At 43.4% G+C, this 144179-nt stretch overlaps 1 protein-coding gene across 1 annotated transcript; it reads right to left on the reverse strand.

Moving 5' to 3' along the window:
* Positions 1-23292: 23292 nt before the first annotated feature.
* Positions 23293-117474, reverse strand: FOXO1 (forkhead box O1). Its single transcript, XM_033949854.1, has 3 exons — positions 116435-117474; positions 32878-34233; positions 23293-26398 (listed from the first exon to the last, which is right to left on the reverse strand). Exons 1-2 carry the CDS (start codon positions 116984-116986, stop codon positions 32890-32892), a joined length of 1896 nt encoding a protein of 631 aa, XP_033805745.1. The 5' UTR covers positions 116987-117474; the 3' UTR covers positions 23293-26398; positions 32878-32889.
* Between the last annotated feature and the right edge of the window lie 26705 nt (positions 117475-144179).

The following is a 144179-nucleotide window of genomic DNA, read 5'->3' on the forward strand; positions in this document are numbered from 1 at the left end:
TTCAACCTAAAAAAATTCAATCACATCTACCTTTCTACCAAAAATTTCATTGGCTGGAAAATGAGAGCTGAGTACTTTTCAAATTCAGATGTCTCTTCTACAAAGCTCTGTATGGTCTACTGCCCAAGTAGCTCACCAATCAGTTCACATTCACCAGACCCAGATGATCTACTCAACCTCAGTCATTCTTCGCCTTCCCCTCAATTAAGAGATTCATTAACAGACTCCTACCCTACCCTACCCTACCAAGCAGCTTCCAAAGATCCCGAATGGAGCAAACTGGTCAGAACATCAACCTCTTACATGCAATTCAGAAAGCTCCTAAAAACGCTGCTCTTCCCCAAACAGGATGACCCACCTTAAATTTTCCATGAAAAGACCCCCAAACCCACTGACTTTCTATTCCACATTGTGGCTCTAAGACTATGAAGATTCCTACTTATTTATCTCCCTCATAAAACCCTGCTTAACCTTCCTCTATGCAATCTATACAATTTTCAGTCCTCTCTCCATTGCTGTAGCTCACTGATTCTCCTCAGCCATTTTTCCTGTAAACTGCCTTGAATCAAAAGGCTTTCGCGGTATATAAATAAAGATGTATGTTATGATATTCATGTTGCACTGAAACTATGGCAAATTGTAGCCTGTAAACTCTACATTATGAGCGGCATTTTCAATACATACGTCTAAGTCCGATTTGGATATATGGTGCTAGACATCCAAAGTCGGCAGTAAGAAAATGCCTATTTTCAAAAAGCAAGTCCCAAACACACAGAACCAGACCATTTGGACATGGGAGGGGCCAGTCCTGTAATGGACTAGCCATCCTGACATAGCAACAAAGCAGTGGGGCACTTTAGAGGTCACTGCTGTGAACTTCACACAAAGGGTGCCAGATAAATATCTCACCAGAACTCCCTTATAGGTTATGGTGAGCTCCCCAAACCCACTATACCCACCTGTCTACAACCCCAATATCCTTTATGGCTGCAGGTATTATTAAGTTTAAGTTTATTAGGTACTAGTCTTTAAACCCGTTACATTAACGGGGCTACAATAGATGTGTCTGTCTTTCTTTCTGTCTCTCTCCTTGGCCGCTGTCTGTCCATCTTTGTTTCTTTCTTTCTGTCTCTCTCTCTTTTTGGCTGCTTTCTGTCTGTCTGTCCTTCTTTCTGTCTCTCTCTCCTTGGCCACTGGCTGTCTGTCTGTCTCTCTGGCCACCTGTCTGTCTGTCATTCTTTCTGTCTGTGTCTCTCCCTGGCCCCTTGTCTGTCTTTCTTTCTGTCTATCTGTCTCTCTCCCTGGCCCCCTGCCTGCCTATCTCTCTCTGTTGCGCCATGCCTGCCTGTCTCTCTGTGGCCCCCTTCTGTCTTCCCCCCCCAGAGCAAACCAAGATTGCTGCCTGCCCCCAGCACACCCCTTCCCCCAAAGCAGCCCCCTTTCCCTCTCTCCCTCCACTTCCCTATGCAGCACTAGCAGCCGGACACCTTGCAGCACCTGCACCCTGTCGGCCTCGTCCAGGCCAAAGGACACCCTCCTGCTGTTGCTTTCGGCAGTGAACCCTCCTGCCATTGCTCTCACCATTGCTGAAACCGCCGCATACACCACAAGCCACCGCACGTAATGCAAATAGAACACAGCCACGGAGGCACAAATCACGGCGGCAGGGATCACACCATTTCAACTGCGCATGCACAGGTAAGGATTTTATTATATTAGATTTATATACCGCCTATCAAAGTTTATCTAAGTGGTTTTACAATCAGGAACTCAAGCATTTTCCCTATCTGTCCCAGTGGGTTCATAATCTATCTAACGTACCTATATGGCAGTAGAGTAGGGTAGGGTTTTGATGGGCTCACATTTTCCACTCTAAATGTAGTGGTTAAGAGTGGCTTAAGGGCCTTGATACTCTTCTCTATGGTTCACTAGCCCACCCACCAGGCTACTTAAGAAACCTATGCTCTACTAGGCTTTCCTATACCAGGTGATGATATTCTGGACACAGGTATATTATTCTGATCTTTGTGGATGTGAGGAGGTCCGTGAGCACTGGGGAATGTGGGGGTAATCTTACCTTGATGCATGCAGTGGTCATTTGGTCAGTGTGGGCACCTTTGTGGCACTTAGACCCTTCTAAAATAAGTCTAGTTCAAACACATAAGTTCTATCCAGGATGTCTTTCAAAATGTTTATTGCAGCAAGAAGTCCATGTCTACCTCGCCCTTGAAACTGCCCAAAGCCTGCCCATAGCACGCCTTCACCACACCCATCTTGTGCTCTGAATGTACAGAGGCTGGAACACCTCAGTGGATGTAAAGAAAGATGATTTTGATTATCGGCACTTGGACGTCCTGGCAATTAGGACGTCCAAGTGCTGATTTAGGATGCTTTTTGGATGTCTATAGTTTTTTTATTATGGGCCCCTAAGCAGGAGAGAGGAGAAAGTAGGAGAAAGCAGCAGAAGGAGAGGGAAGCAAAAAACAAAGAAAAAAAACAAGTGAAAAAGGGAAGCAGAGGCAGGAGACTACAGGGGGAATCAGCGAGAGTTAGCTCCGCCCACCCCCAAAGTCGACTAACGAAGCTCCCCCTTAAAAAGGAAGGGGCCAACGAGCGGAGGCAATCGACAGCTTGGGCAGGCAAGCAGGAGAGAGGGGAAAGTAGGAGACAGCAGCAGAAAGAGAGGGAAGAAAAAAAAGGGAAGCAGAGGCAGGAGACTACAGGAGGAATCGGCGAGAGTTAGCTCTGCCCACCCCTGATGATGACCAACAAAGCTCCCCCTTAAAAGGGGAGGGGCCAACAGCACTCAGCCATTCGGCGTGCGAAGGTGAGCAGCAAAGGCGCTTGCCTTAACGAAAGCGCCTCAAGAAGGGCCTCAAGAAGGGCCGAGGCAGTACACCTAAGGACAGCAAGGTAAGGACGCCAACAAATAACACAGCTAAATAACCAAATACATAAAAGCAAAAACACAGCAAAGCAGAGGGCACATACATACGAAACAACAGCAGGACACATGCAAACTGCTGACTTAAAGTTAGGAACACCAGCACTAAACAACACAGAACAGCACAACACTAGTCAATCACTAGTCAAACGCCTGGAATGCGCTTCCAGAGGGTGTGATAGGACAAAGTACGGTATTGGGGTTCAAGAAGGGATTAGATAATTTCCTGAAGGAAAAGGGGATAGAAGGGTATAGATAGAGGATCACTATACAGGTCCTGGACCTGATGGGATGCCGCGTGAGCGGACTGCTGGGCATGATGGACCTCTGGTCTGACCCAGCAGAGTCACTACTAATGTTCTTATGTTCTTTGAACAATAAAAAAAAATTTTGACAGTCTATTCTGGATTATTACAACATAATATACTTGGGATCTCCCAAAAAACTTCTAAAAAGATTAAAACTTATTCAGAACACAGCGGTTCGTTTGATTTTTGGCCTGAAGAAACATGACCATGTTACTCCATTTTATCAACAGTTGCATTGGTTACCTTTTGAGGCAAGAATACTGTTTAAGTTCGGTTGTATTTGTTTTAAGGCCTCATTTGGTCTGGCTCCTATTTACCTATCCTCATGTTTTGAGCGATATAAACCTAACAAGATCACTCGAGGACACTATCTATTGGTTCATACAACCATAAAATCTTACCGATATAAGATTCTTAGACAAGCTATTCGCTTTCCAGGCAGGCAAAATGAATTCATGGTTATGTACCATTATTTCTCAGGCTTATTCTTATATGTCTTATAGGATGCTGTTGAAAACTGATCTGTTTGATAAATTTGTAAACTGATGTTTCAGTCTTGATTGGTAAATTGTAAACTGATATTTTAAATTGTTTATTTTAGTTTGATTTTAATGTATTTTTAAGCCAATTGTATTTTTACTTATTGATGGCACAGTTCTTTTACATGTGAACCGCCTAGAACTATGTGGTGTGGCAGTAAGAACATAAGAACATAAGAATTGCCACTGCTGAGTCAGACCAGTGGTCCATCATGCCCAGCAGTCTGCTCACGCAGCGGCCCTCTGGTCTAAGATCAGCACCCTAACTGAGACTAGCCCTACCAGCGCACGTTCTTGTTCAGCCGAAACTTGTCTAACTTTGTCTTGAATCCATGGAGGGTGTTTTCCCCTATAACAGGCTCTGGAAGAGCGTTCCAGCTCTCTACCACTCTCTGGGTGAAGAAGAACATCCTTACTTTTGTACAGAATCTATCCCCTTTCAACTTTCGAGTTCCCTCTTGTTCTCCCTAACTTGGAGAGGGTGAACAACCTGTATTATTATGATTATATTGGCATTAGATCCCTAGTATGTGTAGAAGTAGGATAAAAACTTGTATCAAAAAGCTTGTACTATAACTATGGTAAATTGTAACCTGTTAACTATATTATGTATGACAACCTTTAACCCGTTCTGAGCTCTTCCAATAAGATACCAGGTACAAATGGACCTTAGGATATTATATACCACCTAGTAGGGAGATATACAATGTTATTCTGTGATGTTTATTAGCTATTTATTTATTATTATCACAGCTCTATATATACCAATTAAATTATATTATTATTAGTGAAGTGTTCAGACCAATACCCATAAATTCTGTGATCTCACTGAACTGGAGTACATTTGGGACCATCATAACACTTATATTGTCCCTTTGCCAGCCTCCATCATCTATATAACTAGTACAGCTCTTTGAAATTCATTATATATACTTGTGAATAGATTTTTTAGAATCACACTTATCTTGATGGCTGTTCCAATAGGCTTGGCTTTATTCTCTGTAACTTCCAGCTGCAGTGAGGTAAGGTGCTTAAATCATAAAGTGCTTGTGCTTATAGTGTTTACTATTGACTTCCGTGTTTGCTAAAATTTGATTTTAAGCCCGGCCCCCCGACTCGAGTTTCGGGTCCTTCGTCAGGAGGGGTCCCTATAAGGCTTACTAGGTTCTGCGTGTTCATTTTGAGGTGGGAACCTAGCAGAAGTAAGCCTTATAGGGACCCCTCCTGACGAAGGACCCGAAACTCGAGTCGGGGGGCCGGGCTTAAGATCAAATTTTAGCAAACACGGAAGTCAATAGTAAACACTATAAGCACAAGCACTTTATGATTTAAGCACCTTACCTCACTGCAGCTGGAAGTTACAGAGAATAAAGCCAAGCCTATTGGAACAGCCATCAAGATAAGTGTGATTCTAAAAAATCTATTCACAAGTATATATAATGAATTTCAAAGAGCTGTACTAGTTATATAGATGATGGAGGCTGGCAAAGGGACAATATAAGTGTTATGATGGTCCCAAATGTACCCCAGTTCAGTGAGATCACAGAATTTATGGGTATTGGTCTGAACACTTCACTAATAATAATATAATTTAATTGGTATATATAGAGCTGTGATAATAATAAATAAATAACCTTAGGATATTATGCCATAAACTCTGACGACACCAACCCCTGAAAGGTTTTTGGGTTTTTTTTCCATCCATTCCAACCATACCACTTTCCTAAGATATGGCACTCAACCAGATGGAAAATACATGTAGCTACTGCCATCATGGCTTGGCATTTTGCAAATACCTGTACTGCTGATACTGAGATAAAAGGAAGTATGCGATGCTGGAGGTGGTTTTTTTTCCTATTACAAATCTGAGATAGAGAGATTTATGGAGATCTGAATCTATTTTGAGGAAAACATCTTAACTTCACAAAGCATAATCAGTCTCATTTTCCCAAGGCACACTGATCTATCTTCACTAGGAATTTGTTCAAGGTCTTTAGGTCTAGGATGAACAGAGTCATCCTCTTGCCATTGGGATCAGGAAAATACAATAAAATCCCCACCCTCTTTATGGTCTCTAATGATGTTTGATGTCTAGGATAAGCAATGCAATCTCAGTGCTGATGCATCACTAGTATCAGGCCATTAGAGGCAAAAATCATTTTAATTCTCTTCTTACTAAGTAGTATGGGAATACTGTGCACCAATACACCTGTGAGTACATTTTTTGGCCTCCATTTTAGGAATTATTTTAATTGGATGGTCCCTGAAGCAGATCCAACAAAATTGTTGTCACTATCAGACCTTGGCAAGCAGAGTGATTAATCAGCAATGAAGGGAGGTTCGCTAGTTTTGTTTTTTTGTTTTTTGCTTATTTAAAATAAATTGACAAATTAAGCAAATTAAATGGGCTCTTTTAACATAAGGAAAATTTTTCTCCGTCAATGATTACATGATTATAAAAAGGTTAAAGTCGTGGATCAAATATACCGCACTTCTCTGGGCTGGGCTGGCTCAACTTATGGACCAGGTGAGACCGAGGCCCAGGCCTCCGGTGATAAAGGGGACCAAAATCCCAGTCTGGCAGCTCTCCCACTCTCTTCTCTCCCCTCTGCAGGCAGGGAGGGTGAGACTGGTATTCAGGATTTTGGTGCCATTTATCATTAGCATTGGTGGGAAGACTTTATATTAAAGGGGAGCTACTGGAACATGGGAGCAAAGAGGGGTGCTAATGCATCAGTTGGCTCAAGGTGTCAGTCCCTCAAGCCAGTCTTTCTGCTGAGGCTTTTTTCCCCTCCATATTAAACAGCAAATGCTGGTTCCTCTCTATTTGTTTAGCATGAAGTAATTACCTGGATGGTAAATGTTGACACTTCACTAGCCCCACTTCTGGAGAGTATTTTTAATAGATCACTACTAATTCTAGGGTTTAATTTACCTATTTCTAAATTTATCTCATTGGTTTGTGTATTATGTTGACATTTGGTCATTTTATTAGTATTGATGATGTCAAATAGGGAGCAGGGTCTTGGCTTTTTGGGGAAACTGGAACATGAACACTACTACCATGGAGAGGGAGTGGTCCAGTGCCAACGCTTCTCAGGTGCTGGCAACACCAATGTCCCAGAGCTCCTGGCACTGTGCATTAAGGAAGACCAATATACGTGCTTCTTTGTCTTCATTTGATAACCAGCATTGGAACCGCTCAGTATTAACAAGGACAATGTTGAATTCACAAGCTTCCTCGATGTTGGGTCTGAGAGCCTACTACTGGCGCTGTTTGAAGGCAGACAGAGACCTCCTCAATGTTGATGTATCGCCAGTGTCTGGTGCAGTTCCAGAAGCTGTGGGGGGGCATTTTCAGTAGGACATCTAAGTCTAATTTGGACATTTTGGAAAAAACATCAAGAAATCTAGTAGAAAAAAGACCATTTTTAAAACAGCCAGACATTTATCTTTTATTTTTGAAAATGACCAACGTAGATGTTTTGGTCCTTAGTACATCTCTTTTTTCAAAACTAAAAATGACGACATGAAAAATGCACAAAAGCAAGTTTTGCAGACATACCCAACTATCTCTTTTGGGTCTTTATCTGCCATCATCTACTATATTACTATGTTACCTTGTCTGATCGCAAGGAAATCCCCATCAGCTGAGCCAGTTTCAGGGATTCTTACTGGCTCAGCTGATGGGGATTCCCCCTGCCAGGATCAACTGACCTGGCAGGGAGATTCCTCTCTCCCTCCCTCCCAGGCAACGATCCCCTCCAGTACACCTCCAAACTAACTATATAAAAAAAAAGCCACCAAGTCCTATACCCCATCCCCCGAATCATCCCCATCCCCCTCCCCTGACATAATCCAACATTACTGGACACCCCCCTCCCAACACCCCCATACCTTCAGATGACAAATTGGCAGGAGGGAAGCCAACTCCCTCCTACCAATAGGGCCATGCTCAGAATGATGGCCTTCCCCCTCCCAATGCATCTTGGGATGCAGTGGGAGGGGCCTAAGGCCCTGATTGGCTACAAGTTCAGTTTATATCCAAGTCAGTCTTTTTCTCTCTTTTTTTTGGGGGGGGGAGGGGAGGAGGTTATCTCGGTTTACATTCAGATGGGTTAATTTTTTAGTATGTACAGTAGATTTGTGCTTTGTGATTCTGGGCCCATAGTAATCAGGTGCAAGCCTATTTGATCCTGTAAGCAAATTCTTGTTGATCACTCCACACACACATCTCATTTCCCTACCAGCTCAGCCCAGCTTTCCTAGAAGCCCAAACCCCACACTTTCCTGGCTGCTCAGCCCCTGTAGCTAACAGGAATAAGGTGCACTTAATAGTGCAGCAATGCCCTCTGATGTAAGGTGTCAGTCTTGTGGTATGAACCACAAGATTATAGGACCTCACAGCTCATACTACAAGACAGGAAAGAGGCCTCTATCATTCAATGCCCTCTTTTCTGACAACACTAGGGGCTGAGCTGCTGGGGTAAGCACTGAGATGTTGCTAGTTATGTTAATCAGGTTTTCTATTCCACCTTTACCTGTTCAGTTCAAGGTCGGATTACATTACAAGAGGTTGGGTCAGTTACCCAGGAAGTTACAATGGACAGTTTGACATGGACATTCAATAGAATTGCTAGTACAGATAGATCAGTACAGTTAATACAGTTAGGTCATAGATACAGATACATAGTTTCAAGTTCAAGTAGGTCATCGGCTCATCATTATGTCCTAGGAGTTGCATTAGTTTAGAAATGAGCTTTTACAATTACCATTTTAGTTACTTCAGGATTGGCTCCCTGTCTTGGTATAGAAATGCTTTTAAATGTTTTCTGAACCTGAGATAGTGGTCACAAGATCGTAGTGTAAATGGTAGTTGGTTCCAGCATTTTGCTAATTGATACTGGATAGATAAGGTAATTTGCCTGGCGGACTTTATATTGTTGCATGCTGGGAATTTTAAGTGGAAAAGATTTCTGGTGGAATATCTGTTGAAGGCAACCTGGAGTAGGATGGCCAACTCTGTTAGGTAGTCGGGGGCATTCCCTCTCAGGATTTTAAAGACAATGATGCCTAATTTAAACTTGATCCTTGCAGTTATGGGCAGGCAATGTAGTTTCTTATTTATTTATTCATTTAGCCCATCCTCCCAAAGGAGCCCAGAATGGGTTACAAGAGAACATTCACAGTATAGACAGGACAAGACTTAAGTGAGTGTACAGACTTTGCAGACATAGTGTAGTTGATATAGCAGCAATTTATAGTACAAGCATAGGTTTAAAAAAAAAAGTAATGCAGCTTTTGTGTTGCAGGTATGTACATGGTTGATAGTCTAGTAGTGTTTGGTTTCTGTGGTTAGTATAGTTTAATTATACTGGGGGTGGCATTTGAATTTCAGTATGTAGCACAATTTGGTTGTGGTTTGAGTATTTGGTAAGTTTGGTAGTTATTTCAATTATGCTGGCGGTGGTATTGAGTTTCAGTGGGAGTCCATTTGGTGTGCTAGGAGGTGCCATTGAGTTCCAACAGACTGGGGTAGAGGCGCCTGTCGTTAAGGAGCTGGGTTTGTAAAGAGGAAGGTTTTCACGGCCTTCCTGAAGTTCCATAGACTGTCCAGCAATCTAATGGAGGAGGGAACGGTGTGCCATAATCTAGGTATAAAAAAGTGAATAGGAGCGCTTATGGGCTGTCTCGGTCATGAGTGGTCAGGTGGTAGGGCCAGCCATCTCTTTGCCTGGGATCGCAGTGATCAGTTGGGGACGTAGATTTATAGTTTTGATGACATGTAGTTTGGTATGATCTTGTGGACAGTCATGAAGGCTAGAATCAAGGCTTTGAAGGCGCAGAGTTTTTGGAAAGGCAGCCAGTGTATGGATGTTATTACAGGGTTGACAAGGTCCTCTGATGCCAGGACAAGTATTAGGACTTTGGATGCTGCAGCTTCATTGGAAGTCATGTGGTTCAATATGACCATTGAAGAGAATGGAATTACACACCCTGGACTATAGCTACTATTATAGCAGTACTGTACTAACCAGTGACCCAGACATTTTTGAGTGCTTCCAAGCTTGACATTTTTAAAAGGAAGGACTGTAAGGGCCTCTATCATTTTGACAAAGTAGCATCCAATTAAAGGAATGTGAGAAATGTGCTAAGATTAAGGTTATATGTTTAAGAATCCAGATGAACATAACTATATTGAAGATTAATTTTATACACATTTTTCTCCACTATGTTGTTACTTGTGTTTTCAGTACTAGGGTTAGATCAATGGTTCATGTAGCTCAGTATCCTGTTTCCAACAGTGGCAAATCTAGGTCTCAAGCACCAAGCACCCAATAGTATCAACATTCCATGCTACCAATCCCAGGGCATGCAGTGGCTCCTCCCATATCAGTCTCAATAGCAGACTATGGACCTTTCCTCGAGGAATTTGCTCAAACCTTTTCTTTTTTTTAGTTCAATGATTTTATTGAATATTATAGGAATTATAAACAGAAAGCAGTTCAAACATATAGATCATAATAAAAATCATGTATCAAATATTCGTATCTACAATCATTTGAATAAAACTAGATTAATGAGAAGGATCCAGAGTATCTGGAACTGCTTAGAAAAGGAATAGAAGAAGACAGAGAAGCAGGAGGGATAAGAGAAAGAGAGAGAAAGATAAAGGAAGAGAGAGAGAATGAGAAATAGAGAGAGATATAGAGAGAGAAAGAGAGAGGCAGAAGTGTCTATAGAGCAGAACGAACATATGAATCTAAGAATGGCCAAGGTGATTTGTTTCGTGTCAAGTTTGTGGAAGATCGAGAAAACAATTTCTTCTCATATGCATAAGATTCAAATTTATGGTACATACTTAAAGAGTTCCACCAAAAAGTGTAGTCTAGCAATGAGGATGATTTCCAGTTTTTCAGAATATGCATTAGAGCTGTCACGAACATGGTGTCAATGAGTTTAGGCGGGCAATTTGATTGTGCAAAACATGGGTGTTGAGAACGAAGAATTATAATATCCATGGAGATCACTTCTGAACATTTAGTGATAGATTTTATGGTATCCCAAATACGAAGCCAAAAGGAATGAACCATATTGCAGTGGAAAAGCATGTGATCGAGAGTTCCGGGTGCTTTCAGACAGTTCCAACAGGTAGAATCTTGTTGTAGATTCGCTTTCCACTTACGATATGGAGTCCATACTGCATTCCACATAACAAAGTACATTGATTGTGAAACTCTGGATGATAAAAGAGGACGATTTGTGGAAGACCAGAAGAGTTCCCAATCTATTTCAGAAAGCGTGGTTTTCAAAATAGAGTCCCAATGGTTCATAGACTGAGTTGAAAAAGTGAAGAAGTGATCTCTTAGTATACCATAAAAAAGAGATATTGCCTTACCCTTCAGTAAAGCCAGAGTAGACCAATGACGAACAGTATGAATAGAGGTCATAAAATCAGGGCGTGTATGTATATTATCTAATATTCCAGTAAGCATAAGCCATTGTGATCGTACAGAGGATGGGAGTGAGTATGTGGAACGGAAAATATCAAAGGGGACAAAAGAATTAGAGGAGATCAATTGATGAACAAACCACACACCCGCCCGCTGCCATCTTTTCCATGAGAGGGATCTTCCATTGATCTGAATTTTAGAGTTATTCCAAAGGGACATGAGTGGGCCTTCATCAGCGTGAATTTCAGCCGCTGCATCTAATAGGCGTAAAGCATGCTGCGTTGCACATAATAAAGAATACCTTCTCAAGTGTCTAGGTATTGACACTGTAAGAAAGCACGAGACGTGTAGTGGTGTACATAAAAAGCGTTCCATTTCGAACCATGCTGGTTGATCTTGAGGGTTCGAGTCAACTATCCATTGAGCTCCATATTTGGCTAATGATGCAATGTAATAGTAGTAAAAATCTGGTAGATTTAGGCCGCCATTAATCTTAGAGGCCTTCAGCTTGGCGAGAGCAATACGAGGTTTTTTCTTGTTCCAAATAAATTCAGAAATTTTCATATTAAGCCAATGAAAGAATTTTTTCCGGCATAAAAGGGGAAGCATAGAAAGAATGTAATTAATTTGTGGAGCCAGAGTCATTTTAATGGAGGCTATTCTACCCCACCAGGACAGATAAAGCGGAGACCAACGCGTTGTAGTATTTAAAATTAAATTTTTGATTTTGGATATGTTAAGATCCTGAGCATGATCTGGATCTTTATGAATTAGGATTCCCAAATATTTCACAGCTCCTTGTGACCATGGAAAAGAGAAGTGAGCTAGATCTGAGAAGGAAATATGGTCATTAAGAGGAAAGATCTCCGACTTCTCCCAGTTGACAGAGTATCCCGAGAGACGAGAATATTGGGAAACTATGTAAATGAGATGGGGTAGAGAGAAAAGGGGATCTCTGAGAAAGAGGAGAACGTCATCGGCATAAGCTGCCAATTTAATGTCTCGATTGGATGAGGGAATACCTTTTATTAGGGAACACTGTCGGATAGCAGATAATAAAGGTTCCAATGCTAGATCAAATAATAATGGTGAAAGGGGACAGCCTTGACGGGTACCTCTGTAAAGGGAAAATCTATTAGAGAGAGAGTTATTAATCAGGATATGGGCCGTGGGTTGACGATATAATGTTTCTATCCAATTTGTGAAAAAGGAACCAAAGTTGTACCATTTCAGTACTCGGAATAAGAAAGGCCACTCCACTCGATCCAACGTATTCAAAACCTTAAATATGAATATAATACTTTGGTCTCTTGCACGGCCCGAAGAGATATCTTTATTTCAACTTCTGGTCACTATATGGGAGATAATCTCATGGGTCGCCCTTTAGCTAGATATCTCAAAACCAAATCAAAACGTTTACACATTTCAGCTATTCAAGACCCATCAGGACAATTAGTAAGAACCAGACCGTTGATTTCCTCCCAATTTGAAAAATTTTATACTGCCCTATATCATTCTGAGTCTTCGGCCCCTGATTCGGACATAGATTCTTTTCTTGCTTCTTTAAATCATCCGACTATATCGGAATCTATTAAAACAAAACTAGATGCTCCTATAACTACAAATGAGATTGAGACTGCTATATCTTCCTTACCCGCTGGGAAAGCCCCTGGACCAGATGGTTTTACTGGTGAGTTTTTTAAAAGTTTCCGAGCTCTCTTGGCACCTCAACTTCTAACATATTATGATTTCCTCCACTCCACTCCGGACAAACAGTTTAACTTCACTGAGGCCACCATTGTAGTTATTCCCAAGCCAGATAGGGATGCTACTATGGTTAAAAATTTTCGTCCTATCTCTCTCCTCAATTTGGATTACAAAATCATGGCGAAAATTCTATCACTAAGACTTAACACAGTGATCCCAACCCTCGTACATAAAGATCAAACAGGATTCATCAAACAAAGATATATAGGAGATAATATACGTTTATTTCATCATATAAATGCTCACGCTAAAACAATGTCGGAGCCTGTGATTGGCCTGGCCATTGATGCTGAAAAGGCCTTTGCGCAAACCTTTTCAAAACCCAGATATGCCAACCTAGGATATTGGACACTAAGCAAACCTTCAACTTATGTCCCCTCCCCCACATCAGTATCTTCCCTTTTCTCTCTCCACCCCCCCTTTGTGGCCAACATATCCTTTTCTTTTACTGTCCTAATTGCCTACTCCCCCCAATTGACCAATATTTCATCTCATTTCCCTTGCCTAGCCATAAGCTCCATGTGGCTGTCTCCATGCCAGCCTGAAGAATAGGAGCTGCACAGGTCTTGTAATGCAGGCCCACATAGTGCTCTTTCTACTCTGAGCTCATGTGGGAGAAGGTAGCAGTGCCTGGCCCAGCAGTGGGAAGCCTCTTGTTCAGGAGGGCACAAAAGGTCGATCGCAAGGGCAATGCGAGTCAATCGCGGAGCCCATCCTGGGCTCCATTCATTATAGACATGTACTTTTTTTCTGAGCAGGTATCTACAGTTATATACCAGTATTTACTTCCAAATCAAGTAATAAATTTAATCAAATAAAGTGCATACAGTATACTTTGCAAATTCAGACCCATACTCAGGATCTGGCCTTAACAGGGCACACTGAGAAGCAGTTAACCCTAGAGCACCAGGTTATGGTTTTTCAAAGTACCAGATTGCATTGATGAAAGAAAAACTATTTTATATTGTAAGTTAGAACACTTAAACCAAAACAAGGCAGTTGAATGTTCAATTCATAATCTCCTCAAATCTCCATTTGTGTCTCAAATAGAGATTCTTTAAAGAAAACCTGAGTGTCAACAGAAATTATGCCCCCAATTACTAAACCTCACTTCCCCCATGGACCACCACAGCGAGAACCAATTGCAGGAAAACATTTCACAAACTGCCTAGACCTCACTAGGATGTTGGAAAAATCCCTTAGGCCATTTTACTAGTATCCTTCCTTTTGTACACAATCCAGTATTAAGTTATGAAATTATATTTTTCTGTTAAGGTATATAATAAATAGACAAAAAAGTCACTACCCTGTGAACTGTCACTGTAAACAAATAATTTAATTAAACGAGCCTCAGACACACTGACTGAATATATAATTTCAAGTCAGGTACTTTTAGCCAATAAGGCAACATGTCCTTAATCATCGGCTCCTCTTACATGTTGTTTACACTGACAATTCACAGGGTAGTGACTTTTTTGTCTGTTTATTATATACCTTAAAAGTAAAAATTTGACAAAAATTTCCTTTACAATTTGTTGCTTAGATTATATTTTTCTGTACCGATTTTTTTATTTTGGTGTCAATGTTTTTCAGACTTGCTTGAAATGGTACAAGACACAGATATTTTTCTATGCACTAATAGGCTATTTCTCGGCATTCCATTTTTGCTGCATTTTCCATGTATGCTTAAAATTGATGAGGATTCAAAAACCAACCTTAAGCAATAGTATTCACCATTGCAGTTTTATCAGCCCCTGGACGAGTATAAGCCCTCAGGTAAGTAAATCAATGAATACATCTACACAGATGGGAAAAGAGGGTAATGTCTGGAAAGCAGTATATACTAATGCTTGAAGTATGGGAAACAAGATGCTGGATCTAGAAGCTGTGATGGAAGAAGATGAGTTGGATATAGTGGTGATCATGGAAATATGCAGGTATGTCTAATCTCACGGTGGGGGGGAGGGGTTAGTCCAGAGGGAGAGAGGCCAGACCTGCATGGGGGAGGAAGAGGGGACAGGGAAATGGATGCTAGACCACAATTTGGGGAGGGGAAGGAAGGAACAAGGATCCTGGACTGCAAGCAGGAGGGTGGGGAAGGAGGGGACATGGATCCTGGACTGCAAGTGGGGGGGAGGGTGAGAGGAGGGGAAATGGATGCTGGATCCGTAAGTAGAGAGGAAAAGGGGTAAGAAGGAAACCTAGGCCAGAAAGGGGGGTACCATGACTGGGATGTAGTTATACCGGACTCTCTCTCTTCTCCAACCCCGTCTAGCTTCTTTCCCTTTCCCTCTCCCCCCCCCCCCCCCCCGCTTCCAGCATCTGGCTCATCTGCCTGTCTTTCTGCCCTTTCTCTTTCCTACTCCTCGGCCAGTTTTACTTTGGTGTCCTTTCCCCCACCCCCACCCCCCCAACCTCTATGGGAAACTAATATATATATATTTTTAAAAAGTTCATTTCAGCTGGGTCCTCTGTCCCCAGCAGCAGCCCCTCCCTCTCACCCGCCACAGTCTGTGCATCTCCCTCCTTCCCTTGCCTTTACGTTTGCTGGCAATATTTCTCTTAACAAGCAGCCAGAGCATTTCCTGAAGTCGCAGGCGGCTGGCTGGCTGCCTGAAACTTCTCCTCTGCTCCGACGCAACTTCCTGTTTATGGTTGCATTAAAGGAGAAGTTTCAGGCAGTCAGCCAGCCACTGACTTCAAGTAATGCTCCGGCTGCTTGTTAAGAGGAAAATCGCCAGCAAAGGTAAAGCAAGGGAGGGAGGGGGGGATGTTCAAACCGCGTGATCGGATTTTAAAGTATTTTGTGTGCGTTCCCTAAATTAACTGCAGGACAAGGCCATTCACCGCTCCACAAAGTGGTGAATGGCCTTGTCCCCTTACCCGCAGCGACCAGATTTTTTTTCATTCCCATTTTGGCGGGTTACCATGTCATTCTCTAGTGCACAACAGAAGAGCAGGACTTGGGATTGTATGGGATGATCTAAAAAGGATGGAGTCAGTCTAGAGGAAGGCTACTAAAATGGTGCATGGTCTTCTTCATAAGGCATGTAGGGACAGACTTAAAGATCTCATTATGCATACTTTGTAGGAAAGGCGGGAGAGGAGAGATATGATAGAAATGTTTAAATACCTAATGTACATGGCATAAATGCACATGAGTAGTCTCTCATTTGAAAGGAAGCTCTGGAATAAAAGGGCATTGGATTAAGTTATGAGGTGATAGACTAAAGAGTAATCTAAGGAAATACATTTTTAAGGAAAGGGCAGTAGAGGTGGGGAACAGTCTCTCGGAAGAGGTGGTGGAGACAGAGATTGTGCATGAATTCAAGAAAGTGTGGGATAGGAATGGAGAGAGAGGAAGAGATAATGGTTACAGCAGATGAGCAGACTGGATGAGCTATTTGGTCTTTATCTGCCATCATGTTTCTATATTTCTATTAGAGAATGACACGGTGACAAAATTCATCACCGTTCCCGTCCCCGCGGATAACTGCGGGAAATAATCCCATATCATTTTTGTAGTGTCTATTTCAACCTCAGTCCTTCTACACCAGCATTCTTCAAAGCAAAGCTTGCGGGTCAGTGGTTGTGGCCATTCATACTCTGATTCTTCCCTCTCTCCTTAAAGAATGACATGAAGATGGTTTCCTGCGGTTATCTGCGGGGACGGGAACGGTGATGAATTTTGTCACCGTGTCATTCTCTAATTTCTATCTCTGTCACGCTCTAGGGCTTAAGACATAGGGGCATCTAAGTTAATTAACACAGTTTAACAAGGCAAAAAAACTGCAAAATATAAGCACCTACTGACACCTAAATATGCACCGCAATCACGCCTACATGGGCACTTTAGACCTCCTAATGCTAATATGGGTGTGGCTAACAAAGGAAGTGCCTTTAGGCAGCCTAAAGTGGGAAGAGTGTGGTGCAGTGGTTAAAGCTCAGACCTCAGTACCCTGAGGTTGTGGGTTCAAACCCACGCTGCTCCTTGTGACCCTGGGCAAGTCACTCAATCCCCCCATTGCCCCAGGTACCTTAGATAGATTGTGAGCCCGCAAGGACAGAGAGGGAAAACTGCTTGAGTACCTGAATAAATGCATGTAAACCGTTCTGAGCTCCCCTGGGAGAACGGTATAGAAAATTGAATAAATAAAATGTCTACATAGGTGCAATTCATGACAAAGAAAGGTGCTGGAAATGTAGGCCCTGAAAACCCTGGCCTACATTTCTGGCACCTATCTTTTGTGGAGGCACAATTGTCTATAGGGCACCATTGTGTGATTGACATCTGATCGGCAGCTACTTTTTAGGTGGCTGCTGATATCGGCACCTTATAGAAAATCCGGGCCATAACAGTATTGCTTAGAATTACAATACTGGTGTTCTGTTTTCTATTTGACTAGTTATCTCATCCATCCCCCCTATGTACTTTGGTGTATATATTTATCTATTTTTTTCTTTTACAGTGGTCTAAAATTTCTTTGTGAATTTTTTCTAACAGTTCTATCAAGCTTGTTCTTAGTTTCTAATGCTGAACTACATAGATATTTTTAAAATCCGAAAGCCCCTAAAACAGAGCAATATGTTTTGATAGTTGCCTGTACTTCCCCTTTAATAGCTGATACTGTCACTAAAATTCTTACTTTTAACAGCAAATATCATTTTATAAACATCCACAAGAAAAAAGACAAGATCAATTGCAACATAATTTATATACATTTATGGCTTCATACATTGAGAAAAGATTGTTCTTGTGTCTGTTGTACAACATCATCAGGCACTTGGCTGAAAATATCCAGATATGAACTTTAATTTTGCGTTGTTATTAATCTAGTGTAGTGAAACACAAACATTGTTACACCACCCACAAGTTTATCTAGCAATATTTACATGCAAATATATATTTTGCTGGTCTATTGAATAACCAGTGAATAGGGAGGCCCACATTTTTTTTAGTTGTTTGCATAAACCACTTTCAATCTTCCATTGGTTACAAAAAAAAAACCCCTAAAAACATGAGAATATTTAAAATCAGTTATAAATTAACTTAATTTGATAATGAAAATATGAATTTTAAAAAAGCAGTTAAAAAGTACTGATAACATACATCCAGTGGTTTAACAAGTGCAAATTTTATACAATTTCAAAATTGGTCCAATTTTAAGTTTTAAGTCTTAGGGTTCTGTGCTCACTACTAAGCCAATAATAAGCAATTCAACATTTGTTTAAAAATGTAATCAACTTAAAAACAGTGTCAGTTTACCAAGTACAGGACTTTGTATGTTATCTATTGCCTAATAGACATCTTATTTCATATAGTTATATTATCCAAACAATACAATTTTCTATTTAAAATATTTGAATAGCTCAATGATACAATACACTTAAAAAAAACAAAGCTGCATAGGTCATATCATTTGCGCATTTCACAGAACAATAGTTTACAATTATTTTGACAAAACTAAACCTAGGAAATCAGGACTGTTACTGAAAAAATTACTGGATACCACATAACATCTGATTTGAAAAAAAGGCAAATATGCAATTCATTGATTTCATCCTATGCCATGAGTCACATGAAAAATACAGCAGATCTTTGCAAGATTAGACTTTAAAAAAAGACAAAATTAAGAGATGACCTTTACATCTGAATTAAGACAGTACCAAATGCATATTATCAAATGTTTTAACAAGATTTTAAACAGTCTTATTTTGCTCATGGGTTTATTTAATATGATACACTACGATGAGTATTTCACTATGGTAAACCTACATTATTTTACAAGAAAGTTGTAATTCTACAACTATGTAAACTATCAGTATCTGGCTAGATTTTGAAGGGGACAGACTGGATCTAAGGGGGCAGATTCATATCTACATGGCTGGGATGCAGAAACCATGCCCTTCAATTAAAGAATCTGTAATCACAACAAAATTGTCAACAGGTTCTCTTTCTTCAAGATGAATAAATTGTATGGGATCTATAATGAAAGAACATTAGATAGAGAATTATACTGGTGTTGCTGTAAACACAGCAATGCACCTGCTTAATGGATTTTGAAAGACAAATAAAAATAAAAGATATTGCTTTTGATTAATTTCTATTCAGATAAGAGGCATGTCCAGAAAGTAAGAACCGATCATCCATAGTAGCTGTGCAGACGACATGCATACTTCCTGTGAAGGTCAGTTTTCTTCTGTCTCAAGGGGAAGATGTGTATTTGTAGCCCACTGGCATAGTTTTGTTCCTTATTCTTTGTAAGGCATTAAAAGATGAACAAGAAAAATCCCTCTATCTGAGAAGTGCAGTTGGTGATATGATTTTTAAACGTTAAAAATGTTTGTCTGGAGGATGGTGGAGTGTATGGTGAAGGTGCAATGTACAAAGGAAAAGTGAGGAAGGGTATAGGTGGTTTAATGAAGGACAAATATGCCTGATGAGAAAAGTGGGCACTTGTCTTTGGTCATGAATGATTTGAGGAAAAACTGAATGAAAAAATTTGGAAAAGCAACCGTCTAAGCCTTTTCCTGAATTGTTTATTGAAAAATTCTCCCTTAAGTTCTAATTCCTCCCCTTGCTAAGGAAGAGACCAAATTCAGTTTTATTCCTGTATTTCCTATCTCCCTCTTCTACGAAACTGCGCTAGTAGTTTCTAGCGCAAGGAACCACGCTGAATGTCCCACGCTGCTCCCAACACTCATAGGAATTCTATGAGTATCGGAGCAGCACGGGCCATTCAGTGTGGCTCTCTGCACTAAAAACTTCTAGCGCGGTTTCGTAAAAGAAGGGAAATGTTTTATTTTTTTGTTATTGGAAATGGCTATGTATCTCTAGAACAAGTGTTAAACTTGTAATGATTTAATAAATGAATTAAAATTTTAAAATTTTAAAAAATCGGAAAAGCAGGTGATTCACAATTTTTGAATCACACACACAACTTCCTGTCATGTCTCAATTTCTGATCATTTATTTATCCACCTCAAAAAAAATTTTGATCAGCCAGTCTAAGGAATGACTAAGTCTGACTGTACAGGACTACTAAGAGGCTGGGCAGTGACCTTTTTTATGAAAGCATACAAAAATGGGTCCTTAGTATGACAAGTGTTTTAATTTACACAGTTGCAATAAAGATATATCTATTTGTTTCCTAAATGCCTTTTATATCCAACTGATTCTTACTTTCTGGACATGCTTCATAAATATAAAGCAGATGCAAATGCCAGCAATCCTGCAGGGAATTTGGGACTGTTGCATTACAACTGTACTAATGGAAAACATCTATGAATTCTATTTACAACAATTACTTTAATTATGGAATCAGATTATCCTGATGAAATCCACAAAATATTTAGATGCCTCTTTAATAATAATAATTAAAAAAAAGTGCGCTAAAGGTTTGCACTTAGGGTCGGTAGGCACTAGGAAAAATTCAAGCTCAATGATATTCTACTCTAGGCTAAATGCTCTTTATAGAACAGCACTTAGTGTAACTCCTTGTGCCCAAAGTTGGACACCAGAATACAAGTTAACTGGAAACTGATGTAAATTCTGGCATACAGCCAACCAATTTTACAACACTGAATGTAATTCTTTGGATGCCCCTAACCTGTCCATTCCGTTTCCATAGTCCCACCCTTTTCTGATTTATGTGCAACTGTGTTTGAGCATAGATCTTTATAAAATCACTTGCAGCCAGACCCATCGGTTAATGAGCCATTATCAATCAATCAATTTGCACATGGATCTCAAGATGATGCCCAAATTTGGGCACCATTTATAGAATCAAGAGATTAATACAGTGGTCTTCATTGCAAAGCCCATGAGCTGATGGCAGCCCTCTGAGACCTCTGGGGCAGCCCATGAAGCCTGTCCAGAATTTCACGCACACACACACACACACACCCCTCCCTGGTAGGATCTGGCACTTTTCTATCCTTTTTATCCTTGGCGCTACACTTTTTGGGCCACAGGCAGCATGAGTGAAGTTAACATGCTGCCTTCGGTAACCCCAGAAACTTCCCTTTGCTACAGCTTCCTACCATGGAGACAGGAAGCTATAGCAAAGGGAAAGCTTCCGGGCCATTGAAGGCAGCGTGTTCACACAAGCTGCCTGCAGTTCGAATGCAGCGCTAGGAAAAAAAGGGTATAAAGGGAGATGGTACTACAGAGATGCTGGACTGTAGAGATGGGGAGGAAAAGGTAAGGTGCCAGACCTCTGTTGGAAGAAAGAAAAGGGAAGAGGAGGACAGATGCAAAATCACAGGAGGGGAGGGAAAGGAGAGAGAGATGCAGAGAAGAATAGATGGGAAGGAAGGGAGTTATGCCAGGCTGCAAGGAGATGAGAGAGATAACAGACTACAGGGAGGGGGGAAAAGAAGGCAGGAGATGGACCATGGGAAGGGAAGGAAGGAAAGAGATGTCAGGGAAGGCAAGGAGAAATGCTAGACTGCAAGGAGAGATATCAGAACATGGGAAAAGGAGAATGAGAGAGATACCAGACCATGGTAGAAGAGAAGGAGAAAAAGGGAAGGGAAGGAGAGAGAGATGCCAGACCATGGTAGAAGAGAAGGGAAAAAGGGAAGAGATATGTCAGACTGCAGGAAAGAGAAGAGAGTGATACCAGATTGTGGGAATGAGAGAGAGATATCAAACCATGAGAAGAGGGTGAGGGAGGGAGGAAGGAGGAAAGAGAGAAAGAGATGCTAGAGAAGGGGAGAAAGATGCCAGACCATAGTAAGGGGGGGGGGGAGGAGAGGATAGAGATGCCAGACTGTGAGAAGGAGAGAAGAAAGATGTCAGAACATGGGAGGAAGAGAGGGAAGAGCTGGTTCACAGGGATGAGAGGAGTGGGAAAGGGAAGAAAGATGAAAGAAATGCTGTTTAGGATTGATGGTATATGGGAGAAAGAGAGGAGATGGTGCACATGGATGGAGAGGAGGGGAAGGGCAGAGAGAGGTGATGGTGCACATGGAGAGGAGCAGAAGGGCAGAGAGAGAGGCAATGGTGCACATGGATGATGAGGAGGGGAAGGGCAGAGAGAGAGGCAATGGTGCACATGGATGAAGAGGTGGGGAAGGGCAGAGAGAGAGGCGATGGTGCACATGGACGAAGAGGAGGGGAAGGGCAGAGAGAGAGAGAAGAGAGGCAATGGTGCACATGGATAAAGAGGAGGGGAAGATCAGAGAGAGAGAGGCGATGGTGCACATGGATGAAGAGGGGAAGAGCAGAGAGAGAGAGGCGATGGTGCACATGGATGAAGAGGAGGGGAAGGACAGAGAGAGAGGCAATGGTGCACATGGATGAAGAGGAGGGGAAGGGCAGAGAGAGAGAGAAGAGAGGCAATGGTGCACATGGATAAAGAGGAGGGGAAGAGCAGAGAGAGAGAGGCGATGGTGCACATGGATGAAGAGGGGAAGAGCAGAGAGAGAGAGGCGATGGTGCACATGGATGAAGAGGAGGGGAAGGACAGAGAGAGAGGCAATGGTGCACATGGATGAAGAGGAGGGGAAGGGCATAGAGAGAGAGAGGCGATGGTGCACATGGATGAAGAGGAGGTGAAGGGCAGAGAGAGATGGTGCACAAGGATGAAGAGGAGGGGAAGAGCAGAGAGAGGTGATGGTGCACATGGATGAAGAGGAGAGGGAAGAGCAGAGAGAGAGAGGTGATGGGCACATGGATGAAGAGGAGGGGAAGGACAGAGAGAGAGGCAATGGTGCACATGGATGAAGAGGAGGGGAAGAGCAGAGAGAGGCAATGGTGCACATGGATGAAGAGGAGAGGGAAGAGCAGAGAGAGAGAGGTGATGGGCACATGGATGAAGAGAAGGGGAAGGGCAGAGAGAGAAGTGATGGTGCACATGGATAAAGAGGAGGGGAAGGGCAGAGAAAGAGGGGCGATGGTGCACATGGATGAAGAGAGGAGAAGGGCAGAGAGAGAGTGAGGCGATGGTGCACATGGATGAAGAGAGGAGAAGGGCAGAGAGAGAGTGAGGCGATGGTGCACATGGATGAAGAGCAGGACAAGAGCAGAGAGAGGGAAAAGATCTGGCACATGGATGAGAGGAGAGGAATAAAAAACTGAGAAGGAAGCAGAAAAATGGAAGAAAGTTAAATGTCAAAAGTTAATGCCAAAGATGAATGTAGGGTAGAAAGTGAAGGAGAGATAAACAGCAAATGGATATGAAGGTCCTGGAAACAGAATCAAGAGCACAAAAGAAGCAAGTGCAGCCAGAGATTTTGAAAAAAGAATTCAATAAAATTAAGTCACCAGACAACAATAGTAGGAAAAATTATTTTATTTTCAATTTAATATATCAGTTTTGAGAATTTACATCTATCTATATTTTGCACTGTTCAGAAACAAATTCATTTGTTTCTACTGTATTTCTCTGGTGGTTCACTACATGCAGAGTCTGGCATCTTAAGATTTTGTTTGTGTATATTAGGACTTTTAATTTGTGGCCTATATTTGCATAGGGTTTATCTGTACTCTGCATTGCGTGACCAAGTCCAGGTGTTCTAGTAAGAATGAATTTCAAGACATGCTATTGACATCATGGCTCCAAGTAGGAAGATATGCGTCAGCTCTACTTCAGTCCTTTTGGGCCTAAAATGGCCCTCACTTAAAAATTAGCAAAGACCACTGGATTAATACATATAAGCATATTTGATGCAAAATTTCTTCACTGTTTAAACTGCACTACGTAATCGGCAGTATTTGTAATTAAAGTACAGTAATGATCCTCACCATTTACTGCAAGACACAATTCTGTATCCTCTAACTGTGATTTAGGTACCAAGGCCATATTCTACAAATGGTGCCTCAAGTTAAGTTAGGCACCAGTAGGGAACCTACTGGAACCTAAGAGGTAAAAGCATTTTAAAAACAATTAAAATATTTTTTTTTAAAATGTAGGGTGCCTTCATCATGTCTACAAAAGCACATTATGCCTAATGCCACTATTGGCATGGCTACCGTAGGCACAATTCAAGTGAAAGGTTGGCACTGGAAATGTAGGCCTTTAAAACCCTGGCCTACATTTCCGGCGCCTACCTTTCATGAAGCTGCGATTCTAGAAACTGCACCATTGTGATTGACACATGATCAGTGGCTGTTTTTTAGGCAACCAACGATGGTGCCAATTTTAGAATCCGGTCCTAAATATCTAATACAAATAGTGTATACTAACAGTTAACAAGACACTGTGCTAGTAGATGTTCGATGCATCTATTACCACAAAAAATTAGCAGTTAGGCCCCATAATGGTGAAAATCTGAGGGACTGGTTTTCTACTACCGAATGTGTTTTGGGGATTTCATAAGGGTGGGCTCCAACAATCACATAATCAAAGTAATGTTTTAAAAAATTGCAAAAGGATGTGCATTATGTGATGCTTCTTGCTGTGCAATAGTGTTGTTACAAATCAAGAACTAGCAAAAGCTAACAGACTATCTAAAAAGACTGGTGCCCTTGCACAACTTTCTTTGCTTTATCTCTGGACATGTTTTGAAAGGAAAAGTGTCTATACCAGTGGTTCTCAAACCTGTCCTGGAGGATCACCAGCCAGTTGAGTTTTCAGGATATCCTAATGAATACAGACAGATGGAGGTGACAGACATGCAAATCTCTTTCATGCATAATCATTAGGGATATCCTGAAAACTCAAGTGACTTGTGGTCCTCGCAGGACAGATTTGAGAACCACTGGTCTGCACATTTGAATAAGCTTTAAATCAGACTGTTCAACAGACCTTTGTAAATGTGAGCTAAAAATATTGTAAGAATTTTTTTTCTCTTTTTGTTCTGATCCACAAAAAAACTTAGGAGACAGTGCTGACTATGCAAGTGCTTTAAGTTAAAAATTCAGGTCCACCAAATGGATTACCTTTGACTGGACAACTCAATGCCTAGTCAAAAATTATCTTTTTCGGAGGAGGAGAAGCAAGAGGGGTAAGGGATATTCTGAGGAATGGGGCCAAAAACTTATCAACAGAAGCAATACCATCCACTATCCAAATAAGTCTATCCATGTAAGGGGACCACACAAACAGCAGTCCTAACCTAAAAGGATAATCTGTTTTAGATTCACATATTCAACAGCTCTAAAAATCATTTGCTTATCTTGCTTATATGGTAGTCTGGCATCTGAATATCAGTCTCCTTCCCCATAAATAGCTGGTTAAAAACAAGTATTTTTAGAAAACAATGTCCTGCTTTTGGATCATAAACATTATGAAACCTCCAGGAAATAAATATAGTATGAAGCTTTATACACATATTTACCAATGAATCTTTAACACTTTGTGGTATTCATAGTTATGATAATCAGATGAAATGATGAAAAAGAATACATGGAAATGATTAAATATTTCAACAACATGAAATGTAAAACATCTACAGCTATACATTACTTTTCTGCCTAAAAATGACAGATATTTACTTAGTACTGAAAGTATCCTTATTAATTTTATTTCTGTAAGATTACTGATGAAAAAACCTCTCTGAATACCACCCTAGGGTGTACATACTGTACCAGTTAAGTATGTGTCTATAAAACTTGTACTTATCCAGTTTAAAATATAAATATAAAACAAACGATGCCCCTGATAGCTTGTGGTTCGAAGAGATATAAGAAATCTGTAGCAAAAGTAAAAACTATTTTTAAGGAAATAATTCCACTGAGATACTAAATTTATTAGAAAAGGTTATCTCAAATCCAGCAGTTTTCATTATGGTGAAGATCCAACACGCTTGTGTACTCATGTATATTTAGGAGAAAAAAAATCAGCTAGAATACCAAATGCTTTACAAGATGCTATGTAATCTATTTTGTTGTATTTTTTCACCAAAGTCTTACATCTGTTTCATTTACTAATGTTAAGAGACTACCTGATTTTCATAATCAAACAGATGTGATTGTATATCAAAGTAAGGCAGTTAGTTCAGCTGCAAATGAAGAGCAAGAGAATTCCGACTAAAATGTTTAGTCAATCACAGGTGGCATTAATGGAATTTCAGATGAGATCACAGTATTAAAAGAAGTGTATAAAACGTTAGGACCAAATGGCTATTTCTTTACAAAAATCCACATATATAGCTCACATATAAAACTTGAAAGCAGAGCATGATGCAAAATGTATTTTCTGTGAATGGTGTAGTAAGTTTGGCACTTATAGTAATAAAATTTCCAACAGTACATTTCTTATCTACAATGGCACACAACCTGCAAACATTCTATAAAGGAAAAAAAAATTCTGCCAAGTCCCATGAATAGCAAAAAGGATCAGTTTTTATTGAGAAAACTAGAGAAGGATGAAGGACATCTTTGGACTTCTTTTCTCAGTTCCTACGTCAGACTTCTCCTCATGTACATTTAACGGAAACCTAATGTAGCAAAATTAAAACAGAATAGCATAAAAAAATTAATTACTTCAAAAATGCCCACAACAAAATGTATCTACCAGTATATGCACATTTATCTCAAGCACATCCATTGTGGATATATCAAAAATTCAACTAGCTGAAGGGTCCTATAATATAAGTTTGAGAACCACTGTGCTAGTTCACTTTTTGTACATCTTTTGCCAGTCTGAACCAAATAAAAGTATACAATTAGGGGAAAATTCTATACATGGTGCCTATATTAGGCGATGCTGAGCAATCTACTCAGAGATACCTAGCAAAGTCTAACTAAAATTCATGCAGAACTTAATTTTGTTTTTAATGGGTTAAATGGCATGGTAAATGACCACACCATTAAAAACATTTCTTTTAGTTGATAATTTAGGTTGCAATATGGATATCCATGCGATGTCTAGTGACACCTAAGTTGAAGCACCCTCTGGTGCCTACCTGAAAAGTAGGCATGGTTAGGGGTGGAGAACAGGCATGGTATGCAGGCATCTGAGGTAGGTGCTGGTGAATTAGGCCAGGTTTTACCGGTGCCTACCTCTAAGATGCCTAGCAATGCCTTAGTTCACTTAGGCACCGCTAGGCGTAATTCTATAAATGGCACGGTATGGTTGTTGACAACCGCATGGAGTGGCACCTACAAGTTAGGTGACGTTTATAGAATCAGACACTTACTGGCTAAGCAGACCAATGCCAGCTTCTGCTACTTCTCCCTCATTCATAGGTCTCCAACAATACTGTATCTGTACACGAAAACATCTTTTTTTTTTTTTTAAATGCTTGATGCAAGCCAGAATGCAAGCATGTTGGCAGCATAGGGAATTGCTGAGATCCGTCTACTGGTGCTGCCTGATTCAGTAAAAAAAATTTTGATTCGATTTAGTCTATTGAATCGATTTTTCGATTCGATTTTCTTGCCCAATTGAGTGTTTTTTTCAAACATCCTGGTGAGTATATTTTATAGCCTCTTCACCCCCTTTGCCCTCTCCTACCCACACTGGCGCTGTGGTGTAAACAAAATAAACAAACAAAAAAAGACTCTTCCTCTCTCTCTGTTAAATCCTAGCTCACGTTCGCAGTCTAACATCACATTTCAAATCTGACATTGTAATCACAAAACAGAAAATAAAATTATTCTTTCTACCTTTTGTTGTGTGGTCATTTTTCAAATCATGTTGATCTCAGGCTCTGGTTGTCTTCTGATAACTCGCTTGCCAGGGTCTCCTGCCCATTTGTCGTTTTCTTCTTTCTCCGTGCTAACTATCCTTCTTCCATCTCTGTCCTCCCCTTCTATTTCCCTCCCCTCCCCAGGAGGTCTTGCATCTTTCCTTTTTTTGTCTCCATCTCCGCAGCTGCTGCGATGAACCCCATCATCCCCAGATCCACCATCTCTCCTTTTCTCAACTACCCTTTCATCCAGCATCTCTCCCTCCTTCCCCACTACCCCAGGGTCTACCAGCTCTCCCTTTCTCTTCCCAACCACCCTCCTATCCAGTATCTATATCCCCCACTCACCCTCCACACCATCCCTTGTGTCCAACTTCTCTCCTTTTCTGTTCCTTCCCTCCCTAAATCCCATTGTCTACCATCTCTCTCCCTTCTCCTTTGTTTATAGACCCATTATTTCTTTTACCCCCCCCAGTCCGGTTTATGCATGTCTTTCTGAACCCCCTTCCCTCCCTCCGTGTACTTCTACACCAGGGCCCCCTCCCCCAAAGGCCTGGCCTCCATAAAGGCCTGCATGTTCCCCCCTAAAGGCCTGCTCCCCCCGAAGGCCTGCATGTTCTCCCCTTCTTTGCAGCATCCTCTGGCTTCCCCCCTGGCCTCCTGCTCTTACCTTCAGATAATACGGCAGCCTGCAGAAAGGATCGCCGGTGCTGTAGCGATCCTTGCAGGCTGCCATCGGCCTCCGTAGCATATTCCCTCTGCCGCTGTCCCATCCCTCCTCTGACATCAGGGGCAGGATCGCGGCAGAGGAAACGTGCTGCTGAGGACAATGGCAGCCTGTAAGGATCTCCACAGCATCAGCGAACCTCTCTGCAGGCTGCTATATTATCTGAAGGTAAGAGCGGGAGGCCAGGGAGAAGTCAGAGGATGCTGGAAAGAGTGCCTAAGCATTTCCCAACTGATCCTCGCCCCTAAAGCAGGAGCCAGAAGGCAATCGAGGGAACGGCGGTTACCTAGAGGCATGTAGTTCATGGGAAAAATGCTCACTGGTCAGCCATGTTCTGTCTCCGCTCCAAACTAATCTGGCAAGGTCACTAAATCGGGAGGCCGACTTTTTTTTTATAAAAGGAATCGATTCCAATTGATTCACCCAAAGCAGAGATAGTGTGTTTATTTCCTTTCAGATTTCTTCTGCTTTAGCCCTCAACCCATGCTTCCAATATCATGAATCTGAGGGTATGCCCCTGGATGCTGAATACAATTCAAGGTTTTTTTTAAATCTACAAGTACTTTAAAAAAATGAAGCTCTATTGACTAGTGATTGATTATTGCTTACACAATGAAGACCTATCACCCCCAATTACACACCTTATATTGATTAAGATCAATGCTTTTTCCATGTGATTTTTGTTCTGTGGTTCAAGCATTGATATTGACTAGATTGGACTATTGTAATATGCTTTACCTACGTTTGAAAAAGCTGAAATATAAGGCATTGAAACAACTAATGAACTCTGCTTCAAGGTTAATTGCTAGTAGACCAAAGATAGCACATATTACTCCTGTGTTAAAACAACTATACTGGCTTCCAGTTCAGCAACAAATTTATTACCAAGTACTTTCAACTGTGCACCAGATTTTATATTGGTCCTTCCCTTTGTTGTGTTTTTGAAGTCTTTGGAAAATCTACCAACTAAGTAGAAAGTTGAGATTTGAGGGAGGGATGAAACTGATTTCTGAGAAAGAAGATGGAGTTCATTATGTAAGATTGAGAGCGTCTATGTTTTCTATAGTTGGGGTAAAGCTTTGGAACTCTCTCCCTGGAACGTTGAAGTTTTGAATTGATCATTTGAACTTTAAGAAAATGTTGAACACACAATTATTTGTGAATGCTTTCATGTGACAAGTGGTGGGACAACATTGATTTAGTTACAGCTATCTTGTAATATTAAGATTGTGAAAGACACAAAGGAAGAACTATGATTCTGATATAGTAATTTTGGATAATATCATATTACTGCGAAATGTATAGTCTTAGTGTTATGACTATACCATGAGCTATATGACTATGTGAGAGAAAAAGTAGCAGAAGAACCTGACTTTGTGATTGCAATATTATACTATTTTAGTACTGTGAAATTTTAAATCCTGCTATAATAGTTGTAATCTGTGTTATATGCTGTCTGTTTTAATATTATGTATGTTTTTATGGAGCGGTTTATAAATTATAAAAATAAATAAATAAATATTAGATGTTCCATCTTTTTGTACAAAGAACCTATATGAATTGCCAAATGAGAAATGCACAAACCTGAGAGAAAGCATGTGGAGGGATATAATAAAAAAAAACCATCTAAGTCCCCTTTTGGCCTAAGGCCTTAAATTTGAAAGAAGAAGCAGGGAAAATGTCCATAATCAAAAAAAAGTCCAAATGGAGGTATTTTTTGATAAAGGCCTGCCTCTACATTCAGCTGTTTAAACGCCCAGACCATCACTACGTCTACACTTATACCCCCACGACGTCTACACTTATACCCCATAATGAACCAAAAAACCGTCTAAGCCCCAAACGTCCAACACAAGGGCTTTTAGGCAAAGGAAGAGCCAGTCCTTCGCCTAAAAGCTGGATTCTGTAACCGGTGTCTGTCAAAAACAACACCAGTTACAGAATCCACACCAAACCCCCCCCTCCCCACGACATCGGGGCAGGAGGGAAACCAAGCCCTCCTGCCCCGCGGCACTGACTCCCCCCCCCCCCCGATTATGTTCGGGGCAAGATGGAGCCCAAGCCCTCTTGTCCCGCAACACCCCGACGTTCCCCGATGACATCGGGGCAAGAGGGAGCCCAAGCCCTCTTGCCCTGCGGCATCCCGACGTTCCCTGACGACATCGGGGCAAGAGGGAGCCCAAGCCCTCTTGCCCCGGGCATCCGCGGCACTCCCCAATTACGATCAGGCCAGGAGGGAGCCCAAGCCCTCCTGGCCTCTCTCCCCCCACCCTCCTACATGATCGGGCAGGAGGGAGCCCAACCCGTCCTGCCCAGGCAGACCCCCTACCCCCCACTACAATATGGGCAGGAGGGATCCCAGGCCCTCCTGCCCTCGACACAACCCCCCCAACGACCGCCCCCCAAACCCCCGATCGCCCCCCCTGCCGAACCGCAACCCCCTGCTGACCCGACGACCCCCCATCCCCAATCCCACCCCCCATACCTGTAAAATGTTGGCTGGATGTATGGGTGTCAAACCCGCCCGTCCGGCAGGCCAGCCAGCTGCAGAATGGGGCCGGATTGGCTCAGGCGTCTGAAACCCTGCCCACAGGTGGGGCCAAAGGCGCCTGGGCCAACCAGAATAGGCCCGGGAGTCTTAGGCCACTCCTTGGGCTCCCTCTTGCCCCGAACATAATCGAGGGGGGCGGGTCGATGCTTGGGCTTGGGCTCCCTCTTGCCCCGATATTGTGTGTGTGTGTGTGGGGGGGTGATGTATCGTGGCAGGAGAGATGCCTCATCTCCCCTACCGCGATGCCATCACTCCTCTACCCGAACTTTGGAGGAAAGACGGGAGAGGGGCGATATGATAGAGATGTTTAAATAGCTACATGGTGTGCATTCATAAGAAAATATTTCATGATTCCAGCATCATTTCAGCTTCTAGTCCAAGCACTAGTCGTAAGCATTCTTGACTACTGCATCATTATATACTTAGCAGGTTTACGCAAACACTTCCGAAGACTGAGCGTCACCCAAAACACCACAGTCAGACTAATCTACAATCTAAGAAAATGTTATCATGTAACCTTATTCTATCAGAAACAGCACTGGCTGACAATAGAGGGACCAGTGCTCTTCAAATTTGGCTGTTCCCTCTATAAAGCACTACATGGCTTACTGCCCAATTACTTTACCAATCAATTCATCTTCACTGAAACAGGCCGATCTACTCGTCAATGATCATTTTTTACCTTCCCCTCAATTAAAGGATGCATTCAAAAAAGATTAATCAACAGACTCTTATTTTACCAAGCCGCCTCCAGATACCTAGAATTAAACTAACTGTTCAAAGCATCAACTACCTACATGCACTTCATAAAGATCCTATAAAACACACCTATTGCCCAAATTCAGCAGCCCTTCTTAACGAGACTTTAAAGATGCAACCCCGCCTATCAACTATAGACCTATTCTACCTCCTCCCCCACTCCAGTTGTTAACCTTTGTAATTATGCTAACTGGAGTTCTTACCTGTGTTGTAGTCCTTTGACTGATCAACTTTACCTCTTCTGTAAACCTCTTTATGTTGTAGCTCGCTGACTTTGGTCAGTTTTACTTCTTTTGTAAACCGCATAGAACTGAAAGACTTATGCAATATAAAACTAAAAACTATGGGCTCCTTTGACAAAGGTGCACTAGCGTTTTTAGCGCATGCACCGGATTAGCGCATGCTATAGCATGCCCTAGCCAAAAAACTCAAGAGGATGCAGTAGGGGCTAGTGCGTGCTATTCCGCGCATTAAGGCACCTTTGTAAAAGGAGCCCTATGTGTTATGTCATGTCACGTGTTGTCATGTCATGTGTTATGTGTTCTCATTACTTAAGTACCAAAGTCAAACTATGAATTAAATAATTAAAAGCGTATTGTAAACTATGTAAAGTGCTCAGTGTCGGTATCTCCTGCATTGGAGCCGCATGAAGATTTAATTAGGGACCATCACTGCACCTCATTCATCCCTTCATCTGCCATTCCCATAGAGTAAATATAAGATTATTAACAACATAATCCTACTGTGTTATGTGTTGCCATGCTATGCCATATATCTTGCAGTAAAGTGAAAAAAGAAAAACCTGGGTTAAGTAAAATAAAGCATGATATTTTGCCATTTAAAGAATTACTCAGTAAACTTGTGTAAACATGTGATAGTAATTATCCCTCTCCCCTTGTTTAGGATTTAAAGCTATTAATAATAAACATGCATAAGAAATTTTCATATCCTGGGCTTCCAATATATGTAAATTTGTACCCTGCATAGTCATATCCCTGTAAACTTGAATAACTGACTGGAGTCATTAAAATAGATCTGGGAAACTCTGAAGTAAAAACCACTCATTTTTAGAAACACTGAAATATCTCTAAAATCTAGTTATTTTCAAAGACACTTGGATTTTATCATCGCATCCATTATGCTCTCTTTAAATTTAGTATTAAAGACATGGCAACTTGGTTTTATAAATTTAATTTTATAGATTCATTTCATGAATTTTAAGATTATTTTCCCCAAAAGTTAACTTACCTGTTCAATAGTCTAGCCTGATACCCAGCTATGTGTGGTTGTCTTTACATTATGAGAAAAACTTTGGTTAGGCAACACACTATCAAAGTTAAAATCTGTTTCTCCATCCATAAGATCATTATGGATAATTGACTCCATGTCACATTCCAAACACTCAATTAACATGTCATCTAAGTCACTGGGAAGTTTCTCCTGATGAAGAGATCCCATTCTTCCATAGCCATTGCAGCTGTTAAGAGCAGAGTATGGGTTCATGGTACTCATCTGAATGGGCTGAATCATAGGCACTTGTAATGAAGCTTTAACTGTAGACAAGCGACTTAAACCTGAACTGTGTGCCATCGTGTTCACTGTGTGCGATAAGGCATGACCATTAACTGCAGAAGTCTGCTGGGGATGTGCATGGTGTGGGTGAACATTTGGGCTTATTTTGTTGCGAGATGGTTGGCTCCCGTATGATGATGACATAACTGAATTTGTTACCATCAGAACGTTTTGACTCAACACTCTATTAGGTTGAGAAACAGCAGCGTCCACTTGTGCAAGAATATCATTGTTTGGAGGAGAATCTGAGGTAAGTAGCTCTTTAAGGAGCCCTGCTGGACAATTATATTGGTTAATAACTCCATAACTTGATTTAGTATCTTGAAGCGTTTGCATAGACAACTGGGGGGACAAAGAGTTCAAACTGGCTTGACCATAGCTAAATTTCCTGTAATCTGGGTTTGGTGATCCCATACTTGTGTTTGGTGATGTGTATGAAGAATATCCTGCTGGTTTCTGCATCATTGAGACTGGTGATGACTGAGTTGATACAGTCAGAGATGTGTTTGGTGACAAAAGGTTGAGATTATCCAAAAGATTTTCCATGTTTTCAGAATTACTCATCTCAGATAGACTAGGCAAAGTGGATGCCATTTTTGAAGCCGATGAAGAATATACTAGAGAATGTACATCCCCATCACCCAAATCATCTTGCTCTGGCATGATTGGGGAAAGTCTTCCACTAATTGTACTAGCATTGGAGCTAGTTCTAGGTCGAATTGTGCTCCATGTATCAAAGTCATCATTGCTGTGAGAGCTGGGGCTTCCAGGCCACTTTGAAAACTGTGATCCAGGGCTGTCACCATTACCCTCTTGACTTGCTTGAAGAGCTGCTTTTTTCTTGGCAGCTCTGCCCCTACTCTTAGCAAACTTGCTGCTGTTGTTGTTGTCCATTGATGCAGCTCTTCTTCGAGGAGACTTGCCACTTTTCCCTCCCTCAGGATTTAACATCCACCAAGAGCTTTTCCCAGTTCCTTCATTCTGTACTCTTATAAACTTGCTATGCAGTGATAAATTATGACGAATTGAATTCTACAAAATGAAAAAAACAGAAAAATAGTCATTCTTAATTTCAAACATTTTACAGTATATTATTTGCAAAAATACATTCTATATAATGCTTATATTATGAAACACAGAAATTGTTACTGCTAGATAAAATGATTGGGAAGAAATGGTGGTTTAGAAATTACAAAGCAAGGAGGGCCAATATTCCAGCCTGCATCAAACTATGGATTTCAATCACTCATATAGGAGGTAATTTTACAGTCATTTTCACATAAATGATCTCATAAACTACCAACTAGCATCGAAGTACTTGCAATGATATGATGGTAAATATTTTGCTGGTGGGCATGTACAAGGGTGACGTACGGGCAGAGAATGGGCAGAATTTGCAAGTACATGCATAGAGTAATATGTTTTATAACCTAGGCATGTAGTTGATTATTCTAGGCTTACATTTTCTAAAGACATATTAACACTATTTTATAAAGACACAAGCACCTAAGTTGGTGACTATTTGCTTTTTTTAAGTTTGAGGCTTTTGCAAATGAGTTCCAGCAGCTGGTAATGGAACCCATAAGAGATTGGGCCATACTGGACCAGATATTCACAAATGGGGGACATAAGAACATAAGAATTGCCATACTGAGACAGACTGAAGGTCCATCAAGCTCAGTATCCTGTTTCTAACAGTGGCCAATCCAGATTCCAAGTACCTAGCTAGATCCCAAATAGTAAAACAGATTTTATGTTGCTTATCCTAGGAATAAGCAGTGGATTTATTTATTTCAATTTTTAGCCCGTCCTCCCTGAAGCTCAGAACGGGTTACATCAGGACATTCATACTGCAGACATTAACCAAAAGCCAGGACATGACAGGTCTTAGGGAAGAGGGTACGATGGGGAAAATTGTTGAAATTTCACAGAGACTAAAGTCTCCTTTTACTAAGGTGTGCTAGCGTTTTTAACGCGTGCTGAAGATTAGCGCATGCAAACCCCGTGCTACATGGAAAATACTAATGCAAGCTCTATGGAGGCATTAGCGTCTAGCGCACGTGCTAAAACTACTAGCGCACCTTAGTAAAAGGAGCCCTAAGTTAGAGGTTGGTCATAAAATACAAAGGCAGGTTACAGAAAAGGGGGGTAGTGTGTCAGAGTCTGTTTGGATGAAAAGAATGATCATTGCTACTTTTTGTAGATCAGCTGAAAGTATTGTCTTCACTGCTCTTTGAAGAGTATGGTCTTCACTGCTCTCCGGAATGTCATCAGTGAATTCTGGGATCTTATCTGATTAGGTAACTGGTTCCAGAGCTGGGGGATGAAATGACTGTATGAGCATTTCCGGGCCGTTTCCATCTGGAGGGATTTTCTATGGGGGACGCACAGTCATCTTTCCGCGGTTGAGCGTAGGGGGCCATCTCAATAATGGCCTATGGACTTCTCTTTTAGGAAATTATCCAAGCCTTTTTTAAACCCCACTAAGCTAACTGATTTCACCACATCCTCCGGCAACAAATTCCAGAGTTTAATTACACGTTGTATGAAGAAATATTTTCTCTAGTTTGTTTTAAATCTACTAAGCAGTAGCTTCATAGTTCTAGTATTTTTGGAAAGAGTGAACAAGCGATTCATATTTACCTTTTCCACTCCACTCAGTATTTTATAGACCTTTCAGTATTTTATAGACCTCTACCATATCTCCCCTCCACTTTAGCCTCTCCTCATAGGGAAGTCATCCCAAACCAAATCATTTCCGTTGCCCTTCTCTGTACCTTTTCTAATTCTGCTATATTTTTTTTGAGTTAGGGTGATCAGAATTTAACACAGAATTCAAGTTGTGCTTGTACCACAAAACGATACAAGGGCATCATAACCTATGGACAGTGTTTCTGATTTTACATTAGGAGATTGTTGGCATCTAGTGATCATCAAACAGTGTGGTTCAAAATTAAGGTATGTGTTGAGAGGGTTTGTTCAAAACTGAAAAAGTATCATACTTTAAAAAAAAACCCTACTGATGTACCATGCACAAAAGACTACTAACATCATAAATATTAGTCATAAGAACATAAAAATTGCCCCCAGTCATCAAAATGAAAAGAATATTGTTCCCCATATGCACCCCCTCCCCATGAACTCCGTTCATCAGGTAAGTCCTTCTTATCTGTACCCTTCTCCTTCACTGGGAACTCTTAGACTCTGTCCCTTCTTTCTTGCTATGCCGTATACCTGTAACAAGCTTCTAGAGTCAATACACCATGTTCTATCTCTAGCAGTATTCAAATCCAAGCTAAAAGCTCACTTTTTTGAAGCTGCTTTTAACTCTTAACTCCCAATCACTGTCAGAAACCTAAATCCATTGTATTATTCCTTCTGCCAGAAACTCCCCAACATTGAAATGTCCCATCTGTCTGTCCAAATTAAGACTGCAAGTTCTTTTGAGCATGGTCCGTCTATTGAATGTTAAATGTACAGCGCTGAGTACGCCTTTCAGCGCTATAGAAATGATAAGTAGTAATAGTAGTAGTAGTATGGCGAACAACTGAAGTCATATTGAGTAAAAGCTGTTTCTTAGCTTTGCCAACAATTGAAAAAAAAAAAAAATATCCTAAGAGGAGACGGTCTACAGGCCTTGTTACATAAATTCCTGTTTTTCACAAAGCAATTTATTGAAAAAATTATGATTTTTTTTTTAAGCTGGAACTAAGTGTTGAAAAATACAACTATTGAAAATGTGCACTGATAATGTTTTCTCTATAAATCTTTGCCAGATAGAAACCTGACCTAATAAAAATATAATTTCAGCAATGGAACTTGGAAGTAGTACACATGTCGTTGACAAGCTTTAGAAACATTCATTTTAAGCTGCCAACCAGCACATCATCCATACATATCTCTTACCAAAATATTTATTTTCTGTACTGTATGAAAGTTATTAGACCAGCTTTATGCATAAAAATGATTCATACTAAAATCCCTAAACAAGTGGAGAAAGCATGCAGAACATGGCTCAGTTCATGGCATTCTTTTTAAGTGCACGTGTGTTTTTAATCTGCTCACTGTGACAACTGTTGGTTTAAACATGTTATCACACTTGGTTTCATTTTATTCTTTCCAAAACAAAGGAATATTTGGGGACCACTCTCTTCATATCATCTTACCCCTTCCTATCTAAAGGTCAGAGAGACAGCACACACAAACACAAGGATTTTACATTTTTACACCATGTCTTTGTCCCAGGTCAACAGGTACTGAATGGAAGTATACACAAATTGTAGCAAACCACAAAGTTGAGTCTCCAGTAGTCATCTTACATACCCTGTTTCCCCGAATATATGACACTGTCTTATATTTTTAAAAACTCCAAAATATGCACAAGGTCTTATTTTCAGGGGGATGTCTTATTTTTCCATGAAGAAGAATACAGTATACATTTATTGCTGAAAAAAAGACATTTATTACCTGTATATGGTACAGGTCATCACAAACCAGAAAAGCTGTATCACAAACCAGAAAAAACTGTATCACAAACCAGAAAAACATTTAAGGCCCTGATTCTCCAAAAGTGCGTCCCGATTTTAGGCAGCTGTAGACGTCCTACAGCTGTCTAATCAGCCAATCGGGATGCACGTTTTTTAAAAAAAAAATGCTCCCCAGGCAGGCCGCCCGGGAGAGGCGTCCTATACTAAACGCCGATTCTGTAACCGGCGTCTTTAGAGAATCGGGTTAAATTAGACGCGGCCGCTATACTTATGGCAGCAAGGGATCTCTCTGCTGCAATATGTATAGCGGCCGCGGTTGTTGCGGCCGCCTGTCCCATCACCGACAGGAGAATGCCTAACTCCTCCTGTCGGAACCCCGAGCCCCCTCCCCCCCAAACTCGTAATCGCCGACAGGAGGATGCCCAACTCCTCCTGCCGGAAAGCCCAACGACCCCCCGCCACAACTAATCTCCCTCCCCCAACTAACCTTTCAATGTTGGTCAGCTGGACGGGTCTTGCTGCCGTCCAGCCGACGGGTCTGCCTCGTGGAAATGAGACGGCACGCCCCTTCCCGGCCCATCCCCGCTAAATCTAAGGCCTGATTGGCCCAGGCTAGGCACCTTGGCCAATCAGGCCTTAGGATTAGTGGGGATGGGCGGACCCGCTATGCCTAAGGCCTGATTGGTCCAGGCTTCTACAGCCTGGGCCAATCAGGCCTTAGATTTAGCGGGGATGGGCCGGGAAGGGGCGTGCCGTCTCATTTCCACGAGGCAGACCCGTCGGCTGGACGGCAGCAAGACCCGTCCAGCTGACCAACATTGAAAGGTTAGTTGGGGGAGGGAGATTAGTTGGGGCGGGGGGGTCGTTGGGCTTTCCGGCAGGAGGAGTTGGGAACTAGAGAGTTGCACAGGGACAGAAATCCCACCCATCCCTGCCCGTCCCCGCCAGGATCTTCTCCATCCCCACCTGTCCCTGTCAGGATCCTCTCCATCCCCACCCGTCCCCGTCAGGATCCTCTCCGTCCCCACCCATCCCCGCAAGGAATTACCTCCATCCCCGCCCGTCCCCATAAAAAGCAGCAGGATCATCAATTCCACAGTTTCTTTTGTGTTTGCGCTGCTGTTTTCCTTGTGAAATCTCTTTGGTGGAACCCTTTTTTTTGTTTTCTGTTCAGGTAATTAACTTATAAACCCCCTCTTTTACTAAGGCTGACGTGTGGACGAACCCTGCTTCCAAAGCCTTCCATCCCGTGGGAGTCCCGTTGGCTAGAGAGGGGGTCCCTGTTGGAGTCCCATGGGTTAGGGGGGATTCCCGCGATCCCCGTTCCCATGCAGACCTCTGTTTGGAGCAAACTGTCTGGTCACCTGAGACTATGTACTGATCTTTACAGTTTTAGGAAACTGTTAAAAACTGTTTGTTGATGCTTATTTTTAGAATCACTTCAGCCTAAGTTAATCTCGTTCCTTTTGGAAAACAGCTTCATTTTTTTCTCTCTCTGTATAAGATTGTGGAGCCCATAAGTATAGCTTTACTCATCCATGTTGAATAATCTGTTAATAGGAATTCCTAGGTTGTATATTTGTTGTTAGCAGGAATTCCAAGGTTGTTCATTTGTTGTCTGTTGAGAGTACGTGTAATTACTACTCCAGTTTGATGTGAATGATTTTTTGTCAATTGTAAGATTTGTGTTTAATTATGTATGTTTAATGTATAGAAACCGCTGAGATTCCAGGCAGTATATAAATTATCTGTCTGTGAACTGGAACCTTTTTCATGCTTTCCAATCAAATGAAATGTTGGAAAGAAATTATATCTAGACAGTCAATGTCTGGAAGAAATAGCTCTCAGAAAATTTAACAGAACAGGACCAGATTTGGGAGGGGTGTGTTGGGGGTAAAAAAAAAAAAAAAAAAAAGACCAATCAGGTTTTGAAAATGGGGCTTGATCAGACTGGGAGGGGGGGGTTTCCAGAAAAATAGTTCCACTGAAATTAAAATACTTAGGGCTCCTTTTACTAAGGTGCGCTAGCGTTTTTAGCGCACGCAGTAAATTACCACGCGCTATGCTTCTAGAACTAGCGCCAGCGGCAATGTAGCACACACTCTTCCACGCGTTAAAGCCCTAACGCTGCTTAGTAAAAGGAGCCCTTAGTCATTTCTTTGTAGAAGAAGCAGTTCCAGTTTTTTTGCATTATAGAAACACCGATATACTGATATATTGCAGTTAGGGAATTGCTTCTTTTACAGCCACTTCCTTCCTGTCTTTAGTCTGTCACAGGCAGACACAGAGCCAGCACACATAAACAAAGGAACTGGAAATAATTCCATGAGGCATGCTTAACATATTTCCCCTACCTTGCTCCCCAGTAGCATGCCTCTTAGTGATTTTGAAGTGCATTTTATTTTCTTTATGAATTCTGTCATGAAACCTACCTCCTCTTCTACTAAACCGCGCTAGTGGTTTTAGCGTGAGGAGCCACGCTGAATGGCCTGCACTGCTCCCGACACTCATAGAAACTCAATGAGCGTCTGGAGCTGTGCGGTTTAGTAGAAGAGGCCTCTAGTGATTGAACTATATAGCTCTTTTCATGGTTGCTACCGTGTTTCCCCCATTATAGGACCTCCTCCTTTAGTAAGACACCCCCCTTTTTTTCCCCACCTGGGAAATATAAGGCCCCCCCCCCCCCGAAAATAAGGCACTATTTGGCAAGCATGTCTTGGCGATCCAGAGTACTGGTACAGTACCATATGCATGGTCACACAACTTCCTGCTTCCGCTGTCCAGGAAAACAAGCCCAGGAACAGCCTCTGTACACCGAGGCCCTGATTCTCCAAAAGTGCGTCCCGATTTTAGGCAGCTGTAGACGTCCTACAGCTGTCTAATCAGCCAATCGGGATGCACGTTTTTTTAAAAAAAATGTATAGAGAACATTTTTAATTTCGTAGCCACATATCGCACATTCTCAGCTGGTTTTTGCTACTAATCTCATGCCACCCTCCGATATCAGGGCTCTGCTTGGTCTATAAATCTCCCATAGAAACTGGAAACAACGGAATGTAGATTGATACAGAATCTGATATACCAAAGATAATCAACTGGTAGCCAGTGAAGGATTTTCAAAGTAGGGGTAATATGTGCTGTTCTTGTAATGCCACTAATCAATCTGGCTGCAGAATTCATCAGAATCTATAAGGATTTCAACTTTGTTTTGGCTAATCCTAAAAATAAAGAATTACAATAGTCCAGCCTAGATAGAAGCAAACATTGGACTACTACTGATCTGAAATCGTAAGGTGTCAATAATGGTTTTAGCCTATACAACATACGGAGCTGGACATAACCCTTCTGAATGACATTCATAATCTGTTTACCCATATTGAAAGCTGAATCTAAACAGACTCCCAAAATCATAATCTCCTTTTTTACCTCAGTCTGTATCCCCAAAACATCCATACATTTAATCACATCAGTCTCATCCTCTCTCCCCATTATAATTAATTTGCACATAGAAATTGGGCCAACATTTCTATGCCCAATTCTGAGAACCATATATAGAATTAGGCCAAGAAAGCAGGCAGCATATTAACACTGAAGACCATATAGTGCAGCTAAGAAACTGAAACAAAAGACCACTACAGCCAGTACATTACTACTTAATGGAAATTAGTACAGCTATTCTAGAGTCAGGACTGGCGAAGGGTGGATGTGGTCCCTCTCCACAAAAGTGGAAGTAAGGAAGAAGTAGGGAATTACAGGCCAGTAAGTCTGACTTCTGTGGTAAGCAAATTAATGGAAACACTTTTAAAACAAAGAATGGTCAAGTTTCTGGAATCCTGTGAATTACAGGCCTGGAGGCAACATGGATTCACCAGAGGTAAGTCTTGTCAGACAAATCTGATCAATTTCTTTGACTGGGTGACCAGAGAATTGGATAGAGGATGTGCGCTAGATTTTAGCAAAGTCTTTGACCGTGTTCCACACAGACGTCTAATAAACAAATTGAGTGCCCTCGGGATGGGTCCCAAAGTGACAGGCTGGGTCAAGAACTGGTTGAGTGGAAGGCGACAGAAGGTAGTGATCAATGGAGATCGCTCTGAGGAAAGGGATGTTACCAGTGGTGTGCTTCAAGGTTCTGTTCTTGGGCCTGTTCTGCAGATGATACGAAAATCTGCAATAGAGTAGACACACCGGATGGTGTGAATAACATGAAGAAAGACCTGGCAAAGCTTGAAGAATGGTCTGAAATTTGGCAGCTAAAATTTAATGCTAAGAAATGCAAGGTCATGCATTTGGGCTGCAAAAACCCGAGGGAACGGTACAGATTAGGGAGTGAAGTGCTTATGTGCACAACAGAAGAGCGGGACTTGGGTGTGATTGTATGTGATGATCTTATGGTGGCCAAACAGGTTAAAAAGGTGACGGCGAAAGCTAGAAGGATGCTAGGTTGCATAGGGAGAGGTATGGCTAGTAGGAAAAAGGAGGTATTGATGTCCTTGTATAAGATTTTGGTGAGACCTCATTTAGAACATGTACAATTCTGGAGGCAGTCCCTTCAAAAAAATATAAAAAAGATGGAGTCAGTCCAGAGAAAGGCTACTAAAATGGTATGTGGTCTTCATCATAAGGCGTATGGGGACAGAATTAAAGATCTCAATCTGTATTGTTGGAGGAAAGGCGGGAGAGGGGAGATATGATAGAGACGTTTAAATACAATCAGCAAAAAAATTGTTAAGAACATAAGAAGTTGCCTCCACTGGGTCAGACCAGAGGTCCATTGTGCCCAGCAGTCCACTCCCGCGGCGGCCCATCAGGTGATCCTTATCTAAATCCTTTAATCCCCCTTGTCCTTCTATCTATACCCTTTCATAACCTATCTCTACCTCTATCTATATCCCTCAATCCCCGTATCCTTCAGGAATTTATCCAATCCTAGTGCCTAGTGGTGGAGATACCCCATGAAAGTACATTTATAATAGGTGGAGAAAAAACCTCAACTTATCAACAATATATGGACGGCAACCCAATGAGTTCTTAAGCCAGTCCTGCTCTGTATCATAGACAAAAAAAACTCCACACGTTTCAAAATGTGAACTTTTCAAAACAGGACCACTGTGCACAGGGAGCCAGAAAAAGAACAAAAAGAAAGGAGGGAGGGTTGGACTTTTTCGGTGTAATCAGTGCACTGCTTGTTCTTTATTAAATGAGGGAGACTAAATTTGCATACCCGGAAGAAAATGTATCAGGATGACCCAGTTTGTTACTTGTGAAAGCATTGGAGTAGTTTATGCAATACTCTGCCCTTGTGATTTGTGCTACATAATGCACGCAGTCTTAAAACAAGGCTGTTTGAACATCGTTCTAACATTTGTGTTGAAAAAAATCATTCTTTTGAGGAATTTAGGTGCTTTGTATTACATCATATTCCCCTTACAGCTCGTTGTGGGGATATGAAAAGATTGTTATATCAAGTGAACAGCGGTCTATTTTCTTTTTGAAAACTATCTGGCCTAATGGGCTTAATCAGAAAGTAACATGGTGTGCCTTCTACTGATGGTGAGATCGTTTGTTCCAGTAAATAAAGTTTTTTGACAGTGACCTCTATGAACCCGGAAGTATAAATTCCAGCGCCATTCTGAGCCGGGTGTGGACGGAGCAGGAGAGAATGTGATTGCCCTGACGCAGCCATTATTCAGCGAAACAAGAGCCTTGTTGGTGACATCCAGTTCCTTGTCTTTTTTCAGCGTGAGAAGTGCTATAGCAGGAAGATCTACTCGCTGCTGTTGTTGCCATCGTCAGAAAATAAGTGAACTGTTTTGTTCTTTTTCTGGCTCCCTGTGCACAGTGGTGGCTTTGGTCCTGTTTTGAAAAGTCACATTTTGAAACGTGTGGAGTTTTTTTCCCTATGATACAGAGCAGGACTGGCTTAAGAACTCATTGGGTTGCTGTCCGTATATTGTTGATAAGTTGAGGCTTTTTCTCCACCTATTATAAATGTACTTTCATGGGGTATCTCCACCACTAGGCTAATAACAATTTTTTTGCTGATTGTATTTATATTTTGTTATTGTGATTTGGATTCTTGAGAGACATTTAAATACCTACGTAATGTAAATGCGCAAGAGTCACAGTAACAGAGCAAATGGAAGACACAGAGAGAAGAGAGGCAGTGGATGGAAGGAATTGAATGAGAACATGAAGAAAGCAGAAACCAGGCAATAAAGGTAGGAAAAAAATTATTATTTTTTTTTTTTTTGCTTAAGGATAAAGTAGTATTAGTTGTGTTGATAAAAATTTATAAACATTAGAGGCTCTGGTAGAAACCCGTTTACAAAGTATGTATTCTTCCCAATTAATATTTCCAAATTAATAAAGTCTTTTTGCTTATTTTTAAATGGGTTTCTACCAGAGCCTTTAATTCAGTAGCATAATTAAATGAAATAACTATTTCTGTAGTTTATAGGGACGGGCAGGGACGTAGGGGATTCCTCGCGGGGACGGGTGGGGACGGAGGGGATTCCTCACGGGGACGGGTGGGGACGGAGGGATTCCTCGCGGGGACGGGTGGGAGTCCTCACGGGGACGGGTGGGACTTTGGCAGGGACGGGTGGGATTTCTGTCCCCGCGCAACTCTCTAGTTCTGACAAGTCTATCCCACCTCCCTCCCTCACTTACTCAAAGCAGTAGTGGTGGCCAGTGAGCAGAGGCAGCAAAAACAGGCTGCTTCTGGCCAGCCCCAGCACAGCCTTTCCTCTGCCACGTCGTAAGTGACACGCTGTCATTCCCTATATGCTGCCACAATGACTTGCAATGTTTACGAAATACAATATCTAAGATTTTGTCATTTCCCCAGGCAATTTGTTCTATCAACACCAAACCCTCAGTATTTCCAGAAGACCCTTAATCTCTCTGGCCTATATTGCTTAATATAGATGATTAAACCTGCCAGTAACATTCCATTCAAAAACTTAAAGACTAAAAGTTAGTATTTTAAACTCAATTTGCTTCTCTACTGGTAACTAATGTGATTCCCTCAATGTTTAGTCTATACAATCACATATTTTTTGTATCCTGGTAGCAGCCAAAACAGGTATAAGTCAAAACAGGTATAAGTGCCGAAAAAGGGGCTGCTGAGCTGATCGCGGCTGCCGCGATGAGCTCAACGGCCCCGGCAACCTGCCCACCCCCCACCGCAACCATCATGGCAGGAGAGATGGCTCATCTCCCCTGCCACGATAGTGATACCAAGTGCCGCCAAACGCGGCACTTGGGATTGCTACCGCGGCAGGAGAGATAGCCAATCTTTCATGCCGCGATCCACTCCCCCCCGGCCCACTGAAACCCCCTACCCCCACTAAGATACAGGCAGGAGGGATCGCAGGTCCACCTGCCCTTGACGCACCCCCAGGGTTGGGCCCATGTGCCTAAGGCCCCGCCAATTCTGATTGGCCCAGGCACCTAAGCCCCCACTTGTGGGCGGGGCTTGAGATTCCTGGGCCAATCAGGCCCTAAGGCCCGCCATTCTGAGGATGGCGGGCCCGCCGGATGGATGGGCATGGAACCTGACTGTTCGGCCAGCTTTAAGGTAAAGGTGGGGTGTTGGGGTGGGGGGTGGAGTCGAGGGGTCAGCGGTGGGTGTCGTGGGGGGTTCGGCGTGCCAATCGGCGGTTCGGGGGCAATTGGGGGGTGTGATGAGGGCAGGTGGGCTTGGGATCCCTCCTGCCCGTATCTTAGTGGGGGGTAGGGGGTTTCAGCGGGGCAGGAGGGCTTGGGCGTCCTCCTGCCTGATCCGATCAAGGGGGTGGATGGATCGCAGCAGGAGAGATTGGCTATCTCTCCTGCTGCGATAGCGATCCCAAGGGCTGCATTTGGAGGCACTTGGTGGTATCGCTATCGTAGAAGGGGAGATGAGCCATCTCTCCTGCCACGATAGTTGCGGGGGGGGGGGGGGGGTTGATTCTGTAACCGGTGTTGTTTTTGACAGACACAGGTTACAAAATCCAGCTTTTAGGCAAAGGACTGGCTCCTCCTTTGCCTATAAGGCCTTGCTTTGGGCATTTGGGACTTAGGCTTTTTTTTGTTTAATATATGTCTTAAGTGTAGACGTAGTGGTGGTCTGGGCATTTAAACAGCTGAACGTAGAGGCAGGCCATTATCAAAAAAACCTCCTTTTGGACGTTTTTTTGTGAGAATGGACATTTTCCCTGCTTCTACTTTCAACATTTAGGGCCTTAGGCCAAAAGGGGACTTAGACATTTATTTTGATTATGCCCCTCCACGTCTATACAACCAGAACTTCAATTTAATAAGGCTGAGCTTCTATTTATTCTTCCAAAACCCACTCTACTGTTTTTGATCCCCAATTTACTCTACATTACATTACATTAGGGATTTCTATTCCGCCATTACCTTGCGGTTCAAGGCAGATTACAAATGGATTGTCCGGAGATTAGAAGTATTTAGGGAGTAGTTTGTACATTTTTTTGAGTTGCTAAGGATTACATCTGAGTTGTCAAGATATTGGAGGTACATATGTAGTAGTTGTAGGTGATGCAGGTGATGCTTGGAGCACTCTTGATTGTGTTAGTTGGGTTTTATGTGTTGTTTGAATAGAAGGGTTTTTCTTTCTTTCTTGAAAGTTTTGTAGTCTATGATCGTGGTCAGTAGGTTGTAGAGTTGTGGGTCAAGTGTTGCAGCTCGAGTGGCTAGCTGCAACACTCTACTTACTATCTCTTCCCTATAAGCTGACCATATACAATAAAGTTGAATATCATCTGCATACATATGGAGGGACATTTTTGATATGATGTTTAAACCTGAGTTTGGACATTTTATGAACACGCACAAAAATTCAATAGTGAACATGACCATCTTCAAAACAAGAAAACACGTATATTTTTGTTTCAAAAATGGCCATATTTCAGATGCATTCATTCTCAATGCATCTATCTTTTTGAACCCCAGAAGATCACACAAAACAAGCCATTGGGATATAGAAAGGACCACACAGACATCCCGGCAAAGTAGTGGGGCACACTAGGGGGCACTGCAGTGAATATCACATATAAAGTCTCAGGTTCACATCCTACCATAATCCCCTTATAATGTATGATTAGTCCCTATAAACCCCACTCAAAACCTACTGTACCTAACTGTGCACCACACCAATAGCCCTTATGCCGTTTCCCTTCCCTCCCCCAGAAGTCTGGCATCTTTCCTTTTTTTCTGTCTCCATCCCTGCAGCTGCAGCGATGGACCTCACCATCCCCAGATCCACCATCTCTCCACTACCCTTTCATCCAGCATATTTCCCTCCTTCCCCATTACCCCAGGGTCTACCAGCTCTCCCTTTCTCTTCCCAACTATCCTCCTATCCAGTATCTCTATCTCCCACCCCGCTCCACACCATCCCGTGTCCAACTTCTTTCCGTTTCTGTTCCTTCCCTCCCTAAATCCCATTGTCCACCATCCCTTGCCCTCTCCTCTGTTTTTAGACCCATTATTTCTTTTCCCACTCAGTCCAGCATATGCACATCTCTTTGGATCCTTCCCCCCTTCCCTCCATCCATGTACTTCTACACCAGGGCTCCTGCCAGAAGGCCTGCATGTTCCCCCCCCCCCTTCTTTATAGAGTCCTCCGGCTTCCCCCCTGACCTCCCGGTCTTACCTTCAGCTAATTAGGGCAGCCTGAAGAGGATCGCTGGTGTTGTAGCAATCTTAACAGGCTACCGATGGCCTTCCAAGCATGATCCCTCTGCCGCAGTCCAGCCCCGCCTCTTACATCAGGGGCAGGATCTCAGCAGAAGTAACATGCTGCTGAAGATGACGGCAGTGTGTTAGGATCGCTACAGCACTGGCGATCCTCTTCGGGCTGCTCTAATCAGCTGAAGGTAAGACCAGGAGGCCAGGGGGGAAGCCAGAGAACGCTACAAAGGCCTATGTAGCACTTCAACTGACCTCCCCCCTTGCCCCCTAAAGCAGGAGCAGCTGCAGCAGGCCAGCAAAAGGCAGCGCTGCCACTCCTGCTTTAGGAGACCTGAAGGCATGGGGAGGAAGGTTGGTCAACGAATTGGCGAGCCCGATTTTTTTTTTTTAATGAATCGATTCAAAACGATTCACCCGAAGTGAATCGATTCGAATCGGAAATCGGGCAGCACTAGTCTGAACTAATCATTTGTGCCCGCTCCTACTGTGCCTAGTTGCACAGCCTGCTTCCATTCTAAGCTCTGCTATTGTCTGCTTCCTGTTTATACTTACAATGAAACTTCCTGAAGCACTAGCCCCTACACTCTGGTAATTATACAATCAAGACTGCACTCAATTATGTAAACACTTATGTGCATGTGTAATTTTATAATTCCCTGGGATATATCTTGTGATTCAAAGTGCAAGCCAGGTCTTATGATGCAAAAGCGGAACATCTGAAGCACTGTTTTGTAGTCTTTATTCTGTCAACGCCAAACAGTGGCAGTTAGAAGCACTGGTAGGGGAGAAGAAGGCAACTCCACCCTTCAATCACCTGGTAGAGAGAGATGCTATGCACAAAGTGTTGGGTCTAGTACTGGGAAAGGGAAGGTGTGGTACAGACTGCAGCTAAGGTTGGGAGTGTTTAGATGGGTGGTGAGTGATGGTATCATGGAATGCTGCAGATCTGGATTTAGTTCAGCTTTGCTCGGTAGTTCAAATTGAGTTATATGCAAATATAGTAAGTATCTCCCAAAGGGCTCACAATGTAAGTCTGAACCTCAGGCAATGGAAAGTTAAGTGACTTGCCCAAGATTAGAAAATGGCAGTGGGATTTGAATCTGGCTTCCCTGGTTCTGAGCCTACTGCTCTAATGTGGTACATAGGAGTGTGATTAAACACTGTAGTGCATTGAACTATATTTGATATGATATTGCTGCACCATATGCACTTTGAACTGCTGACATTCAATTTCTATGACTTTACATTATTAGACACTTCTGTCCTACATATAGTTTGAGTTCAGTGCAGCTAAAAAAAAAATGCCACAACAAAATCAAAACGTGATGACTTGATATGCTAGAGTTAGTGTACTCCATAGTTCCACAAAAAAAATGTAGAAAACTCATATGCAATGAAAAAAACCTTAATTAGGTATCAGTAACTAGAAATGTGGGGGAGCACAGGAGGAGTCCGCGTTGCTGCAGACACTTGACCAGATGCCATTCCCATTGGTGTCATTGGAGAGGGATCCTAAGAGAACAGTATATCTGGGAGTCTGTCCCCCAGTTACCAGGAGCACAGGAGGCATCCATGTTGCTGCAAGCACTTGACCAGATGTCCTAGGAGACCGGTATATCTGGGTGTCCAATCAGCTTAATTCAGCCACAGGCATATGCCCAAAGGGGTATAACATAAGGGGAACGCCCCTTAGGAGCTAATTTGGAGCATGGGACTCTGCTATGCTTTGTCTGGATGGGGAAGAGAAAGGGTGGATCTAAGGGGATGTCCATTCTGACTATAATTAAAAGATCCTATGAACAAGTATGTCGCTACCAAGTTGAAATCACTTCTGTGTCATCATCTCCCTCTGAAAATTCCCTTTCATCTGGGTGGGGGTCTACCACCACCTCTAATAACTGAATTTGTGAAAAAAGGTTCTTCTCTTGTGAAAAAAAGAGAAACTGGCATGCTCTCAAGAACAACAGAAAGGTCAAGATTCTCCTGGATTATTTCATAAGAACAAAAGAAAACCTTACTGGGTCAGACCAATGGTCCATCTAGCCTAGTATTCCATCTTCACAGTGGCCATTCCAAGTCACAAGTACCTGGCAAAAACCCCCATAGTAGCAACATTCCATCTTACCGACCCAGGGCAAGCAGTGGCTTCCCCATGTCTGTCTCAATAGTAGACTATGGACTTTTCCTCAACATTTGGAAACTTTAATAATCAGGACAGCAAAGGTACCGACACTAGTGTCTTTTACCTATCATTATTAAAGTGAATCTCCCTCAGTGAACTATCCCTCATATATTTCTTTAAAGGATATAATGTTGACTATAACTGTTAAATAAATCTTTGCAAGAAGATTTGTTGTACAGTGGTACCTTGGATTACGAGCATAATCCATTCCAGGAGCATGCTCGTAATCCAAAATGCTCGTTTATCAAAACGAGTTTCCCCATAGGAAATAATGGAAACTCGCTTTGATGCGTTCCCCCCCCCCCCCCGAGAACCGGCATTGCTCCCCTCGAAGGCCCCCTCTGTGATCCGGCACCCCCCCTGCGAACCCGCACCACCCCCCCCCGACGCAATTGGGCATCCCCCTGCCACGATCTGGCACCCCCCCTCCGAAGCGATCGGGCATCCCCCGCCACGATCCGGCACCCCCTCTGACGCGATTGGGCACCCCACCAACGTAATCCGGCACCCCCCCCGACGTGATTGGGCACTCCCCGCCACGATCTGGCACCCCCCCAGACATGATTGGTCACCCCCCTGCCGCTTCTTACCCTCATCTGGGCACCCCAAAGATCGGCCTCCTCGTCTGCTGGGCCTTGAGCATCTGCGCATGCTCAAGGCCTGCGAGTTCACGTTCTGAACGTGAACTTGCAGGCCTTGAGCATGCGCAGATGCTCAAGGCCCAGCAGACAAGGAGGCCGATCTTTGGGGTGCCCAGATGAGGGTAAAGAAGCGGCGGGGGGGGTGCCCAATTGTGTCGGGGGGGTACCAGATCGTGGCGGGGAGTGCCCAATCACGTTGGGGGGATGCCGGATCGCGTCGGGGGGGGGGGTGCCAGATCTCGGGGGGGGGGGTGCCAGATCGCGGGGGGAGGGTGCCGGATTGCAAGGGGGGCGCTCGTAAATCGAGCCATGCTCGGTTTCTGAGGCACCGATTTTGCAAATGTTTTGCTCGTCTTGCAAAACACTCGCAAAACAGTGCACTCGTAAACCGAGGTACCACTGTACTATAGTAAATTTATTGAGGAAGACTCAATTAAAAATCACTGAACAAGACACAAGGATAACTAATGTAGAGCAGAATCTTGGGAGAATTGAAGCTCAAATTAAAACTTGTCCAATCTGCACAGGCATCTTCAACAAAAGATAATTTGATGATTCATAGCCAAATGGTGGCACTTGAGTATGCTTCAAGGGCAGTCAATTTGAGACTACTGAATTTTCCTGTGACTCACTCTCTCTCCCCTAGGGAATTCTTTAAAATCTATGTAAAAGATCTGTTACAACTAGCTCTAGATGATACAGAGCATGCCAGATAAAAGCCATAAAGAAGCCTGGGAATGTTAGCTGTTTAAACTGTTGGGTCCAGGATTTTGGAGGCAAGTGTATTGGTACATGAACCAATCATAGGCAGACACAGTATAGCAAAGCTTGCAAAAAAATACACAAAAGGATGTTCAGGACAGTTACTGTTGCAGGGGCTGCAGAATAATTGACAGTATCCAAGTTTTATTTAATTTTGATATACTATCCATTGTGGGATTTCTGAGCAGTTTGCAAATAAATGTAATATCAAGAGTAGCAAGAGGGAAAAAAAAAGGGAGGTAGAGAGGGAGGTCTAAAATGGGTTTAAGAGGGAAATACATTATACGATAGGGGAGTGGAGAGAGAGAAAACTGGTCAACTGCTGTGACAGGTTGCTCTCCAGTTATCAGTGGGAAGGAAAAGAGAGGCATTATTGTTGAAGGATTAGTGAATAAAGGATGAACATTGGCTGAAGGGCATCATTAAAAAAGAAAGTTTTCAACTGAGTTTTAAATTTATCCAAAAATGTTTCTAATCTGAGCTGAGAGCGAAGGTGATTCCAAAGGGAAGACCTGGTTACAGAAAATATGTGATGAGTGGTGACATATGTTATTTGGTGGGGGGTTTGAGATTACAAAACATTTTGTTGTGAGGAGCAAAGGGTACAGGAGGGTGTATAAGACAGGCTTGTCCAACAGATAGATTGTTAGCCTCGCTTGGCTCCATCTCTCCAGCAGCTCGCCCCGTCATTAGGAGAGAGCTTGTGCCGGCAGCTCGTCTACCGAGGGCTTGCCGCCGCTGCTGATCCTTTGCCTGTCTTTTTTTCCCTGCCTGCGGGAATCTTGCCTGTGGGTATATTGGGGGCACTTGTTGTTTTTGTGCCAATAGTTTGTGGGTACCCCAGGAGGCCACCGCCTGTGCCCTGCAAAGATACGCCACAGGCCCGGCGTCATACCTTGTCTCCTGCCTCTCAAAATCACCCATTCCTGCCCCCGCCCCAACACCCCTTAGAAGTGTGTTATATATCGGGCGATATCCATTGAAGTAATTTATAGCACAAAAGCACTTTCTATAAAGCACTTTGAAGCACCAGTGCACTTTAAAGAAACTAACACAATTTTTCCTGTCGGTTTTGAGTGTTGAAATGAACTGTGAGGTCTCAATGAAATTTTTCAAATATGAAGTATTAATGAATTGTAAAAGTTTTTAGGATTTATATATCTCAATTAGATTAATTGGAGAACGAAGAATAATTAATGAGTAAGTAAGGAGATAAAATAAGAAATAAAGAATAAATTAATGGTTTTAGTTATAGTAGGGAGGATAGGTTCAAGCCAGTGATGTAAGTAGGAGTAAGAGAAAAGAATTGTCTCTTTTTCTTTGAAGAAACATTACATTACATTAGGGATTTCTATTCCGCCATTACCTTGCAGTTCAAGGCGGATTACAAAAGAATTATCCAAGATGTATTACAACAAGAACTTACAAAAAAAAAAAAAAATTGGCCATTTTCAAAAAGAGTGAGAAATGGGTAAGGTTATTTGTTTAGGGTAGTTGGCTTTAGTGAGAGGTGGAGTTTGAGACTTGCGGTATTATTTATTTTTATCAGAGTTTTCTTGAAGAGTATGGTCTTTATTTCTTTTCTAAAAGTCTTGTAGTCGAGGGATGCCATCAGTAGATTGGTGATTTGGTTGTCTAGTTTGGCTGCTTGAATGGCCAGGAGGCCATCATATAGTTTTTTCAGTTTGACCTCCTTAATTGGGGGGTATGAGAATAGGGTGTGAGTTTTCCTATGTCTGGTTGCGGTGTTGTGGATGAGGCGGTTATTCAGGTAGTTTGGACTGTCTCCGTATAAAGTCTTAAATAGTAGGCAGTAGAATTTAAATTGTATTCTTGCTGGGATCGGAAGCCAGTGTGATTGGAGATATGCTTCTGTAATGTGATCATGTTTCTTTAATGAGTATATGAGTCTTAGTGCTGTGTTTTGGATAGTTTGTAGTTGTTTTGTTATGTAGGGCATGGGAGGTAGAGGATATTACAGTAGTCAAGTAGGCCTAGTATTAAGGACTGAACTATGAGCTGGAATTAAGTTTTCTCGAAGAATTTCTGAACTTGTCTTAAGTTTCTCATGACTAAGAATGACTTTTGTATTGTTTTATTGATTTGCAGTTGCATGGTGCAGCCTTTGTCGATAGTTATTCCTAGCAGTTTTAAGGTGATTTGTATGGGGTAGTTGATTGCGCTGATTTCAATGTTGGTTATGGTTGGTATTTTGTTGTTTTCTAGGAGGATGAATTTTGTTTTATCTGGGTTCAATTTCAGTTTGTGATCTTTCATCCAGGTTGCTATTGATTTTAGTGTTTGGTATATTGTGATCATCATGGAGAGTTCAGGTTGATCGAAGGGTATGAGAATGGTAATGTCATCGGCACAGCTGTAGGAGGTTATGCCTTGTTTGTCCAGGTGAGAGCTGAGGGAGGCTGTATAGAGATTTAAGAGAGTCGGGGATAGAGGGGATCCTTGGGGAACTCCGCAGGGGTTTGACCAAGGTTCAGATTTTTGTTTGTCTAATTTTACTCTATAGGTTCTTGATTTAAGGAATCCTTCAAACCATGTGTATACTTTATCTGTGATACCTATTGTATCCAGGATTTGTAGTAGAATGTTATGGCCCACCAAGTCGAATGCAGCGGTAAGGTCTAGTTGTATGAGCATCATATTTTTTCCTGTTCTGAGATGTTGTCTGGCTGTGTCCAAGAGAGATCCTAGTAGTGTTTCCGTGCTGAAGTTGTTTCTGAAGCCGGATTGTGTGGGATGGAGTATGTTATGGTTTTCTAGGTAATTGGAGAGGAATTTGGCAACTAGTCCTTCTATTATTTTGACGTAGAGTGGAATAGAGGCAATGGGTCTGTAGTTGGCTGTTTGGTCTATCGGTCCTTTGGGGTCTTTGAGGATCGGGGTGATGATGATTTCGCTGAGGTAGGGTAGTGGCCGTTTATTAGCGAGATTTGTATCCAGTTTAGAAGAAGAGCGCGGAATTTTGTGCTGGATGTTTTTAGGAGATATGGTGAACAGTTGTTGAGCTCATAGGATGCATGGCTGTATTTTTTGTAGTATTTGTTGAATTCAGGCCATTTTATGTTGGGGAATTGAGACCATATTCTATCTGCTGCAGTAGAATCTCTATCTATGGGGAGAATTGAGGGTAGCTCTTGCATTGGTAATTTTATTTTGGAAGTGTTCTGCTAATCGAGTGGCTGAGGGGGGGTAGTATTGTTAGTGGTCAGGTAGGGTTTGGTGTCGGTTAGGGTTTTTAGAATTTGGAATAGTTTTTTGGTGTCTTGGGTTTCAGTGCCTATTAGGTTGGTGTAGTGTGCTTTTCTCTTGTCCTTTAATTGTGATTTGTGAATGGGAAAGATATTCCATAATCTGAGGCTTGTTCCTGTTTAAATAATAATCAGAAAAAAATTACCCGCAGTGGTTCTTTATTTTATATTTATGGAAAATGTTATTGACATTTCCCATGTTGTTTCAAACAAATGCACATTCTTTCTGTCCTAGGGGCAAATTTCTCTATGAAATTGAATGGAAGAAGCTCAGATTTGGTCAATGGGCAGAAAAATAAAAAGTTCCCAATGCATTTCTTTGGAAGGGACAATTGCAGCAGCTATGGCATCTGTTGACAGTAACATCCAATAGCTAGATCAATCATACTTTGTTTTCTTTTTACCCAACAGAAAATATTTCTAAGTAGACTATATATAGGGTATCAAAAATTATCAGATGTACATACACAATACAGAAATATTACTACTCCTTCCCCCACCAGAAACAGAAAGAACACACAGAGAAACAAACTGAAAGGTTAGAGAGAATTCCATAACCATGCTCTGCATGCTTTCTCTACTTGAATGAGTGAAAAGGTGTGATGGCCGTGTTAGTCCACTCTTCAAGGTAATATGTAGAAATAAAACAAAAACAAAGGGAAAATATTCCTTTTTTATTGGACTAACTTGTATGAAAACAGTAGTTTGTCTCTTGGGCCAGTAAAAAGTCTATTCCTGTATTACATAGAGATAAAACAACAAGTTACATAAACTACTTGATAATCTTTTCTTGTAAATTAATTGCTAAATGTTTTCTTCCTTTTTCAGTTCAATTCCTATATTTTACACACTTGTAAACATAAGTGTTTAAGTATAGTACTGTGAACATTTTTCTCCAAAAATAGGCAAAAGCTTTTAAGTACTTTAAGCCCTTCATGGATCACAAAAACCTATAGGTCAAAATCAAATTATCTGTATATACCATGCTGTTATCAAGAAAACAATGAATAAAATTGCACTAAGGATGGAACACAAATTCTAAATAGACATGCACCATCTTTTCTTCTATCAGTTATACCAGGATTGAATCGGCAGATTATTTCAAATGCAGATGGAAAAATATTTTTAACTGAAAATTCTAGCAACATACTATTCAGACTATTTTCTAAAGAGATCCAAGAATAACCCCCTCTACTACATTATTTGAATTAAATTCCCTGCAGGAAATAGTCATAGAAGAATCTAGATTAAGCAATGAGACAACACAATGTACTGGGAAGAAAACTAGAATGCCGTGGGTGCATTGTCAGGCACAAGGCTGAAAAAAATACCACTATCCCTTGTATAAATGGTCTAATAATATATGATGGAGGGCTTCACTGTGATAAAAATACAACAGCAGGGATGACAACAGGAGGGAAACCAATTGTTCAAATTAATATAAGAAGGAAACAAATAAAAAAAGGACTCTGTATAGGCCATATTTTGGCTTGTAACCTGTGTCAGGAGTCCAAACACAATTTCTCAAGGTACAAAGAAAAGCGCAGTCCAACTAAGCAAACTGACTTTTTTAAAACCGTTTCTTCTTATCAATATAATTGCAGCAAAGTAGTCTGGAAGCACTTCTTCTCGAAATGCAATTCAAAGACATAGGGCTTCTTTTACGAAGGTGCACTAAGCGTTTTAGTGCTTGCACTGTATTAGCGCGCACTAGCTGAAAATCTACCGCCTGCTCAAAAGGAGGCTGTAGCAGCTAGCGCGCGCTATTCCGCGCGTTAAGGCCCTAGCGCGGCTTTGTAAAAGGAGCCCATAAATTTGATCTATGAGCCAAGGATAAACTTCCTCTTGGTTATCTGGCTGAGACCCAAGACCATGAAACATATTTCCAGTTGGGAGGGTTAATGCCCTCTCATTAATGGGAATATTAAAACCCTAGATTTAAAAATATATATATTTAAAAATCAATAGACTGGACCATAATTTTTCCATTAGGAAAAATAGTTTCTGCTGAAAGGAAAATCAATCAACAAATGTTTTCCCCAAAGGAACAAGGTTAAAAAGTAATTAAAAAAAAAAAAAAAAAAAAAAAGCTAGTGTGTACCTCTTTCCAATTTTACTTTTTATTTCACAAAATGTTATATGTATCATTTCTGCCTCCAACTGCCTGTCTGTCTTGATTCTCTTTTTTATCCTACTACCACCTTGAAGCTTTTGCGGAGATCCTGATTGCTCCTGTTTCAATTAGCAGGAGTTCAAAATTTGAGATGACAGTTTTAGGAATAAAAGCCAGAAACAGTAAAAAGATGTTTGCAGAGAATAAGGCTAGGCCAGGGCTCAGCAACCTGCAACTCGCAAGCCACATGCAGCTTTTCTGCTATGTGGATGCAGCTCTCCAGGCCCTGACCTTTTAATCTTCCAACCAACCCTACGATGCCCCCTCTCCCCCCCCCCCCGGCCTACCAAGATACTTGGTGGTCCAGCAGGGTCTTCATGGCAAGAGCACAGCCCTCTTGCTCCTCCCTCCTCACAGCTGCCTTCCAAAATGGCTACAGTGACCTCTCACAGCAGCTTACGGTACTATAGGAAAATGCTGAGAGCAGTCACGAAAAGTCACAGCAGTGATTTTAGAAGGCAGCTACATGGAGGCAAAAGCGAAAGGGCCATGTTCCTGCCAAGACGACCCCACTGGATTATCAGGTACTTTGGTAGGCATGAGGGGGAGAGGGATCATGAAGTTGGGAAGGAGATTAAAGGTTCAGGGCCTGGAGAGGGAAGAGAACCTTGGCTATGGGTTGTGGAGAGGGGGACTGGCAGTGGAGGGAGGGAAGAGAGATGCAGAGATCTGAGGAATTAGATGGAAGAAGATTAAGAAGAGGATAAGCACTGTAAAAACACTAGAGCAAGCATGGTCCCTTTTTAAGGACACAGTCACCGAGGCGCAAAATCTATATATACCGCGTATCAACAAGGATCCAAGAGGAAAAAGAACAAGGAACCGGTGAGGCTCACTGTAGAGGTAAAGGAAGCGATCAGAGACAAGACTTCGTTTAATGAATGGAAAAGGTCAAAACCAGACAAAAACTGGAAAAAGCACAAACAACATCAAAGCAGTTGCCATAAGGCGGTAAGAGGGGCCAAAAGAGACTACGAGGAAAAAATAGTCAAGGAGGCAAAAAATGAGGTTTAACATGGATAAGTGTAAGGTGATGAATGTCGGTAACAAAAATCTTATACACGAATATAGGATGTCCGGTGCAGTACTCGGAGAGACCCCCCCAGGAAAGAGACTTGGGAGTACTGGTCAACAGGCGAAAAGGGCGAACAGAATGCTAGGAATGATTAAGAAGGGGATCACGAACAGATCGGAGAAGGTTATCATGCCACTGTACTGGGCCATGATACATCCCTACCTGGAATACTACATCCAGCACTGGTCGCCATACATGAAGAAGAACACAGTACTACTCGAAAGGGTCCAGAGAAGAGCGACTAAAATGGTTAAGGGGCTGGAGGAGTTGCCATACAGTGAGAGATTAGAGAAACTGGGCCTATTCTCCCTTGAAAAGAGGAGACAGAGGGGACATGATCGAAACATTCAAGATAATGAATGGAATAGACTTAGTAGATAAAAACAGGTTGTTCACTCTCTCCAAGGTAGAGAGAACGAGAGGGCACTCTCTAAAGCTAAAAGTGGATAGATTCTGTACAAACGTAAGGAAGTTCTTCATCCAGAGAGTGGTAGAAAACTGGAATGCTCTTCCGGAGGCTTTAATAGGGGAAAACACCCTCCAGGGATTCAAGACAAAGTTAAGACAAGTTCCTGTTGAACCAGAACGTACACAGGTAAGGCTAGTCTCAGTTAGGGCACTGGTCTTTGACCTAAGGGCCACTGCGGGAGCGGACTGCTGGGCACAATGGCCATTGGTCTGACCCAGCAGCGGCAATTCTTATGCTCTATGTTCTTAACAAAGAGGGGAGAGAAACTAGACCTGGGGGGGCTTCTCCAGAGACCTGGCGCCATAATTTTCTCTTGGGAGGGACAGAAGGTCGGGAGTTGAATGACTGTTGGCGCGCTGCACCTTCAAAGTGAGGTCTGCTCCGAAATGCTGTCCCACCACAGGGGGTCCGGCGTACTGTGAGGTTTGCTGGAAGGAATGAAAATTCCACAGTCCCATCCCCCTGGTTGGTGAGGTAAAGCCAGGAAGCACCTTAGGCTTACAGTCCTGCACATTGGCCATAAGATCATCCAAACCATGGCCAAACAAGAGCGAATTTTTAAAAGGCAACTTGCTCAGTGTAGCCTTAGATGAAGAATCACCCAACCACTGGCGAATCCATAACATTCTCCTTGCAGAAACTGAATAAGCTCCCAGCTTAGCAAAAACTTTCATGATATCAAAGAGTGCGTCTGCCAAATAATTCACTCCAGAAATTAGGAAGTCAAGGTCCTGAAGAACAACCTCCTCAGGATCCTGATAGAGTTTGGTATGACATGCCCGGGCCACAAAGGAAGTGGCCGCTACAGCTCGCACTCCCGCTGCAGCAGAATCAAAAAGACGCTTCATGACAAAATCCACTCCATCCAAGGGCAAAGAGGTACATTTAGTGACCTGAGCCACCGCCAAACCACTTTCAGCGGGACTAAGAGCTTGAAAATTCCAATGCCATAGGATATAACTTAGCCATGGCCCTAGCGTACTTTAGGGACCCTCCAGGGCCTCCCAAACCTCCAAGAGCATTTCCACCAAGTCCGCATTGTCCAGAAATGCAGTGGAAAGCGGGACTCGGAGATAAGATCAGGAAGGCGACTGGACTTAAAAGAGCCTATGCACCGTCTGATCCTCTCCAAGATCGTGGAAATCAGTGTTCTGGGAATCCCATAGATCCACTAAGTTAGCTACATCAGCTGACCCCGCCAAAAAGCCACGACACAGCAACGGCATAGAAACTGATGCAGGAACCGAGGCAATGATTGGGAGCTGCTACTTGCTTTCAGGTGGACCAGCAAGGGAATAAATGGGCATGCTGGAATCCAAAGGCTGAACAGACTGCTGCTCTGGAATCTGAGAGGGAGAGACAGGCATAGCTCTTTCTCTCCTGAAAGCCTGATACATCATATTCACAAATTCCAGTAGAAATTAGTCACCGATGGCAAGAGCCAATCTGCAGGACTCAGATTTGGAATGTTTAGAAGACTTATGAGACTTTTCCCTGGAACTGTGCTTGCGTTTCACAAAAGCGCCCTCCTCGCATCCAAGATGCTGGAATCACATCTCCGGTGAAATTGGAGGAAAGCAGGGCCTCTCTGGAGGAGGATAGTGCGGAATCCATGTACGGTTCACACCCCTCGCGGGCCGCAGTGCACATAATACACGGCTGCAAATCCACCAGCCATCCGCTGCATTTACAGCATGAATGCCATCCTGTCCTGAGGTGGCCACCTGTGAAGTTTGGAACAAAAACGAAGCTTCTAAGTTCAAAAAATATACATTTGAAAACTTTAAAGAAAATCCAAGATGGCCGCTGCAGGTGCCGATTTTGCCCTAAAACTGTCCGGGAAAAACTCAGGGAACCGTGAAAAATGGCAATTTTACAATTTTACAAGTGGGGGGTGGGGGACCAGGGCATGCAGGGAATCCACCCAAAACCCCGATTTCAGCACCCCCCCCCCCCCGCAATCACCAAAAAGCACAGTTACTTACCGTAACAGGTGTTATCCAGGGACAGCAGGCATATATTCTCACATGTGGGTGACGTCATCTACGGAGCCCCGATGCGGAAGCATTTTCAAGCAAACTTGATTGAAGATTTAAGTTTGCTCTGCTGCTCCACGCATGCGTGCCTTCCTGCTCCACTAGGGGGCGCATCCCCTCGTGGTCTCCAGTTCACTTAACTAGCAAAGAAGCCAACCTCGGGGAGGTGGGCGGATTGTGAGAATATATGCCTGCTGTCCCTGGATAACAACTGTTACGGTAAGTAACTGTGCTTTATCCCAGGACAAGCAGGCATGATATTCTCACATGTGGGTGACCTCCAAGCTAACTGAAAAGGGATGGAGGGAAGTTGGCAATTTAAGCAAATAGATTTCGCAAAACCGATTGGCCGAACCGGCCATCGCTCCTGGACAGTGAGTCCAGACAGTAATGGGAGCTGGAAGTATGAACCGAAGACCACGTGGCAGCCTTGCAGATTTCCTCAATAGGTGTGGACCTGAGGAACGCTACGGAGGCTGCCATCGCTCGGACTTTGTGTCCCGTTACTCGACCATGCAGTGCGAGACCAGCCCGAGCATAGCAGAAGGAGATGCAATCGGCCAATCAGTTGGACAAGGTGCGCTTGGAGACTGGGTGGCCTAACCGGTTTGGGTCGAAGGACAAAAACAATTGTGGGACTTTCCGGTGTGGTTGAGTGCGTTGGAGGTAGAAGGGCAATGCTCTCTTACAGTCAAGAGTGTGGAGCGCCACCTCTCCGGGATGAGAGTGGGGCTTGGGAAAAAACACAGGTAAGACAATGGACTGCTTGAGATGAAAATCAGACACTACTTTAGGCAAGAACTTTGGATGAGTGCGGAGTACCACCTTGTCGTGATGGAATACCGTGAAGGGTGGGTCCGCCACTAGAGCTTGTAGCTCACTAACCCGCCGAGCGGAAGTGAGCGCAAGCAGGAAAATCACCTTCTAAGTGAGGAATTTTGGATGGCATTTGTCTAGGGGCTCAAATGGAGGTTTCATTAGTTGAGCCAGAACCACATTAAGGTCCCAAACCACCGGAGGAGGTATGAGAGGAGGGTGGACATTCAGGAGACCCTTCATGAAGCGAGAGACCAGGGGGTGGAGCGAGAGGGCTTTCCCTTCCAGGGGCTGATGGAAGGCTGCAATCGCACTGAGGTGTACTCGAATGGAGTTGGTCTTTAGGCCGGAGTGAGATAATTGAAGTAAATAGTCAAGGACCAGGGGGACGGGGACCGACACCAGGTCCTGGCTGTGAGAGGAGCACCAGGCTGAGAATCTGGTCCACTTTTGGGAGTAGCAGGTTCTCGTTGAGGTCTTTCTAGAGGCCTCCAATATCTCCTTGACTGATTGAGACACGGGGAGAGAAGTCAGGGGGAAAGAAACCAAGCATTCAGATGAAGAGATTGAAGATTGGGATGTAACAGCGAACCCTGACCCTGTGATAGTAGAGAGGGAAACCGAGGCAGAGGCAGTGGATCTCTGACACTGAGTTGAAGTAGAAGGGAAAACCAAGGCTGGCGTGGCCAGCGAGGAGCAATCAGGATCAGGGTGGCTTGTACTGTTTTCAGGTGGACAAGCGTCCGTAGGATCAGAGGAAACGGCGGGAACGCATACAGGAACCTTCCCTCCCAGTCGAGGAGGAAGGCGTCGGCCTCGAGCCGGTCCGGGGAGTACATCCGGGAGCAGAAGAAAGGCAGTTTGTGATTGTGGGGGGATGTGAATAGATCTATTTGAGGTGTCCCCCACTGTTTGAACACCTGTCGTAGGGTTTGAGAGTGCAGTGACCACTCGTGTGGCTGGAGGAGGCGGCTGAGTCTGTCCGCCAGACAGTTTTGTTCTCCTTGTATGTACACCGCTCGAAGGAAGGTGTTGTTGGAGATTGCCCATTTCCAGAGGCGCAGGGCTTCCCGACAGAGGGACCAAGACCCTGTTCCTCCTTGTTTGTTTACATAGTACATTGCTACCTGGTTGTCGGTTCGGATGAGGACCACCCGGTCGTGGAGCAGATGTTGAAAGGCTACAGCTGCGAGATAGATGGCCCGGAGCTCTAGCACGTTGATGTGACAGCGGCGGTCTTCCGCTGACCACATCCCCTGCGTGCGTAGGCCGTCCAGATGGGCTCCCCAAGTGTACTCTGACGAGTCCGTGGTGAGTACCTTGCTGTGATGAGGGGCGAGGAAGAGTAAACCTTTGGAAAGATTTGAAGAGTCGGCCCACCAGCGGAGCGATCTTTGCAAGGAAGGAGTCACTGTCACGGGACGGTCGATCGGGTCCCGGTCTTGACGCCATTGAGAGGCCAGGGTCCATTGAGGGATTCTCAGATGGAGGCAGGCGAAGGGTGTGACATGGACGGTGGAGGCCATGTGGCCTAGGAGAGTCATCATCTGTCGAGCTGATACCGAGGTCAGCAGAGAGATCCTTCGACTCAGACTTACTAACGCCTCTAGGCGCGGAGGGGGGAGGAAGGAACGGAGGCGAACCGTATCCAGCGTAGCCCCGATGAACTGTAGGGACTGCGAGGGGCATAGTTGGGATTTTGAGAAGTTTATTTCGAACCCCAGACTTTGTAGGTAGGTAATAGTCTGTTGGGTCGCTGAGATAACCCCTTCCCTGGACGGGGCTTTGATCAGCCAGTCGTCCAGGTAGGGGAATACCTGGAGGCCCTGGGAACGTAAGGTTGCTGCGACCACCACGAGGCATTTGGTGAAGACCCGAGGTGATGATGCTAGGCCGAAGGGGAGGACTCGGTATTGTAGGTGCCAGTCCCCTACCTGAAAACGCAAGAACTTGCGGTGAGCGGGGTGTACTGGGACATGTGTGTATGCCTCCTTCAGATCGAGGGAGCAGAGCCAGTCGCCCTCGTCGATCAGGGGGTAGAGGGTCGGTAGGGAAAGCATCCGAAATTTTTCCCGTACTAGAAATTTGTTGAGGTGTCTCAAGTCTAGTATTGGGCGTAGGTCTCCCGTTTTTTTCGGTACCAGGAAGTAGCGGGAGTAGAAGCCCTTCCCCCGTTGGTCGGGGGGAACCTCCTCCACTGCCCTGAGGCGAAGCAGGTCTCGAGCCTCGGAGAGGAGTAGGGGTAGCTGCGTCCAGTTGGGAGGGCAATTCCTTGGGGGGTTGTCTGGAGGAATGGCCCGAAAGTTGAGAGAGTATCCTGATGAGATCACGCCAAGGACCCATGCGTCCGACGTGACTTGTTCCCAGCGAGGGTAAAAGGCTTTGAGGTGGCCCCCGATGGGAAGGAGGCCTGGGGCTATGGCGGAGAGGGCCCGCCCCCTTCCGCGAATCCGGTCAAAAAGACGGGGATGGTTTGGAAGTCGCAGGCGGTTGGGACTTGGGCATGGCCCGGTGGTGGGCTTGCAGACGCTTGGGTGGAGGCCGCGAGAAGGGAGGGGTGGATTTTTGAGGGTAGCGGCGTGGAGGGGCCCTGAACGGCCTGGGCGGTTTAGGTTTTTGCCGGACGAGGGAGGCAAACGAGCGTTCATGTTCGGAGAGGCATTTTGTAGCCGCCTCGATCGTGTCATCGAACAGTTCTTTTCCCACGCAGGGTAGGTTAGCCAACCGGTCCTGTAAGTTGGGGTCCATGTCGACCAGGCGCAGCCAAGCTAGTCGGCGCATGGCGATAGCAAAGGCTGCCTCTCTGGAGGAGAGTTCGAAGCCATCGTAGGCCGCGTGGAATAGATGGAGGCGCAGGTTGGAGAGGGACTCTAAAAGCAGGCCAAACGCTCCTTGGCGGGAGGCCGGTAGGTCAGTCTCAAAGGCTCTCAATAGTCCAATGAGGTGTTTGAGGTAGGATGTGAAGGTGAAAGTGTAGCTTTGCACCCTAGAGGCCATCATGGCATTTTGATATAGTCTCCTGCCGAACTTGTCTAGGGTTTGGCCTTCTCGGCCTGGGGGGACCGCGGCTGAGACCCGGGATGGATGGGCCTTTTTCAAGGAGGATTCTACTAGCAGCGACTGGTGGGAGAGCTGTGCGGGTAGGGTACTGTGCGGTACTTAGCCTCCATTTTGGAGGGTACGGCTGTGACCATGTAGGGGGTCTCCAGGTTCCTGAAGAAGGCCTGTTAGAGTACCGGGTTAGGCGGTAAGCGGAGGGACTCTCTGGGCAGGTTTGGCATATCCAGCTCCGCTAGGTATTCCTTAGAGTAACTGGAGTCGGACTGGAGGTCTAAGTCCAAGGATTGGCCCATGTCCTGGACAAAGCGAATGAAGGATGGGCGAGGTGTTCCCGAGGCCCCTTGCGGGGTTGGTGAACAAGACCTCCGTCGGGTGGAGAAGGATGGGGAGGCTTCCCTCGAGTATCGAGGTTCCTGCTCCGATCCACGCTCCGAGACCGGGGAAGTACTGTGAAAGTGTTCCGGGGTCGTAGATCTCCGACGTCTCGAGGAGCCCCTCGGAGACGATGTCGGGGTTCGAGGTACCGATCGATGTCGAATCGGTGACCTCGACCCGGACTCCCTCGGTGAAAACCTGCGACCTCGGGTCGGAGTCGCGGTTCGAGGGGAAGTTCGGAGGATGCGCGGGTTGGAGAGTGATAACTCAGCCACCCTTAGCGGTCCCGTACGAGGTGTAGGTGAACGGCCTCGTAGTGTGGGGGAACCCCGGGCCTTCTTGGAGGTACGGCGGTTCGAGGTTTCTGTCGTTTTAGCACGACATTTTGCACCGCGGCGGTCTGTGGAGGGAGAGCGCCTCGGGTGCCTCGGTGAGGAGTCCGAGGAAGATGGAATGCGGCGAAGCTTGCACGCTTTTCTTCGAGGTGGCTCGACGCGAGGCTCAGGCTGGTCTGGCACATGCGGGGTCGAGGTCGAGGCCAGTTGCAAATGGGCCATTGCAGCGGACAGCTCCAACGAGATCATCGCTCGGAGTAGGTCCTGGAAAACGGGCACGGGCACGGACAGCATCGAGGGCATGTCCACTGCCTCGGTGCACTCCACCGGGGGCGACCTCGTATCAGAGTATTCCCGTGTGGTGGAGGCACGGCCCGAAGGCTTGGAGGGCTTCGCCGGGGCTGTAAGCATGGGACTTCCGCCATGCGTCGCCGGTGTCCCCGAGGCTGGCTTCTTCGCTGTTACGGAACCTGAAGAGGGAAGAGGGGACTTACCCGGAGCCGAGGTTTTCTGTTGTCCCGAGGGCTTCGGGTTCGAGTATCGAGGCGATGCCGAGGTATTCGGGGCCGAGGTCAAGGCCGGGGCCAACCTCGAGGCCGAGGTAGAGGGTTGGTCCGGGGTGAAAAGATCCGCCATGCGGGCTTTCCTTCGACGGAGGGCCCGGTTCTGGAAAGTAGCGCACTGGGGACAAGAGTCGGTTGGATGAGCGGCCCCCAGGCAGAGGATGCACCGGCGATGCAGGTCTGTGATGGAAAGAAGCCGCTCGCACCGGGAGCACTTTTTAAAGCCGGTCAAAGGCCGGGACATAGAATCGAAACTGGCCGCGGCTCGAATAGCCACGCGGCCACGGGGACCCGGAAGCCTCCGGGTCGGTGAAAAACGAAGCAGGAACAGTTGAAACAAGAAAAAACTCGCACACAGCGACTAAATCGAGAAAAACAAGAAAAAATTGCGGTGCTAGAAGGCAGTTGGGGCAGAGCCTGAAAAAACACGACTTCTAGGCTCAGCGGAAAATTTTGAACTGGAGACCACGAGGGGATGCGCCCCCTAGTGGAGCAGGAAGGCACGCATGCGTGGAGCAGCAGAGCAAACTTAAATCTTCAATCAAGTTTGCTTGAAAATGCTTCCGCATCGGGGCTCCGTAGATGACGTCACCCACATGTGAGAATATCATGCCTGCTTGTCCTGGGATAACTCTGTGACACAGACATCACAAAGATGTGCTGCAATGAAAGTCTATGGCAGCCTGCACTACACAGTACAAGCAAGGAGATAAGTACGGTACCTCAGAGCTGATTAAACTGGATTTTTCAGATCTTCTGACCACCTCACCTTCCCTGTCACCACAGATCACGACCACCAGAACCCTCAGGGAAATTAGGGAAGGCACGCGGTCCGGTTCCGATCCCAGTTTACTTCCATGGAACCGCAGCAGCCTGCGCTCTACCCCTTTGCGGACGAACTAGTGGAGAGATGGTTCCCGATCCAGGAGACCTGATCCAATCTGCAGGCTATCTAGAGGACTTACTGCAGTTTAAGTTTACAGAGCACCCTCCAGAAGCAGACAAAATTTAAAATGTCTGCGATCTCCCGCTGAAGGATCACTCCTACAGAGTTGATCCGCCGCACTTGGGCAAACCCGCGAAACAAATCAAATAAAGACTAGGAATTGAAAACAAACCACGAGCAGAAGACACTGATTTCACCCATGCAATGAGGATGCAGGAACAAAGTGGGCATGACAGGAAGCTACCAGGCAGATAGCCTAGAGAGGAGGGAACAAGTTTTATTAGCCCTGCAGCCGAAGCTAAAGAGAATACAAGATCCCACGAGTTCAGCCTCCAGAGGGATTGTACAAGAAAGTACAACTGCCTCTTCAGACTGCTCCTCCAAACCTAAAAAAAAGATCTCTTACATGACTATTTCCAAAGAGCATGAGAGGTGGAACCTAAGCACATTTATTAAGGAGTTTCCCCAATTGTAAACCACACATTTGTCTCCAGTACAATCTACTCCATTAAAGACAGCATCGGAACACGATCTGAAACATTTCAAATCATTGCCAACGTTGCCCCTTAAAATGCAAGCTCAGTGCAGACCATTTGCAGCACTCTGATTTAGCACAGGACCTGTTCTTGATGTCTCAATTCCAATTTGTACTTTATTTTAAAAATCAACTCATATCAAATCAGATTGCCTTTAGCCACCTTAAAAATATCTAGGTTGGCCTGGCAAAATTTCTCTTTGATAAAACCATGCCAATCATATCTATTTTTTCATACAGCAGACCTCACAGATTGTTGTGTCCGAGTGTGACCTCCAGAGGCAGTTACACAAACAAATTTGTCTGAAGCCAAAATATGTAACTTTCTTCCAAATCCTTCCAAGAGCACAAACTAGTTGAAGGGTCCTCTGACAGACGAGTATTAACTTAGAATAAAGTCTCTGGCAGGAACACCAACAACACTTTGTCAAAGAAAGGAAAGAAGCTGGTATAGAGTATAAACAAACTTGTTAGTCCTCCCACAGTGTCAAAATGTATACAGTAACAAGGATATTAAGATTTTATTAAGATTTTCAAACTGTCATTCATAAAACAAAGATAAAAATACTTGTTTCTTTGTTGCTAACAAAAACAAAACAATCATACTACTGTACTGTATATTAACAATTACTTGTCCACATTGGAGAACAAAAGAATGAGGAACTCTAACCTGTATTAAAAGTACTCCAAACCCATTCCCTCTAATTTGTATATTTATAAAAGAAAATAAAAAAGAATCAATTAAATTAAAGGTGTTTCCCCATTAAGAAAAGGGAAAAATACTTGAGTACCTGATTGTAAAAAAACCGCTTAGATAATCTTGATAGGTGGTATATAAAAACCTAATAAACTTGGAAACTTGGTTGCTCAGGCTCACGAAACACAAATTTAATACCAGCCAAGATAAGGATACACTTATAGGGAAAATTAATTAAGAATGAACCCCCTGCAGCCAAAACACAAGCCTTCATCTACAATAAAAATTTCCTGCAAGATTGAGTTACATGACTCACATCCAGAAATACATAAACACTGTCCACAAAAGGGAACACCTTTTCCCTGAAAACAAGCCTTCAAATCATTTTGTGCCTCTCTTATGTAAAAAAAAACAAATAAATTAATTAATAGACAGGCGCCTTTTCAAAAAGGCATCCAAGTCAGAACATCCCAAATGGACATCCATCTCGCATGTCTTTTTGAACAGGACACACAGACTGTTCGAAAATGTGATATGGACATCCATGTGCTGGAAATATCCAACATGATTATACATTTTACAAACTGAAGCTTTCAAATTTTGAACAGAGAAAACCAAAGGGCCTGGGCATCTACATAGCAGCATTCTTACAAAATGGCCACACAGAGCAGAGGATCAACCTAGTGGGTAATGCAGTAAACCCAGGGTCAAACCGCACTTTTTATCTCTTGCTTTTGGTAATGGAGCCCTCCAGGAACAGAAAAATATCTACTCTGCCCGAATATACACCACTTCAATAGCCTTCAGGCTTCCATGTGGCTTATATATTTAAGTTCAGGAGATATTTTTCTGTTTCTAGAAGGCTCACAAAAAAATTAATAAGGATTTGAGGTGGGATTTGAACTTAGGTCTCTTAGTTTATAGTCCATTGCACCACTACCTGGCTTACTCTTCACATTTGATTCTTGCTCTATTAAAATTGCCTGCAATACCTGAACCTGTCAGCGCATGGTATCCCCTTCTAGTTTCATTTTCAGGGGAGAGGAAGGGGGACAGCAACCATTAGGGGTTTAAGGAGATGTCATAACTTAATTTCTCAAGGGGACAACTGCTCAAATTGAAGCAACTTTCTGTAACCTGGACATTCCTGAAGCGGGTCAAAATAAGGATGTCCTCTTTACATAGAAATCTGACTGCAGATAAAGGCTAAATGGCCCATCCAGTCTGCTCATCTGCAGCATCTACTATCTTCTACTCTCCATAAGAGATGCCACGTGCCTGTCCCACGCTTTCTTATATTCAAGCACAATCTTCCACTCCTGTACTCTCTGGTTGCCTTCCATTCAAACAGTTCCTGAGACAGTCCATCACTTTGGGGCCCATACTTGTACCAAGGGCAGTCAGCTTATTTATTAAACATCTGTGTGGAATACTGTCAAAGGTTTTGCTAAAATCTAGCGCACTCTTTCTATCCAATTTTCTGTCACCCAATCAAAGAAATTGATCAGATTTGTCTAACAAGACCTGCTCTAGTGAATCCATGCTACCTCAGGTCCTGTAATCCACTGGATTCCAGAAACATCACTATTCTCTTTTAAAAACATTTCCATTAATTTACTTACGACAGAAGTCAGACTTACAGGCTGTAGTTCTCTACTTCTTCCTTACTTCCACTTTTGTGGAGAGGGACCACATCCACCCTTCTCCAGTCCTTCGGTACTACTTCCAATTCTAAAGAAGCATTGAAACGGTCAGCCAGTAGAGCTGCCAGAACTTCCCTAAGTTCCTTGGATGTACACCATCTGGCCCCATCACTTTGTCCACTTTTAATTTAGCTAGTTCCTCACAAACACAGTCCTCTGAAAATTGATCAGGGGCTACCACGCCTCCATCCATATTTGTGTTTGTCTTCTGTGGTCTGCTCCTAGCGCTTCAGGTGTGAACACAGATCAGAAATATTTATTAAGCAATTCAGCCTTATCTTTAGCAGCTTCTACATATTCCTCCTCTTCACCTTTGAGTCTCATAATGACACTTTTGCACTTCTTCCTATCACTAATACAGTATATCTAAAAAATGTCTTGTCCCCCTGTTTCACCGTGTCAACTAAATTTTTCCAGATATTTTTGCCTGTCTTCCTCTCTCTGTGATCTTTTATAGTTTATGAAAGCTAACCTCTTTTTCTTTACCTTCTCAGCTACTACTTTTTAGAACCAGAGTGGGATGAGAGCTGCAGAGACGAGAAGCTACACCTCATGGCTCTTTGTAGATCTTGGATAAATTGGCTCTTTACTATAAAAAGGTTGCTGACCCCTGGACTAGGCCCTAGTTTTCATTCCTCTCTGTCCTGGTACCCCTCTCCACTTTCTCTGACTTAAGGCTCACTGTTCCCCAATGCTTCCCTCCTTTTGGATTTAGCTACTGTACATCAGTGTTCTATATTTTCTGGTTTCATAATGATTCCCCACTAAAGGGGCGAGAAGCCAAACAGGCCCACCCAAAGAGCTATTGCAAGAGGAGCCAGGTCTCACCAGCAAGAATTAAAACTACATGCAGATGAAAGAGAGGGTGAGGGTAAGAATGAAGAAAACAGGAAAGTACGGGGGAAGAGAAATTAAGAGTAGAGACAGGTAAAATAATTAAAAAGATGGGGAGAGAAGGGTGAGAATGAGCACACTAAACACTGGGGTAAACATATCAATTTCCTTGAAATTTAAAAATGTATTTTTACAGATACCATTTGCCACACTTCTAGAAACAATTACCTCCCTCTCTTTCCCTACCTTTCAAAATCACTAAAATGGCTAGGTATCCATCCATTCATCAATCAGCATATACACCCTCACAGTGATTTTAAATGCCGTATGTGGTACTGCCCTTGAAAATTTTTTGGCCTCTGCTTTATAACAACAATGACAGTTGAGCAGCTGTGGAAAGAAAAGATTTGTCTTCTGCAGGTGGCCAAACTGCAATATTTTCTCTGGCAGACACCTGCAAAAATATGAACGGAACCCTGAAGAATCTTAGTGTTAAAAAGCCTCCCCAGAGATTTTATAAAAATAGTTGAATATAATTGAAAATAAGTGATGAACATCTGTCAAATTTCCTGTCATCAGTAACAGATGAATCCAGAGAAGTGGGTCATGTCCATCTATCAGCAGATGGAGATAGAGAGCACTTAACTGCATTCTGCAATATAGGATAGCACACTCATTGGCTGTTCAGTATTCTCTATCTCCAGCAGATGTTTAGATGGTCAATCCCAGGCTCCTGGCTTCATCTGTGGCTTGGCTCCTGTTTTAGTTTTAGTTTTTCTAACTCAGTTGAGCTTGGGGGTTTAGGTTAACTGGGTACCTAATTTAAGGTACAGCTGGTGGTGCCAAGTCCCTATACACCCTCAGGGTGCCTTCACTGCTGTTGGCTCCTCTTAATCCTTGTCAGTTTTCTAAGACCAAAGAGTGCAGGCAGTCTCCACTCCTAGAATGCAGAGGGACCCGTTGATGCTGAGCGCTAATGGTGATTGAACCTATACCCCCCAGCCCTTCCTGCGAATATGCTGTCAGCACTGTTAAAAAAAAAGCATCTACATACCACTGACAGGGTGAATGGCGGCAGAACTTATGAAACACTGCCCCCCACTATAGGCATCAGTGAACAGTATCAGGTCAATGCTTTTCATGCATGTGGGCCTGCTCTTTTTCCATTCAGAAGTGGATCTTGAGTCTTCACTGGGCTCTTCTTTTAGGGAGGTAGGAGAGACTGCAATAGGACCCTTCTACAGTCAGGGTGTTCCAGTAAGAGGAATTATCTTCATCATTAGGGCTTTGAAGGTCCTTAATATTAATACTCCAGACATTTTCACATCTGCTGCTAAAAACTCTAAAATGGCTAGAACTAAGAGGCCATTGCAATGCTTTCTTCTGGTGCATAAGGCCAGACAGAAGCTGATTATAGCACAATAGATCCGGGCTATGTCTTGCCTCTACCCCTGTCTTTGGACAAACTAGAGAAGTTAAAATTGTTCAAGGTATATTCATTGGTGGCAGTTGTCACTAAGAAGACCACTCTTCTTGTGGAAGGCAGCATTGTGCTTACGGATGCTCAACATTTTAAGCTCAAGTTATCTCTGAAGCTTTCTTTCACAGTGGTAACCATCTTACAGGGCTTGGTTTGCAGTTCCTAAACTGCCCATGGTTTGTAACCCTGGACAAGTCACTTAATCCTCCACTGCCCCAAGTATGAGGCAGGTTTGGTAGTTGATACCAATGATGCGAGGGGTGGCATCTATATGGTGTAAACAAAATTTACAAATTGTAAAAGGCCCAGTGCCAGCATGGCTGTTGATGTAGAAGGCTCATTATTTGGAACCTGTACAGTAATCAGTACATACGGTGCCTGTGGGGTGGAAGGAGACATACATAGATGGATCAAAAATTGGTTGGCGGGTAGGAGTGAAGGTCCACTACTCGGTCTTACTTGGAGGCGGGTCACGAGTGGTGTTCCGCAGAGGTCGGTACTCTGACCACTGCTGTTCAATGTATTTATAAATGATCTAGAAACAGGACGAAGTGCGAAGTAATAAAATTTGCTATTAGTGGAGTTAGGACTAAAGAGGACTACGAAGATTTACAAAGGGACATGAACAAACTAGGAGAGTGGGCGATGAGATGGCAGATGAAGTTCAATGTGGAGAAATGTAAAGTCTTGCATGTAGAAACAGAAACCCAATGTACAGCTATATGATGGGAGGGCTGGTAAAGGGTGAAAGTAGCTTAGAAAAGGACTTGGGGGTACTGGTGGACAAAACAATGAAGCCGTCGGCACAGTGCACAGTGGCCTCTAAGAAGGCAAACAGGATGCTAGGTATTATCAAGAAAGGTATTACAACCAGAACGAAAGAAGTTATCCTGCCATTGTATCGGACAATGGTGCGCCCGCATCTGCGGTACTGCGTCCAATATTGGTCGCCGTACCTTAAGAAGGATATGGTGATACTCGAGAGGATTCAGAATAGAGTGACATGATTGATAAAGGGTATGGAAAGCCTTTCATATGCTGAGAAATTAGAGAAATTGGGGCTCTTTTCCCTGGAAAAGCGGAGACTTTGAGGGAACATGATAGAGACTTACAAGATCATGAAAGGCTTAGAGAAAGTGGAGAGGGAACTTTGTCTTTATTGGAGACCGATGTTCAAGAGTTTTTTGCTCTTAATGATGTGGAGGGAGTTCATGCGGACATGCTTTGGGAGAGTTTCAAAGCCACTCTCCGTGGTTGCTGATATCTCGAGGGCGTCGTATCGCAACCAATGTAGGGTTGCTTGCCGGCTGGAGTTGCTGACCCGTCTTCGACGGTTGGAGAATATTAACAAAAGAGCTCCGTCAGTAGCCAGTGGTGTGGCATTGGCGGCATGTCGTCGAGATTTGCAGGAGTTTGATTTGGAGGGCATGGTTTGGGCCCTACAGTGGAGGTGGCAACGGTATTTTGAATGGGCAGGTAGGGCGGGCCAATTGCTAGCTACGCAACTTAGGCAAACGCAGGCTCAGCATCTCATCACGAGGGTTCGGGATGATTTGGGGTGGCTTTGCTCGAATGATGCAGCTATTCATCATGCGTTTTTGTCTTTCTATCAATCGTTGTACACCCCTGAGACTGAAGTTACTGAGGGGGAGATTGATACCTTTCTTTCAGGTGTCTTTCTATCTCGATTGGCGGAGGTGGATGCGGCTTGGCTTTCTTCTCCTATTCAGGCCACGGAGGTGGAGGTAGCTATTCGACATCTGGCTGCTTCTAAGGCTCCGGGTGTTGATGGTTTCTCGCCCTTATTCTATAAGAAAATGGAGCCTTATCTTGTAGATCCCCTTACCCGGTTGTTTAATTCCTTTATGGAGGTGGAGTGCTTGCCGTACTTGTTCAGGCAGGCAGCGGTCTCCCTTCTTCTTAAACCTGGTCGGGATCCCCTCCTTTGTGGATCCTACCGACCTATATCATTGCTAGGAGTAGATTACAAGCTGTTTACCCTTATTTTGGCAGTCCGTCTGAAATGTTTTCTACTCTCCCTTATGCATCGTGATCAGTGTGGATTTATTTCAGGGAGGCATCCTGGTGACAATATCAGGAAGGTGTTTGATCTTATCGGGGTGGCCCATCAGTTTTCTATTCCATCTGTTTTATTATCGGTAGATGCTGAGAAAGCCTTTGATAGGGTTTATTGGCCCTTTATGCTAGCTATTTTAAAACAGATGGGGATTTCAGGGTCTTTTTTACATTGGGTGACCTTATTGTATGTTGGCCCGAAGGCTTGCTTACAGGTTAACGGGAGATACACCACCTCTTTTCGGTCCGTTGTGGCACCAGACAGGGCTGCCCCTTGACGCCTTTGATTTCGCGCTGGTCATGGAACCTTTAGCAGCAGCTATTCATGCCCATACTGACATTACGGGGATTGTGGTGGGTGCTGAGGAGCATAAGATCTCATTGTATGCTGATGACATTTTGTTTACATTGACTCACCCACTTCAGTCCTTGTCGGTAGTGCTTCGTGTTTTGGACCACTTTAGTGCGGTAGCCGGATTTAAAGTTAATGTTGAAAAATCTGAGTTGCTTAATATTTCGCTTCCGGACCCATTGGTGGCTGTTTTGCGTAACACCTTTTCGTTTCGTTGGGCGGCTAAGTCCATTCGGTACCTTGGCGTTCGCATTTCCCGGACGCTCCCTGATCTTTTTGCCCTGAATTACCCTCCGTTATTGTGGACTGTTTCTGTGGATCTGGATCGTTGAGAAGGCTTACGGTTGTCTTGGATGGGCCAGATTAATGCTTTGTGCATGAATGTTTTGCCCCGTTTTTTAAACTTATTTTCCTGCCTGCCTCTCTCAATTCCTAAACAGTTCCTGCTTAGACTTCAACGGTGGGCCTTCGCTTACATCTGGACTCACAAACCGCCTAGGGTGCGGAGGGAACGTATGTACTGGGATAGGCTTCATGGGGGGATGGGTGTTCCTGATTTTTTAAATTATTACTATGCTGCCCAATTGCAGGTGTTGTTTCCATCCCAGCGCTGGGTTTCCCTAGAACAGGCCCTTCAACCGACTTATCCACTTGCAGCATTACCATGGCTTCCCCTTGATGTCATTCAGGATTTGCAGAAAGGGGCTTCCTATGGGATAGTGTGTACCCTGCAGTCTAGGAGCCAAGTCCGGAGGACTTGGTTCCCGTGTCAGCGTTATTTTTATGCAACTCCCATTAGATTTGCCCCTGTTTTTTTGCCAGCTAGAGATTCCGGAATCTTCCGGCATTGGGAAATGGAGGGACTCCGTGTGCTGGGTCAATTAGTATTGGGTGGAGACTTGGTCCCCTTTGCTGCATTGCAGTCTTTATATGACCTTCCAGCGACAGATTTCTTTGCCTATGCTCAGCTTTAGGATTTTTTTAAAAAAAAGGTGATTCCCGAATGGGAAGGGGCGGACTCTGCCTTCCTTCAGGTCTTTCGAATGGGATCTGGGGTGGGCCTTATTTCCCGTTTATATAGGGCCCTTTTATATACACGACCTCAGACCCAGTCCTATGAGCATAAATGGGAAGCTCTGTTGGGTAAGACCTTTGATTTTCAGCAATGGGGACAAATTTATGGTCTCTTTAGCATCTCCACTGATAGAGCAGGGATACAAGATGTTGTTCCAGTGGTATCTTACGCCTGAGAAGTTGTACCGTTTCTATACATATGGAGATGGGCGCTGCTGGCGTAATTGTGGGGGGTTGGGTTCTTTTGGGCATATTTGGTGGGATTGTCCTGGGCTTGTCCCTTTTTGGAGGATGGTTCACCACCTGGTGATTGATGTTCTTCATTTACCCATATTATTTAGTATGGAAGTGTTCTTACTTAATTTTTCTGTGGGGAACCTTGATGATGACCATGCCCACTTTGTGGCCCTGATTGCTACAGCGGCCAGACTTTGTGTGGCCACTTTTTGGAAACGAACCTCTTTACCTACCCATTCTGATCAGCTTTATTTGATGTCTAAATTGACTGCTTTGTACAATGACACCTGTGGTTCTTTTTATCGTATTTGGCATTCCTATAGCTCCTGGAGGGGCCTTTCTTTGAGCCTTGGATATGTTTTGCTTTTCTCCTGACTTTTCTGTTACTCTTTTGTTTTCTGTATTATGCTATGTCACTCGGTTGGGGGTGGGGGGTTGCTCTGTTGGGAGTTGGTTATTTGCTGTTGGCATTCTGCCTGTGTATTGTTCTTGATCTTGTTGAATAAAAGATATATGTTAAAAAAAAAAAAGAAAAGTGGAGAGGGACAGATTCTTCAAACTTTTGAAAACTACAAGAACGAGAGGGCATTCGGAAAAATTAAAAGGGGACAGATTCAGAACCAATGCTAAGAAGTTCTTCTTCACCCAAAGGGTGGTGGACACCTGGAATGCGCTTCCGGAGGGTGTGATAAGACAGAGTACGGTATTGGGGTTCAAGAAAGGATTAGATAATTTCCTGAAGGAAAAGGGGATAGAAGTAGATAGAGGATTAATATACAGGTCCTCAACCTGATGGGCCGCCACGTGAGCGGACTGCTGGGCATGAAGGACCTCTGGTCTGACCCAGCAGGCACTGCTTATGTGCTTATGTGAGCCAGTATTGATGCGATGATGCTCAGAATGCGTTGAAGTAGGTTTTTTGTGGGGTTGGGGGGGGTTTAGCTTCTTAGCATTTTTACAAGGTTGCCCCAATAGAGTAAGCATCGAAGAAGCAACAGTGGAACTAAATGTCTATGCTGCCTGTACCGGTATACAAGTAGATGATTTGGCGTCAGAGTATGAAGGCATCTTTGATGTCCGTGAAGTTCAACCAAAATGTTGTTTATACTGTAACCTTCTTGCTCTTAGCGACCTCCTCTGTAATTTAGAACAGAGTAGGCAAGAAAAATCTTGGGTGTTGAGGACCAAGACACTGAACACACAAATTATCCAGATCTGTACCAGAGATGGTCCTTTTACGCTTATCACACTGTCTGAAACTGCTAGCAGCTTTAGACATGAAGGAAAAAAATGACTGACGGTTCCAGGAAGGTTGAGTATTAGGAAAACGCAAGAAGTACATAGCTAAAAAACGCTTATGACAAATGTCTATAAGATGTGGTGAGAGAGAAAAAAAAAAAAGCTTCTCAGCTCCATGGAAAACTAGAAACTGGCAGTCCTGCAAGCTAGTGGTAGACGAGAAGGCACCCATGCATGTGCATTACGGGTAGTCTTCGACCTTTTGTTTTAAAGTGATATTTCACTTTTGTACTATCTGTACTCGGACTCCGTGGCAGACATCACCCATCTGTAAGAATATGCTGCCTGCTTGTTCTAGAATAAAACAGATTTCTGCTTGCAAAAAAATGTTTGGTGGGCAAACTTCCCTTTAAAAGTTGGCCTGTCAATTTGACAGAGGCTTGGAAACCTATATTACTCATCACCAGTCATGATAGAATTGAGGACAGCTCTTGCCTGTCCTATCAAAAGGTAGCATATTTAACAGATTCCTAAGGCTTTTCAGTAGTTAACCTTAGTCTTTGAAACTTCCTTCTACTTAAGGAAATTCACTGTCTTGCACAGTTCATTTTCTGGGAAGAGGGTAAGCACAATTTGCATAAGCACAATTTCAACATGCACTATTGTCTTGATAGGTTGCCTATACATATTATAGCAATCTAACTAAACCTGACCCTCCCCAGATCCCAAAGCATTCTATATCTATTAACCTTGTAATCTCTCTGGGAATGCCCAGGCCAATTCTTGTTGTAAACCGCCTAGAACTGAAAGGTATTGGTGGGAAAGAAGACACCAATTTAATGTAATGTAATTCAAAGTAAATTTGAGAGACTAAGATCATACTTCATATATTCTAACTAAACAGAAAGATTCACAGCTGTCAAGGTTATGTGCAAAACCAATCCATCTGGAAGCCCTACACCTGACTGAAAAACTTAACATAAAAAAAGTCACACAAAGGCTGGCGCCGTTGTCAACGGCCGCCTTTCGCGCCTTGAAAATCAGTGAAAAATGGTGTCTTTCCACTCAGCTTGGGTACCTACTAACACCTAAAAATCCGGCACCGTTTAGAGAATCTAGGCCAAAGCGATACCTATTTATATACAGTATGTTTGATAAGTAATTTGCCTTTCTACTATGTACATGTACTCTGTCATCAGACTTGGTAGAATAGGTTTTAAAACAAATTTTTTTAACTGTTAAATTTTATATCATTAGCTGCTGATTGTTGATTTTTAAGCTCCTAAATCATTCATAGAATATTTTTTAGTGTCATGCATTAATTTCTATCTTCATGTGTATTTAATGGTTAAAAAAAATAGTTCTACAGCTATGATGAGGCAACAGGATTTGGCACCACCTAAATCCTGCAGGCTATAATTGCACAACAACAACAACGTGGTATTTAGTGTGTGAGGTTTGGGATGGTCTGCCAGAAAATCTAATGCATATAACTTGTAAAACATTGTAATAAGCAGGTAATCCCCAGCCAGGCGTCCAACTTTCTGCCTTAACCTGCTCCTTATGATTTAAAAATGTTCTAGAGTCAGCAGGTTCATGATGAGTCAGAACTGAAATAATAAATGGCTTATTTTCCATCCTCATGAAGGAAATACATCACTGCTCATTGTAGCTCACTTACTGAGGCTGTTTTTACAGGAAAATGTAAAAATAACCAAGTCATTCCGCTTTACTGCTCTTATTTTTCATTAACAAAGCCTTTGCTACAATCAATTTAAAAAAGAAAAAAGCATGTTTTCAATATGGCCTATAATAACAATATCTTACGGCACATGGAAAACAGTGAACAGGTATAAACAGACAAAAAAATTAAGTTGGGGACAAATATCCATGTTTGCCAAAATGAATTACACTGGTTCAGTCAACCTTTATCAACAACTGCTGCTTATTTATGTTACTGACCATTTGGGTAAAAACAAACTAATCAGTCTGTTTCTATGTATTCAATGTTTATCATCACAATTATATCAAAATAATTTTCATAACAAACTTAACCCTCCCCCCTCCCTTTTATGAAGCCGCATTAGGCTTTTTTATTGCCATCCGCAGCAGTATTAGCTCTGATGCTCATAGGAATCCTATGAGCGTTGGAGCTAATACCGCCATGGCTGGCAATAAAGCCCGATGCAGCTTCATAAAAGGGGGGGAGGGGGTTAAAGCTCTCAACTAGAGGCAACTGAGGGCTAAATGGCTTACCTAAGATCACAGGGCTTGAATCTCAGATTCCCTCTTTCTCAGCTCATTACTATTCTAATTAAGCAAGTAACTAATAGAACAGCCCAAAAAGTGGTCAGAACTGCAAAACAACTACAGACCACCACAAATGATCTGCTGAAAAATGTATCCAACATTAAAGTAGCTGTTCACAGGTCATAGGAAGTGTGCAACAAAAGTGATAGAGGGGACTGACCACACCTCTTTACAAATAGCTGCTGAAAAAGTTAGGGCTCTTTAGATTGTTAGAGACAGAAAGAGAAGGTATGATATAATCAGTCAGGTGGAACAGTTAGGAAGTCCTTTTTTTTTTCCACATAGAAAAGCTGTAAAATCTGTTGAAGTCCTAGAAAGCTTTTGGGATCTGCCATACATTTAACCTGAACTAGTCACTGTCAGAGGATGCTGAGCTTAATGTACTCTTGTTTAACTATGGTTTAACATGCTCTAATACAGTGGTCTCAAACTCGCGGCCCACCAGGTACTATTTTGAGGCCCTCGGTATGTTTATCATAATCGCAAAAGAAAAATAAAACAGTTTCTTGATCATATGTCTCTTTAGCTATAAATTACAATATTATTATTAGGACTTAGCCAAAAGGAAAGATTTATAAACTATAGAGTTAACCTCATGCAAAATTGTCATTTCTTTAATAAGACATTAACTATTTTTTTCTAAGGCACTCCAAGTACCTAGAAATCCAAAATGTGGCCCTGCAAAAGATTTGAGTTTGAGACCACTGCTCTAATATCTAGTAACCTCCATGGAAAAGCTAAGAATGCAATGGCTCTGCTAGATGAAGTAGCTACACAAGTCATGTGTAGGTTTACATGGTCAATATTCTCAATAGAGAAGGTTAAATTGTGGAGTTCCCCAGGGATCTGTGCTGGAGCCACTGCTTTTTAACATATTTATCAATGATCTAGACATGGTAATAACTAGCAAGATAATTAAATTTGCTGATGACACAAAGTTGTTCAAAGTTGTTAAATCGCAAGAGGATTGTGGAAAATTGCAAGAGGACCTTGTGAGACTGAGAGACTGGGCATCTAAATGGCAGATGATGTTTAATGTCAGCAAGTACAAAATGATGAATATGGGAAAGATGACCTGAACTATAGCTATGTGATGCATGCAACGTTAGGAGTCACTGCCCAGGAAAAGAATCTAGATGTCATCGTTGAGGATACATTGAAACCCTCAGCTCAATATGCAATGGTGGCGGCAGCTAAGAAAGCAAATAGAATGTTAAGAATTATCAGAAAAGGAATGAAAAACAAAGATTAAAATATTATAATGCCCTTGTATTGCTCTATGGTATGGCCGCACCTCGAATATTGTGTGCCGTTCTGGTTGCCGTATCTCAAAAAAGATATAGCAGAATTAGAAAAGGTACAGAGAAGAGCAACATAAATGATAAAAGGGATAAGTTGAGTGCCCTACGAGGAAAGGCTAAAGAGTGGCTAGGATTCTTCAGCTTAAGAGAAGAGACAGCTCAGGGGTGATATGATAGAAGTCTATCTGAGTGGAGTGGAGTAAAACGTTTGTTCACTCTTTCCAAAAATATAAGGACTAGGGAGCATACGATGAAGCTAATAAGTAGTAGATTTAAAACAAACCAGAGAAAATATTTCTTCACACAACATGTAATTATACTCTGGAATTCATTGCCAGAGAATGTGGTGAAATCAATCTGTTAGCTTTGTGGGGTTTAAAAAAGGATTGGATAATTTTCTAAAAGAGAATAGGCTATTATTGAGACTGCTTGGGGATATCCACTGCTTATTCCTAGGATAAGCAGCATAACATCTGTTTTACTATGTGGGATCTAGCTAGATACTTAGAACCTGGATTGGCTACTGTTGGAAATAGAATACTGGGCTTGATGGACCTTCAGACTGTCCCAATATGACAATTGTCCGAATCCCAACAATACCAGGCCCACACAAAAACTTAAAAACTTTCCTTCCCCTCTCTAAAAGATATCCTCTATGCGGGAAAATTGGGAAAATCTCTCTTTTTCAGAATTACAGGGCTCTGGAATAACCTTACTACCCCACTGCGGACTCAGTTCTCCTTCCAACTATTCCGTAAGCATCTTAAAACCAGTCTTTTCACAAAAACGTAACGCTCTCCTCCCCCCCTATTCTCAAACCACTAAACTCAATGTGCTATTCTCTTCCTTTATTAAACTTTTGTAAACCGTGCCGAGCTCTATTTTCATGGAGAGGATGCGGTATATAAACTTAAGGTTTAGTTTAGTTTAGTTTCTTATTGCTCTAGAAAGCCATAATTTACATTTCTCCAGTACAGTCTCTGTTAGATAGCATTACTTGTATGACAGAATCTGCTAGATCTCTGAGAAATTAGGAAAATTACATACCATAGGTAACTGCTACACTGCACTTCATTATTAAGGACAAAATAACTTCCAATAAAAGTTGGATAGAGTTATATAAAAGTGGTTGAGAATGTTCATCTGTCTAATAGCAAAATAACTCTGAGAATTTAATGAAATGGGATGAAACTTCGAATGTGGAAAGAAATATTTAAAAAGTTTTTAAAGTAAAAAGTTTTTAAGTATTTTAAAATGGGCTACATCAAACTAGGGGTTCTGAAGAATTAACACCCCCCCCAATAAAAAAAACAGCCCAATGCATGGAAAGGAGTTCCAGCTAGTAAAGATACATACAGAGCAATATAACAGTTAGTAGCCATTAGGAAATTGCTCCTTTCAAACTGTATCTGCCTGTTTCCTACTCTCACAACCTAAACTGACCATAAGAACATAAGAAATGCCTCTGCTGGGTCAGACCCGAGGTCCATCGTGCCCAGCAGTCCGCTCACGCGGCGGCCCAACAGGTCCAGGACCTGTGCAGTAATCTTCTATCTATACCCCTCTATCCCCATTTCCAGTAGGAATTTGTCCAATCCTTTCTTGAACCCCAGTACCGTACTCTGCCTTATAACGTCCTCTGGAAGCGCATTCCAGGTGTCCACCACACGTTGGGTAAAGAAGAACTTCCTAGCATTTGTTTTGAATCTGTCCCCTCTCAACTTTTCAACCCATCCCCAAAAAGGTAAAGGATATGGGGGGGAAAAAACCTCCTCCCTCACACACAAGTCACCCTACCCCTAAAAAACCTCTCTCTTCAAAAATTACCCCACTATCCCATAAAACTATCCTGCAACTCTCATACATAATATGTAGACAGGGGTTCTCAAACCTGTCCTGAGGGAATCCCAGCCAGTCAGGGTTTCAAGATATCCATAATGAATATGCATGAGATAGATTTGCATACCAAGGAGGCAGTATATACAAATCGATCTTGTGATTATTGTGGATATCCTGAAAACCTGGCTAGCTGGAGCTCCCCAGACAGATTTGGTAATCATTGCATGGAAAAGACAGACACAGAACACAACTAAAACATATACACAATTCCCTAGCAGTGATGTACTGCAGTTTTATAGATATATCATTTTCTTTATTTTTACTGTGAACTTTGAACTTTACTGCTTTCTTATTGGTTGCTAAGCATCCTGGTGACTTAATATTTATTGTCATGGGCAGGGTTAGATTAAGACACAAGCAAACTTGGCACGTTCCTAGGATTCAAAATTTTGGAAGCCCATTAGATGAGCTCAGGACTCAGTAGGTTAGAACAAACTTCCACAGATTTAAAAATTCATGTCTGGAAGTTAGAAGGATGATTAATATATCAGACATTGGAAGAAATTAAAAATTATCTCTGGATCTCTAATTCTCTCTTCTGTGAGTCAGTCTGCCCGGCCTTTGGGTAGGATCCAGCCAATGGGAAGGCTGTGGGGCAGAGCACTGAAAGACTGCTTTAGACACAGAAAAGGAGTTAGTGCTCCAAGGCAAGTTAGTGTGCTCTGGAAATAAAGCCATTGCCTCCTCCCCCCCCATGGGCAAAACAGTTTCAACAGTTGCAGCATAAAAATACTACTACACAATTGCACCTCTTATCTCCTCACAGAATGAGAACCAAAACAATAAGTGCATATACCCACTCATGTAAATATGCAACCAAAACATACATGCACTTATATATGTGAATATATATGAACATGTACAGATATACCCACAGAGATGCACATACACACACATGAAGATTTCAGCAACATTTTCACAGAGAAAATGAGGAAGCTACAAAAAGACAACCTAAATAACATGCCAAGGATTAAATATACTGTACAATGGAAACAGAAGACATAAAGGAAGAATTCGAACCAATCACTGAGTTCCAGGTAAAGAAGAATAAAGCTAGGCCCACCATCCCTCGACACATGCCCTATTCACCCAGTAAGAGAACTCGAAGGCCCAGGACTCTCCTACCTTACGGACATCATCTACAAATCACTATGGTTGGGACAAGTCCCACTTAAATGGAAACTCTCATTCACCAAACCAGTTCTGAAAAATAAAGAAAGATCAAAACGACCTCTCTAACTACAGAGCAGTAGCCAGCCAACCATGGATCTCTAAACTAATACACAACCTAGCCTGCCAACAAATTTCAGACTTCCTAGAAAACAGGTCAAAACTTAACCAAGTTCAGAAGACACCTGAGCACAGAAACCGTGTTAAGTACAGGACTTGGTTCTCAAACACCATTTTTTTCTCTTCTTTTGTTTTATGGTTAGTTTGCAGAAGTGGAGGTGGGTATAGTATTAGCAGTTTTTTTATGTATTGTTGATGGTTTTACCTCATGCAAAATTGTTATTTCTTTAATAAGACATTAACTATTTTTTCTGCAGCCCTCCAAGTACCTACAAATCCAAAATGTGGCCCTGCAAAGGGTTTGACTTTGAGACCACTGGACTAGAGGAAGGAGAGGTGGAGGTGACCTAATTGAGAACTCAAGGTGAATCTTTTCACAGAAGTACTCAGCCATAGGGCTAGATTCACAAAGCAAACCAATTGTGTACCGATTGGTTTGTGAGCCCTTTGCGACCCGATTTCCCTCTGACCCGATTCACTAACCTGTGAAGCCATCCCATCCCAATCCGTGCATGCAAATGAGGGGAATCGGCATGCAAAGCATAAGGATGCGATTCACTAAACCTTTCTCCAGACACACCGACTGGCTGGCCGATCAAGAACAAGCACACTAGTGAGGACCAGTCACTTTGTAAAAAACTCCACTTGGAGTACTGCCTGCTCCGACTCTTCTCTCTCTGGCTCTCCTGCTCTCTCTGCCTGCCCCGACTCTCCTGCTCTCTGCCTCCCACAACTCTCCTGCTCTCTGCCGCCCTTCCCCGCAGTGCGAGCCCATGGTTTTAAAAGCGGGGCTGCACTGCGGGGAAGGGCAGCAGAGAGCAGGAGAGTCAAAGATTGCTCACCCCCAGCCCAACCCCGGCCAACCTCTGGCCCAGCCCAACCCAACACCCCCCTGTACCCTGTATTCAGTCAATCAGGGACTTGCTTAGGCTCAGCCTTGTGCATCACATGATGCAATGAGGCGGGGCCTAAGGCTAGCATTGCGTCAGGCAGGGCGGAGGAGAAGGAGCAGGAGGACTTTGTAGTTGCTCCTGTTCCCACTGCTATAGGCCTACGGAGCAGGATGGACTGAGCACCCCTCCTACTCCCAACTTTTAGGTACAGGAGGGTGTTGGGTCGGGCCAGGGGTGGGCCATGCCAGTCGGGGAGGGGGGCGCTGTGCCGTGCCAGTTGGGGGGGGGTGTACAGGGCCAGCGCGCATTGGGGGGGTGTTCTGCACAGGGGAGGCTTTTTTTTCTTTTTTTTTTGTATATAGGCCTGATATTTTTCAGCCTATTTAAACAAATGAAACAACAAAAAAGCCAGCAGAGCCCTGACAGCAGTGACAGGAGGCTACTTCACCTGTCACTACTGTGAGGGCTCTCCCCAACTCAATCTGTTCCGTGCAGTCGGTTGGGACGTACCTCCAATCACCTCCATTTGCATGAAGGTGATTGGTTAGTCAGTCAGCCTGTCTCCAATCAGACACGGATTGGAATGTTAGTGAATCTAACCCATAGTCTGGGGAGAAATTGAAGGGGTATTAGAGATTAGGACACTTTGAGTAGAGTTCACTATGGAAAAAGAGACAGCGAGTGTTAGAGCCAAGAGTGTTAGTCAAATAGGTGTAGTAGTCTTGTTTTGCAAGTGAAAAAGCAGACTGGAAAGAGGTCAGCAAGAATTTCAAATAGCCTATGTTTACAAAGTATGAAGGTGCTTTTAGCCCAGATACACTAAAGCTAGTTTTCACAAGGGAAACCAACCACATTGTTTCCCTTGAAAATCAGCAACTGCAAAGTATGCATGCCCCAACCTCCTTATACTCTGCGCACCTGCTTTTTGTGCAGCCAAGCAGTGCAAAATAATATGAAAATCCAACATATGCACATTTTTTCTCCAACTTTAAACCTACTCATAGGACCATCCCTTTACAATAAAGCTAAAAGTTTGTGTACTATGGAAAACCACATAGTTTTAAAACTGTTTTCATAATGTGGAGCCGTTTTCCCTACACAAATGAATTTTAACAAGATGAACCAGATCAATGTCTCCCAAACTGTGTATCACAGCACAGTAGAATGCCTGAAGAGATTCTGGGTGTGCCACAAGAGATTTCAGAATTTTACTTTATTTTTAAAAATTTCCTTCATACTAGAAAAGATGACATGTATGCAAAAGTCTGTCAATGTTAGGAGCATCTGTATGCTTAAGAATACAACCACCCAGACAAGCATCATTCTTTGATGTGATTGGTCCTTGAAAACTGATGGCAAGTAATTTTAGTTTTATTTTTTATGCAGTAGTTATCCTAACTTGAGCAACAAAGTAAATCAAGGCTTTGTTATCATTTAGATCTTCTTATCTTTGCAAACTTGGATTTTCAACTCTGACAAATTAAATTTTTAAAAAAGAACGACTTCAGGTGGTGGATGATGAAATGTGTGTTTGCTTGTCAACTATCAAGCCGTGTTGAGTTAATTTGCACTCAAAAACAAGCACATTCATTGCATTGATTAGCAATTCTATTCTATCTACTTTAGTTTCACCATTGTTACAATTACCCATATGTAGCTTAAAGAACTTTAAATACATAACTCTCAAATTTAATTTTTTGTTGGTTTTGAAATGTTACAATTTCAATTATAATGTGCTGTGAAAAACATTTGCTCCACTTACAGCCTCTTTTACAAAGCCACGCTAGCAGCTGCACTGCGCTAACGGCCCCAAAGCCCATAGCGATATTTAAAGCGCTTTGGGGCTGTTGCCACGTGGCTTTGTAAAAGAGGCCGTTAGTGTGCCAGAGCAAAAAAAAAGTTTGAAAGACACTGCAGTAGCTGGTCAAATACAAAAGGGGCTGATTACCAATGTGTAAAGGGAATAACACACAATATTTAAAACTAACACATGTTAAATGGCAAAATTAGGATTTTTAGTGAAACACATGCTACATAAGATGCAAAGCACACGAATGCATATGCAAAGCACCTCATTATGTCAATCAAATAGCACCAGTTTTGTTCTGGCATTATTTTTTCTCACCGGATCATCAGCCATGCTCTAAGAAGCCATCTTAAAGGGACCATCAGATAAAATAAAATCTCCCCCAAAGCCCCCCTCCCCCAAATCCTGTAATCCCTGGTATCTAGCAGCAGAGGGTGGGGCATGAACAATCCCCATTTTCTCCTATGATTCACAAGTTCAAAAATGTTAACTGTCAGCCCCTAGCAGTAGTCTTGCAGTACTACCACTAAGGGGTCAATTTGATCCCCAGCAGTAATATCATGGGACTACGAGAAGGGAGTTTCAAGTTAAAAGTTTATTATTTCTCTTGATTAATCGCTTAATCAAATTCTAAGCGATGAACATTTTAAAATACATTCAATGAGAGACAAACAATACAAACTTTAAATAATAACATCGGGTAAATAACTAATACATGTTCTCATTACATAAGGTAAGATAGAGTTTTAAAATACAATTGATTAAAGAAAAGCAAAACAAAGGAAAAGCACAATAAGGAAACATATAACGCTAAAACATAAAATAATAAAATCACTGGCCTTAAAATTATTGAATTAAATATTAAAAACATCATTAAAAAGAAATGTTTTTAGATTACTTTTAAATTTTCCTAAATCCTGCTCCTTTCGTAAATAAATTGGAAGAGCATTCCAAGTCTGTGGAGCAGTTACCGAAAAGATAAACTGCCGTCTGGTATTAATAATCTTCAATGAGGGAATGGTCAATAAATTTTGCTCATTAGATCTTAAGGTTCTGCTTGGGTGATATGGTATTAATAGCTTGTATATGAATGCTGGAGTCTTATAGAAAAGAGATTTAAAGATAAGCAAATAAAGTTTATATGTTATCCGATGGATAACTGGAAGCCAATGTGCATTTTTTAAAAGGGGTGTAACGTGATCAAATTTTTTGGATTTAGTGATGAGTTTTATGGAAACATTTTGGATAATTTGTAGGCGTTTGAGTTCGGTTAGTGATATACCTTTAAAGAGAGCATTACAGTAGTCTAATTTAGAAATCACTAAAGAGTTAACTGCCAGTTGATAAGACAGAAAGTATTAGAGATTTCTCATGCCTCCCACCCCACCCCCACACCTCTAGACACTAGGACAGCAAAGTAGAGGAATGACATGGTGACAAAATTTATCATCGTTCCCGTCCCCGTGGATAACCACAGGAAACCATCTCCATGTCATTCTTTAAGGAGAAAGGGAGGAATCACAGGTATGAATGGGCAAAGCCACTAACCGTCAAAGCCTTGCATTGAAGAATGCTGGTGTGGAAGGACTGAGGTTGAGATAGATACTAAAGAGAATGACATGAGATGGTTTCCTGCGGTTATTCACAGGGATGGAACAGTGATGAATTTTGTCACCGTGTCACTCTCTACTGCAGAGGCAGGCCTGGGGATGTCTACAGTGGGAGGGGAAAGGAAAACACTTTGCTAAACAGCTTTATTTTATGCAATGGAATAAATATGATGATGATTTATTGACTTTCCATTAAAAAAGTACCACATTGGTTTACAATAAACAATATAATAAAAATGATAAAGCAATAAAAAATAAGAAAATAAAATAAAGTTTAATCAAATAAACAAATAAAACCAATTTTAACACCTCCCCAACCCCCATTCACCATAACTTCTTACTCCTGACCTGCTACCTACTTCAAAGGCTTGCTACGTTTATCTTTTCACCTATCTACTATTGTTCATTTTGTATGAAGTCTGATTTCTCTATATGTGGTAACAAGACCTCTCTGCATGTTAAGTTTCAGAAAATTTTTTTCCATTATGTAATCATATACGGTAACACAGAAATCTGTTGAAAGAAGTGCCAACAAAAAATTATCCAAATGAATGTTGCTTGTTCTTAAAAATAACTCAAATCATTATGAATACAGCTTGTATATTGTTATTTTATAATTTACTTATGGGTCTACCCAATTACTTATATCACTAGAACATTTACAGAAGTTTTTATCTCATGCAGTGAAACACACAAATATATACATCTCAAAATGGGTTTTAATATGTGAAACCAGTCTTGCTTTTCTGAAATAGTCTAAAAATTGCAAGGTTCTTAGATTCTTTAATTTGCAATTTTTTAATTTGTATTTTGTACACTATTATTAATTTTTTTTAAGGATGCATTTTGACTCTCTGGGCAATGGAGGGTTAAGTGATTTACCCAGAGTCACAAGGAGTTGCAATGAGAAAACAAACATCTTTAATCACGCAATTAATCACTATTAAAATTTTGATTGAAACCATGTAAACAAAAGACTTTAAACCTATTCCAGCATTCCCCAACCCTGTGTAGAATAGGTATGAGCTAATCGATTTTTTGCTCTTTCAAAAAGTACAAAAAAAGGAGACACTCACTGAAAATTACATGGAAATACTTTTAAAACAAGAGGAAATTTTTTTTTTTTTTACTCAAAAGAATAGTTAACCTCTGAAATTTGTTACCAGAAGATGTGTTATAAAGGTTTGGACAAGTTCCTGGAGGAAAAACCCATAGTCTGCTATTGTGACGGACATGAGGGAAGCCACTGCTTGCCCTGGATCAGTAGCATGAAATGTTGCTACTATTTGGATTTCTGCCAGGTACTTGTGACCTGGATTGACCATCGTTGGAAAAAGGAAACCGGACTAGATGGACCATTGGGCTGACCCAGTATTACAGTATATACTTATGTCCTGAAAATACAATGATATAGGTGTGCATACTCAATCTCCAATGTATAAAATCTGCTGCATATTCATTGTGGCAATCTGAAAGTCTTACTGGACTGGTGTGCATCAGGTAAGAGTTGGGAAACGCTAATCCAGGGGTTCCTTGAGGGTCAGATAAAAATTAACATTTATATTCACTATACAGCATGGTACTGTTGATTTTACTCGCAGGTAACAATAGTAGATGTAGTAGTAATGATAGTAGAAAACATAGTAGTAGTAAATCTGTTTTATGTTGCATAAGAGGATTGTATTTCATAATTTTGAGTAGCCATTACTTTTGCATAAAAAAAAGGAGTAGGGTTTTTTTTTTTTACATTGTTTACTTTAAAATTTAATAATACTTTGTGTATGTATGAGATATCAAATCTTGATAAAGTACATTATATTCATGGCATGCAAAGTTGTGTTTATATGACTATTTGGGGGAAGAGATCCATAGCTTTCATCAGATTCTTAAAGGGGTCTGTGACTCAAAAAAGCTTAAGAATCACTGCACTAACCTATATTTCCTAACCTACCATTACAATTAAAATGTCTTATTCTCAAAGAGTAATTAATCTACTTGAAATGTTCTCATTGTGGCTAAATTATACACACATATAGGTTTCTATAGGGGAGGGATCTATTCACAGGGCGAAGGAAGGGGGAGGGACATTAGGGTGGGCAGACTAGATGGGCCGTGGCCCTTATCTGCCGTCTGTTTCTATGTTTCTATGTAATTTGTTTTTATTCTCAAGGTGAAATACCATTTACACGCAAATATAAACCAATCTGAATATAAACCGAGGTAACCTTTTTCCTCCAAAATAAGGAGGAAAATGTTGACTCAAACCTAAACTGGATGGGGAGTGCCCTGCCCTGCTTCCAGCCCTCCCCCTCCCTCCCCTCCCCTGCCCCCAGCTCCCCTCCCTCTCTGGTAGGCTCTGCACCCTGTTTGCTCTACCAGGCTCTGCATCCAGTCCCTTCCCTTACTCCCTCACCTGCCATGCCAGTCTTTGCACCCAGTCACCCTCCCTCCCTACCCTGCCAGGCTCTGCATCCATCCCCCTCCCTCACTCCCTCCTTACTGCCCTGCCAGGTTCTGTACCTGTTCCCTCCTCCTTCCCAAAACCTTACAGTTCTTCACCGGCCCTACCATAAGTCCTGGTGATCCAGCGGTGGGCCAGGGCAGGAGGGATCTCTTCCATCTCCTGACCTAACCAACTTTAAACAACTTTTATCTCCCTCCAGCCCCCTCCCTGTACCTGTTAAGTCTCGGGTGGTCCAGCAGTGAACCATGGCAGAAGTAACCTTCCTTCGCTCCTGCCCATTCAGAGCCGCTAGATAATTGGCTGCTGCGAGTTCTCATGGGACTGCAAGAATTCCCGGCAGCCAATTAGCTAGCGGCTCTGCACAGGAGAAGGAAGGTTGCTCTTGCCCATGCACAGCCACTAGCTGATTGGCTGCCACGGATGATGAAGATGGCTAACGACATTTCATGTTGTAGTAGTATAAACGTGTAGATGGAGCAGAGTAACTTCCAGAAAAAGACTGAGAGGTCTGAGGCTTAGACAAAGCTGACGGTGTCTGTGTATTTAATTTTAAACAGTCACTACTTCAATCTAATCTCCAAACAGATCACTACCATTGCAAGGATCATATGACAAGTGCTCCTGGACTGTAGTCTCCAGATCAGAGACACGCAAGAGAAACAGCGCGTAGAAATTGCCACTGCTGATGTTCTAGAAGAAATGTTGAATGCATCAAATATGCCTCTAGCTAGGAACTTACTTGTAGTGAACAAGTTCTTGGATAACTGTTGGAATTCTTTAAGTTTGTCCTGAAGGAGGAATTCCTCATATGATGAAAGTTGTTTAAGCAAGGATTTTAAATAAATAAAAGAATAGAATTTGTAGACCATTATTCTAGTTATGAGCACCATTCACTCGACCAGAGTGGACGCAGCAACAAATGACCAACTTGAATCACTATGGGTTAGAATACCAGGAAGAAAGGGAGCCGAGATAAAGATGGGGCTGTACTACCGCCCACCTGGGTAAACTGAAGCAAAGGATACAGAACTGGGAGCCGAGTTGAGGCAAGAAAGCAAAAAAGCAAACACCATAGTTATGGGAGACTTCAACTATCCCGGGATAAACTGGAGTCTTGGAGTTTCAAAATGTACAAAGGAAACGGAGTTCCTGGAGACCATATGGGACTGTTTCTTGGAACAGCTTGTCAAGGAACCAACGAGAGGGACAGCTATTCTGCATCTAATCCTCAACGGGCTGAAAGGACCTGCCAAGGGAGTGGAAGTAGTGGGACCATTAGGAAACAGCGATCACAACATGATCCAGTTCAAAGTGGAAATAGGAATGCCAAAGGGGAAGAGAACCATTGCAACAACGTTTAACTTCAAGAAAGGGAACTATGAAGCCATGAGAGAAATGGTGAAGAAGAAGCTCAGGAACAGCTCCAGGAAAGCACAGACAGTGGAGCAAGCCTGGACCTTATTCACAGACACGGTAAACGAAGCACAAAACCTGTACATACCCAGATTTAGAAAAGGGCGCAAAAAGAATCAAACAAAAGACCCGGCATGGATAACCAATGAAGTTAAGAATGTGATAGGAGACAAGAAAAAATCGTTCTGGAAGTGGAAAAAGGATAAAACCGAGGAAAATTGGAAAGAGCACAGGAAGCATCAAAAAGAATGTCACCGCATGGTCAGAAAAGCAAAAAAAAAGAGTATAAAGAGAGACCTGCCAGGGTGGCACGGAATTTTAAACCATTCTTCCGTTATGTGAAAGGAAAACAGCTGGCAAGGGAATAGGTGGGACCTCTGGATGAGGGAGACAGGAAAGGAGTGGTGAAGGAGGAAGAAGAGGTGGCAAACAGACTAAACACATTCTTCTCATCGATCTTCACAAAAGAGAACACATCCAAAGTGCCGGAACCGGAAAAAATCTTCAAGGGGGATCAAGGGGTAAAATTATCATGCATGGAGGTAAGCCTTGAGGACGTACTCAAACAGATAAATCTCCGGGCCCAGACGGGATCCACCCGAGAACACTGAAAGAGCTCAGTGATGAAACAGCACAGTTACTGCAGAAGATTTGCAACCTATCCTTGAAAACAGGGGTAATCCCGGAGGACTGGAGGATAGCGAATGTTACACCTATCTTCAAAAAAGGATCTAGAGGTGACCCACGGAACTACAGACCGGTGAGCTTAACCTCGGTCCTGGGGAAGATGGCCGAATCATTGATCAAGGAAAGTATCAATGAGCATACAGAAAAAAATAATCTGATGAGAACAAGCCAGCATGGTTTCTGTAAAGGAAGATCATGCCAAACAAACCTACTGCATTTCTTTGAAGGGTTAAGCGAACAATTGGACAAAGGTGACCCCATAGACATCATATATCTGGACTTCCAAAAAGCCTTCGACAAGGTACCCCATGAGTGCCTACTAAGGAAACTGTGGAACCACTGGGTGGAAGGGGACGTGCACAGATGGATCAGAAATTGGCAGGCAAACAGGAAACAGAGGGTAGGAGTAAAAAGACACTACTCTGATTGGAAAGGGGTCACGAGTGGCATCCCGCAGGGGTCAGTGCTGGGACCGCTGCTGTTCAACATATTCATTAATGACCTGGAAGTAGGGACGAAGTGCGAAGTTATAAAATTCGCGGATGACACAAAACTCTCCAGTAGGGTTAAAACTATGGAGGAATGTAAAGAACTACAAAAGGACCTGAACAATCTGAGTGAGTGGGCAAATAAATGGCAGATGAGCTTCTATGTAGAGAAATGTAAAGTTTTGCACCTAGGGAAAGGAAACCCGATGGGGGGGATGGTACTGGGGGAAGGCAAACTGGAAAAGGACTTGGGGGTTTTGGTGGATAAAACAATGAAGCTGGCGGCACAATGCGCAGTGGCCTCAAAGAAGGCGAACAGAATGCTGGGCATTATCAAAAAAGGTATCACGACCAGAACGAAGGAAGTTATCCTGCCACTGTATCGGGTGATGGTGCGCCCGCATCTGGAGTACTGCGTTCAGTACTGGTCGCCATACCTTAAGAAGGATATGGCGATACTCGAGAGGGTCCAGAGAAGAGCAACAAGGATGATAAAAGGCATGGAAAACCTTTCATATGCTGAAAGGCTGGAGAGGCTGGGGCTCTTTTCCCTGGAGAAGCGGAGACTTAGAGGGGACATGATAGAAACTTATTAGATCATGAAGGTAGAGAGGGACAGATTCATCAGACTAGCGGGGGCAACAAAAACAAGAGGGCACTCAAAAAAACTGAAAGGTGAAGATTCAGAACAAATGCTAGGAAGTTCTTCTTCACTCAAAGGGTGGTGGATACCTGGAATGTGCTTCAAGAGGAGGTGGTAGGACAGAGTACAATATTGGGTTTCAAAAAGGGATTAGATTATTTCCTGAAGGAAAAGGGGATTGAAGGGTATAGTTAGATGGTTACTATACAGGATATTAAATGATTAGGGAATAAAATGTTTTAGCTAAAAAGATCACTTACAGGTAATGGATCTGGGGGGGCCGCCACAGGAGCAGACTGCTGGGCATGATGGACCCATGGTCTGACTCAGCAGAGGCGATGTTTATGTTCTTATGTTAAAAAAATGTTTCCCCAAAGTGTCTAGCATTCTGGCTTCCTTTCCAGGAGAAGTAAAAGCATAAGACCTTGAACTATGTGAACACTTTAGAGCAGATTCCACAACTAGAGAGTGATTTTTAAGCTGTGTTCTCTCAAACCCTGGATTCTTTTGTATTCTGTACGTTGTATCAATTTTTTCAGGAGCTCCTGGACTGATAAGAGGGGTTTTCCAGTTTTTAAATAGGATATCTTTCATGACCCTATGTAAAGGTACCTCGATATAGTCATTTGGTGGCGATTCACTGTCAAGCAGCTCAAAAAGCTCTCAACAAGATTCTTCCTCTGTCTGCATTTTAATGGGAAGAGCTTGACTCATTTACCTTATAAAACAAGTAAAGGATATGCTCTCTCACAGAGACTTATGCCTTTGATATGGAGAAAGATCATAAGATATACCATAGGATTCTTCTGCTGACAAATTTGGCAGATCCTCAAGAGTGGTTTGAGATATCCGAGTTAGACTCCTCAAAATACTCTCTCTCTCAGGTGAATCTGAGAGCATGCATCGAGAGGAGCATCAGCTGTATGTCAAGGAAGGGGTTGATTCTCTGATCCACAATATTTGTTGCACAGAAATCACTTTATTAGGCATTGCAACATTACATTCATTAAATTGTCATTCATAGGACCCCTGAGGAAGACAGTACTGTTGAAACACGGACAGTGTTGGGTCCATAGCTCCCAACATTTTGGGGCTTAGATATATTTTATGTGGATTTTTAAATTGTACTTTAAATAAAGCCTGCATCTTGAACATCACCATCTCTACAGCATTTTTTTGTTTCTGCTGGATTTGCATTTTCTGTGGAGTTTAAAGGGTCAATTTTTTGCTTATTCTCTTACATACCACATTTTCAGGGATTTGAAGGGAATTCAATAAAAGACATGAAAAAACCTGAACACTAAGCACTATTCTCTAGAGATAGCATGCCCTTTATATGATAGCATTTGGCAAGAATCCTGCACCTAAATTTTTGGGCACTGTACTTACACCTGCTAAAAGCAATGTAAACACCACTGTCCAACTTAGTCATGCTTCAGGCGAATTCTCTAAATCCTCGTGCAACTTTTTGGAAGGCCCCAACGCTTCCCCTTTTGTGACTGAAGATAGATGCCATGCTTTATAGTTTATAGAATGTTTATAGAACCTTGCATCACGTAGCTATTATTCGGGTTCCTCATTCCCATGTTCATTACAGAAAAATTATATCCAACCTGATAATTTAATTTTATTTCCTTTAGATAGCAGATGAATCCAGAGACAAGTGGGTTGTGTCCATCTACCAGCAGGTGGAGATAGAGAGTACTGAGCTGAACTCAGCCTTATTGGATGTACAGATTCCTAGCTAACCAGTATCACTCTTCACAAAGCTTCAGTCAAAGTGTTATGAAACTCCTTTCCCCACACAGCAGATTCATAATCATAAAACAAAACCCAAAATGAAAGTATAAACACTGCCCAAAACAGGAATCCATCAAGATAGGTAAAACCATGCAATTTTGAGATAGGGTGGAACTCTGTATTCATTTGCTACATCTAAAATAAAAGTCTCATACCGGAGCGAGTAGGGGAAGCAGGGGTTAGGGGCTAAAGAAACTCCTTCTGGGCCCACTAACCTCTGTTGACTCTCATCCACAAGTCTCCGCAACTGGGGCTGAAACTACAGAGCAGGATGAAAGACACAGTCAGGCTACCTCTCTCATAGGGAAGTTCAACAGTGCAAAGAAGTTCTGCAATGCAACATACCCCATTCTAGGCACACAAAAATGGTCCTGAAGGTTGTCCCTTGCCAGAATTACAAGCTTGTTCAGAATCCCCCTTGCAGAGATGGATGGCAAGCCCCAGCAGCCAATTTCTGCTGCCAAAACCATGGGAACAGTTGCTGACAAAACGGCCACTGTGCACTGAAGAGACGCAGCTCGCCCCTTTCTTCGCGTGAGAAGCCTTGGCGTCTATAACCACCATATCTCAGAGAAAGACTGCTGGTGCTCCTCGTCATTCTCTGCACTTCGAGCGGCATCCAATCACTGCAGCCACTATGTAAGCCCAAATCAGCACTCTGCCCTCTTTAGTGAATACGTATGCACGTGGTCACCGGACCCGCTGTAAAGCTGCCACCAGGACTGGAGGACATAAGGTACCCAAGAATTGCTGCAGAAAATGTGTATCTGATACACATGCCTCAAATATGCGACCAAAATACCTGCAGCAAATATGTGCAGTTATTCTAGGCATATGAGTAGGATCACTTATCAAAGTGGCCCCAGGTACATTAGATAGATTGTGAGCCTGGGACTGACAGGGAAAAATGCTTGAGTACCTGAATAAATTCATGTAAACCGTTCTGAGCTCTCCTGGGAGAACGGTGTAGAAAAATGAATAAATTAATTAATTAAGTAGAGGGAAAGCCTTGGGTGGGAGCCACGACTTCCCCCTTTATCAGTACTTTTAGCTGGTGAGGCTAACTACTGACTCAGTGCAATCTTCCTTGTGCTTGCTTTTTATTTTGTTTGTTAAGTGTGGGAAAGGATAACCTGCACTGCACTACACTACACTTGGAGGATGGGTAAGAGACCTAGGAGGGCCCATGTGTAGTCCCCACAGCCAGCAACGCTCAGCCAGGACATCCCTCAGCTCAACTGAACCAGGCTGGCCCAGGAATTTAGCAGCAGAGACCAGGTGCTGGAGAGATGCATCCATCAGCCTGTTGGAGATAGAGTATACTGGTTGACCAGGAGGCTGTATATCCAATAAGGCTGAGTTCAACTCAGCATTCTCTATATCCACCTGCTGGTAGATGGACACAACCCACTTGCTCTGGATTCATCTGCTAATGGAACTAAGGAATTTGCACTTTCTCACATTAAAACATCATATGCCATTTTGATGCCCAGTCCAGCAAGGCCCTCTTGCAATTTTTCACAATCCTCTTGCAATTTAACAACTTTGAACAACTTTGTATCATCAGCATATTGAATTACCTCACTTATTACTCTAGATCAGTGTATGGCACACTAGTGTGCCTCCTGAGATTCCAAGTGTGCCTTGGCACATTGAATAGGAAGAGGCGCAGGCCAGCTGACTTGCCTACAGGACGTGCATCTTGCCATGAAAGGCACGTCCTGTAAGGCCAGAGGTTCTCAACACACAGTACGGCACCAGCGTTGCATGTCTAGCAATTTCCTGCTGCCGTCACATTATCTCCCAGGACTCCTGTCTTCCTAGTTTTCTCTCCCCACCTCCGGACCAGCAGGAGCAGCAGCTCAGTGTGCATTTAACTTCGTCACACAGCTGCCGCCAGCATTAGTTTAGACGCAGTTCCATCTGGCAGCCTTGGGGTCTTTGCTAGGCAGGTCCACTTCGATGATACAACTTCCTCTTTCATCAGAGGTGGGCCAGCTTAGCAAAGGCCCTGAGGTTGCCTGATGGAACCGTATCTACACTAATGCTAGCAGCAGCTGTGTGAGGAAGTTAAAAGCACAATGAGCTGCCGCAAGAGAGGAGAGGTGCTGCTGGACAGGGGAGAAGGGAAGAGAGGTACTGCTGGATATGGGGGAGGGAAAGGGAAGGAAGGGAAGGTGCTGCTACACTTGGCAGAAGGGGAGAGAAAGGAAAAGTGCTGCACACTGGAGGGGAGGGTGAGATGGTGCATGGGGCGAGATCATATTAGTTGTGAGTAGAGTTGGGGAAGGGAAGGAAAGAAAAATGTTGCAGGAGAAGTGAGAGTGATGAGAGAGAGAAAAATGTTACACTGGGGGAGGGGAGGAGAGATGACTAAAGGAAGGGAGAGATAACAGACCAGGGAATGGAAGGGAAGCATTAAACTAAACTAAACTAAACCTTGGGTTTATATACCGCACCATCTCCACGAATGCGGAGCTTGGCACGGTTTACAGGAAGAAGGATGAGAGAGGAACTACAGTGGAGAGATTAAAGAGTTAGGTGTAAAGGGGGAAGGTGAGAGGCCTAAGAGGGGGGAAGTGTTACAGTTTTGAGAATAGCCAGGTTTTTAGGTGTTTGCGGAAGAGTTGGAGGGAGCTTGAGGTTCAGAGTGGGGAGGTGAGGTTATTCCAGATCTCAGTGATTCTAAAGGGAAGGGATGACCCAAGTTTGCCTGCATGGGAAATACCTTTTATGGAAGGGAAGGATAGTTTAAAAATTTGGGAGGATCTGGAGGAAGTAGGGGTTGGGGAGTTCCAGGATAGAGGGATAATGGCAGGAAGGATGCCGTGTAGGATCTTGTAGGCCAGACACGCACATTTGAAGTGGATCCTGGGGATTACTGAGAGCCAATGGAGCTTAGACAGGAGTGGTGAGACGTGATCAAATTTGCTTTTCGCGAAAACAAGCTTAGCTGCTGCATTCTGAATCCGCTGAAGTCTGTGGAGGCTTTTCTTGGTTAGGCTGAGGTAGATAGAATTGCAATAATCCAATCTCGAGAGGATGATGGATTGTACTAGAACTGCGAAGTGTTTTTGGTGAAAATAGGGTCTGACTTTCCTTAGCATGTGAAGGCTGAAGAAGCATTTCTTCACCAGAGATTGGAGATGTTCGTTGAAGGATAGAGAAGAGTCTAAGGTGACACCCAGAACTTTGCTTGAGAACTCGAGCTGTAATGGGGGGCCGGAGGACAATGGGATGGAGGAAGGCAGATGGTCTAATTTTGGGCCGAGCCAAAGGAGTTTTGTTTTGGACTCGTTTAGTTTCATATGCATTGTGAATGCCCAGGATTGGAGGTTCTTTATGCATGAGGATATGTTCGTGGAGAGGTTAGTGAGGTTCGAGTCGGTAGTAGTAGTAGAAGAGAGAAATGCCAGATTATGGGAAGGAGAGGAGAGAGATGCCAGACTGGGAAGGGGGGAAAGGAAAGAGAGAGATGTTGGACCTCTGGGAGCAGGGAGGGAAGGAGAGAGATGTTGGACTACTGGGAGGAAAGGAGAGAGATGTTGGACTACTGGGGGGGAAGGAGAGAGATGTCAGGCCATGGAAACGGGGAGGGAAAGAGAGAGAGACAGGAAGGGAAGATAAGACATGGAAAAGCAGATTTTGAGAAGAAAACTGAAAAATTGAATGTTAAGTTAATGCCAAAGATAGATGCAAGGAAGAAAGTGAAGGAGAGAAAAACAATCAATGGATAAGAAGGCACTGGAAGCATATTTAAAAGCACAGAAAAATAAAGTCACCAGACAACAAAGGTAGGAAAAATGATTTTATTTTCAATATAGTAATTGAAATGTGTCAGTTTTGAGAATTTATATCTGCTGTGTATATTGTGTATATGAAAACTGAATGGAAAAAATATGCATTACAATTAGTAAAGGGAGTGGGATTTGGAGCAGAGATTGGGTGGGCCTAGGGAAGAGCTTGAGAGGTCTGTGGTTGGGGTACTCAGTTGCTATTTGTTAGACTTACCCCTTCTTCTATTAAACTGCCCTAGCAGTTTGTAGTGCAGAGAGCCGTAATGAATGGCCCGCGCTGCTCCCGACACTCATAGGAACTCTGAGCATCGGGAGCAGCGCAGGCCAATCAGCGCGGCTCACTGCGCTAAAAACTGCTAGCGCACTTTAATAGAAGAGGGGGGTTAGGGTTTATATTTGTTAGACTTAGCTTGAAGTAGTTGAGAAACACTGCTGTAGGCAATCAGCCAGCAGCAGCACCTCTCCTTCTCTCTGGCCCTCTTCCCTGCTGGCACTCCCTACTGGCGTCTCAGGGCCCATCTGGATTACCTCTGCGCATGTGCATACATCGACATGATGAGGTCATGCATGCGCGTGATGTTATCACGGCGACGTCTGCACACCTCGAGCCGTGGCCACTACCTTTAGTGTGTCCCGGCTCAAGAAAGTTTGAGGGACAATGCTCATCATTTATAAAAATATATTAAAAAGCAGTGATCTTTGAAGAATCCTACTATCTACCCTTCTCCATTCAGCATGTTGGCCATTTAATCCAATTCTCTGTTTTCTATATTTTAACTAGTTCTTAATCCACAATAGGACATTATTTTCTAATTTTTTCAGGAGTCTTTCATGAGGAACTTTATCAAATGCCTTTTGAAAATCCAGATATACAATATTGACCGACCGCCTCAACTTTATACATATTTATTTACCCTTTCAAAGAAATGTGGTAGACTGGTGGTCTTACAACACAAGTTTACACAAGTCATAAAAGGAACAAGAGTCATGCATAAAAAAATTGCAACAGGTAATGCACTATATGCCTTGAAGTGCGATGGGTTCATTAAATAAGCCCTTTTATTTTTTTTGCATTATTCATTATTTGGCCTCCCGCACAGCCCATTCTGGCTTTCATCAGCAAACAATTTGGTAGAATGCCACACTAGCTGTTCACCCCTGGCAACTATCTGGCAGAGAAATGGGTAAACTGACCCCTTTGTCTCTGAATATAATTCCAGTAACAATTAGTTTTCATGTTCCTATAGTGCATAAGCATACCAAGAAAAGCATAAAGGCAGATTTTATCTAGTTGGATTTATCAATCTACTTGTTAGGATGGACTGTCCAATTGCATATACATATTGAGAAATCAAAAATAAAAAGCATAAGGCATTTTGAGGCACAACATGCTTAAAGAAGCAAAATTTATGAATCATTACAGTATTGCACAGCTTTTGATTTGTTTGGGGGGTTTTTGGAGGGGGGTACCTTTCTATCAATAAGGTTATAGTGTCAAACCTCAGGCTAAAATGCTAATAAAAACAAGATATTTTCTCAGAATCAGAATATGTATGTGCCAGTAGCAACCTTCTAGCTCTATTTGTGCATATGGTTGTTTATTAAGCTGTGGCATCAGCAGAAGAGATTTCTTACTAGTTCACGACTTATAGAGCAGATACTTACAGAGCAGATATTATTGTATTCTAACTAAGCATAAATACATAAAACTTAATTGATGGGATTTACATTTAACCTTGATATTGTAAACTAATCTAACAATTTTACTATCAAAATATTACAAATTGGAAGCCTGTGCAGTTCTCTTGAGGCCAAAGATAAGATTAACAGCGGGATCTGGATAGGCCCTGCTGTTTGCCTATATACTCACACCCACCACCTTTCCATCATAACCATCCCCCACCTTTACCACAAACACGCTACAGTCCTTATGATGGTAAAAATTAGCCGCAGCTCAGTTTATTAATCCATAACACATAAAACACATCTTAACTTTAATTAACATCATATCAAAGCTCCTCCTGAGCTACCAAAATAATTAATTTCAGTGCCCTTAACCCCCACCACCACTGCAAGGGTCAGAGGGGTGGCATGTCCCTCATGCCCCTTTCATCCAGGTTACCTGACCCACCGAGCATGGCTCCCCGCCGTCCCAATGCTCATTACCTGATGAGCCCCATGTCCCAATAGCTCGGGAGATCCACCACAGGCCTGTAACCATACAGCCCCCCCCCCCCACCCCACTAAACAGAGCTGCGACTACTCCACTAACCCAAGAACCCATTCACAGTACACAGTGAAATCAACTAAGAGGAGATCCCAACAAATTTCAGAGAGATTAACCCGGTCCCTATGATAAAGACCTTCACAAGCCACATCTACCCAGTCATGCAGAATCTGTCCACCCCCTTGAGACTCAACCCACTTCCCCACCTGCCAGTTGAACTTTGCCAGCCCCCTGGTCCAACGACGAGACGCCAGACACCTTGGGTGGGGAATAACATCCGACCAGACTACACAAGTCCTAGGGAACCATGCAAAAGCAGGTTCATCCTTGATCCAACTGAAGAGCTGTCTCCCCGGCAAGGCATCCATGCCCCTCAAATGAATCAAGAGAACATCTGGATGGTGAGGGCGGGACCGCAAGTTCGCCAACAAAGGCAGAAGTTGATGCCACCGCATGTCGCGCTGATCCCACCAGGACACACGCACTCCGAGATGGCCCAGCCCGAGATGACGGCTCCCTGTGCGGACTGCAGCTCTCTCACCAGCTCAATGAATAAACGAATGCCCAACAATCCAGATCGAATAACCACTCCATCTAGCATCTCAAAGGCAAAGCAAAAACTCACCATAACAGGAATCTCCCCCCCCCCAGCTGCCATCCCCCAAGCTTCCCTCACTGGCCAGCCCCACCCCCACCCCCACCCACCGCCAGGCTCTCACCACCAGGTCTAATATAACTCCGGAAAGTGCCTGACACCCAACGCCCAAGCTGTTGAATGCCGGCCTCCGGCATGCCGGCCGCACTGGCACTTGTGGCAGCACCAATCCTAAAGGAGTGTGTACCATACCGACCAGGCTCCTCACTGCATCTCGCCAAGGCCAGCCTCAGAACAGCCAAAAATTGAGGAGCCCCATCCACATGTACAAACAGAACTGGGGAAACCCCACCCCACTGCTCCAAATAAGCTCCCAACCGTTGTACGGGGCAGGAGACACAACCCACCACTCGACAGAGCACGATCCACTGCCCTCGCCCTCCTTGATCAGACTTAGAGCTGACCACACAAATTTGTACGGACTGCTCGCTAACATGCATATGATGCACTAACAACCCCCTGCCCCTAACCCCATCAGCAGCGCTAACCAACAGCTCGCCCACTAGTAGAGCTCCGAAAAAGCAAGGGAGAAGCCAGCACGGAACAAACATGCCTCGTAAGGTGAACTAACCACCTCCGACAACACCATCCGCACTAGTAGATCGTGTCGAATCGGCAATCTAGGATCCGGCCTCCTAGGTATCACTCTTCCCATTGCGCAGCAGGCTCTGTACCACAAAACTGGACATAGAACAAGCCCAGTCGAAGGCACAACAGAAAGAGGCGAACCCCGCCAAGTGTCCCAGCACCACTCCACGGGAAACCCGTGCCCTGAAAGAGTCCAGCATGAAGTTCTCAAGGAAGGAGTCAGCCACAACCCCTGGGTACCAACCCCTGCCTGACAGAAATGATGTCACAACCCAAAAACCCACCGAGTAATGGGTCCAGGTGGTGGGAGCTACTGACAGGCGGAGCATCTCCCAAACTCCTTCCCAATCAGGTGCCACAAATGCTTTGGCATCACAGAATCGTCCTCCACTGCCTACAGTGCCAGATGCCGAAACTGCAGAAAATTAAAAACGAGAGAAAGCATCAGCAATGCCATTCTGCAGCCCTGGCACATGATGCGCTCTGATACACAAATTGAGATGCAAGCAGAGCAAGACCAATGCCCTCATCAACGCATTCACTGCTCAACAATGCACAGCCTGCCTGGTGACCACTTCCACTCACCCCACCCCCATATTGTCTCACCAGAAAACCACCTTTCTATCCCACAAGACTCCAGCCAAAGCTCACATGCAACCAACAGGAACAACTCCAAGAAAGTGATGTTCCAGGTAACACCCTGCTGCACCCACTCTGCAGGCCAACGCTCAGCGCACCAAGCACCCCTAAAGTAGAGGCTGAAGCCTACACCCCTTGCAGCGTCTGAGAACAGTTCCAGATCACCATTAGACACTTCAGGAGCCTGCATAGGTAATGTGCCGTTAAATTTGCGTAAAAAACACTCCCACATACCAAGGTCCACCCTGACTCCTGCGGAGAGACGCAAAAAATGCCATTTCTCACATACCCCAGCCGTGGCAGCAGCCAACCGGTGAGAAAAGGCTCTATCCATGGGCAAGACCCTACAGGCAAAATTAAGTGAGCCCAACAGGAACTGGACCATCTGCAATGTAGTTTTTTGCAAGGACAGCACGTGCTCAATAAGGGCCAACAATTGTTGGACCTTTGCCTCTGGCAGGTGCGTCACCAACGCCTCAGAATCTAACTCAATGCCATGGAAAACGAGGGAGGTAACCGGACCCTCCGACTTCTCCTGCGCCAAAGGAATCCCAAACTCTTCCGCCATCTCCTCAAAGGCCTCCTTCAGCCATCTGCACTCAGCAGCACCCCTAGCGCCCCCAGCGCCAATGAACAAAAAATCATCAAGATAGTGCACCACCGAATCTAGGCCCATCCGCTGTACAGCAACCCAATGCAGAAAGGAGCTGAACATCTCGAAATATGCGTACGAGATAGAACAGCCCATGGGCAAACAGCAGTCTTAAAAATACAAGCCTTCAAAATGGAAACCAAGTAAAAGATAAGACCGAGGACGAATAGGCAACAACCAAAAAGCCAACTCGATATCGACCTTCGCTAACAAAGTGCCCCAGCCTGCCCTAAGAATAAGCCACAATGCACAAACCACCGACGAATACCGCACTAAACAGAAGTCCTACGGTATACCATCGTTCAGCGAGGCCCCCAACGACCTCAACAAGTTGTGAATCAGAAGAAACTTACCCAGCTCCTTTTGCCACCAACGGCAAAATCATCATCCCCGGGAATGGGCGCTCCCGAAAAGGACCTGCGATCCAACCCAACCACAGTTCTTCTCCCAGCTTACGGTGAACCCCAGAACTCAAGTGAGAAACCAAAGATGCATTTTGAACTCGTGCAGAAGAACACCCCCCCCCCCCCAAAAAAAAAGGGATCTCAAAACTGACTAGAAAGCCACACTCCAATAGACCTGCCGCAGGAAAGTTTCTATATAGTCATAACCACGGCCACAATGCGCCCACCCGCACAGGCATGGGCAGTGGACCCAACCCACTCTCATTTCCCTGCTCCCAAAGGCCCCCCAGCCAGTCGCTTGGGGCACTTGAGGACAGAATGGGGCTGGCCACATTATGATTTGGAGTGCCGGAACCAACAGTCCGAGAAGGGACAGCTGGATTTGTTGAACCTCCAACAAAGATCAGCGCCCAGCACGACTCCTGACCCCGCTCCCACCCCAGACCGAAAGGGCCGCCCACTGCCAGCGCTCCCCTGCAGAACTCACCCACTTGCTGTGGGAGCACTCATGGACTTGGCAGACATATGGGTGAGCCACAAATTAACATCTAGAGTGCCCCACGACATATGTGTGTTCTCCTCCATTTTGTCTCAAAACACCTCATCATAATACAGCCACGCCCAACCCCTGAAGCACTGGTAAGCATCCAGCACAGAATCCACATAAGCTAACACACCATAGTCCCCTAGATAAGCATGCCCATAGACACTTGCCAGCCGCATAAAGGAATGCATCCAATCAAGGACGGACCTCGCCACCGGCAACGGCTTGGTCTCAATGGTCGTACATTTGGCCTTCTTCCAACTGCGCCGGTGTGCTCTGCCCTCCATGAGCTGAAAAATGTCTAAGCATGAGCAATGCCAAATTTTCCACTGCAATTTGCGCGGAACCTTCTCCCAGAGTTCCACTAACGCAGATGCGCCCCGGCCTGCCCCCTACTGAACCATCCCACCCCCTAATGAGGAGCTGCCCTCCAGTGTCCCGGCTTTATGACCTCGCCCCTGTGCCCTTCCTTCAATCAATTTTAAAAAAACTTCTACTGGCAGGCCCACCACCCAATCCTTTCTCAATTACTCCCCCCCGCCCCACTAACCCAACAAACCCCGGTCGATGGGCGACACAAGGGCTCTACCAGCCCCGTGTTATATTCTGCCCATCAACACAGGGGTCTCGGGCTCCCATTTTTTTTTCATGGACAGTGTAAGCAAACATTTACCAAACCCAACTTGGTACCCCTATATTTGCAAAACACTCTCGGATCCTTTTATTAAGCTGCAGTAAGCACTAGCGTGTACTTACCACAGGACATACAGTGCACTGTGTCCCTTAGTAAAACAACCAATTTCCAAGTGCACACCATGTGCTAAAAAATATTTTTAATTTTCTGGGAAGGGGGCATGATAGGGTGGTGGAATAGTAGGCATGAAACACAAATCAGTGAGCACATGAGGCATTGCTGCGTGCTAATTGATTTGCATTGGGGTCCCTTACCACCTACCAAATAGATGGCACATAGTAATTGTTTCTTAATGGATGTGTGCTAATGACAAAATTAGCATGTGGCCATTAATTAAGCTTATTTCTGGTCGCAGCAAAAATGGTTTTGGCACATGGCAAAGCCCTGTGGTAAGGGCACACTAAGGCCACTTGTGAGACAAAACAGCTTCCTTGCATAAAGAGAAGACTCATACAGCAAATAGAAAAAAAAAAAAAAAAAAAGCCAGCGATGCACCAAAAGCCGCACCAGAAGCTAGAACTGACCTACAAATTTCTCATGCACAAGGCAAGATCTAGTTACTTTGTGTTCTATACCTGTTAATTTTTACATTCTGGGGCTTATGCTATATCTAGGAAGGAGAGAAATGTGCATCTGTCATACTATATATATGAGTGTGCAGAGGAACTCCTGAACATTTAGGCCATCACTGGTATTTCTTCCTGTTGCATTGCTAAGGAACGTGCCCAAGAGCTGGTTTGGACCTGAGCAACAGGTAGTGGTGTCTTTTTCTGTGGCACATACCGGTATCAGGTCTGAAGGTATACAGATTGCAACACACTTGTATAAATAACAGATTTTAGAAAAAGACCATGCACCAATTCAAAATTTGACTAAAAACACTAACCCTTTCTTCTATTAAACTGCGCTAGCAGTTTTTAGCGCAGAGAGCCATGCTGAATGGCCTGCGCTGCTCCCAACGCTCATAGGAACTTTATGAGCATCGGGAGGAGAGCAGGCCATTCAGTGCGGCTCACCGTGCTACAAACTGCTAGGGCAGTTTAATAGAAGAGGCCCTAAAATATTATTCATTAGCAATGTACCCTTGACAATAATGTGTATTACCAAATATGTATCATTTGCTATTAATATTTTAGGCAAGTACACTACTATCACACAGCACAACCCTATCTATACAATCTTTGGAACACACACATCTTTATTACAATAGAGTATGTCATAACAGGAACAAGAAAATCATTTACTGTTTGTAATACATAGAAGTACACTTTCTGGAGAGGTTTTTCAAGCTACTAAATTTATTTTGATTTTATATATTTTATTGTTTCACTTATCACATTAAAATAAGCTAGCTGGTGAAAACAGGAAATAAATTAATTATAATCCATATGTTACTTAGCACCCCACAAATGTATCTTTTACCAACCAATACTTCTCATTATTATTAAGCCTCAGACTTGAAAGTATTGAAATTGTGTTTTACCCCAAGTTTGTTACATATCAGAACTGAAATGTTACCTCCATTTTTACCACTGAATAAAGCACCACACATCTAAAGCGGGGAAGGGGGGGGGGGGAACCTGCCACCCTTCAGGCAGAATTCAAACCTTCTGCAAAACAGATGATAGACAAAGCTGGGCTCAGGCCGCAGGGGTCTCAAAGTCCCTTCTTGAGGGCCGCAATCCAGTCGGGTTTTCAGGATTTCCCCAATGAATATGCATGAGATCTGTTTGCATGCACTGCTTTCAATGCATATTCATTGGGGAAATCTTGAAAACCCGACTGGATTGCGGCCCTCAAGGAGGGACTTTGAGATCCCTGGCTCAGGGCAAACAATGTGGAGGGTTTATTCTAATATTAAAAATATAAATATATAAACTCAAAAGAATAGATCCATTTGAAACTAATTTAAAATAAAGCATAACAGAAATTTTAATACAAATTTGGCAAAACTGTATACAATAGGTCATTTCATTTACTCCAATATTGACTTTATGAACATCATATCAGGAAGTGTTAGCATGGTAAAGCTTCTAGATCAGGGGTATCAAACTCAATCACATAAGGGGCCAAAATCTATCTAGATCAGGGATCTCAAAGTCTCTCCTTGAGGGCCCCAATCCAGTTGGGTTTTCAGGATTTCCCCAATGAATATGCATTGAAAGCAGTGCATGCACATAGATCTCATGCATATTCATTGGGGAAATCCTGAAAACCTGACTGGATTGCGGCCCTCAAGGAGGGACTTTGAGATCCCTGATCTAGATGAAATGACTGCTTCATGAAGCAGCTGGTCCTGAAACTTAGAAGCACGGGAGCTATTTAGATCTAGAGCCTTAGTGAAATGCAGGATATGGAACAAGAAGCAACTGTGTTGGGGCCGTTTGTCAACAGTGATCATAACATGATCACATTTGAATTACACTTCCCCCTCCCCATTCACAGTTTCGGTAATCGCAGTTTCACATATTCGCGATTTTTTGGGGAGGAGGAAATAAGAAAAAAAAAAAAAACCATCGTTAAGTCTTCTCCCTGGCATCCCGGCCTTACCTGGTGGTCTAGCGGGCTTTCGGGGCAGGAGCGATCTTCCTACGCTCCTGCCCCATGCAGATTGCCATTAGGAAATAGCTGTAGGGAGTTCCCGTCATAGTCTCTCGAGACTACGGGAACTCACAGCAGCCATTTCCTAATGGCGATCTGCACGGGGGAGGAATGTAGGAAGATCGCTCCTGCCCCGAAAGCCCGCTAGACCACCAGGTAAGGCCAGGAAGGCGGGAGGGAGGCGGGGGTGGGTCAGAGTCGGATATTCACGGTTTTTCGCCATTCCGGCTCTGCCCCTATCCCCCGCGAATCCGGAGGGAGAAGTGTAATAACTGAAGTATTCTGACAACTGCAAGTGACAAATTTAGTATAAGAAAAGAAAAGACTTAGGGCTCCTTTTACTAAGCCACGTTAGGGACTTAACGCGCAGAATAGTGCTTGCTAAATTGCTGCACGTGCTAGACCATTGAGCTGGCGTTATTCTAGAAACGTACCGCGCAGTTTAGCGCACAGTAATTTTGTGTATGCGCTAAAAACGCTAGCGCACCTTAGTAAAAGGAGACCTTACTTTCTATAATAACAATAGCCCCCAGGAGGGGCGTCCTATACAGAATCGGGCCTACACTAAACCCCAATTCTGTAACCGGCGTCCATGTTACAGACGCCGGTTACAGAATCGGGTTAGAGTAGACGCGGCCGCTATACTTATCGCGGCAAGGGATCTCTCTGCCGCAATAAGTATAGCGGCCGTAGCCGCCTGTCCGATTGCCGGCAGGAGGGTGCCCAAACCCTCCTGCCGGAAGATGCCCCCCCCCTCCTCCCGACACTACCGATCACCAGCAGGAGGATGCCCAATCCCTCCGGCCGGAAAACGCCCCCCCGTCAGCACCCCCCCCCATGATAAAGCCCCCAAACCTCCCCCCCACCAAACTAACCTTTAATTGTTGGCCAGACGGGTCTTGCCCGTCCAGCCGGCAGGCCCGCCTCGTCGAAATGGGCCAATCAGGCCTTAGGCTTAGTGGGGATGGGCGGACCCGCTATGCCTAAGGCCTGATTGGTCCAGGCTTCTAGAGCCTGGGCCAATCAGGCCTTAGGCTTCACGGGATGTGCCGGGATGAGGCGGGCCTGCCGGCTGGAAGGGCAAGACCCATCTGGCCAACAATTAAAGGTTAGTTTGGTGGGGGGGAGTTTTGGGGGCTGTTAGCGCGGGGGGGTACGGAGGGGGAGCGTCTTCCGGCAGGAGGTATTGGGCACCCTCCTGTCGGTGATCGGTAGTGGGGGGGGCATCTTCCGGCAGGAGGGTTTGGGCACCCTTCTGCCGGTGATTGGTAGTGTCTGGGGGGGGGGCATCTTCCGGCAGGAGGGTTTGGGCACTCTCCTGCCGGCAATCGGACAGGCGGCCACGGCCGCTATACTTATAACGGCAGAGAGATCCCTTGCCGCGATAAGTATAGCGGCCGTGTCTACTTACAATGTAGACCAGCATTTTGCTGGCCTACATTGTAAGCGTCTCTTCCTCTACTAGGGAGACGCGTAGGGCCGCCTAGGTTCGCCTAAGGCGAGTTTAGGCGTCTTGCAGGCCTCCCTAGGCTCCCCGAGGCGCCTTCAATATAGGGGGCCTACCTGGGGAGCATTTTTTTTAAAAACGTGCATCCCGATTGGTTGATTAGACAGCTGTAGGATGCCTACAGCTGCCTAAAATCGGGACGCACTTTGTAGAATCAGGGCCTCAGTCTACAATAAAACATCTTTATATATGTTAATCCAACTATATTTTATGCTTCATAACAACTCCTTTCAAAGACAATTAGTATATTAACTTTTCAAAGATAATTAGTATATTAACTTTACACCAATGGGAAGCAATCACATTTTGGCAAAAATTTCCATAGGATTCCATCAATGCAACTGAAACCAAGGTGCAGAGAAACGGATTATCACAAAAAAAATAATTAAACAAAAATGTAATGTGCTTTCAATTTTATTTTAAGGCTAAAAAGTCAAGAAATGGATGGAATTTACTAAAGGCTGTGCACTAAAAGGGCATAAAGTTTTGAAATATCTCAAACAAGAAACAAATGTGTAAGTCAAAGGGAATGGCAATATGGATTCAGCCTTACGCCCTTTTCTAAAATAAGTTGAGAAACAGAAAACAAATCCTTTATCAGCTTTCTTTAGGTTATTAGATGTCCACTTCCAATATGCATTTGCTAAAGCTGAACTTTATCTTGGCCCATACTGAATACCACAAAATCTAAAATACAGTGGTACCTTGGTTTACAAGCATAATTCGTTCCAGAAGCATGCTCGTAAGCCAAAGCACTCGTATGTCAAAGCAAAGTTCCCCATAGGCCACAATGTAAACTCAAACAATTTGTTCCACAACCAAGGTTTGCTATGGTGGCCCAAGGATGGGTACCTGCCTATGGGTGCTGCAGCACTTTAAGCGTGGTGGCTTCCTTCCCTCGGGGTCCCCGTGCGGCTGCCCTCCCGCTTCAGCTGAAGCCTCTGCTGTCCGTCAGCGCCTCCCAGCTCCCGATCCAAGCCGGACGCCATCCTGTGCGAGCATGCTCACGACCGTTCCTCTTCTGAACCAAGCCAGCCGTGCTTGTACTTGGTGAGCGTGTTGTCGGGGCAGCAGCTGGCTTGGCTCAGGAGGAGCGGTTGTGTGTATGCTCGCACAGGATGTTGGCTGGCTTGGATTGGGAGCCAGGAGGCGCTGACGGACGGCAGGGGCATCGGCCGAAGCAGGAGGGCGGGGACCCCGAGGGAAGGAAGCCACCACGCTGAAAGTGCTGCAGCACCCACAGGCAGGTACCCAGCATTGCTGAGAGCTCATTTATCGGGGCGGTGCTCGGTTTGCGAGACAAGAGTTTGCTGAGTGTTTTGCTCGTCTTGCAAAACACTCGCAAACCGCGTTACTCGCAAACTGAGGTTCCACTGTATTAATCATTCTAAAATGTTAGCCACAGTGTTTCAATACTATCAATACTACTTTAAGCAGAAAAATTTACTTTTGTTCAAAACAATCTATTTTTTTCATAAATTCTATATGCCGTCATAGCTGTTGACTAGAAAACAATTTCTCCTTCCATCATTTGCACAAAAATGAAAAATGTTTCACAGAAACAGATGAATAAGCATGCTTTTCACTTTCTTATTATAAAATCTCCAACTACTTTAGTTGTGCTGTACAATTTAATAACTCTCACACACACACACACATTTCATTTAGAAGCAAATTATTACATACTTCCAGTGAATTCCAGCAAGCTATGAACCTCATCTTAGAACAGGGGTTCTCAACCCAGTCCTGGAGACACACCTAGCCAATCACATGTTCAGAATACCCACAATGAATATGCATGAGAGAGATTTGCATTGAATGAAGGTGCAGAATATAAATTTATTTCATGTATATTCATTATGGATATCTTGAAAATCTGACTGGCTAGGTGTGTTCCGAGGACAGGATTGAGAACTATCTTAAAAATGATGGACTAGTGCACATTGGGTTTCTATACTTAAATGCAAAGCAGCAATTCAGCTGGCAGCATGGGCAAAGCATAAAAGTTAACAAGGGTGGAGTAAGATATCCTGATGCTATTAGCTGAAATTCCATTGCCCTACCAGGATGGAGAGTTATTATATTATCTGTCATTTTCAACTTTTTCCAAGGATACCATTGTCACGACACCACTGCACCTTACAAAGAAAGGGAAAACACATACTCCACAAGGTATTTAAAAAGGGCCACAATTTGGTCACCAGAACCCATAATGTTAGTATTCAGAAATCTAAACAAGGGATCCTACTCTCCCCTTGTATCTGGGTGCTCAATCTACCACAGTCCTAGCATATAACTGTCTTCAAACCACCCTGTTTGGCACTTACCCAAGTGTGAGGCCACTGCCTCAACCTCCCTCCTACTTCCATAGCATGCTTTTACCCACATGGCTAAATCTCACTTTGCATAACTAACCAGTAAGGTCAGCTTGGGTTTCTGCTTCCATTGTGATATAACAGGAAAAAAAATCCCAACATGTAAAATCAGCCAGAACTAGTTGAGGTATTCAAATATAAAACACCTTAGCTGCCCACAACAATGTAAACCCACTCACCCCACACTCAACACCCCACAAGAAAGAGGGGACAAGAGATGACGGTTCATTACCTCCAAACCCTGTACTACATTAAGGCTGACCGGGAGGTATCCACTCCTCTGGTCTCAAAATTAAAGAGTGAATACAGTAAAATAGACAACTTGCATGCCTTCCTTGTCCATTTTTTTTGACCACAACATATGTAAGGTTGAAGGCCAGGCAATGCTTTAAGGTTTGAAAGTAGAGAATTAATATTAAGGGTACCATACTTAATGAAACAAGGGTGCCTAAAAAGTGCTAAGTCTGTAGCTCTTTAAGCCAATATGAAAATGAATTACATACTTAGTACTCCCTTGGAAATGAATTCCACTATTTCCACACATCTCACCATTGTGGCTTAGCAGCTTAGTTTTGGTCTCCATGGATGCTGGTCTCTCCTGTCAATGTATGAAATTGTCCTTCTAGAGATGTCTTCATGAGCCACCATTAAAATATGGCTACCACCATTAAAATAAGTCAGCTTTTGGAGAACACACACAATGGGAGGGAAAGTTTTTGACATGCTTCCTCCTGCTAAAAGACGGTCCCCACTGTTCTCACTGCTGATTGGATTGATTTGAAGAGTGGCCTAGTGATTAGAGCAGCTGCCTCAACACCCTGAGGTTGTGAGCTCAAATCCCACTGCAGCTTCTTGCGACTCTGGGCATTTCATTGCCCCAGGTACAAAAAAAAAAAAAAAAGTACCTGTTTACAATATGTAAATCGCTTTCATTGTAACCACCCAGAAACAGCAGTATATAACTTGCTCACTGTCATCACATGTTATTATAAAAAGGCAGCCCGAGGAGGTGGGTAGTGGTGTATGTTGTATTGCCCTAGTACTTTTGTTTTCTTCATGGAGAATGGCCTCCCCTTTGCAAAACACAACACAGAACACACATATGGCCTCCTGACCTTTGCAGTGGCCTGCAATTCCTGCTAGCCAGGAGGTTCTGGGTCAGCCAGGGGAGAAAGGAGTTGAACTTACCCCTTTACTCAAAAGAGGCATTTCCTGCCTTTCTGCAAGGTGTAGTATTACAACATAGTGTGAGAGTATTCTGAAGTTACATAGTGTTATCAATCAGAAGTCAGTGTCCTAAGTTAGGATTCATTCCACTGCACCAGCTCCACAGAGACTTGGCCTAGAATCTACCAGAAATCTCAACCCTGGTTTTGAAGCATAATTGACCAGACTCATGTTAAGACCCTGGTCCACCTCTGAGGATAATTTGTTAGACAGATTTAAGGGAGCTTCCCTGGGCAGTGGTTAGTAATTAACTGAATCAATTTCATAATAAAAGGGCATCGGAACAGCTACTGGAGTTTCTATTTATTATATGAATTGCATTTGATATTGTTTGATTTGTAATTTTGTGGGGTTATAAACTGACATTTATGTTTTAATAGAAAAATATAAAAATCTAATTGTTATAATGGAATACAATGCACTTTAAGTATTCCCAATTGAGTTCAATGATAGGATACAAGTCTACACAGAAATAGAAAACAATAAGCTGAAGACGGATTACACAAAACAACCTTTGCTTACCAAAGAAACAAGATAGAAATTACTGTTTCCTACATATTTCTGTGTTGCTTTTATGCAAATACACCAAAAAAAAAGAAATAAACTTATGTAAGGCTAAGAAAATGTTGAGACTGGCCAAAAAAAGGCACTACTCAGGAATATTCTATAAACACAATAAAAAAGGAAAGAAATCAAGATTAGTATCAAAAACATTCTAACTCAAGAAACATTTAAGTTCTGACTCATCAAGGTCTTTATTCATAACTACAGAATGGAGGAAAACCTTAATAAATCAACTTTTCATGGATGGGGCAAAATAAAATCTTTTTTATGTTTCAAGTGGAAATGGTGCACATCTATTCTTTCTAAATTTCCTCACCTTTAGTCCAAATCCTCTCTACTGTTCTGTTGCAAAGTTTAAGTTTACTTATAACCACAAACTGCATTATAATGTGTTAAATAACTGCACTGTGATATGTTAAACAAGGACTACGTTATCAAGTGGACCTGCCTGTTAATCTATGACTTTTAAATAAATACAAAAAAAATTCTGCATTTTAAATATCCGCTACCCAATGTTTTGAGAGGTGTTGGCGAATGCTAAGTTTTACATATAAACACACATATTATATAAAGCATACATATCATAATATCAAAAAGCAGAAGCAGTATTTTTTAAAAATGATCCAACTGGGTCAATTCTGGATTAAAAAGTAAAGCTGTTTGTGTACTGTTAATGTTGCAAACCATTTGCATAACGTACTTCAAAACATAACATGTTTCTAATTTTGGTTGTGCTATCAATAGGTCACTTCAAGCTAAAAATCAAAGCATTTCTACACAAGTTAGCAACATACTGTAGCAAACGTTAATGCAATGCCAGCTTCCCTGTACTAGCTTTGATGGGGGTGGGGGGGGAGGGAAGCTAACTGTTGATTTAAAAATTTGCAACCCTATAACATGATTATCAGTTTTGTGTAAAGGGCTCAAACATTATGTCAACTACATTACTGACCTAGAGGGCACTCACCAACTCAAAGTTCCAACAGAGCACCTAGATCATTAAATACAGCCAGTTATTTATTTATTTATATATATATATATATATATATATATATATATATATATATATATATATATATATATAAATAAAAACACACACACACACAAACCATATTCTGTGTGTTATCTATGTGTATATATATATATATATATATATATATATAAAAACACATACATACATACACACACAAACCATACATACACTGTCGGTTCCGGGAGGCTTTCCCGCAGAGGAGAGAATCCTGCATTCACCGTGGACCTCATCTGGGGCAGCCTCCTTGGAGCGGCTGGGGCACGGGCAGTGTGTCTGGGAGGGAATGCATGGATGGGAGAACATCGCAGGGGAGGAGACATAGGCATCCTGGGACTGTCGGCCAGAAGAAGCCCTTTCTGGATACGTCAATCGCTCCTCCTAAACTTACTTGCTCCACTTCATCACTGACGCTGACCCATTCTGCTTCTATTCCTTTCTCTCCTCTCTTCTACCTTCCAAAGTATTTAGATCAATGCTGTCTTTTTAAAATGTTTATTTTATTTTTATTTTTCCTCTAACTCTACTTTTCACTTCACTATTACCCTCCAGGTACTTTAGTTAGATTGTGAGCCTTCGGGACAGTAAGGGAATTTTCCAAGTACCTTTCTTATTTCTAATCTTAATGTATATTTTCTGTAAACCGCTTAGAACCTAACGGATGTAGCGGTATATAAGAAATAAATTACATTACATTACATTACATTACACATACATACATACACACACACACAAACCATATTCTGTGTGTTATCTATGTATATATATATATATATATATACCATATATATATATATATATATAAAAAACACACAGAATATGGTATGTGTGTGTATATATATATATATATATATATATATATATAAATAATTGGCTGTATGTAATGATCTGCGGGTGGCCAACTTTTAACTTTCCCCTCTTTTGCTCTGATCTATTGGTAGGAATAAGTGGAATTAGTAATATATAAAGTAATTCCACTTATTCCTACCAATAGATCAGAGCAAAGGAGGGAAAAGTTCAAAGTTGGCCACCCACAGAATTGATGCTAGCCTGAACCCTGCTTAAAGAAACTGTTAAGACGTTATTTGCGGAAAACGCAGACTCGCTACAGTTCTGCACAGAGAAACCGCAGTCAGCTCCTGCCACCCACAGCTCACCTTTAAATGTTCTCATCAAAACCTGATCGTTTGTATTCCGCCTCCTGCCAATCAAACTGGAGGACTTATGACACTCTGCATGGTTTTAATACTTAAACGCATCGTATGTCAAAGTACTTTATCACATTTATAAATCAAAAGAATGTCATTTGTGAATCTGGTCTTGAATTCAGAACAGCTAGGAGTTAGTTCCTGGTTGCCAGGCAGAGCATACAGCGCACTTCTGGTTCATGAGGAATCACAGTAGCCCACTTCAAAGGTCTGAGGGCTGGAGAACCTCTGAACTTTTTCTTCTCTTATTTTGTTCAAAAAAAATATATACTGGAGACGTTTAAAAGTTTAACAGTAAATAAAGGCAGTTTCACCCCTCCCCCAATGCCTGCCACCCCTTCCAGCTGTCAGTACTGTCAGTACTGAAAAGCCATAGAGGAAAGGTAAACAGGTAAAAATAGCATTAGGTAATCTGCTAACTTTTGACTCCTATTAAAGCATCTAAAGGGGTGAAAAACAAGAAGCAGGGTGCAAATATACACGTGTGTGTGTGTGTGTGTGTATAGATTTTTTAAAGCGATGTTAACTGAAAGTAATCTTGAATTCTTTTTACTCTGTCATGCAGCTTTACGCACTCTTTTTTCTTTTGCCAACTAATAAATGTGTAGTACCTTTGGACAAATAAACTCCCGGCAGGCGGCTTATAGCACCCCGAGTGTTGGATGTGTCAATACGGGTGCACGTGAGCCAAGTTCGACGAGTTTGGGGAATATTGGTTTTCTCTCCCCGGTCCCCAAACTCTTTTAGTTAAGTTGGAGGATGCAATTTATTTTATTTTTTTTGTTAAACTTGTACACTCACCTTCCAGCCGGCTGAGCTGTTACTGTCACCCTTATCCTTGAAGTAGGGCACGCTCTTCACCATCCAGTCGTAGATCTGGGAGAGGGTGAGCCGCTTCTCGGGGGAGCTCTCGATGGCCTTGGTAATCAGGTCTGCGTAGGACAGGTTGCCCCAGGCGTTGCGGCGGGACGAGCTGCTCCGGCGGGGTTGCTGCTGCTGCTGCTGCTGGCCAGCCACCGCCAGGGAGGCCGGGGAGAGCGCCGGAACCTGCTGGTGCTGGAGCGACTGCTGCTGAGGCGGCTGGAGGCAGTTCTCCTGGCACTGGAAGTCTCCGCACACGGTGCCCTCTTTGCACTGGTCAAAGTCCTCGCTCTCCTCCAGCAGGCTCAGGTTACACATGAAGTCAATGTTCCCGCCGGCATCCGGCTGCACCGACGGCGCCGGCGACGAGTTGGCCGAGTTGGCCTGGTTGAACTCCGGTCTGGGCAGCGGCCAAGTGCAAGAGCGCGGTCGGGAGAAAGGCTCAAAATCCGGGTCGATCTCAACGACCTGTGGCTGCGGAGCTTCGGCCATTGGGCAGCTGACTGGTAATAAATAACAGCTAGGGGGAGGGGGGATAAAAAAAATAAGTACGAAATAGAAGCAGCAGGGCTGCAGCGCGAGCTCCGGGGGTTACCGGTGCACTCGTACTCACGCTCTGTTCTCGAGCGCACTGACAGCGCGCGCTGGAGACGGAGTTCGCGAGCGGGCCGGCTGACGTGTTGACAGTGAGAAACAACTCCTCGTGAGCGGGCGGACGCTCCCTTCCAAGGAGGCGGCGACGCCGCAACAACTACAGAAGCAGACTAAGGGAAAGAACGAAGAAAAAAAAAAAAAAAAAAAAAGGAGGTGAAGGGCTGGTGCGGGGGGCGCCGACTGCCCGCCGCCTCTGAGCTGTCAGCGGCTCGCGCTCAGAGCCCCGCGAGCTGCGGACTTTGATGAAGTGACGAAGTTCAGTTTTCTTCTTCTTCTCCTCCTCTTTTTCTCTTACTCTTTCTTCTGTTTCTCCCCCGCCCCCCTCTCTCACACCTTGTGACTAATCCTCTATCCCCCCCACCCTCCCTGTTGAACGTTCAGAAGCAGCGCTGACTGTGACCGGCCCACACAAGAGTTACTGGAACTAACCAGACGAGTCATCGCTCGGCCACGCCCTTCTTCTCCCCTGATTGACGGATGAGAGCGAACCAATCGGCGGAAGCTTTCGCCTGCCAGCTTAAGGCCCTGGAAGAGCTTTCCCAACTTTTTGTTCTTGCTTTTCCTGCGTTTTTGCCAGCGCTGAGCCGGAGTTTGCTATTTTCTTACTGTTACGTTGTTGCAGCTGTAGCAACAACACCAGAGAGAGAAGGACATGCGAGGTCGTCTACAGTGATAAAATTAACTTAGGCAATGGTAAAGACCAAAATGATCCTTCCAATCTGACCAGCAGAGATCCCAGTGCCACTGCTCGCAAAAGGAGTTATTTGGCGCCTTGGCTGCGTTAAAGAATGTTGTAAATACTATTTTTCACCTACCGAGCAAGCAGGCAGCACAGACTGGGATAACCAAGGTGCCCTGCAATCCGTATTTTTAGCCCAGTCTGGCAGCTGCTAATAATGGCAAGGACTGGGACTAGATTATATGTGCTGTCTTTATATAACTATCAGTATCTGCCTCATATGCACAATCTTGTAAAATATGAACAAAGCCCCAATGCATTTGCATAGTGTGGAGGGGGGGTATAGACCACCCCTGGGTGCTGTCTTCACGAGGGGGCACCAGCACCTCCTCCCTTCCCCCCATACCTCTTTAAATGTTCACTGGCTTGAGCAGCATCTTCTACTTGGCACCAGCGTCGGCTCCAGGGGACTTTGCGGGACCAGGATGTGATATCAGAAGGGAGCTGACAACGGCGCAAGAAGCAGGTAGAAGATGCTGCTCACACCAGCGAACATTTCAAGAGGTACACAGGGGTTGGGGAAGTGTTGGGGGGCACCCAAGCTGTGGGTGGGGTGCCTACAGTGCTGCGATGCCGGGCACCAACCTCCCTCGCTACACCATTGCTCCAGTACCAGGGAAAATGTAAGCGAGCATAATTACTTAAAGTGACCAAGGACAAAATCCTTAAGAATTAGTTTTTCTTTATAACTACTGGCATTACCTGCTCATGTTATCAATAAAATTACTGTTTTATGTACAAGCTTGCTACACAGAGCAAACCCGGTTTGAAACTCATCATGGTCTGTTCTGCAAGAAACTGATATCCTCAGACTCAGGCCTAGATGCACAAAACACGGTCATTAAGGCCGTGTAAGTCGCTGTTGGCCGACCAACAGCAATTGATGATCCAACAGGTTTGCATGCAAATGATTTGCATGGAGGTTCGCCAGTAATCCCATCCGATCAATCGCTGTGAGAGCGACTTTGACACATGCAGATCCATGACACATGCAGAAGCCTGAACAGCTGAGTGGCAGGGGAAGCCCTAAAGCAGCCTCCTGCCACTCAGCTGTTGGGGCTTTTTTTCTTTTAATTTGTAAATGGCACAGATGTTCTGCCCAAGGGCACCTGATACTAACTAATAAGATCAGGATCTATTGAGACTCATTATATTGTGAAAAAGGATAGCATAATCTTTCTACAGGTGTCCGCCGTAAGATAAGCATCCTTTTACTAAGCTGTGGTAAAAAGTGGCCTTAGAGCGCCCTTGCACTGCATGCTAAGACCAGTTTTTACCACAGCATTAAACTGTTTTTATATTAATGGCCATGCTCTCTGGTTACCATTAGCACATGGCCATTAGCACACGAGTACTTACTGGCCTATTTTGTAGGCAGTAAAACTCGCATGCTAATCATGCACCAATCAGTGCTGGTACACTCACTCTTCTCCCCCCCCCCCCAACATGCCCATTCTGTCTAGTTCAAAATCAGCACTTGAATTAATGTTCTAAGTGCATTCATATCCAAATAGAGTCTGAGAGGTTGTATTTTCCTGAGTGAAGAGAGCAGGTTCCAATCACAGATGAAATACGAGCAGAAAAATTAAAGTTAACAATCTAGTATCACGCCCAATGATCAGATTAAATATGTGACAGATGAGGATGGAGAAGCAGCTCGCGCTCACAAAGATTTTAAGAGGTAAAGGGGTGGGAAGGGAGGGTACCGAGTGTGGTGCGGAAGGAGCAGGGAGTGGAGAGGAGGGCACAGGGTGGGGGGTTTGGCACAATAGGTGGGGGGGTGGACAGGATGGTGCCACCGCCCTGGGTGCCTCTTACCCTCATTATGCCACTGGTCAGAAGGGAGCCAATGCCAATATGAACAGGAAGTAGAAGATGCATCAAGCCGGTGAATGTTTAAAAAGGAAGATAGCACCCAGGGTGGTCCGCCCCACTTACTACGCTACTGAATAGCCCTAATATCTGAAGCTGTCATACAGGCTATGTACTATTTCATTCACATCTTTGGAGGGAAGGGAGGGGCTCAGTAATCACTGGGAGAGTAAAGGGGGCCATACCTTCAAACCTCCACTGGTCATCTGGTCAGTTTGGCCATCTTTTTGACACTTATTTGTTATTGAAACAGTTCTAGCCTCAAACGTCCAATTTGTGCCCTGGATGTTTTGTGCAATGTTCCCTTATTGCAGAAAAACATCCAAATCATAAGCCCAACCTAATCCAGCCCAAAACATGCCCCCTTGAGATTTAAATTCACTTCAGACAAACAGTATAGAAAATCATCTGTGACAGGGTGAAGTTTCTGGCATAAGCCTGCAGAGGGAGCCTGAGCAGTGGAGTGTGTTGAGCTAATTTGCATAGGAGCTAAAAAGGCTTCTGGCAGCTGTCCACTCACCCTGAGTGGAAAGGGTGCTGAAAAAACAGCTCCAGGACAGGCAGCTAAGAAAAGCAGAAGCTCCTGATACACTGGCTTGCCTGGTAGAGCTTGGAGTGATCAGGAGGGTACCTCAGATGTGACAACTAGCACGGGGGCCAGGTGGGAGTGTGTAGCTGACCAGAGGAATAAGTGATGGAGCCATCCTCACATTGAGCAGCTGAGGGACTGGAAGGAATCCATAGGAAGAGTTCTCAGAAAAAGAGAGAGAGACTGGCTGAGAAGAGCCTGGAAGAATAAGTAGCTGGAGGGCCTGGCAGTCAGGAGGGGGGGCTCAGGTTTGACAACTGGCAATGGGACTGGTGAAGTTTCCAGGACCTGTGGTTACCCAAGTGGCTGAGAATCATAGGGAATAGTGGTGGCCCCACAAGAAGAATCAAGGTCCAAGGTTGAGGGGTACTGGCAAGTGACTGGTAGGATCGGTGGTGACCAGTGAAGAGACCAGTAATGGAAGCAACCTGAAGAGACCAGTGAAGAGACCAGAAATGGAAGCAACCTGAAAGACCCGGGAGAATATTAGCCAAAGATCTGGCAAGCAACCAGCAGCGGGACCGGTGGTGACTGGTGGAGAAGACCAGTAATGGCATCAGAAACTACCTGAGGACCCGGAGGGTCAGGGAGGACCCAGTAGTGAGCAAGAAGACCTGGAGGGACCTGGACACGAGATTTAGAAGTGTATGAATAACAGAGTGTGTTTTAACAGTGTTATGTTGTGTCTTAACAGAGCCCAGTGGGAGACTGAAAGTATGTGACGGGTGTTGACCCTCAGCCTGATCACATGATCACACCATCTCAAATAATATGTTTTGAAAATGGCAATTTGGCTCCATAGCAAAAAAAAAGTCCACCAAGATAGTTCCACAAAAACAGAAGTAGAGCAGAAAGCAAAAAACTATGGAACTGATGATCTTGATAAAAGCTTTTATTTGAACAAGGTACAGAGAATAACAAAATAAAATATACAATAGCACAAAAACACAGTAAATAAATTGTGGCATACACCCGACACGGGCCGTGTTTCGGTCTTGAAACAACCTTCTGAGGTCCGAAAACAAAATGATGAAGGAAAAATTACTTGGATTATGTGCATGGAAAGGTGGACGTGACTGACAGGTAAAACAGTAGCATATTACTCTGAATACATGAACAGAAAAATAAGGGATACGATGTGATGAGTTGAACATAAATGGGAGTACCAAAGTGAAAAATATGGTGAAGATGAGAAAAAGACACCAAAGTGATATAGGGCTCCTTTTACTAAGCTGCAATAGCGGTTTTAGCGCGCGCTGAATTGCCCTGCATGCTAGACCCTAACGCTAGCATTGAGCTGGCGTTAGTTCTAGCTGTGTAGCGCGAGTTTAGCATGCGCTAAAATTCTGTGTGCGCTAAAAAAAACTATCACAGCTTAGTAAAAAGAGCCTATAGTGTGATACTAACGGCCTCTTTAACAAAGCTGCGTTAGTGGCTGCCCTGCGCTAACAGCCTCGAAGCCCATAGAACAGGGGTCCCCAAAGTCCCTCCTTGAGGGCCGATTCCAGTCGGATTTTCAGGATTTCCCCAATGAATATGCATTGAAAGTAGTGCATGCACATAGATCTCATGCATATTCATTGGGGAAATCCTGAAAACCCGACTGGATTCGGCCCTCAAGGAGGGACTTTGGGGACCCCTGCCATAGAGATGTAAAGGGCTTCGGGGCCGTTGCCGCGCGGCAGCTGCTAGCACGGCTTTGTAAAAGAGGCCATAAAAAGTGAAGTAGCAGATGAGAAAAAAGAAATTGAGAAACAGTGGAGGTTGAATGGAATTCTACATACCAGTACTGCTATAAACCACACAAGCTTAATAATTGCAAAAAAACCCGCAACAAAATGCTGTTGCGCTGCAAAAGGATAAAAAATAATAATAATAAAATAAAACTTTAAAACAAGACATACAACTGGAATACTCTTCCGGAGTCTGTCATAGGGGAACACACCCTCCAGGGATTCAAGACAAAGTTAGACAAGTTCCTGCTGAACAAGAACGTACGCAGGTAGGGCTAGTCTCAGGTAGAGAGTTGCACGAGAACAGAAATCCCACTCATCTCCACCCGTCCCCGTCAGGATCCTCTCCGTCCCCACCCATCCCCACAAGGAATTATCTCCATCCCCCCCCCCGTCCCCATAAAAAGCAGCAATTACTTCTGACAGGATCATCAGTTCCATAGTTTCTTTTGTGTTTGCGCTGCTGTTTTCCTTGTGGAATCTCTTTGGTGGAACCCATTTTTTTGTTTTCTGTTCAGGTAATTAACTTATAAACCCCCTCTTTTACTAAGGCTGACGTGTCCATTATATTATATGGACAAACCCTGCTTCCAAAGCTTTCCATCCCCATGGGAGTCCCGTTGGCTAGAGGGGGGGTCCCCGTGGGAGTCCCGTGGGCCAGAGGGAGGTGCCCATGGGAGTCCCGTGGGTTAGGGGGGATTCCAGCGGGAACCCCGCAGGACCCGCAGGATTCCCGCGATCCCCGTTCCCGTGCAGACCTCTAGTCTCAGGGCGCTGGTCTTTGACCAGAGGGCCACCGCGTGAGCGGACAGCTGGGCACGATGGACCAGCAGCGGCAATTCTTATGTTCTTATGCCTGTGAAGCAAAGCACAATAAAAGAATGCTGATATAGAAATAATGGGAGCGAAACAAAATAGATAAAGTATGCATGTTCAACTCATCACATCATATTCACCCCTTATTTAACTTCTGTTCACATACTCAAGAGTAGTATGCTACTGTTTTACCTGTCAGTCACGTCCACCTTTCCATGTACATAATCCAAGTAGTTTTTCCTTCATCATTTTGGGCTCCTTTTACTACTCTGCGTTGGGGCATTAACGCGCGGAATAGCACACGCTGAATTGCCGCACGCGCTAGACCTTAACACCAGCATTGAGCTGGCATTAGTTCTAGTCACGTAGCGTGTGGTGTAGCATGCGGTAATACCCTGCGTACGCTAAAAACGCTAGCGCACCTGAGTAAAAGGAGCCCTTTGTTTTAGGACACTGGAAGAAGGTTGTTTCAAAACTGAAACACGGCCCGTATCTGGTCTGTGCCACAATTTATTTACTGTGTTTTGTGTGCTATTGTGTATTTTATTTTGTTACTCTGTGCACCTTGTTCAAATAAAAGTTTTTATTTTATTTATTTTAAAAATTTATATACCGTTTACAACTAAACAGTTTACATAATTTACATACATAGTTTTAAAACAAAAACATGATAGACTAGAACATAAGAACATAAGCATTGCCTCTGCCGGGTCAGACAGGGGTCCATTGTGCCCGGCAGTCCGTTCCCGCGGCGGCCCCCCAGGTCCATGACCTGTAAGTGATCCTTTACCCAAATCATGTATTCCCTATTCATTTAGGCCCTGATTCTCCAAAAGTGCGTCCCGATTTTAGGCAGCTGTAGGCGTCCTATAGCTGTCTAATCAGCCAATCGGGATGCACGTTTTTTAAAAATAAATGCTCCCCAGGCAGGCCGCCTATATTGAAGGCGAGGCCCGCAAGACACCTAGGCCCTGATTCTGTATAGGACGCCCGGGAGAGGCGTCCTATTCAGAATCGGCCTACACTAAAACCCCGATTCTGTAACCGGCATCCATGTTACAGACGCTGGTTAGAGAATCGGGTTAGATTAGACACGGCCCACTACACTTATCGGGCAAGGGATCTCTCTGCCGCTATAAGTATAGCGGGCCGCGGCCTGTCTGATCGGATGCCCCCCCTCTGACACTACCGACCGCCCCCCCCCCCCCGACATTACTGATCTCCCTCCCACCCCGACACTACCGATCGCTGGCAGGAGGGTGTCCAATCCCTCCTGCCCGAAGACGCACCCCCCCGGCGCTAACAACCCCCAAACCTCCAAACTAACCTGTTCTTCAGGCCAGACGGTTCTTGCCCGTCCAGCCGGTAGGCCCGCCTCGTCGAAATGAGGCGGGCTCGCCCCTTCCAGGCCCATCCCGCCGAAGCCTAAGGCCTGATTCGCCAATCAGACCTTAGACTTAGTGGGGATGGGCGGACACGCTATGCCTAAGGTCTGATTGGTCCAGGCTTCTAGAGCCTGGGCCAATCAGGCCTTAGGCTTCGGCGGGATGGGCCGGGAAGGGGCGGGCCCGCCTCATTTCGACGAAGCCGGCTACCAGCTGGACGGGCAAGAACCGTCTGGCCTGAAGAACAGGTTAGTTTGGAGGTTTGGGGGTTGTTAGCGATCCATATTGTCGGGGTGGGGGCATCTTCTGGTAGGAGGGTTTGGGCACCCTCCTGCCAGCGATCGGTAGTGTCGGGGTGGGAGGGAGATTGGTAATGTAGGGGGGGCGGTTGGTAGTGTCGGAGGGGGGGCATCCGATCGGACAGGCCGCGGCCCGCTATACTTATAGCGGCAGAGAGATCCCTTGCCATTGTAAGTATAGCGGCTGCGTCTACTTACAATGTAGACCAGCATTTTGCTGGCCTACATTTTAAGGTTTCTTCCTCTACTAGGGAGACGCGTAGGGCCACCTAGGTTCGCCTAAGGCCCGCCTAAGGCCCTTAGGCGAGCTTAGGCGTCTTGCGGGTCTCCCTAGGCTCCCGGAGGTGCCTTCAGGCCTGCCTGGGGAGCATTTTTTTTTTTTAAACGTGCATCCCGATTGGCTGATTAGACAGCTGTAGGACGCCTACAGCTGCCTAAAATCGGGACGCAGTTTTGGAGAATCAGGGCCTTAGTGTCCTGTATAGTTACCCTCTATCTGTACCCTTCAATCCCCTGCACCTTCAAGAAGTCATCCAATCCCTTTTCGAAACCCAATATTGTACTCTGACCTATCACCTCCTCTGGGAGCGCATTCCAGGTGTCCACCACCCTCTGAGTGAAGAAAAACTTCCTAGCATTCATTTTGAAATTGTCTCCTTTCAACTTTTCTGAATACCCTCTTGTTTTTGTTGTCCCCGCTAGTCTGAAGAATCTGTCCCTCTCCACCTTCTCTATGCCTTTCATGATTTTATAAGTCTCAATCATGTCCCCTCTAAGTCTCCGCTTTTTGAGGGTAAAGAGCCCCAGCTTCTCCAGCCTTTCATCATACGAAAGGTTTTCCATGCCCTTTATCATCCTAGTTGCTCTTCTCTGGACCCTCTCGAGTATCACCATATCCTTCTTAAGGTACGGCGACCAGTATTGGACGCAGTACTCCAGATGCGGGCACACCATCGCTCAATACAGTGGTAGGATAACTTCCTTCGTTCTGGTAGTGATACCCTTTTTGAAAATGCTTTCTTTGAGGCCGCTTCACATTGCGCCACCGGCTTCATTGTTTTGTCCACCAATACCCCCAAGTCTCTTTCTAGGTTGCCTTCCCCCAGTGCCCTCCCTCCCATTGTGTAGGTGTACATCGGGTTCCCTTTCCCTATGTGCAAGACTTTACATTTCTCTACATTGAAGCTCACCTGCCATCTTTCTGCCCACTCGCTCAGTCTGTTCAGGTCTCTTTGTAGATCTTTGCATTCCTCAACAGTTCTGACCCTGCTGGAGAGTTTTGTGTCGTCCGCAAATTTTATAACTTCGCATTTCGTTCCTTTTTCCAGGTCATTTATGAATATATTGAACAGCAGCAGTCCCAACACTGACCCCTGTGGGACACCACTTGTGACCCCTTTCCAGGCAGAGTAGTGTCCCTTTTCTCCTCCCCTCTGTTTCCTGTCCGCTAGCCAATTCCTGATCCATCTGTGCACCTTCCCTACAAACAAACCTTAAACATCATGGCTTTCTAATTTGGCTCCATAGTCACCTGATCTAAGAATGTTTCTTATTGCACTACCATTAAAGAGCTCTTATTGAAAGCAAGCAATTTTTATTTCTTTGCAACATGTATTGTTCATTATTACAAAATAAACTTGCCAATAATATTTACTAGCGTCAAAAACTAATTTCAGCTGTGCTAAACTGCTGCTTTAAAGGCATGATTCTTTCTGTAGTTTTTTTAAGATGATGATAACATATAGCTATAAAACGAAATGTCTGGGGAAAAATAGTTTTAACCAACAGGTGGTTCAGATGAACATCCTATCCCATTTAGTGTAAATCACCTGATTTCCCCTCTGTGTATGGGGTTTTGAGCATATGTCATCGTGGCTCTATTGGGTCTGAAACCAAGTGTGGGGCATATGACAGGCTGTGAATGAAGAAAGGACTTTCACCATTGAGTCCCATCATGCTTCTCTCTAGAGATATGGATTCCAAAAAGCTTCAGTGTTCGTGCCCTCGGATCTAGTCCAGTGAGCTTGCTTCGGCTGTAACCGACATCATCAGAAAAAAGATGAAGCGAAGGAAAGAGTTCTATCATATAAACAGTGCACACGAAAATACAGGTATGACTTGCTCTTGGTGCAAAAGAAGCTAGCTTGAGAGATGAGTCATCTCCGGAAGACATGATTTGTGACAGCTTCCTTTTGCAGTTTTTCTACTCAGTCCTGTGCAGTGACTTTCTCCTCCATTTTCCCATTATCTTTCTCACATTTTAGTGCAAATGAGATGCAATATGCATCTCTCCAGCTCAAGCATGTATCATGGACATTTCTGAGTCCACTTAGACCACAGAGCATGTGATGTGTACACTGGGCATTCAAACTTAAGACTTTTCATTAGATTTAAATAATCAAAGCAAATTATTCATTTGAGAAATGGGATCAATCTTGGTAGCTGATCACAGTTCACAGCTATAGACTGTAATGCCGAGAGATCTCTAAATAGCAAAAACAAAGAATAGCACCAAAAATCTGCAGAACCAGAGATGACTTGAACAGTTTATTCAACCAGTGATGTAGCAAGGGTATGAGGGAATGGGGTGGTGATGCCCCCCCCCCAAGCGCCCTCCTCTGTGGCCCCCCTGCTCCTTCCGTACCACACTCACACACTCCGTTCCCATTTCCGTTCCTCTTTAAATCTTTGGCAGTGCGAGCAGCTTCTCTGGCTTGCTGCTCGCTCTGGCTTTCCCTCTGAATCTCTTCCCAGCCCCGCAACCCAGAAGTGATTTCAGAAGGAGCCAGGACTGTGCAAGCAGCAGGCTAGAGTAGTTGCTCACGCTGGTGAAGATTTTAAAGAGGAGGGCACAAGTGTGGCATTGGGAGGGCAGAGAGGTGCCAGTTTGCCCCTGCCCCACCCTTACTACGCTACTATAATCAACTTATAAACTGTGCCCTAAATAGCCACATCTCACTCTAATGAGCTGCATCAGGGGTCATATTAGTGGCAAAGCCACAAGTGGGCTTGGGTGGGCACAGGCCCACCCAGTAGCATACCAGCCTAGCCAGCTAAAGACTCCTGGCATCTCTATGGGGATCTCTTAACAGTACAGTGGTATGGAGATGTTAATTGCTCACCATAAGAAAAGACAGATTATGGATCCACATTTAAACACTTTGGGGAAGATTATCTATTAAAGTTGATAAATAAAGTTGGGGTTAATAATGCACACACACTGAATAAAGATAACTGAAGATGATTAGGGGGTCAAGGAAAACCCACCAGAATATAATTAGGGTAGTCCAGTCATGACCCTTCAGTAAGTCAATGATAAAGATTCTGTGTAGGATCTTTTGGCTGAGAAGGGAGGTTTCCTTCCATTGAGGAAAACCTGGAATTACAAGTCACAGGCTATGAAGACACACAAAAAAGCTCAGGGCCAGCTCAAAGTACTGTGGCACTCTGAGGCAACTTTTGTATTGGTGCCCCTCCACCCCTGCAATCTGGTTTCTCTTTCCTTAAACTTCCCCCCCCCCCCCCCACCACCACCACCTTCACCAGACCAGATGAGGCACTGGCTTAAGGTACTGATGATGAAGGGTGCCAAAATCCCAATGTAGTCTACCTTCAGATTTTTAAAGGAATAGATGCTGGATTGAAATTTTAATCATCCGCACCCTGGGCCAAGGCCTCACCTGGTCCATAGATTGAGCCGGTCCTTAAAATGCTGAGCTGTAAGCCTGGAAGAGAACATCTGAAAGCTCCTCCTGAAGACAGCAGAGAAACAACCCTCGGGAGCATGCTCAGGGCTTAGGAAGCCCTAGGGAGCAAGCCCAAGGCAGAAAAAAAAAATCTTTTGAAGGTATAATCAGTAGTTGAAGTCAGAAAGCAGAGCAACCCTCGGGAGCAGGCTCGGGAGAGAAAAGCCCTTGGCTAGGGTGAGGTAGAAGGCCTCTGAGGTACAGTCAGTGCCCAAGGCCGCGCAGCAGAGCAGTCCTTGTGAGTCAGCTGAGGGCAAGGCCTTTGGGGACACAGGAGATGTGAAAAAGTCCTCAGCCAACATTACTGACATGCAGATAAATGAATTTAGGTGAATATATAAGAGAAATATTAAGTAATAGATATATTGCTGAAGAAATTTATAATGTCAAATCAAATTTATTGAGTGAAGTTAAAAACTGATCAATGATGAGTGCATGTTAGTTCCAGTGGTACAAGGAAAAAGCCATACGGGAGGCACATCTGAAGATCTGGCTCAAATAGCTTAAGCACTGATATAAAGGTTAAGATATTGGGACACTGTATGAATTTATATTTATATGGTATAAGTGTTGTCAAGAATAAAAGCTGGTTTGAGATTGATTTTATTTACATATTTGGGAGCAAATTCTCATAATGGCACCGTTAGGCGGTAGTAGGCACCCTACCGCCACCTAACGTAATCATTTTAATTGGTTCAATCAACACAGTAATTGACTGCACCGATTAAAAAACAAAATGTTATTTAAAAAATGGAGGTGCCCTTAGACATCTCTAAAAACAGCACCTTTGCCCCGACTAAAGAGGTGCTTAAGGGTGCCGTAGGCATAATTAATGCTGGAAGTGGCCTTAGGCATCGGGCGCCTTTTTAGACACAATTCTCATGGAAGGTAGGCACCAGAAATGTAGGCCTTTAAAACCCTGGCCTAAATTTCCAGTACCTACCTTTCACATAGCCGCAATTCTCCAAACGGCATTGTTGTGGGATTGATATGTGATCGGTGGCCATTTTGGAGGCAGCCACCAATAACGGCGCCATTTGTAGAATCCGGCCCTTTGTGTACTGCCTCGACATAAAGATAGTGTGAGATATAGCATTTTTAAAATAAATAAAATAATTCATTTTGTGTCACTTTCCAGTTAGTTCCACCACAGAAGTGTCTTGGAAAACCTACTCCACTATGAATCCTTTTACTGAGCTGCAGTAATAAATGGCCTTAGTGTGCCCTTGTTCTGGCCATCCTTTGAGCTTCTGATGAGCTTTCCAATGCTTCTATGCCTTCCTTTTGCCACAAGTCTTCTCTGCTGATCTTGATGTGCCACACATTTTTTTCTTAAAGTAGGGATGCCTTGGGCTTGAAAAAGTCAGGACGCATTGTTATTAATATGAACCCAAGCAGCAGGGAGTCTGGAATGGATAAGCATTTGCTGCCATATGTGAGATGTGTGTGAAAAAGAGTACTAATGACAGATCTATACTGTGATCATTACCAACATTAAAAGACTGAAATTATAGAGTAGCTTGCACCAAAATGGTTTTAACACAGAACTGTCATTGATTCAGGCTGTAATCAAATGTGTTATACATGGTGTCGAGAACATCACTAGGCAATTAAATTACAATTATTTTCCATATTTCAAGATTTTATGTAAAAGTATAATATATAACGGACAAAGTAATTTTGTTTCATAGTGATGTCAGGTCACATTGTCTAGCTCCAGTATAAGTTCATTGAAACAGATGTGTCTGCCTGGCTTTTGCTATTCCTGTCTGATTCCTCTGCATGCTTGCAGTGCAGAGAGAGGGCAGAGAAGTAAAATGCAACTTTTTACAGGGATATGAGACATATATTGGAACCCAAGCACAGTACCGGGTAGAGCTTTGGATTCTTGCCCAGAAATAGCTAAGAAGGAAAAATTTAAATTGAATCAAGTTGGGCAGACTGGATGGACCATTCAGGTCTTTATCTGCCGTCATCTACTATGTTACTATGGGCTCCTTTTACAAAGGTGCGCTAGCATTTTTAGAGCGCACTGCCCCCCATGTTAGACGTAAAAACTAACACCAGCTCAATGGTGGCATTAGCGTCTAGTGCGCGTGGCAATGCAGTGTGCGCTTAGCGCTTGCTAAAACCGCTAGCGCAGCTTAGTAAAAGGAGCCCTATGTTACTTTATTGTGCCATGGATGACCTCAATATTCACACCTGACTCTTTTCATATTGGCAACCAAAAAAGACCTCTAGAAAACTGCCAAACCTATAATATAACAAAAAGAATAATTGGCAGGACCCTATATTAAGCTCTCAAAGAACATCTGCTAGCTTTATTCAAATGGAGGTTAATAAAGATGAGACATCTCAGTGTGGGCCAAAGTTAAGCACTTTAGTACTGCTGTATAACTTTTGTGGCCCCGGGCAAGGGACTTATAGGTGACCAGCACCAGCTTTAAAAAACCACAATAAGTCCTGCCCCGTACATCATTCGGTCTCCGTGATAATCAATAACAAATATGAATAAACGCTCAGCAAGAGGCTTTAAGAGCAGAATAGAGGGCAAAAAAATGGCTCAAAAAAGCCCCACCCTTTAAATGAATGCTTAAGCGCTTATGCACATATCTGGATTTTAAAAAGGTTTAGACAAGTTTCTGGAGGAAAAGTCTATAATCTATAAAATAGACAAGGGCAGAGCTAGATTAAGGCATAGGCAAACTAGGCTGGTTACCTATGAGTCCCTTGCCCAGGGTTACAAAAGTTATACAGCAGTACTAAAGTGCTTAACTTTGGCCCGTACTGAGGTGTCTCATCTTTATTAACTTCTATTTAAATAAAGCCAGCAGATGTTCTTTGAGAGCTTAATATAGGGTTCTGCCAATTATTCTTTTTGTTCTTTTCATATTGACCACATTCTATGTAAAAGAATACAAAAAAAAAGTCAGCAAAACACAAGATACTAATAGTTGCATTATTTCTGTTAAAACTTTCAGAGCAGAGGAAACCAAGGTGGCTGACTGAGCATGCTGTTTGGCTGGCTGCTCCAAATTCACCCTCCAGTTTTTCCTACCTTGCAGTTTTTTGGCTATGCTGAAATAAAGAGGAAAAGTTTGGGCAACAGTTCCAGTGTGGCCCTCATCCAGTCAAGCTTCTTTGACAAGTTATGAAGTTACTGTGCAGGTTAGACCATGAGGTGTGCTTGATGTACGGAAGGCATTTCGCTCAGCCGCCCCCCCCAGAGGCCACCACAACCGCTGGCAGTTAGCTCTTCTGCACAGATGGAGGGTGCTGGTTTTTTCATTCCCCTGTGGGAGGGGAGGTGGGAATTATGAGCCCTCCATCAACTTCAGGGCAGGAGTTCCCTTCCTAAGGAGAGCCATAGAGGAAAGAAGCAGCTCTAGTATTACAGGATCCGAGAGCTGTGGAGGATCTAGGCAGGGCTCCATGTTCTGCAGCAAGATTCTATCGGTATGCTTCCTGCATAGGGTTACCATATGGCTCCAGAAAAGGAGAATAAAGGGAAATGAAGATAAGTGCTGTACTGTTACATTTTGCAATTTTTTGAGAGTTTCTGGCCAATGATAGAGTTGTTGCTCTGGGGGCCCGCTATACGTATTGTCTTGGCAGTCCTCCATTTGTGCTGAGGTCTTTTTCCTCCTTATAAACAAAAAATTGTATAGTTCTAATAAGACACAGGATTCATTAAATTTGAATTGGTTCCACTCTGTATTGTTGTATAGTAAAATATTTTTCATAAGAACATAAGCAGTGCCTCTGCTGGGTCAGACCAGAGGTCCATCATGCCCAGCAGTCCGCTCACGCGTTGGCCCATCAGGTCCAGGACCTGTATAGTGATCCTCTATCTATACCCTTCTATCCCCTTTTCCTTCAGGAAATCATCCAATCCCTTCTTGAACCCCAATACCGTACTCTGTCCTATCACACCCTCTGGAAGCGCATTCCAGGTGTTCACCACCCTTTGGGTGAAGAAGAACTTCCTAGCATTGGTTCTGAATCTGTCCCCTCCTAATTTTTCCGAATTTGTTCTTGTAGTTTTCGAAAGTTTGAAGAATCTGTCCCTCTCCACTTTCTCTATGCCCTTCATGATCTTGTAAGTCTCTAGCATGTCCCCTCTAAGTCTTCACTTTTCAAGGGAAAAGAGCCCCAGTTTCTCCAATCTTTCAGCATATGAAAGGTTTTCTATACCTTTTATCAATCGCATCACTCTTTTCTGAACCCTCTCGAGTAACGCCATATCCTTCTTAAGGTACAGCGACCAATTGTGGACGCAGTACTCCAGATGCGGGTGCACCATCACCCGATACAATGGCAGGATAACTTCTTTCGTTCTGATTGTAATACCTTTCTTGATATTACCTAGCATTCTATTCGCCTTCTTAGAGGCCACTGCACATGTGCCAATGGCTTCACTGTCTTGTCCACTATTACCCCCAGGTCCTTTTCTAGGGTACTTTCACCCATTACCAGCCCTCCCATCGTATAGCTGTACTTCAGGTTTCTGTTTCCTACATGCAAGACTTTACATTTCTCTACATTAAACTTCATCTGCCATCTCGTTGCCCACTCTTCTAGTTTGTGCAGGTCCCTTTGTAAGTCTTCACAATCCTCTCTTGTCCCAACTCCACTAAATAGTTTGGTGTCGTCTGCAAATTTTATTACTTCGCACTTTGTCCCTGCTTCTAGATCGTTTATAAATACATTGAACAGCAGCGGTGCGAGTACCGACCCCTGCGAAACACCACTCTTGACACTCCTCCAGTCAGAGTAGTGGCCCTTCACCCCTACCCTTTGCTTTCTACCTGCCAACCAATTCTTGATCCATCTATGTACGTCTCCTTCCACCCCATGGTTCTTCAGTTTCCGTAGTAGGCGTTCATGGGGTACCTTGTCAAAAGCTTTTTGAAAATCTAAGTATACGATGTCTATGAGGACCCCTTTGTCCATTTCTTTGTTAATTCCTTCGAAAAAGTGCAATAAGTTTGTTAGGCACAATCTTCCCTTGCAGAATCCATGTTGGATTGTTTCATGGATCTTGCCTATTTTTCTTTTGAAGTCGAGAAAAAGGAGGACAGATTGAGACATCTTGGTTTTATTTCCATTGAAAGTAATCAATGACATAAAACCCAAATATCTCAATCCATCTTCTTTTTTCTGAAGCCATAAGGTAACCCTATGCCTGCAGATACGCCTCTTTTGTCTATTTGAGAGGCAATTAAAAATCTGAACTTGAAAGGTAGTAAAAGACTTGTGCTAGTGGAACAGTGTGTGGACAATCTTAGTCCTCATGCGCCTCAGAAAATGAGCTAGCAATTGGGCCAGGAGAGATAGGTAGAATTGGAAATTAAGGGCTCCTTTTACAAAGCCGCGTTAGCAGTTTAACGCGCGTAATAGTGCATGCTAATTTGCCGGCCGCGCTATGAAATCTTGGGGGGAGGACGATGCCTTACTACAGGTCAGGCAGAGAAAGAGATGGCCCGGAGATAAGAGAGATAAGGCAGCGGGGAAGCATGGAAGAGGCTGAAGTCAAGGAGGGAGGAAAAGAGAGAGATGCTGGGACAGGGGAGCTGGAAAAGCAGAGAGAAGAGAGAGAGAAGGAGAGAAGAGTGGGAAAGATGCTAAATCCACAACTGGAGAGATAAAAAGAGAGATATGCTTGCCCTGGGAAGAGGGGTGTAGGAGGAGAAAGGGAACAGAGGGGGGAAAGCTGAACAGAAGGAGAGGCAGGGTCACAGGGGGAGGGATGGGACACAGTGGATGGAAGAAACAGAGAGAGGGCAGATGCTGGATGGAAAGAAGAGAGTGAAAAGGATGATTAAAGCAGAAAGAACAATAAAGGTAGAAACAATTTTTTTTTTTGTTCATTGTAGCTGTATTGATAAATGTTTTGAAATAGAAATTGGAAATAATCTTTTTATTAGACTAATTGTAATACATTTTTACTAACCAGGTCAGTACAGGCTACCGTAACAGCAGAATACTGTACTGACTTGAAGAATGAGGTATTGGTCTCTGAAAGCTAATTTTAAAATGGTTTAGTCCAATAAAATGGTATTTTCTCATTTTCCATTTTTGTTTTATTTCTATTTATTAATTTGTAAAGTTGTGATTGTTATTTGTCAGTTTTTTTCAAATTTACATCTGCTATCTTTATATTTTGCACAGTATTAGGGGACACATGTTACTGTTTCTTTTGTCTTGCATTGTATGCAGTCTAGAAAGAGGACATAACTGAGTTTTCTTGGACATCTGGTTACCCTATGTATTCTTATGTTCCTAGAAAAGGTTAAGAACAGAAACCAAAACAGAATGACAGGTTCTGCTTGTACAAATACATCTATCTCATGATGTGTAATAACCAATCAGAGAAGCCATATTTTAAATAAATAGAATAGAAACAAAAATAAATACCAGAAGATGAGACTTTGACACTTTATTCCTGACCCTCCCCACTCTATTCAACATACAGTAGATGCAAAATGTTACATGCTGGAAAGTGAGCACTGTGAGAGAGGTGTATATTTTTCAGAGTTTCAACTTTGTGTTTGGTAAATATAACCAGTGAAATAACCCAAACACATGGCACGAACTGTGGAACATTTCGAAAGCACGCTCACAACTTGTTGGCATCCCCAGCTTATTTGAAGGAAAATTTGACTGTACTCACTCTCTGGATTTTGTGCTTCACAAACAAGCTAGGACACTTCTCTTTAAGTTAGTATTCCAATATTTCCTTTTCGTACTGAGGTAGACACACACATACCTTTCAGCTTTGGATGAACGAGAATATCAGATCTGTTGCAGGCCTCATGTGTGTTGTTAACTTGTTTTGCTAGGTACTTAGAACCTGGGTTGTCCACTGTTGGAAATAGGATACTAGGCACGGTGGACCTTTGATCTGTCCCAATATGGCAATTCCTTTGAGCTGAACTGCTTCCTTTGGGCTGAACTGATCATGAAAAGAGGGAGAAGGTGTTACTCTTTATTCCCCTTTCAATGTGAGACTTGATTATAGCTAGGATTACCAGATTTTGCATCTGGAAAAAGAGAACGCCCCCTTCTGCCCCCCCAGGCCTGCCCCCTCCCCCAATCCCAGCCCCATGCAAACCTTGTCTCTTTGAGCCAAGTCTGAAGTGCATCTGCACATGCGCAGATGGAACGTGATGACATTGTAAGCATGCGCACAGATGCGCTCCAGACTTGACCCCGATCTCAACAGCTTTTCAAAACCCAGACAAAGTGTCGGGTTTTAAAAAGCTATCTGGATGCCCGGATAATCCTCTAAAACAGAACTCTGTTCTCCAAGCTATAAATGGCAAACAGAGGCTGGAGTAGAACAAATGGACACAGGGTTTGGAGCAAAAGTGTTAATTACCTAAGTCAAAAGCTGGGATATAACAAAAGGAATACCATCTACCCAAAATTTCCCAGACAATGACCCTGTTAAAATCCAATCAAGGCTCTGCCCACCTAGAAAGCATGTGACCAGCTAAACCAGATGATATCACCAGACCCAGAACAGAAACCAATTCTAAAATATCCCTGACTTGTGATTGGACCTGACTTCCAGATCCTATGGCCCTTAAAAAGGGGAGAGTCACCTAAGCTCCTCCTCTTTGGATCGGCGCTAGATCTGCAACACACCTTGCTGGAATCTTCTCTCCATCTAAGACTCCATGTTTCTCTCCCAGCTATTCTACAACTGAAGAACTTTCATTCCACCAAAGAACTATCATCATCTCAAAGCTATTCTCTGCAAACAACAGACCTGCTTCACCCTTCTAACCATAAGCAAATAAATAATACTTTTTGAGCCTTAATCAGAGTGAATTGTTTTTAATCCTGCTTAACAATATTTTATTTTGTAGCACATTTCCGTAGTTTAAAGATCCCTAAATTGTAACTAAATTTACTGTATTGCCTGCATAAGCATTATAAATAAAGTTGCTGTGTAAAAATAAAATTTTAATTCTTCCTTAATGTTCTAAGTGTATGTTCTTGAATGTTTACACAGATCTAAGTTATAGGCAGGTAGTGCCATTCCCCATATTAACATCTATTTATATTATACACTATATTCTTCTTGTTATACTCTCATCTCCTAGCTTTCACATTTCTCATCCTTCTACAGTATTCCCTTTTATCTGCTTCCCATTACCACATTTCTATCCTCTATACTCATTATTCTGTTCTCACTCTTCTTGACAACTCTCCCACATGGATCCACAATTTCTAGCATCTCCCCTCCTTGTCACTTACTCCATCCTTGTAACCCAGTATTTCCTTTCTCTCTCCTTCCCACAAGTCAAACATCTCTCCTTTCTGCCCTTTCACTCCTTCCTCCTAAGTCTGATATCTCTTCTCCCTCCCCCCCCTTTGGCCCCATCCAACTCCCCTCTGGCCTTGTCCATCTCTCCTCTCCCTCCTTTGCTCTTCCTGAGTCATCCTTCTCTCCCTCCCCTAAATCTCCCTTTCCCTATTTTGCTCTGTCCACCAAATCTGTCTCTCCCTTTCTCCATTTTGCCCCTCCACTGTCCATCTCTACCTTTCTCCCCTTCCACCATTTCTTCCTGACCCTCTTCCACCCCCTCTGACCTCCCTATGTCCATCTCTCCCTCTACTGCTCCCTCTGTCCTCCTCCAAGTCCATCTCTCCCTGTCATCCTTCTGCTTCCTCTGCCCTCCCCCAAGTCCGTCTCTCCCTCACAAATCTGATATCTCTCCATCCCCAAGTCCCACACCTCTTCCTCCTTCCCTCATTTAAGTCCAGCATCTTTCCCTTCCCTCACTCCATCCCCGAAGGCCAATATTGCTCCCTCTCTGCCTTCTAGTCTTCCCCTGAATCTGACATGTCTCAGGAGAGGCCTTATTTCTAGGCAGTATTCTTGTGGAAGTGGAATTTTGCTGCCAGCCCGTGTACCTGTTGGTCAGCTCTCTCTGATCATTTAATGGAGAGAAATAAGTCAAAATAGTAACCCATAAACAGATCTTAAAAATATGTTTCCTCCCTCTCTTTCCATTTCAACCAGTAGCATTTGACTACTTGAATGCTGGATGAATGCCCATAGAAATGGAATCTAAACAATAAATCACACCTTAATCACCAGTAGATCATTAATTAGGTTTATTCACTAAAGCACTGCTAAAATAAATTTTAATAGTATAATCTTGCCTCAAAGGCTCCCTTATGAAGTCACTTCAGTCCAGCAAGGAAAGAGTCCTCACTAGAGTCATTCCAGAAGGTGGGACTTCAAAATCCCAAGAAAAAATACTTGCCCCTTCACCTTGCATTCAGACTTGGCAAAGTGAAAAGTAAACAGTGTTCAGACATGACAGGACAACATGCGGTGGGTACAGCTGAAGCCAGGTGGCTAAAATTGGAAGCTCCAGAATTATTTTAACTATAAGCTTAGTTCATGGTTACTATTTAAAAGGGATCATGTCTCTTCAAGTCATCCTAAAAATTACTCCTGCCCAGCACATGTAAGCTTCAGACTGCAAAAGCTGTTCCTGGCCTTAGTGCTGTCGTTATTAAACCACTTGTCAGCATTTCTTCCCATTAAACCGTACATCAGAGTGCCACTTTTTCCACAGCACAATTAAAGAAGCATTAAGTCTAGTCAGTATTATGTACAGACGTCTACCCAGAGTCATGGTAACTTCTTAAATTAGTAGCTGCTGCTTATTCCCTAATTATGGCCCCCATTGAACACTACCTCTGCACCTTTTCTCCTAGCAAGGGCATATGAAATTGTCAAAATATGGCTCCAGTATAGTAACTTAAAATGGATTTGTGATGGGCCAGGTTCAGCGTATTTATAATTATTGCATTTGGTACCATCACTGGTGTTAACAAGACAAATAAAAGCAGCACAATGGGACATGCCTCATTCTGGCATCCTCTCCTGCAGCTGGTTTAAGTTGTCACACCCTGAAAATGGCCCAACAAAATGTTCAGTGCTGTCTGGCTTTGAAAAATTGGCTCTGCGTCTTAAGCATTTCTGTGGGGTCGCCTCTTTTTTAATCATTTCTTCCAAAGAAATGTCAGGAGTGGAAATGCCTGGAATGTGTGTTTGTGCATTTAGAAAAGCTCTAACACACTTCTGTTTGTCACAATGGCAGGTTTTAAGAGTGATTTAGAAACCGAGGTAAGAATTACCCAAAGATCTTTCAGTCTAATTTCCAAGAGCATCCATTCCAAATCTTTTCTTTGGATGTGGCAGCACAGATTGAAAAAAATTAAACATAGAAATATGGAAGTTCACCTCATGCCTTTGCGATCCATGCTTTCTCTAACTCCCTCACAAATGGCAAAGAAGTTGGTGGCACTTTATAGACCAGGGCTTCTCAATCCAATCCTTAAGTTGGGACACACACACACCTAAACCAGTCAGGTTTTCAGGATGCCCAGAATGAATATGCATGAGATAGATTTGCTTACTATGAAAGTAGCACATGAAAATTTCTTATGCATATTCACTGTGGATATCCTGAAAACCTGACTGGCTGGGTGTGACTTAAGGACCGGGGAGAGCAGTGGTTAAAGCTACAGCCTCAGCACCCTGAGGTTGTGGGTTCAAACCCACACTGCTCCTTTGTGACCCTGGGCAAGTCACTCAACACCCCCCCCCCACCCCCACCCCTCACATTGCCCAGATACATTAGATAGATTGTGAGCCTGCCAAGATAGACAGGGATAAGTGCTTGAGTACCTGAATAAATTCATGTAAGCCATTCTGTGCTCCCCTGGGAGAACAATATTGAATAAATAAAAATAAATAGGCTATGAACCCCTGTTATGGACTAATGCTTTCAAGGATAAGAGTCCAGTTTGTCATATGAAGTGGGCTTTTGTCGCTGAAAGATCACATCCCAATAAATCAGTTAATCTATAAGGTCTCTTTGTCATTTTTCCTGCTATAGACTATATAGCTATCTCTCTGGAAATTATTGGAAGCTGGAAAATAGGGATAGACTGTAATTTGTGAAGAAATAAAAATAAAACACTCAGAAGCAGGGGTGGCCTAAAAACTTTCCTGCACAAGTGTAGAATATAAAGCACTCCTTTATTAGCAAAGCACCAATAGATAAAAAGACCCGACACATGGGGCCATGTTTTGGCAGATAACCGCCTGCTTCAGGTGTCACTGTGAGACTGACAATTTGATTTTCTTGCCTTTCTCTTTAGCACACTGTGGGTACTGTCAGATGCAGACTCTGCTCTTTGATATCTTTTGACATAATACATCTGCTTACTTCAGAGGTCACCAATACTCTGTCAGTTATGCATCAAAACACAGCCCTGAGTCAGGTCTTTATATCTGCCGATGCTTTGCTAATAAAGGAGTGTTTTATATTCTACACTCGTGTGCAGGAAAATTCTTGGTCCACCCCTACTTCTGTATATTCATTGGTTTTGATATTTAAGGGTTTTCTCCTCTCATTGTTTTTTTCATTTGTGAAGAAATGTCATTTGCTGATAATATATATTCTTCCTAAAAAGTACACACTCTTTCCCTATCTTGCACACATGCTTGAACTAACAAGAAAAGTGAGCACCTTTATATCTGAAAAGCAATGTACACTTCCCCCTTTGTATTCATGGTGGTTAGGGGCAGAACCGGCCCACAAATATTAAAAAAACGCAAATAATATTCGGGCCAGTTCAGCCCCTAACCCCCGCTTCCCCTGGCTATTTTAAGCCTTGAAAGCCCCCCCCCCCCTAAGCCTTACCTGGTGATCTAGTGGATTTTCAGGCAGGAGCGATCTTCCCACACTCCTGCCCCATGCAGATTGCTCACAGGAAATGGCTGCCTTGAGCTCCCGTAGTCTCTCAAGCCAATTCCTGTGAGCGATCTGCACGGGGCAGGAGCGTGGGAAGATCGCTCCTGCCTGAAAATCCACTAGATCACCAGGTAAGGCTCAAGAGGGGGCTTACAGGGCTTAAAATAGCCTGAAAAAGAAAAAAGAATTTTAGGTTTAAAACCACAAATAAGTGAATCCGTAGATACGGAAATCGTGAATACAGAGGGGGAAGTGTAGCCCTTAATGGTGTGTTTGAGTGATGATAATTAGAAGTTGCAACTGTAGTGGTAAGGAGCACCTGAGTAGTCTGAGGTTTCATTCTAGCTATTGGGTCTGAAGAGAAGGAAGACAGTAACCCTGGCAATCCCAGGATGGAGCAGTATAAGCAAACTCTAACTCTTCCATTCTTTCCTGTAATGGACTCAGGTTTAAAATATTTTGGGGACAATATTCAAAGGCACTTATACATTTAGCAGATGCCACTAAACCTAGGGAGGGTATCAATGGGAACTCCACTAACTTGGAACATGAGGGTGTTACAGGCCAGACTTTATGGTAGATATCCTACAAACAACAGGATGGTTGGAGAGGCTGGCGTGAGCTTGGAACACAACTTCAGCATTTAGAACCTAGGATAATACCAGGTGGACTTTATAGTCTACAACCCAGAAATATCAAAGAAGAGACAAGTTAATTTAATCATGTATTTTTAATGGTTTTAACTAATGGGCAGACTGGATGGACCGTTCAGGTTTTTATCTGCCATCATTTATGTAAGTCTCTTGTTTGCACATTTGGAATATCTTGTCTGTATATATATATATATATATAAATATAAAGTGCTTAAATACTTAGCTCCATATCAGCCAAAAACCTGGGGGGTCAGACTTCCAGGTTTTTGGCTGATATGGAGCTAAGTATTTAAGCACTTTATATTTATATATATATATATATATATATATATATATATATATATATATACAGACAAGATATTTATCCTGTATTTATTTCATATGGGATCAAAACTGGCACAACGACACTTTATAAATACTTGAAGAGACAGCCAATGATGAGGCACCACATAATTCTTCCCGCAGTTATAAGATAATACAGCGGTGGAGTGGTGGGGCTGAAGCTTCCTATAAAATCAAGGAGCATTGAGGATATAGAGGAATTTATCCAGCCCCGACTATATTTGATTATTATACTGAACATACGGTGACTGGAAGAGCATACACTGTTGCCATAGATTGTTATGCTTTAATATTCTGCATAATCAGTATAACAGTTTTGAAAGAGACTAGCCAGTCACTGGAGAAAAAAACATCAATCTATAAAAAAAAAAAAAATAGGTATGAGTTTGATTGTCTATTGGGTATTCATTAAAAGGAAAGTCTTTAGATGTATTTAACAAATGTTCTTTCTTGGATAGGAAGCGTATTCCAGATCTGTGTAGCAAGATGAGCAAAAATGGATGAGAAAATAGTTCTGGAACAGAGGCCCTTTAGGCTTGAAAACTATAACAATAATTAATTTCTAGACAATTTTTTGTTTTTTTTTAAAGTGCTTCATTATATCTCAAACTTGTTAAAGTGCTTAATGTCAATAACTTAACCGTTATAAAAATTGGTTAAAACTTATCTTATTATATTCTTTTTCTTGATGATCTTATCTCATCGGGAAAGGGACCTGTCATATCCGACATGTTTCGCTAACAAGCTGCTTCAAAAAAAGGTCCCCCCCTTCACAACTTATTCTGCACCATCCCGATCGGGACCTTTTCTTGAAGCAGCCTGTCGGCGAAACATGTCGGATATGACAGGTCCCTTTCCCGATGAGATAAGATCATCAAGAAAAAGAATATAATAAGATAAGTTTTAACCACTTTTTATAACGGTTAAGTTATTGACATTAAGCACTTTAATAAGTTTGAGATATAATGAAGCACTTTAAAAAAAACCAAAAAATTGTGAAACATATTGAGTAGGGGCTAGTGAAGAAGCCATAGCCAGTGAGAAGAATTTTGGCAACCAAGCAAACACAAAAAATTGTGTGGTGACCAAATGGCATGTCTGAAGCCCTGATAGTTTGACTAAAGCAATTTATTAAGAAGAGAGAGCGCCAATGATCAATTGAGCAGCTGTATTTTGTAATATATTTCAGCAATCTCCAACTGCTTTTTCTTTTGATGGGAGCAGAGTAATAATAATGGTTATAAAATGAGAGAAGCTAGACCTGCCCATTGGATTAAATAAAGTGCCACTAGGCTCTCCTGATTTAAACCCTTAAAACCTCATATTGATTTAAATTTAACACTATGAATTTAGAACCCACAAAATGCAAAGTGCCACTGATGTACTCAGGAAAACTGAAGCCCTCTATTCCGTCTTAGGGTTGGGAAGCGAGACTGACAACATCAAGGCAAGTTTTCTTAGAACATTTCTGTTGTTAACTACATGACTGACCTGAAGTGCTCTGTGTCTAGGGAACAGAAAGGTAACTGGGACTTGGCACTTGGTCTTTCCTCTTATAGCAAAAGCTGCTTGATTAATCAGAACATATGCGTGCAAGTGTGTGCTGGCGACTCTGTGCTTTCAACCCTCAGATCCTTTTGGCTTCCATGCCAGAATGAAACTTATACCTCAGAACTGCCAAGTTACCCAGCCCCAAGAGGGAGAGTTTAGGCCAGTCTTGGATTTCAGGGGACCCTATTCTGGTGCATTATGGGAGCTGCAGGACTCATTCCAGTGGGTATAATCAAGGACTACACTACTTTTCAGATGTATATTCAAAACCCAAGATTGCCTTCTGGAACTGGCAAATCTGACATATCCAGACATGAAAGACCAGCACAAGTCACTTGCTTTAACCACTCACCCTAAAGGAAAATTTGTTTTGTCTTTGTATACAACTTTTTGAGGCTTAGCCAGGGATCAAATTTTAGCTCAAATGTTGAAGAAAAATCTCACTCATTTTTTAGCCCTTGTGAATTTTTGGTTTTCACTAATGTTTTCTGTTCTTCTATACTACACTTGAAGGGCAAGAGCATGCCATTCATATTCAAACACTCCCCTGGAGAGCAAAGAGTCACTTTTCATTTCATCACTCAGTTTAAGCATCTTAACTGGGTCTCTGTAGGAACATTTTATATATGCTAGTTGCAGACACCACACAGTTCTGAGAGCTGAACAAACATGAATTTCCCAATCAGAGCAGGATTAATTTTTCAGTGGGCCCTAGGCAAATATGTACATTGGGCCCACTAGCTCCCCCCCCCCCCGCCTATAGCCCGGCCCCTTCCGCACCCCCATTTATTTTTTTACTTATGTACTTTTTTATTTCCACTTGAATTTTTTTTTTCTCTTTATTTTAATGTTAGGATATTTTCTTCACATAACTGTTGGATCTGGAAGTGTCCTTCTGCTCCTGTCTTGACCTGCCTCTGAACAGTTGCAAGCAGACTGATTCTGTTAACAAAGTTGGATCCAGAGAAAACCTTTTTTTTTAAATCTTTATTTTCATTTTATACTTTGGACATAAATTATTAGTCAAAACAAAGAAATAATACAATACCAGTTTCAACATTGAAATAACACAATAATCTATAATGGAAAATTTACATAAGAGAAAAGAAAAAACTTCTTTTTCCCATCACTTTAAAGGTAAAGATTTAAACCCAATAATAAAGTATACTGGATTGTAAAATTAGACCTTAATTAAAAGGGAAGAAAGCTATGCATTCGCTGAATTTTCTAATCAAACAGTACAAGGAAAATAAAAAGATGGTAGCTGAGTGGAAACAGGAACTTTATCAAACTGAGCTGCCTTGTAACAGAAATTCTCTCAAGAATACTAGGTTTGATCTTTAGCAGAAATAAATTTTATCAGCTGCTGAGATAAAAAAAAACATATCTATTCCCTTGATAGATCATCACACATTTATAGGGGTACCTGAGAACGAACGTCGCACCCAACTGCAAGACTCTTGGTCTCAAAATAAGAAATTGTTTTCTTCTCTTTTGGGTTGTTCGTGACACGTCTG

The sequence above is a fragment of the Geotrypetes seraphini genome, chromosome 6 (genome assembly GCF_902459505.1).
Source record: "Geotrypetes seraphini chromosome 6, aGeoSer1.1, whole genome shotgun sequence".
In the NCBI taxonomy this organism is placed as follows: Eukaryota; Metazoa; Chordata; class Amphibia; order Gymnophiona; family Dermophiidae; genus Geotrypetes; species Geotrypetes seraphini.

What these genes read in the sequence shown, in the direction of transcription:
- FOXO1 (XM_033949854.1), bottom strand. Translation starts at nt 116,986, where the DNA reads ATGGCCGAAGCTCCGCAGCCACAGGTCGTTGAGATCGACCCGGATTTT. An exon ending in ACAGCTCAGCCGGCTGGAAG is followed by an intron (nt 34,234 to 116,434) that starts GTGAGTGTACAA and finishes TTCATTTTGTAG; the next exon opens with AATTCAATTCGTCATAATTT.